At 41.2% G+C, this 144,179-nt stretch overlaps 5 protein-coding genes across 13 annotated transcripts in view; 3 read left to right on the top strand and 2 right to left on the bottom strand.

Annotated features, from left to right (window-relative positions):
- The window catches only part of LOC113010406 (phosphatidylinositol 4-phosphate 5-kinase type-1 gamma-like), a 15,679-nt gene extending 4,220 nt beyond the window's left edge, over positions 1-11,459 (bottom strand). For 7 of the 8 annotated variants that reach the window (XR_013903469.1, XR_013903468.1, XR_013903467.1 and 4 more), the window contains exons 1-15: positions 10,252-11,459; positions 6,507-6,535; positions 6,275-6,364; positions 6,001-6,131; positions 5,796-5,913; positions 4,007-4,159; positions 3,273-3,572; positions 2,829-3,037; positions 2,669-2,752; positions 2,246-2,294; positions 1,997-2,081; positions 1,736-1,906; positions 736-892; positions 568-636; positions 1-476 (exon numbers count right to left, since the gene is read on the bottom strand). The exon at positions 1-476 is cut by the window's left edge and continues 80 nt beyond it. Coding sequence is in view for 5 of the 8 variants with exons in the window: in XM_026149413.2 (XP_026005198.2) it covers positions 1-476; positions 568-636; positions 736-892; positions 1,736-1,906; positions 1,997-2,081; positions 2,246-2,294; positions 2,669-2,752; positions 2,829-3,037; positions 3,273-3,572; positions 4,007-4,159; positions 5,796-5,913; positions 6,001-6,131; positions 6,275-6,364; positions 6,507-6,535; positions 10,252-10,345 (2,215 nt within the window). In the remaining 3 variants the exon portion in view is untranslated. Of the gene's footprint in view, positions 477-567; positions 637-735; positions 893-1,735; positions 1,907-1,996; positions 2,082-2,245; positions 2,295-2,668; positions 2,753-2,828; positions 3,038-3,272; positions 3,573-4,006; positions 4,160-5,795; positions 5,914-6,000; positions 6,132-6,274; positions 6,365-6,506; positions 6,536-7,017; positions 10,194-10,251 lie in introns of those variants that run through there. The other variant, XM_026149418.2, reaches the window with a different exon arrangement.
- A 1,692-nt stretch (positions 11,460-13,151) lies between these two features.
- LOC113010408 (phospholipid hydroperoxide glutathione peroxidase-like) lies at positions 13,152-16,929 on the bottom strand. The gene is made up of 7 exons (XM_026149424.2): positions 16,777-16,929; positions 15,926-16,020; positions 15,688-15,832; positions 15,258-15,409; positions 14,322-14,346; positions 14,094-14,153; positions 13,152-13,723 (listed from the first exon to the last, which is right to left on the bottom strand). The coding sequence occupies exons 1-7, from the start codon at positions 16,840-16,842 to the stop codon at positions 13,691-13,693; spliced, it is 576 nt and encodes a 191-aa protein (XP_026005209.1). The 5' UTR covers positions 16,843-16,929; the 3' UTR covers positions 13,152-13,690.
- Positions 16,930-44,902: 27,973 nt separating this feature from the next.
- On the top strand, positions 44,903-47,807 carry LOC113010685 (C2 calcium-dependent domain-containing protein 4C-like). Of its 2 annotated transcripts, XM_080292746.1 has the most exons (4): positions 44,903-45,220; positions 45,739-46,129; positions 46,202-46,486; positions 46,636-47,807. In XM_080292746.1, exons 2-4 carry the CDS (start codon positions 45,770-45,772, stop codon positions 47,188-47,190), a joined length of 1,200 nt encoding a protein of 399 aa, XP_080148872.1. In that variant the 5' UTR covers positions 44,903-45,220; positions 45,739-45,769; the 3' UTR covers positions 47,191-47,807. The 2 variants fall into 2 exon arrangements, with proteins under 2 accessions (XP_080148872.1, XP_026005653.1); XM_026149868.2 differs by having other exon boundaries at positions 44,905-45,220; positions 45,739-46,486.
- A 3,470-nt stretch (positions 47,808-51,277) lies between these two features.
- fem1a (fem-1 homolog a) lies at positions 51,278-53,625 on the top strand. Its single transcript, XM_026150284.2, has one exon. It carries the CDS (start codon positions 51,428-51,430, stop codon positions 53,279-53,281), a length of 1,854 nt encoding a protein of 617 aa, XP_026006069.2. The 5' UTR covers positions 51,278-51,427; the 3' UTR covers positions 53,282-53,625.
- Positions 53,626-57,855: 4,230 nt separating this feature from the next.
- On the top strand, positions 57,856-127,232 carry LOC113011369 (receptor-type tyrosine-protein phosphatase S). Its single transcript, XM_080293383.1, has 36 exons — positions 57,856-58,217; positions 71,303-71,516; positions 74,814-74,959; positions 76,290-76,431; positions 85,213-85,401; positions 94,912-95,022; positions 99,037-99,051; positions 100,456-100,725; positions 101,126-101,505; positions 102,452-102,653; positions 103,517-103,653; positions 103,911-104,055; positions 106,100-106,417; positions 106,523-106,716; positions 106,859-106,885; positions 107,142-107,259; positions 107,453-108,103; positions 108,841-108,935; positions 109,888-110,141; positions 110,382-110,469; positions 110,679-110,897; positions 112,039-112,196; positions 114,697-114,711; positions 114,943-115,055; positions 116,784-116,881; positions 117,153-117,276; positions 117,754-117,929; positions 118,079-118,198; positions 120,093-120,247; positions 120,819-121,104; positions 121,795-121,973; positions 122,345-122,471; positions 122,575-122,700; positions 123,482-123,636; positions 123,800-123,935; positions 126,523-127,232. The coding sequence occupies exons 2-36, from the start codon at positions 71,372-71,374 to the stop codon at positions 126,589-126,591; spliced, it is 5,883 nt and encodes a 1,960-aa protein (XP_080149509.1). The 5' UTR covers positions 57,856-58,217; positions 71,303-71,371; the 3' UTR covers positions 126,592-127,232.
- The last annotated feature ends 16,947 nt before the right edge of the window (positions 127,233-144,179 follow it).

Genomic DNA, 144,179 nt, shown 5'->3' with positions numbered 1-144,179 from the left:
GTGGTGACTGCTGACACACCTGGGGGCTTTGAGGGACAGAGGAGGGGGGCGTCGATGGCAGGTGGTGAGAGGAGTTGTGGGAGTAGGAGTGAGAGGATGCCGGACAGATGGGGGTGAATGCTGATGCAGGAGGAAGGGTGGAGCTGTTTGGACCTGTGGATCGTGCAGCAGAATGACAGACTGGAGAAGAAAGGCTTAAAGACTGAGCAGAAGCAGGAGATGTGAGTGGCTTGGTGGACGGACGGATTGATGAAGTAAGTGTGGAGGATGAATACCCGCTGCACTGAGAGGTGGTGGAGGAGGAGGACACAAAGGAAGGAGGAAGGCTGGGTGATGAATACTGAGAGCAGGGGTTAACAGAAGGAGGAGTGGATGACATAGATGATGCAGTGACAGGAAGCAGAGGATCAGCTGCTGGATGGCTGGATGTGGGGATTTCTGTCATCTGTGTGAGCTCCGTGCTCTTTGGGATTTTACTGCATTAACCAAGACATAGAACAATGTTAGAATACCACATATGAATAAATGGAAACCATCCTGGGATTTTCGCACTGCATACGCATCTACCTGAGCTCCACCTCCACTGTTATGGTGTCCTGGCGTTCACCGTGAACCTCAACTATCTCTTTTTGTGACCTGAAAGCAGACAGAAGCACAGAGCAAGCATGACCGTGGAAGAACAATATCATAAGAGCAGATTAGATATAACATTTTATATTCATCAGATATTCTCACCTGGAAATGTTTGGTGAAAGCATTTGCCTCCTGTAGCGAGGGTGCTCAGGTGTATCGAATGGGGTGGTGGGTAGGGAGTTGTTTGATGACAGAGTGGTAGCGATAGATGCTGTGGTGGCATCTTCAAATGAAGGAGGGGTGCAGGGCGGTTCCTTCCCTGAGGGGCATAGTTAAGTAAGAGATCATGAGCTGTGTGCGCAAGAGAGATGAAAAAATGAACAGGACATAAATTCTTTAAGAAACAGAGCACACTAACATTAAAGGTGCATCTCAGGAGGCTGTACCACAGAACAAAGATCTATCTGAGTGTACGACACTGCACTGCACTCTTCTCTGAACCTCTGATATCTGAACTCTGCCATATGCTTGCAGTGGTCCTTAAACTCAGTTACCTGTGCAAAATTCAAATTTAATTGTCTTCTTACATTCTTGCTCTTACAGGTCTTAGAAAGTTTACAAATGCTCCCTTTTTTACTGAAGTAATATCCATCTGGTATTGTTGTGCACACCTCATATTATTCCCTTCCTGTGTCATCTAGTATTGATTTGTTACTTTTACTTATACTTTGTTTCTGATGCTGCTATGCTGCTGCTTCATCACTGCACGTTAATAATAAACAATGTTTGATTTATTTTACTTAAAGGGAAAAGGAGCACTCAGCTGCAGAAAATAGAGGACGTCAGTGTCAAGGTTAGAAATCGTGTTGCTGTATTAGCTTTTAACTTGGTGTAAAAACAACAACAACAAAGGAGACGTAAGCTTTCTTAAGGAACTTCCTAACACACAAATCACAACAGTAGTTCCGTCAAGGTGCTTTAGACTGTAAGGTAAAGGTAAAGCCCCTAATGAGCAAGCGGTTTAGCGACAATGGGAAGGAAAAACTCCCTTCTACCAGAAAGAAAGAAAACCCTTAAAGGAAACCTTTGTGCACCCTGTGGGAAATATTTCTCTGTTCTTATCAAGTCATTTTTTTCCATTAAAGCTTAGAAAAGGTCATACCATTGTCCTCCAGCATGGGGAAACTGCGAGCTCCTCTTAGGTTCTCCAAGTTGTCCAAGTTTTCTGGCCTGTCATCAGTCAGTGAAGGACGCTGCCCCGTCGAGCTGGCTCCTGCACTGGACTTGGACATTAGAACCCCTCGTCCTCTCTTGGATGGAGACGATCGCAGTGCTGTAAATTCAGCAGACGGATTACTTGGACTCGTTCCCTTTATTAGGACCAGAGGAAACACTACAAACTGCGACCTGTGCACGAACTCACAGCAACTCTTCTTGAACACAACTGTGCTACAGAACTTGTAGAACCTCTCAGCATAGAAGCTCGGTCTGTGAACCGACACAGTGTCCTGTGGGAGAATACAGGTCCCAATAAAGAAAGAGTGAAGATAAAATATATAAACATTTTCTATCCTTAATATATGCCGTAAAACAAAAAACAAGATATGGTTTAGACTGGTCTGTTGGGCTTGGATTCAAACTATTACATAACAGTTACATAAAAGATACTCACTCCATCATGGATGAGGGACTTCCAGGAATGCTCCAGTTTCTTGATCAGCCTGCCAGATGGAAAAATTCAATTATTTATTAGGTGCCGCACATATCTAGCAGTTTACTGCTAAATCAGTGGCTAATATTGCCGACATAAAGCAATCTTCCCAAATAAAAAGAAAAATAGAAATCAACCTTTATGTAGATCCTCATTCCTTCCACCTGCATATTATTATTAAATGATTTTGCAGCTATTTAAAATATGACATGCTTGATGACATAAGTAGTTCCCAGTAAAAAACTAAGGGTTTGAGTATTAACAGTGCATTTTTTCTTAATAATCTTCCCAGAACGGTGCTACTTCTGCACCCAACTAAGCCTTAGTTGTTGCGTTTTCTTCAGTGGCACACTGTCTCACAAGTAGCACACACTGATCACCTACCTGTAGGACTGCAGAATGTCAATGATTCCAATGAACAGCAGGAGGCGCTCCCCTTTAGCACCCATAGCTGGAATGCCACCCATACTAAAGAGAGCAGAAAAGTTACCGTGTGCATATTTGAGGTGAGGATGAGGAGAGGCTTTTTGAAGTGCTGTCTTACGTGTCATCCTGCTCCAGAGTGTCCCTGCATGTGGAGCCTCCCTGTATTGACTCCATGGCACTGGAATACAAGGATCTCTGCCCTGCGGGCCTCTTTTCATCCCCTCCTTTGATGGGTGAGCCCTGAGACTGACGCTCTCTCTCTGCTTGGGTCTTGTTGTGGACCCCAAGCAGCAAACTGTAGTCCATAATCTTAAAACTCTCCAGAACCTGATGTAAAACACATAAAATGCAATAAATATTTGTGAAATCTTTGAGGAAAACTATGAATATTTGAGTATGGAATTAATGTTAGAGCCTTTTAAGCTTTTTTTTTTTCTGCTTTCCTCAAATTCTTTCATGAACTACCAGGAAGATGTGTGGTTGGCTTGGCTGCTAGATGCACAGTGTTAATCTACTTTTACAAAGACCAGTTTATCCAGCTCCTTTCTATTTGCCCTCTTACCAGGCAGTCTCTTTGCAGCGTTTTGACCAGAGCGCCGTATGTGTCCTGGTCCAGTGTGAGGCCTTCAGGAATATCACTCAGAAAGTCCAGGTCTTTAAAAGTGGGTTTGGACTTCTCTCTTTCCTTCTTGGATGCTCGCCGCTTGTATGTTGAGCCCTTTAAGTCGAACTTGAGGTGCATGCGCACGGAGCGTGGTAGAATATTGTTCATCACAACCACTCTGATGTTCTTTCCTCCACACTGGACACAGTAGAGGCCAAAAAACTTTGGCAGTAAAGTCCGGGGGTTCTGGTTCAAGTTCTGGAGAGGGATTTATAGAGGGGGGGAGAGAGGCGCAGGGAAGAAAATGTGGCACATTAGTGGTTCATTTTGGTTGCAATCTGTGGCTTCCACCCCATTTCAGTACCATGCACATGCGAAACAGCGTGACTCAACACCAGGCCTCAGCTCATGCTTGTGTTTCTCCACCGTGTCCGTGCTTCACCAATTAAGGAGTACCCAGCCTAACTCCGTGCTCTCACCTATCACAACACCACCACCTGCTGACATCACCGCTAACCTGGGCCAACCGCGGAGGTTTGGATTAAGAGGATAAAGGTGACTCGAAGTTTCTGTGGCATGTGCAGTTCAAACCCAAAGCAAGATTTCATTCTCCAACTCCTAACATATTATCACACTTATGGAAATCATTCATTTTACTTTCCCAAAATGATTCTAATGGATGAGATACTTACCATGTAGTATCCAGGGAGCAATTTCTGCAGAAACTCAGCCTCTTTGTGCAGCACAGTTTTGATGATAAACTCATCATCACGGGTCACGTAGAAAATTGAGCCACTAGCTCCTGGATTTGACAGCTCAATCAGTGGCTCATTACACAGAGAATACTAGACAGAAGCACAGATAAAACACAGAGTACAATTTAACCTCAATTCAAACAGTCTGACTTTACGATCTCTGGAAACATGTTTTTAACATGCAAATGCTACAAAAGCAAACTAATTCATTAATTTCATATTATGCTTGTGTCACCTGTTTTGACAGAATAATTAGATAGTCAGAAGTTCGTACAATATTCATTATGTCTTTTTTGGGTGGCTGCATAGCTTTGCTCATGTTTGAGCCACTAGAGCTTTCCACCATCCAACCAAAGGACTAATGCATCTACCCACTCACTCGACATTACTCATCAGCACAAAAAAGAAACTATGTGTGTATAGACTGTTGAGATTACTACAAATTAATGCTGTATTAGTCACTCAAATGAACTTACTATCTTTACTGTTGCATTCATTTATCTTATGAAAGTGTACAGAAAGCAGGGATGATGTTTTACCAAAGCTCGTTAAGCTTTAGCCTAATGGAGGCATTCCAGTAGCATCAGCAAACTTCTCACTATATCTGACATCTGAGGTATTTGAGGTAATTCTCTGGTTGGAGGCTGGAGAAATGAGCTGAGAGGTAAGCGCGTACCCTTTGATTGTAGCTAATTTGCCTCACATAGGAAGGCAATTTTCTATGGCTTAGCTGACAAAATGCAATTATCTCATTACTCCACCCCTCCACCGGCAGCACAAACACATGCAGACACAAAAACAAACCGCTCTAACTGTCTGCTGCCACTACTTGGAATTTTAAAAGGAAGGCTTTAGTCAGCTAATCTCCCTCTGGCACAGGTAGAGTGTGAGCTTAAATGTGCTGCTGAGAACACGCTATGTCACCTCATGTGCACATGCACAGTGTGTGAATGGTCGTGCAACTGAGAACTGGGACCTTGATCTTGACCTTGACCTTGGGCATGATTTGAGTGGAAACTCATTAGGTTATCATTGTGTGCAAGTTTCACTGAAATCTGACCAATGCTTTAGGGAGAAGGGTAATTCTTGTAAAAATGTAAAGGTGCTCACAGCACAGCAACTATTACTTTAACCTTGAGCACAACACAGGTGAAGATCATTATGTGTAAGTTTTAATATACTCTGACTAATACTCCAGGATGAGGACTGATATTTAAATTGTGGATGGACACATGATGGGCGCCTTGCCGTGTCACATGATCATCTGAGTTAAAAATATTGCGTCATGTCTAATAACTGGTGGAAATGATATTGACATACTGCTTTTCCCACAATGTTCCTACTATGCAAATACAATTCAAGCTAAATATTGACAAATAGGACAGTTAAATTACAGCAAAATACTCGGAATCAAGTCACACATTTCAGTCAGGATGACTTTGGAGGTGGGTTACAAAGTGGCTTGCAGAGACAGTGACAATTGTAGGAAGGCTAATGCAACTTAAATAATGTGCTTTATATGAGATTTTCCACTAGGATGTGTAGAAGGATATTAGCTGATGAATTGAGACTGATGGCTAAGCTATGCTATGCTATCTTTAGTTTATGAAAATCTTCACTGCTCATCCCATGTGTAAAGGAATAACAGTTTAGTTACACTGTAATTTAGATGATACTTAAATACACTGAGTGCATTGTGAGTCATCAGAGAAAATAAGTATCTCACCAGGTAATCATCCGGTCGGATCCCAAAAAGCTCTCTGAAGTAGCGGAAGGCCACAGGGGCGTAGGTTTTAAACCTGAAGTCTGGGAAGTGGTGGGCTGGTGTGAGGTTACTGCCTTCGCTGTATGGAGTAAAGTGCGACAACAGAAAGAGGATAAGAAGCAATATCTCATGGAAATTGTATGCACATTTACTGATATGAATGTACCTGGGGAAGAAGATGCTTTCAACCACGTAGAAGTCCTGCATGAGCACATCTCTCTCGGGCTTGGAGCTGAGGTTGCCAACAGTATATCCGATACCCAACTGGATGGCACCTTTCAAAGCAGAGGAGGTTGTCTGGAGGCGGACAACAAAGAAAAGAGCAACAGACCAAGGTGTGGGTGGCAAACAGTTGAAATCGTGATGCCACGAAAACCTACAAACAGTATTAAGAGGCAAACAGGCAAAAAAAAAGAAAAAAAGAACAATAAAAGAAAAACCTTCTTGTAAGTCGTCTCTCCAGAGGCATCGACCCTCCTGTGGCCAATCTTCTTCTCATGCCCTTGGCTTGATCCGAATGGGGACGGCATCTGTCACAGATAATGTGTATTATTCCCATGAAAGTTACAATGAAATGAACTATTCAAGCAACAAATAGATGAGAGAACAGATCGAGCAGATGCAAGACACAGAGACAGGTGAGGGGTGTAGAATGTGAAGCAACAATGGCACCTCTGTTATTTGAGCCTTCCTGCTTGAATCTGTGGACAGAAAGAAGGAGAAAAATGTTTAGCTGTAAACTCTTCACACTTCACTCACTCAGTGCCCACATCTGTACATTACTCAGCATGAGTGAGTGTGCAGATGTAGCTTTAATATCAAGCTAAATAATTAGCCCCAAATTAGACTGAAAGCACACGTCAAATATCCCAAAGTGAAAGAAACAACCAGACTCATTCTGTGGATGCTCAGGATCCTAGTTCAGAGTAGCAACATAGATTATGAGCACTACATGATAGTATGCAACATCAGCTCAAACTTTCTTAATTTTGTAGGTTTTAACTCGAAAAACTTTATCTGCAGAGCTTGAAAAAGCCAGTATAGCAGCATTGTCATTAGCATTCTGTTCCACATTCCTTGGCTCAGGGTCATTTCATTTTAGTTCATTTAAAAATGGAAATGTTCAAACGCTACTTCTGCGGCATTTATTAATCTTGCCAAGTAAATTGGTGTTTAAACTCACCGCAGAAGAGTTTAGTCTCTACAAGTTAAAAATTGTTTGATAATCCAGAAAGAAAAACAAGATACTGGATGCAGTGAAACTGACATCCAACAGTCAGGCTGCTGCAGCGTACCGTCTGTGTTTTCTATTCCTGGATCAGTGAGATTTGTAGAGAGAAGGTAAAAACTCTATTGGATTGACTTCCTTCTTAATCTGAGTGCTGCCATTGGCCGAGGTGTCCAGATCACATCACCGACCAATCACATGCAAGGATTAGGAAAAAATCTTTCCAAGCGGCAGGAAGGACGCAACTAGGCTGTGTTTGTATGTATTTAATAGGATGAGAGAGCAGGAAGCAACTTCATGGTAACTTTCATGTTGTATGAGAGTCAAGGTTAACAAAACATTGCTGAGATAATGTATGAGAAAGCCATGTTAAAGTACACAGCAGACACTGTAGCAGATGTTGCTGTCAGTTAATCATAACAGAGCAGTTTGCTGATCACATAATTTGCAAGTATGATCTCAACTGTCATAAACTTAAACTAACATGCAGAATATTTGATTTAACAAAAGTATGGGTAGCACACAGTCCTCCAAGGCCATTAATACAAGTGTATTCTCCTCTTACCGACTCTTTGCTTCAAAATAGCAGCTGTTCACTATCTCAGTGGGGCGTTTGCTGAGTAGCTCTAAAGACAATGCACAGCTGAGGCTCCCAGGAGTGTCATTAGTTTTGCATGTGTTTGCTCATGAGTACAATGTTCCTAGGTTACAGTTACAGGATGCTAACAGTTAATGGAGTTCATCTTTTAATGGCAATTGTTAGGACCAGAGCTAGAGAAAGATTTTTAAAACTGACACCAATATTTGACAGTTTAGAAATCCAATATATCAGCAATTATTTTCTTCTTTCCAACACATGAAACATAAATAGATCTCTCCAACATTTATTATGTGCAGTTACTTATGAGTTCTTGTTAAGATGATATGACAACACAGTGTAAAAATAATCTTGTTAGTGTATTACTTGTTTATGCTCAGCTCAGGTACCAACAGGAAAGTGCAAAGTGCCCTCTGGTGGACAAACTATGCAACATAACCACTCATAACACAGATGAGCGGTGTTTCTTCCCTCTCTTCTTTGCCTTTGTAACCATAGTTACTCCGCTAGCATTTATTTTTGGTCACATGCCATTTGTGTAACTTTTGCTGTTGATTTATAATGCACATCAGGTTTTATAATACAATTTTATGGTTTTTCATTATTAAGTTTATTAATTACTATTTATCTCAACATACCTATTGCAAAGTAATTTTGGTTCCTACCTTGCAGTGTTTGTGGTGGGATTGTTTTTAAAGTGCAAGATTTTGTGTGTCAGGGAGACAACAGAGAAAAAATTGGAGTACACACTGTTCTGTTGGTATTTACTATAGAAGATATTTTTAAGAGAAACTAAAGCCTGCCATAAACCCACAGCAACAGCCAAAGAGATTGGAGGACACTACCACGACCGTGACACTTTTAAAATGTGTATTTTTCTGATATAATAAATACCAGGATCAATATATTGAAGAATAGCTCATATCGGCTGGTCCATCGCCCCACAAATATATTGGTCAGGCACTAAGTTCAAAGCCTAAAAGGTGAACTGTGTAGTGTCAGTGAAAATGTGAGGGGATCACCAAAGGTGTTCATCCTCCGGAAACAATTATTGGTCATTACAATCAATCCAATATGTGTTAGACAAACTGACTGATTACAACTTGACATCACCATAGGTAAAATCGAAAATGCTCAATCACTATTTTGCACACACACACACAAAAACCAGTATTTGAACACATGATGCGCACGATTGCACAAACAAAAATAAGTGGATGATGAAGAATTAAATGATTTCTTTGAGGGGTTAAGTGGACTGTTTTGAGTGGCAATGGGGCAAAAAGTTCTGCCTTTTGTCAGGATGTATCCACCTGTAGACTGCAGATTAGTACTGCAACAAAGCCTCTCAGGCAAAACAATGAGAAGGAGTATCCTGGGGTGGACGTGCACACAAAGAGTCTCTGTGGGATTAGGGTCAGGCTAGAATAACGTGTCACTGAGCTGCAAGCAATAAACAGGACAAACCCCACTGGGTCATCTGAGATTAGTATGTGGGTGACAGGCCACCTGTAAGATGAATTTACTTTGAATGTGTAATAAAAGAGTTTAAAGGACATGTACAGTAACTGAGAGCTCACTGAGGTATTCTTGTTATGACATATTTTGTGTCAGTGTTGAGAGAAATATGCCTTAAGGGCTGTGCGTTTGATGGCAAAGAGGATTATAGCTTTTCCTTATCAGCTGGGGGGAAGAAATGGTGGCCTGTTGCTGTGACATTAATGTGAAACTAGACATGGGGGTAGATTTTGAAGCTCTTTGCATTCAGATATATTTTGTGAACCGCTTACGCCTGAGCATGCACAGAAAGGAAATTTGCTGCAAAATTAAATAACAAAATTAAAATGCCATGGCATGCTCTGTGGTATGTGAAGCAGTGGTGTCCACAGCAATGCCTGAAAATGATATGCATTTAAGAGATTACTGTGTGATTTATGTTTTAATTCCACAAGAGATTACATGAGCCACTCTCCAGATATAGCTCGGAAGAGGACCAGACAGATGGCAAGAATTATGAGGACGGAGAGAAGCGGAGGAGAATAAAATGACACCTGACAGAGACCGAGAGAGCACACAACGTTTACCAATGGATGCTCAACAGCTCACGGTGTGTTTGTCAGCCTGTTAATGATGATGCACATACAAATGACTGCTGTCGTGTGTTTGCCATGCAAGTAAACACTTCCACGTACTCATTTGGGAAAATTAACTTTCATCTCAGCTCAGCTTTATTTGGTCTTGTGGGAATGTGTGGACACATCCCTAATGTGCACCTTGTGCTGGTGCCAGCCTGCGGTGAGTCAGTGGCATTTAAAAAAACACAGTGACTTCAATCTTGAGTTATTCAACCCACCAATCTATTGTTTAGTCCCACACTTTAGTGGGATTACCCTGGGCTACTACTCTGTGGATCTGTTTTGGTGTGATTTTCTCGTCTGTGCCTAGCTGTGTCCACGCACTGTTTGCAGGGTAGGATGCAGCCCAGCTATGCCCAACTTCCCGGGTTAGATCAGCTTTCATAGGCGGCGGCTATTAATAAAACCGCCACCAAAAATGATGGCCGTTTGACAATTTCACTAAAACATACGAACCAGGGTCCCCGAATTCAAGCTGCATAGATGGGCCAGCGGCCGCTGCCTCGCTCGGGCTGCCGTCATCCCCGGTTCCCGCAGTCCCCGCTTCCATCTCCCGGACGGTTCCTGATCACGATGCGCAGCCGCGTCCTTCCTCAGCGGGAACCAGATGTTGCTGGATGCAGAACCCCGGTCCGATGTTTATTGCTATAAATGCCCACCACATAACTCCACGGATGCAGGTTTTATCGCTGTGGAAGTGTAGCGGCGCGGACATGCTCAGTGCCAGCGGTGCCGATCATCTCTGCCGCTGTTCTGCGTCATCGTCATTATCACGCACCGGGTAGGGCGCGTGCCACTACAGCGTGAGCCCGCAGCTCTCAGCAAAGTAACAGCAGGCCGGGATACACTGGAGGGCAACGATAGGCCTGTACGTGTGAGTAAGAAGGTGCTGCTTCAAACTTAGAAAAGTAAGAAGCTTCTGTAAATATAAGGACGTTGAAACAATGGCGCAGAAAGCTGCATTTGGTCACAAGGGAAAAAACAACACACGAACTATAAAGAGTTGGATGTATTGGTGCATATTAAAGGGCTGGTATGATGCAAGGATGCCAGTGGTTACACTGTTATGCAATAAAGAGGATGTATGTTGTGTTAAGACACCAGTGGCCAACAAAATATCCACAATAACACAACCTATTTATTCATTCATTATCGCTTCTAAGAATTTTTTTTTTTTTTTAGGTATAAATGAGACAAAGTTCCCCAAAATAAACAATTCGTTTTCACAAGTATTTTAGAGACATGCAAGTTGGGGGGTGGATTGACTTTATTCTCAAAATGAATACTAGTTTTTTTTTCTTAATGTGGCCCTAACACTCTGTTATACTGTTTATCTGCTGTAGAGCACTTTTAAGGTCTGCCACTTCTTTTGGCTTCCACTTGACCAGTTTCCACAAATTTCTTACACTGAACACCATGCCGGTAAACCTGTTTTTTTAATTTTTAGGAATGACCTCACTGGTGAAAAACAAAAAACTATTTCATGTATTTCAAGCTCTGGGATTTTGCATAGATTCAACCAAAAAAATAAAAAAAACAAAACTGGATCTTTGTTTAGTTTTCTGTTATGTGTAGACAACACAGGTTGATGAATCATACTTAAATAATTCATAGATCAGTGTGAAGTTGCTTAACAAACAAGCATTCCTCTAAAAATGGTCAAGGACTGGGGCCCGTTCTTCGTACCTCGCTAAGTAAGTTAGCTGGATTAGATTGTTGACGATTTCGCGTGATCCTGGATCGTTCGGTTCCCCGAAGCTCATCCGGGACTTGCTGTCATAGCAACAGAGCCGTAAGCGTAAACCTGCTCGTGAGCAGGTTTACTTTATGTAAACAGGATTAGATCGCGGCCACGCAGGTATGTCCGCTTCATTTATACGAAAGCAACAGCGATATTCCACCACTGTTTCACCATAAATAAATAACATCAATGTAACTAAAGATAATGCAGCACTTGATCCTTGTATTGATGTCACACAGATACATACAGGTCATTTCCTAAAAAAGGGAAATGTACCATTAACATTCTATTACATGTATGTGATTATTACAGATGTAATTCATATTTCAGAGTAGTGATTGTAAATTACTTCGTGTAATCAAGATGAGAGACCACGGCTATAAAAGCGAAGGTGGATTTGGGAAGCCTGTCGCAGCCATGTCCTGTCCGTATACGCGACCAACCCATTGCGGAAGGTGCAAGATTGATAAGGAGAGTCCTCAGAATTCAGCGTATATTGCGGGATAGACAGGATCCTTTAGCTCAGCGCGACAGTGTGCTCATTGAGAGATATCGATATTCCCGTGAGGGTATTATTTACTTAACCAACTTGTTGACGAGGGGGTGCAGGACCACCACCTGTCTTTTTTTCCTCTGCCCTTTTCTTGGTTGCTGTTATGAACAAACTAACAGAGTATTACAGGCCAGTATTACCTTGCCAAGAGACGAAAAGCAATCTAAGAGATAAATATTACCATTCTGTAGAATACTCCTGTATTCCACTTTTACTTGTTCCCATGTTCTTGTGGGTCCTGTTGTGGCTCTAATGTGAAAGGGGATATAATATAACATATTATAATATAATATAATGCCATATGATATTGGACAATATAGTGTCATATGATAGATCTACCCTACCGCCTACTGGTGTTGGCCAGAGGGGCCGATGGCGCGATATGGCAGCCTGGCTACAACCGTAAATGCCTCCACCAGTGTGAATGTGGGAGTGAATGAATAGTGGTATCGTACAGCGCTTTGGGTGCCTTGGAAAGCGCTATATAAACCCAATCCATTATTATTATTATTAAATTACCTACGAGTTTGATTTGTCAGCAACTTTCTGCCAGCCCTCTCTCCTTGCTTTTGCAGCCTTTGCAGTGTTCTCTTGCGTTTTAATTAAACTCTGAAACTCCTGGAATCCCTCACTCATGAGTTCTTGCTCTGCTACCGGAAAATACCGAGCACGCCCCTTCGACATTTTCGCCGACCAATCAGCGGGTTGCCGATCAATGTTTCTACTATCGATGCGTAGCCCCTTTTACGACACCCAGTGATGTCACATTACTGCGTCCAGCTGTACTAATCGTCAACAGCAGGTGTGTTCGGGGAACCGGATTAGCGAGCTCACGGTTAGCGCGATGGTTTGGTCTTGGATGTGTCATTTGATCTTGGATGTAGTAAGCGACGTACGAAGAACAGGCCCCTGGACTGAAAATGACAGAACAAAACAAAAACCCAAAACAAACAAACAAAAACAAGGCCTTGAGAACTATATGGAAAAATATGTGTTATAAGAATGCTGTGTGGTTCAAAGCTTTTACATACTCTATCAGAAATAAACAGACACTTCTAGCAATTTAGAATTACCATCATTTACTTCTGTTGTGCAGGTGCATAAGCAACACATCAACACAATATTCACAACTACATTTATTTTCTAATTTCATTATATAAGCCATGATTTTCAGGTTCAACATTTGGCCCTTTGTCGTTTTAAGTGCAAACAATAATATCAGTAGCTATGCAGAAATCTATTAAATTTATTGCCTTCAGTGTTTTCACATAAAACTGACAAAGACACATAAACAAACTTGTCAAAGTAACATTCAGAACAGAGGGTATTTGTATTGGACTAAAAAAAGTAATGGCTGTTTGAAGTATGCTGTGAAGTGGCTCGACTTTGGTTAACCAGTGGATGTTCTCTCTTATGGTCATACGAGGTTTAGTGTGAGTGGGCTCTGGAGATAAGTTGCACGCAAGGGATTATCAGGCCGTGCCCCACCCAGTGCTGGGTTTACAGGCAGGCCGTCACTGGTTCAGGCACACAGACACAACCCTGAAGTCCATAAGAGAGGTCAAAGGTGAAATAAACACATGGGAGATGAGACTGTATTATTACAGGTACGTGGGCAGGTCTTTCTCCACCACCTGCACAGAGAAACAAATGCAAATGTTACTACGGCAGAGTTGAAGAATAACAGCAAATACTACATATAACACACAGATAAGTGTACTGGGCAGACCAGATGGTTACAGAGCTGGGATGCTGAGTGATGAGACGCACTGTGCAAAAGTCACAAACAACCTACTGTCTCAAAATCTGAAGAGTTTCAGTCGTCCTCTGACATTAACATCAGCATAGAAACTGCACAGGGCCTCTTTGCCCATATATTAACAGAAATTACTAGAATATGCACACAGAGGTTGAAAGCGTCTTATACCCCACATCATTCAAAAGGTGCTGTATTCTAGAGAATGCACAAGTATATACTGGAGAAAAAGTGTGGTTGCGGCTTACACTGGGATCATCGGTTGGGCCATATCTCTTCACTACTTGTCCTTCTCTATTTATAAGAAACTGGTGAGAAATAAGAGAGCAATGAAAAGCATTAATTTTCAAATGCAGTTGTAGTTAAAAACAACAACCCCCCCCCAAAAAAACCACAAAAAAACCCAAAAAAAGAAAACAGCATTAAGTACTGAAGAGCATTGCAGTTCTGAGTTCTGATTGTATTAGCTTAGTTACCTTTGTGAAGTTCCATTTGATGTTGCTGTTGGAAAAAAAATAAAGTACAAATGAAAACCATACTGCAAACATTAAAAGTCTGTTGTTTATTTAAACTGGAATTCTGTGGGTTTACACTGATGTGCAGATTTTGCTGTTTTTTTGGCTACACCACCTTTTATCCTACTCCCAGTTAAAACATACAAAAATAAATAAATCAATAATTATGCAAATCCCTGTATATGACAATTAGATTCCTACCCGCAGATGTGAGTAATGAGGATATTCTGCATATAACAAACAATACTTGACATTTCGCATAGCAACACGATCCACGATCCTTATTTTGCCCCTGATACTTTATGCATTTTACTGTATGATTTCTTTGCCTGCTGTTATGTGAATTGTGTTCTTTATTGGAAGGAAAACATACAAAACTCAGTCAAAAGAAAACAAACCAAAAAAAAAAAAAACCAAAAAAAAAAAAACAGGGTTTTGACGTCCCTTGTTGAGTTCATCTACAACGCAGCAAAGTGTAGACAGTGCAAGAAATGAAATCATGTAAACGTCTTTCTACAAACTCAGCAGAAAACGACAAGAAGCAGGGAGGATGAAGGCAGTGGGATTAAGAGCAACTCCCATTTCAGGGTAAAATGACGTCATGCCTGCCTGCTGTTTCAACACCGCGTGGAACATTATAATAGTTACAAAATACTTTAAACTCAGTCTGTTCCATGGCTACAATTTTAAGCTACCACACTTGAAACTGTGTAGAAACACAGAATTTGTATTTATCCATGACCAGAATTTCAGTCACAGACTTCACTTATGAGATTACAGGTGACACAGGAAGGTTTTGTTGCAGGAGGACATGACTGATACGACATTAACATTGTCACTGTACACTATTAAAAGACAGACATATTGCCAAGAAAACAGAAACATAGAATAACTTACTTTCCCAGGGTTCCCTTGCCTTTGGGCTGAGCCTTCATCCACTTCCACAGAGGGTGAGCGTTGTCTCCATTCACCTCAATCTTACTGAAGAGATCAAACTCAGCATTGTAACCTTTGGCAAACTCTTTAATTTCTGCTTCTGTCCCTGGTTCCTGAATGCCACAAAAACAACAAACAACTACTAAATTAAGCTAGAAAATGTTAGCATGCACAGATATAAATATAACCAATTGGAAAATAGATCCGAAGTATGCAACAGTCTAGCACGCATGTTTGGTACAGAGTGCAAATCAATTAGTACGGTCTCCTCTCTGCCAGCCCACTTTATTCACACAGAACAGTGAAATTAACTCATGTTGCATTTATGGCCACATAAATAATTTGTTTGAGAAAGCACAAAATAAAGGCAGCTGGAGTTTATCCACCTTACCTGTCCTCCAAACTGGTTGCATGGGAATCCCAGGATGCGTAAACCTTTCTCAGCATAGGAGGCGTGCATTCCCGCTAGCTGAGTGTAGTTTACCCTGGTCTTCCCTCATTTAGAGGCTACGTTTACGATTATGCACACATACCCTCTGGCGAAATAGAGCACAAAGTGAGGTTAAAATGCTAATTTCAAGCATTAACTACTGGTGCCAAGTGGTTGATTGTGTTAATATTACTTTTACCTGTATTTCTCCAGAGACACCTCATCCCCGTCTATGTCCTTGGCAGAAAACTCATAGATGGACTTGGCACTGTGCCAGTCTCCCACCTGAGCACACTGCACAGAGGTGAAGAAAGGAAAGCGTGCATGAGTGAGGCTGTGTGGTTAAGTAACAGCGGAGGATGGGTTTATTATAGGGCCTAAGAGAAACCAAGTTAGTCAGTGTTCTCAATGATAGGTGCCCTTTGGCCCATCTGTGTCACCATTCACGTCTCCGCCCATCAGTTTCTACACATAACAAGTTTAATCTGTAAAGGCAACATTTCGTACCTTTACACAAGCCTGCCACTAATAAGCAGAGGAGGGGGTGAGGGGTGGGAAGCTGATTAAAACAAATGTCTCCAGTCAGCCTTCGTTTTAATTCCCAATAGCAGCTTTAATCGGTCTAAATGAGGAAATAAAGCGATTACACAAAAACACGGGCTCTCTCTGACGTTAGCTTACATCACCTAGCTCTCTTATCACCGGGAATGACTAGCAATTTTAGAGGTGTTTTTAATCTTCATACAGACAACCCAAGCATTGTAGCATCACAAAATACATCTATTATAAGCTCGAACAGAGTCCGCTGTGTGCAGCGACTGAGGCTGAACTGTTAAATAGCGCCCCTGGCCTGGTCCGCTATAAACGGGTTTAAGCTAGCGTTAGCAGCTGAAGCAACACAAACATCGGATCCATTTATCTGTTGCACTGCGGTCTAAAAATAGCCACACTTAATGTTTTACAGCGGGTATAAGAAGACATATTCGCGTTTTTTAGACTCCTGGCAATATAAAGCAGGGGACAGGTTTTATCTGTGCTATGTCCACTTACCATACTTCTCACTACTCCTCTGCTCCCTACCACACTCAAGACTGCGGACGATCTCCACAGCCACATGATGGGCACACTGATCACATTACCTTTTCGACCCTCCGGCTCCGCCCACAAAGAGCCTAGCAAAGGGGTTGGTGTTCCATGGGATCAACTGTGATTTTGTAAGCACAGAATATTCTGCGTAAAATCATCCAAAAACAGAGCCCTAACAAGCGACTGCAGCAGCTTCCTTCTCGATGCGTCTTTGAGTGCATTGCACCCCATTGCATCCCATTACAGCGTTATGGCTTGTAAAGTAGACTTTTTTTTTTTAAATTAATCAAAGTTAATTAAGTCTTACAGGGCAACATTACTCAAATGGACCTGATATTTAGAACAACATCCATAATATTCCTCACCCTTTTTCTTCCTCTTCTTTTTTTCGTCCTTTTGTAAATTAAATCAAAAGTTTCAGTTTTACATTTCTGTATTAATGTAGGGTCTTTACCTTACTATATAAAGTGTGTAGAGCAGGGGCGGAGCGTGGGGGTGGCTTACTGGGCTTAACCCTCTGATGCATAGTGGTCACTGGAGTGGACAGCTACTAAAACGTACATATCTCTTTAATGCATTGGTTTCTATGGTGGAACTGCATATTAGCCTCTAGAGTGCTCTCTGCTGCCATGCTCCATTGAGGTCAATTCAGTGTTCAGTTAGTGCAACTGCAAGTAAATTTCCTCTGAATCAAAGATGGCAGACAAACTGTCACCCCTGCCGACCACTGCTGGCATATCCTGTCAATCCTTCTATGCTAAAAGAGCCCAACAGGTAAAAAAAATATGATGATATGCAGTAACATCTAGGGAAGGATATTATCTGTTTGGAATAAGAAATTGTTATGTCTAATATGTAGAAAACTACAATTAACCATGTGTCCACTGTAGTGGACATCATGCATTACCCACTATATTTTTTTAACATAAGTCATAAATTGTCTCACTGTTTTTTGGGACTGTTTTGGTTATAAGTAAGCATATAATTGTTACATTTATAAGCTACTCATTTAAAATGTATATTTCTGTGCAGATCAGCTGTAGTTTGAGTTACTATAATAATTATTTTATCATATTTTGTAGACTTCAAATGCAGCAAAGAATAAGGCAGCGTACAGAATAGTCCAGGAAATTCCATCCAGCTCCAGTGATGATGATTTCATTGATGAGTGCAGTGATGATGAGTTCAGTGATAAGTCCAGTGATGATGAGAGTGGCTGCCAGAGCAGAACAGAGACATAGGAACTACGGACAGCCTAGGTGTGATGAACACAGAACTGTTTGGATGCAGAGACTAAGATGTCAGTTTGTGTTTTCTTCCAGCATGCTACTAAGGGCTTGGTAATACTGTCCTGCATCGTTATAGAACTGTGTAGACTCAAAAATGTTTCTCTTGTTGGAGATAGTTTGCCATATTCAGGTGTAGGATTCACAGCTAGGACTGTTGATTGGTTTTGTTATTTACGTCTAAACATTGGGGCCTTATGAGTTGAAAGTTCCAAAAAAATTGCTGAGATGTTTTTCAAAGGATACAAGCAAACAAGTGTTTGTATATTTACAATAGAACACAAGGTAATTAATTTTTATAGTAAATTCACAGTATTTCATGCTAAGTGCTCAGGCGCATGTAGTCCACTGGAGTGGACAAGTTTATAACTTTATAAAAAAACATATTTTTGGGGAAAAAAGAGTTGAACATTTTTTTTCATGTCCTGAGAAGAATAAAAGCACTTAAGAAAAAAATCTTGACCAAGGCTTTCATAATTCATGCATCAGAGGGTTAAGCCCCGGTTGTTTTGTCAGAAGCTCGGGGTCTTTTGGAGTGTAATTTTTTCATAGTTAGATGCCTGGCTGACAACTGTATAAAACAAAAAGTACACACAATATTCGAAGCACATAGTGCACACTATGGGAATTTACGACTGTGTGTGAATCCCCCCTGATATTGGTATGATCTGAGCTCAGGCACTAAGCAACTGAGCGAGGGGGCGGGGCAGCTGCTGCCTGTGAGTGCGCTGTTGGAGAAACAGAGCCAGCCATACTAAGGAGAGCTAAAGTTTGACCAGGTACCAAAGCAAATCATTCGTAGCGTACAAATAATGTAAATATGACGGTGCATCACGAAAGATTGATATCAAACTGATCACTTGACCAATATTACGTTACTTGCTCTTCAAGTGAATCAACAAATGGCGAAATGAAAAGCCAAACAAATGCTATTTTTTTTAGAGAGTCTTAGCTTACGTGTGTTTATTTCATATTTTCAGTTCTTACCCTCCCCGACTAAATCGGTTTCAGTTATGTAGCCTACTGAAATATAAGAATGGACATTAGAGGCTTCTTTCAAAGAAAAAACTCAGGTAAATGTTATTTTATATATTATGCTTTGTATGTTGTTCAGTATATTTCTATGCAAAACAAGAGGAATTTCAGTACACAGCAGGATATTCACATTTGTAACCAGATATTTACATACACTTTAGGGAGAAAACATAAAACATTTTTACTGTACAACATCAATTTAGAGTAAACTTTTGTTTTAGATAAATATTGAAATATCTTTTGAATTAGTTAAATGTCAGAATAAAGAGAGAGGGATCTGTCTATTCTTATCACTTTCATCAAATTTAGGAGTACATGTACACTAAGTTTATTGTTAATTAATAAGAAAACTCCAGACGATTCCATTCTGAGCTGAAGAAGCTTCTGATAGGTTAGTAGAGTCCATGTGAGTAAATTGGTAGCACAGCTGTGGATGCATATAAGGCAAAACACAGAGCCTGTTTCTGTGACATGGGAACATCAAGAGATGTCAACCAAAAGACCAGGAAAAGAACTATGGAGCTCCATAAGTGTGGCTCAGTTTGAATACAATTTGGTGCCATTTGCAATTAAGAAATACAGATAGTTTCTCTCTTTACTCTTAAAGTTAACAAATGTGTTTTTTATATTTATTAATCTAAAAAAAAAATTTAGTCTGATTTGATGTTACAATTAAAAAAGTGTTTGTGTTTTGATCTGAAGAGTAAATATCTGGTTTCAACTGTATATTTGATGATTGTCAGCACAAAGAGGGAGAGAGAGGGAGAGAGAGGAACAGAGAGGGAGATGGAGAATGAGGACAGAACAGAGGTGGAACAAGAGCAGGTGAGACACACATGTTAGTCAAATGGTTGTTTACCAAAAGTATCATGGTATCATAGGTACTTATGTATCTCGTACCTAGTGTTTCTTTTTAGGTTTGCTATTTTTCAAATACTACATTTATTAAGTTTTGCAGGCTTGTTTGCACAACAAGGCTAAATAATTATATAAACTTTTCTCAATCTAAATATTGTACTTTGGTAGAATTAAAAAAAATAAGTGTAGTGCAGGTCTATGATGATTTTTAGTGCTACTATCATCTAGTTCTGATTCTGGTTCTGTCTTGGTTAAGCCCTCAGTAGTCCTGATTTTGAACTGTTGTAGTCCTGTTTTAATTCAGGATCAGTTCTGGGTCTGGTTGAATTGGGGTTTAGTCCTCGTGTCTTGATACAGCCCCGACTTTGTTCTGCCTTGCTGCTTAATTAAAAAACTAGTTTAAGGTGTCCTGCACATGTGATATATATTTTTCCCTATATGAAGTCATTCTTTTTTGAACAAAACTCAAAACAGAGCCAATTAATCTTTCAGTCATTTCTACCCCCCCCCCCCCCCCCCCCCCCCAAAAGAAAAAATAAAAAAAATCCCACATTCATACTACCCTTTAGGGCTAAGCCCCGGGTGTTTCAAATGTCTGCCTCCGCCTCTGGTGTAGAGTCGACTGCTGTTGTATTTTGGCGCTATATAAATAAAATAAAATTGAACATTTTCATCTTAAGATTGTCATTTTAGTATTCCCTTGAACAAATTAATTGAAATTGCATCATCCCCAGTTTTCCTCGACTGGAGTTTGTTTCTAAAAGAAATACTGGCAACTGCCAATGCTCCCCCTCAGCCTTTTTGTAGACACATCTATGGTATTAATTTGTCAGCATGTGTGAACTCTTTCTTGAGTTACCACATTCATTTTCAGAGTTTCAGAGGAATTGACCTCTGACCTTGACTTTGACATTTTGAATATAGTATCCATTTGATACTATTTCAGAAAATATGATCTCTATCTTGACCATGAGGTCACACTCACTAAGATTCAAACTCTGCACTGATGGCATCAACATTGCCTTATTCTTGAGTTCTCATGTTCACAAAGATAGATGATGATACGCCATCGTCATCAACCAAAAAAGTGAGTGTGTGATTATGTGTATATGTGGCCTATTTACTCTTACAGTAAGAGCCATTAGTGACCACCTGAAGCTCGACATTCTCAATCAGTTTCTGCGAGCGAGAGCCTTAGATTCAAGTTGTAACAAACACCCACAAAGAGAATGCGCTAAAAAACTGATTCAGAGCTCAAAACAAGGACAGACTTTGTTCCTTCCTACAGTAGCGTTAAAGGCTGAGATTTGTGCTTACTCACTCACTGGGTAACAACTTGCAGTAGGACAACTCAGGGAATACCTCATTTAAGTTTGTGTCTAAATATGCTTGTGAAATCAGAAAGAGACAGATGCCTTGGATGCACAGCCTTGTCACAGCAACAGAGACACACTGATTGTCCATTAGAAAAACTATAATAATGCAGGCTCACCTCATCCAGAGATTACATATATATTTTATTAATTGCTGTCATGTTGTCTTTTTTCACTACTGCCATATGACAAGGAGATGGGAGAAGTCAAGTTTAAGTCATGACATTGGCATTTATATATATATATATATATATATATATATATATGTGTGTGTGTATAAACACGGAGATGTAGAGCCTAAAAGATGGGCGAGACTGTGAGTAGTGCTGGCTTAACAGATGCCATTGAGGCCTGAGGTGCTGTCACTCCTGACTGCTTATTTTTGTAAACGAGACTGTGAGAAATGGATAAAACACTGGACTGAATGTGTTTATTCTCTATCATGAGCACACTATATAGGATAATTCATAATACAGCCTATTCTACTGTATGTAAACACATGAAAATATTAAAGAAGTATCATATTTTATATATAATGAAGTGAAGATCTCAAGGACCACTGGATACCTACACTCACTTAGCAGATATACACTAATCTAATGTGATACTTGACTTTTTAAAACCACGTGAGCCTATAATTCATGATGTCCAGAAAAGCAAAAGAAGAAAAAAAAAAAGCACCATAGTTTCATTATTCTTCCAACAGAGGGCACTACGCCATTGTAGAAAAGTTTACTATGTTCAGTTGACAACTTTTAAGTCCTGGAAAGAATGATGAGATTTAAGTTGAGAAAGAAAAACAAGACTGTGGTTTATGAAACTCATTTTTATTTTTAGGCTGGTGGCTTATTCCTTTATACCTTTGATCTGGGACTCTGCAGTGGTCTAATGTCAGACCCCTTAAGACAAAGTTTTGCACCTTTAATTTGGATGCAATCCTTCCTCAAACTAGTTACTGGAGTTGGCTTTAAAACACAAAGGAATAACTTAAAAGTGTAAATCAAGAGGTTATTGTTTACAGAAAAGTTGGCCTGTAATTTCTTTTTCAAATAAAATGTTGTGTGTCATTTTATTGGATTAATAAAATATTTTTTTAATTTACTTGCTTATTACCACTTGTGATTTCTGTTTTTTAATAAAATGCGACATATTAGAGTTATCTGTTACAAACATAAAGACCTGGATTTACTATATTTCCACTGTATTCATGAGATCTTATTTAATGCAAAAAAAAAGTAAAAGCTACAAGTGTGGAAATGTGAACATGGACTGATAAGCTGGATTGTGTCACATCACAGCGATATAACTGAGTCACTTGAGCAGAGAAAATCTGTAACATTTCCAGTTAGTTACTTTTTTCTGCAATATGTTTAATGAGCTGATGATATGGACTAAAAATTCACATTTTATAAGACACTGAATAATTAAGATTTGACACATAGCGTGCATGTGGGCATAATTTCTGGCACAAATGGAGCCTCGTAGCTTAGAATTTTGATTCGTCCAAATTGGTTTGATAATGAGGGCAAAGGACGGCCTTGCATAATTGCAAGGATTCCCATGCAAACCTGCCGTTAATATTCCTGCACGGCGTAACGCTCAGTGAGTTTGGCTGATGTGGATGCCTTCAGAGGAAAAAAGCTTTTAATTAGGATATGACAAAACGCAGAATCCACCACAGGTTTCCACCTGATTCATTTGAAGACCATAATTAAGCACCTCACATATAGCCAATTAAAACTTGAATCAAAGGGGTTCTTCTGTAAAAGGAATCAGTAGCATCAATGTGGTGTGTGCGTGTGTGTGTGTGTGGACGCTGTAATTAGCTGCTCTGCGTGTACTGCCGAAGTGAATGTTTATGAAATGATACAGTTTTCTGGTGTGCAGGTGGTTTGGGGTTTTGTTTCCTCCGTGTAGCACAGCTGAAACAAATTAGTGTGTAACTGTGTCACATGAACTGTGTTCATTTATAATACAGTGTCAAGCTGAGACAATATTATGCACAATGCATCGCGCCAGGCTGGACAAATATCCTGAAATATTGTTAATATGTATCAACACCTGTTGCAGACAAGCGCACACACAAGCAAAGAGAGTCACAAATACAGGTTTAATCACAACAACGGGGGATAATAAGGTCACAAGATGACATTTCAAACTGATGCATGACACAAGTCATCCTAACGACTGTATAACGAGCTCGATGTTGTTTAAAAGCCTGATAAATAAACGGTTTATTTATTTGTATGTCGACTGTGGCAAAGAGGTTGCTCTCATCTGAGGCAGAACTAAGCAGCCAGCCAACAGCTGTTTGTTATAGGTCAGATATTCACAAATAACTAGGCATGCGTATGGAAAATCTGTGTGCAAGTGAACAACATAGCATTGAGGCAAACCAATTACAGCACGTTTTCAGCTGAAGTTTGGATGGAAAAAGTGAAGGTGAAAACTGCATATGTCTCTGTGTCAACTAAAGAGGCTAATAAATACAAGCATGTAAAAAAAAAGAGAAGAAGCTTGGACTGAAAGTGTGAGAATATTTCCACTCCATCAAAGTCTGTACTGCAGATAGTTACCCCTTGAAAATAGCTGTCCAAACATGTATAATGTAATTAAAAGTATTTATAAAAACAACTTTGCGGTTATTTGTTGTCATTTAATCATCACAGAGTTATGTTGGCTCATACGCCACAGAACCAGACAACCCTGCCCTAATGATGAAAAGTCGTATTTGTGAAAAAATGAGAGATAATGAATAGGAAACGACAGAGAACACAGAAGAACAAACAAGTTTCACATAAAAAAAAACAAAAAACAGTTGCCTAGAAACAACCTCTGCTAAACCTGACTCCCCCACCCCCCGCAATACACACACACGCACACAGCCACATGCGCACACGCGCACACACTTACACGCAGAGCTATGTGCACCATGGGAGATAAGATCAGATGCTTCAAGAAAAGTTAGGGTTATTTCTCACTGTTCCTAAGCAACAAGTTTGCAGTTTTCTTGCCTTCACCCTCCGTCGGCTCCGCTGGAGATTAATAGTCAGATATAAATTAAGTTGACCACCAAACTTTATGAATTTCTCAGAAGTTGACTTTATTTTTATTGGCACAGTAAAACCACGCATCACCTCACTTGGACCGCTGAGAGTTAGAGGGACGGCTCGATCACATCATTTTACATCAAATGTTCTGGTATTTACTGGGTTTAAATTTTTTACCCCAAATGTGCAGGTCAGCTAACATTCCCACATTGGCCGTTGCTATTAATTTGGAGTATGGCGGATGTGTTATGAGGGCCCCACGTGTGCCTGCTATCATACCCCAGTTCCTTGTAAGGCATAGGATGGTGTTGTAATTACTATCTGAATATGCACATTACTCTCACAGCAAAAGAAAAAAAAAAAAGGATCATGCTGAGAAGGGACCACTCACCAGAACACCTACACCACCATGCTACATTCTTACATGTTTTTGGAATACAGAACAAAAGGAGTGTAATGGAAACAGATGGCAACCTATATTTGCATTGGCAGAGAATCTTTTTACATTTAACCCTCATGCTCTGAGGGGTTTGGTTGGCAAGGCAACATGTTCTGCAATCTGTTTCCCACGACTGCATCTCAACAGTCCAGATCAGCCTGCTTATCCATCTATCTTCCTGGAGAGAATAGTAGTAAGACCAGGCAGGCATGCCCTGTGTTGAAATGTTCGACGTTATGCTGATAAGCAACTGGCAGCCAGCTCACTGCATTTCACTTCAATAGCTCTTAAATTTTTCCTCAGGATCGACACCTATAGTTTCAGAAGCCACTGCCTGACATTCTATCAGAAACCTCAATCTGACTTCAGCATATTATGACTTCACATGTCGTAAACATAAAACTTCAAGGGATTTTATTTTCCTAAATGCCTTTTTTAAATAACTGGGCAAAGACACTATTACAGAACATCTCAAGCCTCATTAAGAAAATATAAGGTGTAACGTATTTGCTGGCGGCCACTTCAGGTTTCCAGCAGTCTCATTTGTTTCCACAGTTTGGGGACACTCTGTTTACCTGCTAAAGAAGGTAACAGCAACAACAAATAAAATCTTCTTCTCACATTTCATGTGTTGTCATTATTACATAAACATATTTGTTCAGAACTGCAGTAAAAGACACTTAACAAAAGCATGCCTAGAGATGACAAAACATACAGCTAATATAGTTAAAAAACAAACAAATGCTCCGCCATCAGATAAAAAAAGAATTGTGGTCTAATGAAACCAGAAATGAACTGTTTGGCTGTAACTGAAAGTGCTATGTCTGGAATCCAGGCACAGCTCATTAAGCATTTAACATTACCCCACAGTGAGGCAATGAGGCGACCGCAGTGTTGCTGAGTGGCAAGGCCGTTTGAATGCGAGGTACAGTGGACATGAAATGAGAAACATTTCATATATGCACACTGGTGCTGACCATTTTCCAACACAAGCCAAGTAAGTCTTAAAGTCTTAAAACCTGGTAAGGTGAAGACTTTGCAGTAAAATTGGCAAATTTGTGACACCTTTAAAGATTTGACTAAAGCATTTTACTTTTCCTTGTATTGTTCAGCTTCCCCTTTTGTGTTCATGAGGATCGTTTCTAATTTAAAGCAGGTGTCAAACTGCACTTTTGTGGAACAAGTCGGATAAGCCAGTTTCTTTCTTATTAAAACAGAGGGAAAGCAATTCCTTCATTTTCATCATTACCGCTCTCAGAGGTGAAGAAAGGCCGCATGCTAATTTAGAATCTCACCTGACTGGTGGGTTTATGGGCTCCATTTCTCTCAGAGTGACACCGATATGTTTGAAACAAGCTGCAGAAGAGTAGAAGCTCAATCGCAGCCTGTTGTGAGATAAATGACTTGAAGGAACAGATTTTTTTCCCCCCCTAAAAGTCAATGAATCAATGAAAACGGATACTTATTTATTTATTTTTGTAGCTTCACTATGACTCAAAAAGAGAAACTGAACACGATTCATGTGATAGACTACAGAGAAAGCGCCTCGGTTGGAAATGTACTCGTTCGAATTTGTGCCATTTTATACTATTAAGCTGCCTGATGTGCTGCTGGCTATCACAGCACCACAACTCTGCTCTTTTAAAAGGCGGATGAGTGTGTCAGCAATGTCACAAAAGGGAGCGTAATACACCAGTGTTCACCTGCTGCCTCACAGCATGACTTACCTCAGCAGCTGTCTTTAAATGAGGTCTTTCTCTTTCATGTCTGTTTGTTGTATTTCTTTTGCATCCTTTACTACTGCCCCTCTGCTTTAAAAAAAAATCCTCAGCATTAGTCTTTCCTTGTGTCACTATGTGTCACGATGTCCCTGATGTGTGTTTTTACGTGGCAGTGTGTGTTTTTCCTGTGATATCGCAGAGTAAAAATGAGATATAAGGCGATTTCTTCTCAGTTTTTTAGCAATTAATAAAAACATTTTGTAACAATGTACAACATGTTTATCTATGACAGTTATTTTCTTCAAATGAAAAAAAAAACATACAGTCAAACTTATTGCTGCACAGACTCAACATTGTTCAGTTTTAAAGAAAGCAAATTGTTTTAACAAGCCGAACTTTCACTTATTCTTGTGAAATTCGTGTAGTGTGTCTCAACCACCTGCTTAGATGAAACTGAAGAAAATGATGTGATGGAACATCGGAAGAAAGTAATATCTCTACGTTCCACCCCTAACCACCTCTGTAAGACCCCTCCAGATATTCACACAGGAATTAACTTGGTGAATATCAAAAAAGACCCCATGGAGCTATTTGAGCAGATTTATTATTTTGTGTTTTAAAGGTATTCAAACTCTGCTTCACAGAAAGGGTTTCTTTGCTATCATGGGAAGATAAATACAGAAAAAAGCACATCTAAAAACAATGTATGCAAACCAGCTTCATTAAGAAAATAATGTTCTCCCCGTGTTTGCGTGGGTTCCCTTCCTCCCACCGTCCAAACACATGCAGCTTGTGAGGATAGGTTAATTGGATAATCCAAATTGCCACTAGGTGGGAATGTGCGAGTGAATGTGAGTGTGAAAGGTTGTCTGTCCCTGTGTGTTGGCCCTGCGACAGACTGGCGACCTGTTCAGGGTGTACCCCGCCTCTCACCCTATGACAGCTGGGATAGGCTCCAGCACCCCCCGCGACCCTGAAAAGGATAAGCGGAAGCGAATGGATGGATAGATGGATGGATGGATGCAACCATGTATTGTTATATATGTTGCATAGTTATTATATTTACTATATAATAATAAATATTACATATGATATTTTGTGAATTAACAAAATTGTCCAGTGACTTTTATGTCTTGCATTACTGGGACTAGAGGCATTGTGTTTTCATGTTCACTGGTGTTGAAAGCTTGAGAGGATTTCTTTTAATTGGTCTTGAACTTTCACATGGATATAATCGGGAAATTGTTTGGAAGTTTGTGGGCAAAGATCTAAGATCTAGTCAAGGTCACCGTAACCTCACGTCATAAACTAATGTCAATTCTTACAAAGGCATCTTGAGGGAATTTCATTACAGCTGACACGATTGTTGAGATGAATGAGTGGAATAAGCTGATTAAAAATATCGTCACAAAAAAATGGATGTAGCAACTGTTATGTCACCCACTGGTTTGCAAAGCCATAAGTTCAGGATTTTAAACACTGTATCTTGATTGTTTTAAAATCAGTTTTGCTCGTGACATAACGGACACCGTAACCTGCTTTATCACATGTTTTACTCTAAACTGCATCATGATTTACTACATGAACTGAAATACTGTATATGAGAAACTACACAGTTACGACTAGTGGTGCAACGGATCAAAAATTTTAAGTCACGGATCAGATCAATTTTCGGATCAGCAAAAATAGAAAAAAAAAGACAAAAATTCGACTCGCCATTTACTTATTTAAGTATTTTTTGCCTATTAAAAAACATTAAACTGAAGACTCATTCCACACACTTATGTAAAAACAAATTAAGGTGCAATATGGACATTATGGACCATGCTGGGCATCCTCTGCACACGGCCATAAACAACCAGAGGAGTCTGTTCAGTGACAGGTTGCTTCTCCCAAAGTCAAGGACCAGCAGACTTAAAAACTCCTTTGTCCCACACGCCATCAAACTGTTTAACTCCTCGCTGGAAGGGAAACAGGAGGACAAAGGAGGGGTGAACAAGTAAGCTGTAGGGCCTTTTCACTGTGCAATAGTTTTTGTTAATATAATAATTACACAAGCCACTGAGTTTATTTAAAATCTTATATGCTTATATATAACTTAACCGCAGAACAGATGCGTCTTTACGAGGTACTTAAGTACATCGAAGATGTTATTACATATGCAGCACAGAGCATCACTGCCATTACTCAGGCTCTAAGTTTTATTGTCTGTTTTCTGCTTCTACATATGGAATTAAATAGCTGTTTGTGGGAGCTGTCATCAGCATGGGTTGGATTGCAGCGAGGAATTCTGCAGAAGCTGTTAGACCCATACCACCAGAGACATGAGTAATTACACACTCCTGTGGTTATGAAGCATAACCTAGTGAGGAGGCATATATTTGCCATGCTATAAATAAAACTTGATTGAAAGGATAATTATTTGGAAGACAGAACATGGATTAAAACAGACCCTCCCTTGTATTGTCACACTTTCAAATGCTTGAAGGGTACTAGTCAAAATGATTTCTTTTTTTTACCACCCTCTTCTCTGTAATTGTCCACAGCTGACATGGTTTAAAGAGTGGACGATGGAAGGCTTTGACAGGTGGGGATGGTCTGGTGGACTTGACACAGACGCAGTGCATACAATTTCAGGAAATGTTATTTCCCTCTTTCTCAAACACACACATGGACATACTGGAAACAATTCTCTGAGATTTTGACACAATAGCATCATGGAGCTGCTGCAGATTTATCAGCTGCACATGCACGATGCAAATCCCTTGTTCCACTACATCCCAGATTTGCTTTATTTGATGGAGTTCTGGTGACTGTGGAGTCCATTTATACACAGTGAACTCAGCGGGATGTTTAAGAAACCAGTTTGAGCTTTCTGACATGGCGAGTTACCATCAGAGGATGAGTATACTGTGACTGTGACATGATCGGCAACTCAAGAAGGCTGTGGCATTTAAACAATTCTCAGTTAGCTGTATAGAGCCAAAAGTGTGCCAAGAAAATATCCCCCACACCACCACAGTCACTAACTGTTGTCCAATTTCCTGTTGCCCAATCATAGTGAGCCCCTGTAAATTATACAGTTTAGCCTCAGTTAGTTTCCTGTTGCCAGCTGACAGGAGGGTACCTGGTGTGGTTGGGCTGCTGTAGCCCAACTGCTTCAAGGTTCACCATATTGTGTATTCAAAGATGTCCTTCTACATACCTTGGCTGCAACAAGTGGCTATTGTGTTATTACAGCCTTTGACCTCTGACATTAGGCAACAACAAGGCTTAAAAACAGCTTTTTCCCTGTTCTGATCCTTGGTTTGAACTTTAGTAGCTTAAACTCCTGAATTAAAGCTGAAAGTTTGCACTTCAATCACATCTCAATTTCTTTTTAATTAAACTGTGATCAATGAGTCACCTAAACATGTACAGTACAAAATATACACCCCCCCCCCCTCCCCCAGTTTTCTTCACACATCAGTGTTTTTTGCATTACTAACCTTTCAATGTCCATGCAGCTTTGTATCGTAACCTTACCGTTTCACTCATATGGCATGGTATCATCAGCAGCCTGATTATGTCTGAAATGAAATCCTCAGTCACCGAAGATTGGTTTGTCACATTTTCCTAATATATTGGATTAGTCACACAAATGAACCACAATCACTAAATGTTGGGCTACTGACTACAAATTCCTACCCTATTGACTGATGTCATTTTTATCAGTGTTCAGAAATGCACGAGTAAACAGTCTTTCTGACTGTGGCTCCTCAACAATAACCATCTTTTAAAGTCACTTAGCTCTTTTCCCCTTTCATCCTCAATCAGAGTAATCTGAGCTCAGCCACAGAGCACGTGTCATGTGTTCCACAGAGCATGACTGGTTGCTAATTGCTGTGTGGAAACATCTGTACTTGTGCCGAAACATCTGCATTCACTGCATTCCCTCACTCATTTATTCATATTTATCTTTCAGGTTGTCATCTGTCTGTGCACACAACCCACGGAGGGAGATGTGTAGGCATGTCCATCCTGTATCAACAGTCGCTTGCATAACAGCCGCAATAATTTTTCCATGGTTTTCCATGGTTTTTGAAATCCCAGTAATGAACCTGTATAAAGGCAACCGAGTTACAGATGCTGCTTTTGGTCAAATTTTGGCAGGGGAAAATGTAATCCATTAAAATCATAATACTGATGACATCCAAGTTAGCTGGCACCTGATAAGTCTCCAACTGTAGTTTGTGGGAGTGCGAACAATATAAATAAACACAGGGTCTGTTGTGCTAAGTGTGGCCTGTTATTGTCTCACCACCTCCATTTCCAACACTCTTAAAGCCAGGCCGGCAGTGTGAGCACCTTAACAGAGAAAAGGCGACAGCAAGGACACTGAACCTTTACACGAAAGATTGTTAATAAGATAGCAAAAGCCCTGCTGGTCACATTCACCAAACGTGTAGGCTTGTCTTAAGTCACAAATAACAGCTCTGCACATGAATGAGTCAGTGCGTATAACAAGCCAGACAGCTAGAAATAAAATATAAAAACCAAAGAAAGACATTTGGGTTGAATTTATTCAAGTGTGTGTAGGCTTTTTAAAAAAAATCATCCCTCTGTAAAGCTTTTTACCTTTGTTGATTCTTCAAGCTTATCTTATAATATGACAGGTGCCGCATTTCTCACGGTTACATCACGCACACTGTAACAAGACGACTTCTGAGGGTTTTGACAGGGCCTGTCGAGAGAGATGATTTAAAGGATTCTGACAAGCAGGCTTCCCCACATCACCTGAAACTGGAAATTCATGTTGGATGTTCCAAGTGGTGAAATGATGGAGCGATGGTCACGCTTCAACAACTGACCAAGTCCTCCTAGTTTCCGTTCTCAAGCTCTTCAAAACATTTTATACAGTTAATTGTGAAAGATTTACCTCTTGTTTTGTCGTAACTTTGAAAACAAAGAGAGAAAAAAGCAAATATTGGAACAATCTGATTAGTCTGACATTCCTGATAAATTTTTAGTCCCACACGTCGAGTGCCATCTAATTAATATAGTTCATTTTACTACTTCGTAACATATTGTACATTTTGTGATATTTTAATGTTAAGATCAATCGATTTAGGATATTTTCAACTAAATAAAACCTCATTAAACAGTCTTTTACAGAATTTTGTCCATTGGTGTGTTGCATGTGAAGTGTGCAGTGGATCACAGTATGTGCATTCTTCTTTCTTTCTTTTGTCCCTAGCTGGCGGTGGGCAGGGGAGGTCGTCCACAAAGCCAATACACTTGCTTGAGGGTTAGATGTTGTTGCTTAAGATAGTCTTCAGTTTGCTTTATCAAAGTCTTCTTGGGTGCGTGACCCTTGATTGTCCAGTGGGCGGGGTGCTGCTGCAGCAGAAGGTGATGCGGCAGGGGATGTTTGTTCATGCGGCAAATGTGACCAAACCATTGCAGTCGTCACTTCTGGATCAGCTCTTCCATCGAGGGTTGATGGTGACATTGACTACGTATCGCGCTGTTGCTGAGACACGGAGGGATACTTGGAGAATCTGACGCGAACAGCACATTTGGAAGACCTCAAGCTTGTTGAGGTCGTGCTTGAGGATGACCCAGGTTACAGATCCATAGAGAAGAATGGGCAATACCAGTGTGCCGTACAGGAGGATTTTGGTGAAGAGGGTAACGTTTGTCTGCTTTCAGATGCACCACTGGAGAGAGGCGAAAGCTGCCACCGCTTGACCGATTCTTGAGTGTATTTCTGCCATTGATGCCACTTTCTTTTCTTGCACCAGATACTGAGGTATTTGAATTCCCACACTAGTTCAATTAGCACGCCTTTGAGATGCACAGTAGCTGGTCACCTGTCAGTAGTAAGGACTTTGGTCTTCTCGGCACTGATCTTGAGGACATTTGGTTGAGCAAGTTGGGCGAATTTGTCGTATGTACATTAACCACCCACTTTATAAAGTACCTGTGTTCAGCACTTGATAACAAAAACATCTAAACACATGGCAGCAACTCGGTGGATTAAACTATGTAGACATGATCAAAAAGATTTGCCGAAGTAAAACCAGAGAATCAGGATTTAGACAAAAAGTGATTTAAGTGAATGTTAAATGTGACATGTTTGTTGGTGCCTGATGGGACTGTGTATTTCAAAAACTGTTGATCTGCTGGGATTTTCCCACACTGTCATCTCTAGGGTTTACAGAGAATGATCTGAATAGGAGAAAATATCCAGTGGGTGGCAAATCTCTGGGTAACAATTCCTTGTTGATGCCAGCAGTCAGAGGAAGGCAGCAGTAACTCAAATAACCACTCATTACGTCCAAGGTATACAGAAGAGCTCAAGATGTAAAACCTGGAGCAGAAGACCACACTGGAGGGGGAGGTCATGCCTGTCAGTTAAGAAAAGGAAACTGGGCTCACCAAAATTGGACAACAGTGAACTGGAAAAACACTGCCTGGTCTGATGAGTTTTAATTTCTCCTGTTACAGTCAGATGGTTGAGTCAGACTGTTATAAATAACATGAAAGCATGAATCTATCCTGCCTTGTATCACCAGATCAGGTTCTTTGGTAATGGTGTGGGAGATATTTTCTTGGCACACTTTGGGTCCCTTAGTTACAACTGATCATTGTTTAAATGTCACAGCCTACCTGACTATTGTTGCTCACCATCTCCCTCTCTTTTTGACCACAGAGTACCAGTCATCAGATGACTTCTTCCAGGAGCATAACGCACCATGTCACAAAGCTCAGATCACACCAACTTGTTTTTTTTAACATGAGAATGAGTTCACCATAGGCAAATAGCCTCTAATAGAGCAGCTGAAAAATCTGCAGCAACTCTGTGATGCTGGCATTTTGTTGAATCTGTGCCATGAAGAATTAAAGGAACTCTGAAGGCATAAAAGGAGGTCTAATCCAGTACTTATAAGGTGTACTAAAAAGACAGACTGAAACTGTGAAACAGCTATGACTCTTTACTGCGATCCCAATTATGGATTGCGAAGTGCTCCTGAGAGTCACGCTGAACATCTCCAGTCTCACTGCCCTGCTGTTACCTTTCCCCTTTTCCTGCTGCTGCTTCGCCCTATACAATAAATACCAGCAATCATTCACATTTACTCTGTGAAGTAAGGCAATGAGTCATCCACATGTTGCCCTTATAAAAGGTCGGCAAAAGCACTGTTCAGGATGTTATATACTAAAGGAGCCTTAAGGGTCCACGATTCATTTAATTCTTCCTATCAGAAATGTACTTCAGTCCTTGCCATTTCCTTTTGTTCCCCTCAAGCTCTGAGTTGATGCTGAGTAGTTAATTCGAAGACAGCGGGAAGTTTTTTCTGTTTTTTTTTTGCTTCTGCAGACTGTGAATTAATTAAAAATAGGCATTATAAATGGAAACATTTTTTCCCTGTGAAAAGCAACAGGAAATAAAGTGTGCAGAGACACAGCAGACCTGTGATCACCTCGTGTTCAATGGCAATGTGCTGGAAGTGTGAGAATCATGTTAAAGTGCCACTATTTTTATTTTTCACTTTGCCAAAGTCCTAACGATGCTCTGGGTGATTGCGAACATGTCTTACACTTATGCAGTCTTCTAAAAAAAACTGAGCAAGAAAACAAATCCTGCTTATCTCCTTTGACTCGAATTAGATGATTAACTCCTGGAATAAACGAGCGTCGTGGACATCGATCAGTAGTTTCGAGAAGTATTGACAACTGTTGATGGTGGAACAAAATCAAGCTTCTCTTGTCCCTCGGCCAGTCGGCGTCTGCCATGATTCATTCATCGATTTATTTATACTGGTGATGAACCCAGGCTGTTGTGTTTATCTTCTTGTCAAAAATATGCAGTGTACCATTTGGTCGATCTTCTTTTCTCTCTGTCTGTTTGAGAGACACTGTTCGTTGCCAGCATATTGTGTAAGGATTCATCATGCTGTCGTTGTCAACAGATTTAACTGTCACACACTTGTCAAAATGCCAAGCAGTTGCAAGGGATGGAGAGAGCTCACACATAAACACAAAAGTATAAATGCAAAGAGGAGGAGATCCAAAAGTAGCCAAGTAACTGAAGGAGTTCATGCTGTCTTTCAAAGAGGAGTTGGGGGGTGGAGGGGAAGGGGAGAAAGCTCAAATAGACAAAAATACCTTTTGACATTTAAAAGTACATTATAGTACACTTAAATGGTATTGGGCTAGACCTGTAAGATACATTGTACTTTATTTGAAAAGTCAAACCACGTGTAAAATTGTCAACAAGTCTTGACTTAAACGTGGCAGAAATTTGATGCACAAACTGCACAAACAGTTGAAGTCATGTTGCCTTCAGGGGTAATTTGATAGCCTTATATGAATGTATTTTATCTTCTTTTGCCTGTTGATGAATTGTCAATACCTGTACTGATACATGTTGGTAAATGTCAGAGCCGCACAAGAATTCAGATGTGACTTGAAAAGGACAGATATTGTAAGAAAAAGTACCTTCTTTGTTTCTTTTACGAGCTAGAGTGCTCAGGAGACTCGGATATGTATGGCGCTGATAATATCTTTGCTGCACACTCAGAGGTTGACGTGCTGCATGTCCTCATCGCTCTACTGGCCTTTCTTTAGTGCCTATAAAGCAGCTGGAGAATGCAGAAGAAACAATATAAAGACATCTGAAGAATTTTACACACATGCCGCATTAATGATGCGTTTTATTGAGTAATCAGTAAGTAAGTACAAATAAGCATGTAACTGTCTGCGGTATCACATTTAAAGGTGGAACATGCACCGATGCATTAACATGGGAGCGTTACTTGTGTAGGTTATATGTAGGTGTGGGCTTTTTATGTAGCAGAGAAAATGTATGCTGTAAAAATAGAAACAGGAGGTATGTTATAGCTGTTGGTTCCTATTTCCTGTGCAGTGGTAGAGAATTTGATGTGACTAAACAGTGGTCATGGCACTTTTTTATCAAGAGTGCTCTCAGGAGTTACATGTGTGTGTGTGTTTTGAAACTTTTCTTTCAAATTAAAACTTTGGATTGTTCATAATTTGTGGTCATTATAACCACGATGCATCCATATTACAGACTGTGGTTAAGGATGAGGGAAGTGAGGAAAGAGTTCTACAAACAGAAGTGGATGGATGGATGGATGGATGGATGGATGGATGGATGGATGGATGGATGGATGGACTCAAAACATCTACAGAAGAAAAGTTGGAAATGTATCCTTCCATTTAAAACTTTAGTAGATAACCAAGCATCTCACTAAAAAAATGAATGATGATGTAATTCATTAACTACCAAATTGTGTGAAAAGTTGTGTTCATGGATGAGCTGTTTGTGTTTGGGTGTATTAATTAGTGTCAGAATGTGTGTGTGTGTGTGTGTGTGCAGATTGTGGACACGCTCCTTATTTGTGTGAAGCCTCATTAAAAGGGTGGGAATTTGCACTTCAGACATGTTCTGACCATTTTTTTTCTTTCTGTTCTGTTCTATGAGCAGTAAATAAACCTTTGCTGTTCAAATGATTTTAAACTGAGAATAATTTGTGTCTATCGCTGCTTTAAGAACTAAGGACGCCTTATTTCTCGTGTGCTTTTATGCTCGTGTGCTACTTGTGAAACATTGATGCATTCTGGTTTTCTTATTCCTTTCTCGTGCACTCTATTTCTCCCAAATGTTTTACAGATGGTGTTGGTCCACTTTTCACTTTTTACATGCTTCATCTTGTACTGTCTTCACCCCCTCTCCATCTGTCTTCTCTTTTTTTCCCGTCTTCTTCCTTTCCTTTTTTTTCCTTCTTGTTTACTTGTTGTGCACACTCATGGCTTCTGGTCGGTTGGTCTGTATATGTGATAATCCTCTAACAAATTTATCATCATAACTTCGAATACCAACACTAAGCAGCTCCAGATCCACTCTGTCTTCAGCTGCCTGCGCTTGGTGTTTGTTTACCTCCGTGCAGCCCCTAACCAGATGGGCTGTTTGTCTCCAAGCCATGAAGAAGATATCAGTACAGCAACGGAACGAGTCTTGCGCCAGCCAACATGCTGTTATCTAATAATGTGTATTTTCTGCTCAGTGACACAGTAACTTACGATGTGGTAGTAGTAGTTTACACTGGGATCTTTTACATGTGATGACAGAGATATCGCATTAATGACAGCGGATATTTTTGTTAAAGAAATGTTAGATTCTCAACATCTCCTGTCAGTTATCATATTTTGTCTGCACTGCAAATCACTGTGAAAATGATTCTTTTTTTATGTTTGGATAGTTTAGATACAAAGTAATATCAATCACTGTATCCTTGATTTTAATAAATATGTTGAATATCGCTGTGTAACAATAAATGTTTGGATTCTTTCCAAACAAAGTAAAATCCTACTATATGAACATGACTCAGCTCACTACCATCCTCTCATCTCAGCCTCAGTGGGGCCATGACTCACACTGAAAGCTTCTGACTTTATTAAGGGCTATTATCTTATGTGCTCACATTATATATAATTCAATATTCTATATTACAGGCCATAATTACTATAGTCTAGCACTGAGGCATCTGCAGCTTCCATCCAGCGAAGCAAAATCAAGATGGAAGACGTGACAGGTTTTTGTTAACTTTTTTAATACTGAGTCACTAAAAATATACTTGGAACAATGATGAACAAATATAGGAATAAAAAGAGATTAGCACAAAGTACAGTAAAAGTATCTGAAAAAAGTTTTTAACTTGCAAACATAACTTCAGCGAAAATTAAATCTTAAATCTTCCTCTTGTTTCGGCTGTTCCTTTTAGGGGTCATCTGCAGTGACGTTAAAGAAGGGTCACCAAGCCATTCCCAAAAACAATTTCAATCTTAAGTAGAAAACATTCACATCAGCTGTCAATCACCCAGTGGCACCTGCAATTTTCTAATCTTTAAAGGACCAGATCATTTTATTTTGTTCCTTATACTGTACATGTACGTGCATCCACCTGCCAGAAACACAGAAATGTTCATTTAATGAAACTATAATTATTCAAAATAGGCTTAGAAAATAGACTAAACAAGCTAGAGTTTGATTTGGGACAAATTTAGTGTGGAGGAAAATGCTTGGAATCATTGCTCTGAATGAATAAAATGCAATTATAAGTTGTTCTGGGACAAGAAAGAGTGGAAAATGCAAAAGCAAAAGTATTTATTCATCTCGTGAAATTCTGAAATAGAAATGTTTTAAAATGCCTTACAGAAACATAGTAATGCATGCAGCAATAATCCCTGTGACATTTCATTTGACATTTACTTTAAGTTTTCAGTACTGTTTCTCTGAGAAAAATTCAACCCTCAACATTGACTACGCCAGTAATGAGAAATCAATCTTCCATTCCCGTTATACTTCTGGCACATCTTGTGCAAAGATGAATGAAAAGGAAGAGACGGAGATGCTATTTTCCCTCTGATGGGGGACCAATTTTTGCCTATCAGGCCAATAATAATGACAGCCAAATAACATCCAGTGGTGAATATACCCTAATGAAGGTAATGCTGCCAAAACGTGTGGGTGGACTTTTGCATTTCAGCTATTGTCTACGGTCTCCTGTTTTTAGACCACATTTGTTCTGAGATAGGTGCTCTCTTTTTCTTTTTCTTTTTCTTTTTAAATCATTGGATTTCATTCATCAACCTGTATTGTAAAAGAATCACCTTATGAAAATCCACTGACAGCTTTATAAAGTTATTGGGGCGATATTTTTTTAGATGTATAACACATCAGAGATCATAGTAACTGCGTTCAGCCTGTGTAAAGCATCCAAAATCAATAGTTTGAAAAAAGTTATGCATAAAAATACTATAAAGCATTTTAATATTGGGCAAATAGTGCTTTGAGTTAAATGTTAACATTGACATCTTACTCACAACCATGGTATGTGGTAATAATTAGGAAGCATGTTTACCATGTTCACAAGGTCACTTTAGTGTGTTAGAATCCTGGTAGACTGAACATGAAATATCTGATTGTGATGCAAAATAAAAGAGTCTACTAAAAGGGATTATAATGGATCATACATATACATGATCCCCAAGTCAGAATCACATTTCTGTACAGCATCCAAAGCCAAAGTCTTCTGAAAATAATGTACAATAAAATCACAAAATAATTCAATATCCATTAAAAGTGAATTTGTACACATGGGGACCATTATGCAAATAAAATAGCATAATGACTCTGTTACTGTGTCTTCCATCCTCATCTTTGGACCAGGTGAGACTGGAAAGAGAGGTCATATTTTGCATTTTTAATAATTTCCTCTTAAATGAAGAATTTATTTCAAAATCTTTTAACACACAGTCATGAATGAGCAGGCCTCATCATATGGCAAAGTCCTCACAGTACCATATTAACCTATTGGAGTACTTTGCTCTCAAAGTGCAGCCTTACTTGTGGTTCCAAAAATAGAAAGAGAGGCAGGGCTTTTAGCTGTCAGGCTGCTCTCCGGTGGACGTTTGGATTCAGGAGACAGAATCTGCTCTACCTAAAGGCTCTAAGGGCTTAAAAGTTTCATTTTTTGGTGAAAGGTTTTATATTTAGGGCTGGATCAGATCACCCTAAACCATCTATTAGTTGTGCTGCTTAAGGCTCAAGTCTGTTTTTATTGTAAAACTGGATATGTGCTAACATTCAGCCCTCCAAAAAATGAATAGCAGGTACCTCAGCATAGGTAATGTTATGTGTAAGTCAGATGCTGACTGGTTTGAATTGTGTTGGAACAGTGGAGTTCAGCATGAATGGGAGAAACATGACAAAAGGCATCAAAGAAAATCAAAAACTGCTCAAAATCATCAAAAACTGCTTGAGAAGCACAGACAGGCTGAAGTCGACAGTTTTCTTTGTTTGCTTTTAAGACTTCATTTCAGCTCTGTTTACATTAGCTGGAAGGCCAAGAAATAAACTAGAAAGTGTGGCCCACAGGCTCTTGTTAGTGACATGTAGATATCAGTCTACAAAGCTATCTGTCAGCGCTGCGTAAGACCAATGTAAAAGCATGAAAAAGCCTTCTGGCTGCTGGGGGATTTCCAGTGATGCAGAGCTCTATTTCACTCCCCTACTTTCATTTCCCATGTGTTTATATGCCGCGTGTTGTTCTACTGCGTGTTGCCTTCTCGCTCCCATAGTTTGTGTTTCGTACTCTCTCCGTGCTCCTCTTTTCAGTCTCCTCATTCCTTTTACTCCCCACTTGGTTACACACTCCATGATGGACGGATGGTTCTGATGGATTTCTCTTCCAGTTAAAAATCACCTTTTCCTTCACACCATGGCCAAAGGTTTGCTCAAAGAGAGTCTGATGTAACACAGTTTTACATCAGGGCCAATAGAGTTTGACAAACCCTGCTCTAGAGGGTTTTTGCAGCAAATTTTAAACAATTTTATTCAATAGTTGTTAAAATAGCCTCTATAACAGGATAAATGAAGAGTCTGACCCAAAAGAAAGCTGCTATTAGTGAAAGGTCACTAAAATCAGCTGGATTCCTCCTGCAGGTACGCATACTAAATGTCTTGATCATACAATGGTTGTAGAGATAGTCCAGTCTGGACCTAATTGGTGGATTGTTATACAAGCACTGACATCCATAAGTGCTAATGTGAAAGAAAAATAATAACAGAACAAAAAAATAATAAAAGAAAAAAGCCGAAATGATGGAGGACACATCAAACAAATGTTGCAATAGGTAGAACTAAAAGCCAAAACAGATAAACAAAATCCCACTGCTCATAAGAACGGCTCACAATAACAATACATTGACAGTAAAGAAAAAGCCCACATTGATTCCACTCTGAAACATGATTGGTGATTATCTGGATGAGCTCATGCTTAGCTGAAGTGACATGAGTAGCTGAAGACAGTCAACAGCTGACGCTTAATTGGAGCAAAAAAAAAAAAAACAATGCTGAGTTCGATCCTGTAGGTTGGTTGCAGAGGCAAGGAAGAATCGGTTAAGTGAGGAAGGGTTCGTTATAAACAGAAGCACAAAAGCATCGGTCCAATTAAAACTGACAGAGGTACACGATCCTGCTCGCTTGTTTGTGTCTGCGTACACAAATGTCTGTTTACTGTGTTGGTATGATTTGTGAGAGAAGAGTTTTAGAGAATAATATGTATATATGGAGAGAGAGAGACAGAGAGAGAGACAGAGAGAGAGAGGATTATAAAGTAGGTCGAGTTTCGTATATTTTAACTGCCAATATTAGAAATCAAAAGAGCCCAGCATTTATCTTTTCTCACTTTATTCTAAATTCGTGTGTGTGTGTGTGTGTGTGTGTGTGTGTGTGTGTGTGTGTGTGTGTGTGTGTGTGTGTGTGCAACAGTGCCAGTATTTATCAACCTATATCAAATACTGTATTTTGACAGTTGTGAATAATTTAAAACTGCAGCTAATCTAATGTTTTTATTCAATATGTATTTATATAAATAATGTGAGGTAACGCACATGTTTTCCTTTTAAACAACATAACAGTGCAGATTGAATCTTTATTCTTCTGCATTACACATAGTTCAGAGCTGGATTGAATGTGTTTGTCTGACTGCTTCTGAGGTATCTTTATTTTCTAACGTTTGTGCTAGTTTTAATGGTTTCTATTGTTTTATTATTTATAAACTTTTTAGAAATAAAATCATATAATATCACACAACCCAGTTAAATCATGTTCACTTTGACATACTTTGAGAATATCATGACTGCAGTGATACTGTACAAGTTTAAAATTTTCAAAATAATAGTAGTAGTTCATTTAGAGGTGTTCGCTCTGCTATTCTCTGAGATACACTCTTCCACAGTGCTTCTTTGTCCCTTCATCCCTAACCAGTCACGGCAGACGGCTGCTCCTCTGTGAAGCTGGCTGTGCTGGAGGTTTCTTCCTGTTAAAAGGGAGGTTTTCCTTCCCACTGCTGCCAAGTTATTGCTCATAGGGGATCATCTGTTTGCTGGGGTTTACCTGTATTATTGTACTGTCTTTACCATACAATATGAAGATTCTTGTGATTTGGTGATATATAAATAAAGTTGAATTGAATTGAATTGAATTGAATTGAATTGAATTGAATTGAATTGAATTGAATTGAATGTATGGTTAAACAGTTGCAATGCTTTTTATCCACTATCATCATATTTTTTTTGTTCTTATTATTATTTTGTGTTTTTTATGCAATAAATTGAAAACCTCACTGGACTGCTCGATTGCAGTACATGTGTGTACTCCGTGCAGGGATAAAACATGCATTTCCAAATGGGATCAGTAAATAGTTGCCTGGCTTAATGTCTGCGTTCACAGCTAGACCAGTGGATAATTCATACAAATCTAATGGCTCATCATTTATCTATAATTGACAACGGTCTACTTTCAGAAAAAAAAATAGCATGAATGGCTCTCATTTACATAATTATTTCAGACCTATATTTAGTTCTTTGTCCCATTGGCACAAATTACAGCTGAGACTCTTGAGTATTGTTGAGTAAGTTCACACATCTGCATTGGTGGGTCATGTGAGACTATATTTTTCCTTTTTTTTAAGCATTAAAGTAAAAATGTTCTTGCTGTACATCCAGAAAAATGGTGAATGCAGATTGTTCTCACACGCCTTCTTCCTCTGCTTTCCGTGTGAACCCCCTCTGTCTGCTGTCAGGCAGTAAAAATATCAAATATCATCTATTAATATATGTCTGAAAATACTTATTGAGTTTCATCATAATTAGATCAGGTCAAAACTTATACCAAGGCTCAAATGTCTTCTCCTACTCTCTACTCTGCTAATTCACGTTTTCTGAATGCAGTTTTTTATGAGAAAAATGGTTAATAACTATAAAAATCAAATGACTTGAAAGTATATACATTGAAATAAATGTTAAAAACTAGTTGGCTTTTATCTCCCAGGAACAGCGCTCATGTGTCCAACTGGTTAGACCTGTTGTTCACAATTGTGCAGATTGAGGTTTTGACTAAACTGTGATGAAAAGAAATAGTCTTTTAAAGGCAAATGACATGGAAATAAATTCAGTGGTTTAATGACGTAAAGACAAAGGTTTGCTGTTGGAGACAGGATTGCCCACTTTCACTGCGAATCAAGCCAAGCAGATCCGATTCTGACCACAAGAAGATTTAAGGATGCATGTATCAGACCCTACGGCGCCTTTAACTGCAACAGTAGTTTAATGATCCAGTCACGTAAGGCCACAAACACACATATAGTCTTATATCTGCTTTTGCTGATAGACTTAATGTATAATGATGGGCAGACTTTCCAAATAGTGAAAACAACAAGTCATACACACATTAGAAATGTTTGGCAAGGTCTGGCTAGATTGTGGATTTTTGCTTTAATATTTATATCTCCAAGGTATTCAGCTGATTCTCTAAAATGGCTTTGTATTTATTGGCCGTTTTTAAAACCCTGCAGAACACCGACTGGTCCAAATGACTCCTACGAGATGGCTGCTCATACCATGACAGATCCACCTCCATGTTTAACACCTGGCAAAAGACACTGTGGGTTGAGTTATTATTTTTTTATTTTTTTTATTTGGCTGTCTCCAAACAAAAACAGGCCCAGATAGAAGACAAAGGCAAATTGTCAATTAATGTTACTTTTGCATTGTTCAGGGTTTTTTTTTTTTATTTATTTGTTTTACCATTAAATATTGTAGATCTATTGAGCAGTACATGGTTACAATTGAACAAATGCAATGTTTTCAGGAAAAGTGTCTTGACCACTTTCAGGCTTTCAGAGTTGTCTTTCTTTTTTGTTTTGTTTTCTTAGACTTCCCCTATTTCAAATTATGTAATTTTGTAGTTTTGTGATCAGATCTACTATCCAGGCTTGGCATATTTCAGATGCCTTATGTTGTTTGGAAAACTCAGCAAGTGACTGGCTCTGTTTCACACAGGAGATGCCTTTATTTTTAGCTTTCAAGAGCACGAAATAAATGTATAATTCGGTTGTTGTTTTACTATAGTCCATTCATTTGCATTCATACCCCAGCTCACACATAGCAGAGGAGATATTTTTGCCATTCAATAATGAAAATTTAAATCAACTACATTAAGAAAAGAAGAGACTGTGAGTTATTTGAAAGCTTTATAAACTGTGGCAATTTGAAAATATAAATAAAATCCAAAACAGTGAGAAAAAATAGAGAAAATCGTGAACTGACACAGTCAAAAAAACTGGGGGGATGAATGTTGAAAAGTACTACTAGCAATACTGTTTTTACAGTGTTTTTTTTAAAGGTCTGGTATTTTGTTATGAAGCACTTTGTGATATTTGTCTTTAAAAGTGCTACAGAAATAAGAAATAAAATCGAAATAAAATTTTACTTAACTCAAACATACTAAAGTAATTTGATGATCGTCCTTGATTCCTGATTCGTTCCTGATTTGGTGATTGGTTAATTGGTTTGAAAATTTCTACAACTTAAGTCCAACAAAGTGAAGATGCTGCTATTAGAGGAGATGAAGAGAGGCCAAACATCTTGGCAGGTTAGAAAGTAAAGCAGTGAATATTTGTACCTGTACGTTTATTATTATTATTATTATTATTATTATTAATAAAGCTTGTTTGTTTTGTTATTTTCTTTTTGGGGGTTTTGTCAGCCAATATTTTCAACATGTTGTTTCAGCTCTAAGTATCCTGTACTTCATTCATCTGATGTTCTCCTTTGATTTGCCTTCCTCAGATCAACAGGAGTTCCATCTCGAGAGAAACAGAAGACAGCTTTGTCACAGGTCTATGTCAGAGTTTTTGGTACAGAGAGCAGAGAGTCATTGGATCCGAGCTCTTGTTCTCTGGCAGTATATCAGACTCAGTCCATGGTTAAACAGTGGGATTTTAGAGAAATATTCAATGCCTAAGCTTCAAAATGTAATACTGTGAGGTCTTTTTCATTAGTTGAATGTGATGCATAGAAAGGAGGAGCTAAGTGGTCATTTGCCTCAGTTTAACTTGCTTTCTGATGGTCATTAAAATTGTTTTTCATTATGTTTTCTTTCTCTCTTTTTAAAATATATATTACTTCAGTTTCTCTGCGCGAGCTTTCCCCTGCATCATCACTGGGAAATGAGTTTCAGATGGTTGGTATAAATGCAGCATATTGTCAGACCATATAACGCTCAGTTTGCCATCAGGAAGTCCAATTAAGGTCCCCTGTTTGCATGCATTAGACCCATGTAATACACGGTGCACTATCTCACAGTCCATTAGAGACTAGCTATCACGTGAGTGCCAAATGCAATCACAGTGTTCTCTCTAAAATCCAACGAAGCAGTGAGATATAAAACCCACATAATTTGCAACACTTTGTGGGTGATGAAGCAACAGCTTTCAAAATGAGTACCCCCACCGCCACCCTCCCCTTCCATGCCTGCGCTGGGAACAGTTTCATGGTAAATATCATGGGAAGGCTTCACGATCATCTCATTGGCTCAGAAGTCAGAGACCCCATCATATAAAACGAGAGCGACTGGTCTAACAGCCCTTTCCCACTGGCGAGGGTAGTGGATCACACTTGGGCTCCAACTGTCGGGAAAATACCTTTTACGCACAGAGTGTCTGGAAAGGTTGAGCGAGTCCGCGCGCCAGCGATCAGAATTTTTGAAGCGAAAGAGTCATACAGCCAACAGGTGGGTTTACTCGGCTGCAGCTGTGCAGCGCAGCGGGACTTAACTTGGCTTTATCTGGTGGAGAAAAGTTATTTAGACTCGTCTTTGCGCATGCATTTTTAATATTACTTTGAATATTTGCGTTTTCGGTGATTTAAATGACTGCGGAGTGATGAAAAAATAGTTAAACTTAATGAAAACGTTTTTTTTCGCATTGTTCGTTTAAATTATCTAGATGAAATTTAATTTTAGCTCGTGTTCTCACTAATTCCACATTCATTAAAGTCTTCTTTGTAGCTGGTTAGATAAGCGTTTTTTTTTTAATTGTTTTGTTTTAATGCTACTTCTGGTTTAAAGGTTTAGTCATCATTTCACTCACCCGCTGAATCTGAAGCGTATTTTTCTACTGAGGTGTAAAGGGCAAAACAAATTTGATCTAGGGTTAATGTCTTCTGGGAACCCACGTTTGAACTCCGATCAATGGATGCGTTTCTTTTGATTCTATCTGCCTTTTCTGTGCATCACTCTTCTCTTAATAGAAAAACTGTTAGCTGGGGCGTCTGAGTAGGCATGTGGCTACTGGAGAAGCTCCGCAGTGGGACTCAATCCCAGCCTCCGCAGACAATAGAGGCCATTCCTGTTTCTGTGTATGCCAATGTACTCACTCCAGAGAAGATTCCCGATTTCTTCATCCCACCCAAACTTATCTGCTGCCCCCCAGAAGAATCTGTCACCCCAGAAACTCAGCACTGCTCCAAAATCAGACCCTCAGCCTCTGACCATGCCATCTGCAGCCAGAGCCCCAGAGCTAGGAGCGGCAAGAACCCCTGCAGCCCTCGCCTCTTTTCCCGCAATCTCCAGAAATCAGCCAACCGGCACATCATCCAGATAGAGAGCGCTGATGAGCCTGGTGCTGGATCTATGGACAGGGTCGGTATTGATGTAAACACTAATGCTGACCCACAGTCACAGACTGCAATGTCTCTGCCATATGTCCCAAAGGCTCAGACCTCCTATGGCTTTTCCACCCTGATGGAGTCTCCTCATACCCGACGCAAGGAGAGCCTTTTCCACAGCGACCCCAGCAGCCCTCTCACCTCCCCAAACTCCCAGAGGCGCTCCCAAGGGGGAACCCTACTGGCCCCGGCTGACCCCAACCCCTACCGCTATTTCAGCGGTGGTGAGAGTGACACCTGCTCCTCAGCCGAGTCATCTCCCTTTAACTCACCTCTCCTTTCCCGATCTGCCTCTCTCCTGCGCTCTATTACACAGGAGACACAAGCCAAGGTGAGGACTTGTGCTCTATATGCTCATGTATGGCCACGATGTATAATTCAAAATCATCAGTGAGTGTGTAACAGTTTTTTCCTCCTAGTTTGATTCAGCTAGTGGCTTATTTCTGTATGTTTACAGTTGCTTTTCCTCTATCCCCCAAGGTGTCTCGTGCCAAACGCTCCCTGGCACGCCACAGTTCCCTCTCCACTGATGAATGCAGCTCAGCAGACAACAGCCCCAACATGCAGCGCCGCCGAATGCGCTGCCCTCCCTCTCCCGCCTTCCGTGGATGTAAAAGCGGTGGCTTGAGGGGAGCAGCGGCATCGGACCTCTGTCAGCGCGAGCACACTATAAACCTCAACAAGGGGGGGAAACTGAGGCTGAGCACTCACTATGACAGGGAGGCAGCCCGGCTGAGGGTGCGCGTGCTCGCAGCTGAGGCCCTTTACGACAGGCAGACAGACCTTAAAAGCATCAACTGCTGCGTAGCACTCTACCTGAATCCTGGTAAGAAGCAGAAACAAAGGAGCACCATCATTAAGAACAGCAGGAATCCGGTGTTCAATGAAGACTTTTTTTTCGATGCTCTGCCTCAGGCACAGGTAAAGACTCTGGCCTTGAAAGTAAAGGTAGTGAACAAAGGAACCAGCCTGAAGAGAGATGTGCTTCTTGGAGAAAGAGAAGTGCTGCTCAGTGAGCTGCTCGCAGGCCTCTAGGGAGCCCCTGTCAAGACTGGCGGACACGAGCTGGTCCACACCTTGAGGGCCCCCAGTCTTTTTATCCCACCTCGCCCTTCTGACAAATACTGGACAGGAGCAAGCACACAGATGACAAGGAAGATGTTTCTTCCACACTGGGTTATATATGCGCACAGAAAAAAATGAAGGTCTCTGTTAAAGTCTCGCTTTGCCAATTCTTCAAATTCAAAATTAGGGGCAGCCCACAATAACCTATAGGCTTATCAGTGAAGTGACTATGTGAACAGTGGGGCTGTGATCCTCGTTTGTGCGTATTTCTCTTTGAGTATTGAGTTACAAACAGTTTTACTCTCACCGATGAGCGTTGTATTGTGGCTCAGTGTCATATCAGTTGGTATGCAATCTTGTTTAAGTTGGAGCTGCTTATTGTTTCGTAATGAATGCGGTGATATTATCTGTAAGCATTTGCACGTCACTGTGGAAATTAATAATGGCTCTGTGTGCTTGAATTTATATATAGGGAAGATATTTGATTTTAATTGCTAGTAAATGTAATGTTGATATGAGTGTTGTTTTGTGATATGCTTTTGAACTCACGAATAAAAACCATGCTAGGGCTTTTGTCTCGCCTTGCACTTTTTGTCTGTGGTTTTTGTCTTTGAATTAATCCCCAGGATCACATGAAATCCCCAGAAATGATAATAAACCTCTCATTTTCTCACTCGAGTTTTAAATTATTGCAAACAACCCTCAGGTGGGGTCTTCTGAGCCAGGCACAAGCTGGGTGTCATTTGTGAGCCTTTTGATTCCAAATACCCCCCCAACCCCAATATTGTTTCTGTGTGCATTCAAAATCCCTGTTTAATTTTAAAAGCATGTTTCCTATTCAGTCCTCCAGTGAGTTTCAAATAGTTATTAAGAAGGCTGGTGTTAATCACAGTTACTGGCACACACTGTCTTTCTCTGGAAATAATCCGTCTGCACAGGGAGGTTAGGTCTCGATTTATGAGTTCAACATTTGGGTTGACAAGTGGAAATGTATTTGTGCTACTATAGGATAATAAAAAAAAATGTAGAAGACACACTGCAATCCACACTTGTACATTTGGCAGACATACATGGCAGAAGTCCCACTACTAAAAAAGAAAAAGAAAAAATATTAAACGTGGACTTTTGCCTCCTCTGCTGGTGCAACAGCAGAATGACATGCAAGTGAGCTAAATCATCAAAACGTCACTTCATTTTTATAAAATAAGTGCTGAGACAGCCTTTGTTTCAATCACCACCTGCCCCCCGATATATCAGGCAGACAGTTTGGTGACCCAGAGCAGAAAATAATCCAGGATTTCATTAAAAATGTAAAAACTTGGGAGACGACGCTCAAGTTTGTGCACAAGAGTGATGACCCCTATTTCTTCACTGATGTAAGCCTGTGGGAAACATTCATCTGTAAGCTAAAAGGAGATGCATTTCCTACAAACTCAAGAGCAGAGCGATAAAACTGAAAGAAAATTAAGTGTGTTAGCTACCGTAGTGGTAATACTCAAGAAGGGAAATTATGAAACTTGAACCATCTAATAACCTCCTAACTGGAAAAAAAAATCCAGAGCTCAACAACAGCCTACACAATCAAATGAAGATGAAGAGTTTTTTTGTTTTTAACTTGAGGTAATCAAAAGCAGAAATTAAAAGTCCTGATTGTTTCTGTGAGTGCAGTTGTTGGTTTGAGGTTTGCGGGTCTCGCTGGAAAATCTTCTCACACATGCATAAAGACATTTCCACACGGCAACCAGGGTCCATCAAAAATCTCCTTATTCATTAACAGACTGTTTGCAGCACAGTCAGATGGTTTTTAAAAAAAATATTCAGCTCTGACGACTTAAAAAACAAACAAACACTTATGTAAGCATAAAAGCTTTAATTAATTTGACCAAATAATGTCTCCCCCCCCCCCCCCCCCCCCAAATTTTACTTTTATGATTTCATGAGACAGACTGGAAATGATATTTTTAAGAGGCTTTAAAAGAGAAGCACAGTGGAAGCTTTTATTTGCATTCAGACTGTGTTTCCTCTTCATGTTTTACTGTATGCAAGGACTGAAAATGACTGCCGTGTAGCAGCATTTATCCTCTGAATTCATTTAATGTTTTAACCATCAGCTATAGCAACTCTCCATGCCACAGTGTATTTATACATATGTTATATGTTTCCAGTTTCCACTTTACAAATAAGATAAAGTCATATGAAGCACGTAGGCTACAGATTTTGGCACTGAACATTTAAGTCAATATTCTGGCCCCTGGCGTTGAGTAGGAGGACAGAGTGATGTGACCTAACAACTGTTGGGATCAGTGGTGTAGGTTTCCAGCTCCTTACTGTTTTCATTTGGATTTTTTTTTTTTAACTAAAAATGAATCTCATCCCTGCTGTCAAATTTAAAACTGTGTTATCCCCATAACATTAACCTAAGTAATAATCTTCCAAAGTAATATGTAGTCATATGGCAAGTAGGGGATGATGGTGACTGTTTGCTCACAGTGCAGGAGGCCTCGCTGCCTGTGAGATAGGATTCTGTCATTTGATTATTCGGTGATAATCATTAGATTTAGAATATTATGCTATTTAATTCAGACTGACTGAAACTCCTGATTTGAATTAAGAGCTGGTAGGATTCATGCACATTCAAAATGTGCATGCAGACAGTCACAGTTTGGCACGACGCAGCTGTCTAAAGGAGGAGAATCCAACATTTCAGCTGCCTGCAACAGGAGTTTTTTGTTTATCTGTTTTGTTTATTTTTATTGTTATTTATTTATTTTTCATCGTTTTTTCTCAAAACTGACCTAAGATACATATCTTAAGGGATGAACTAGAGAACAAATTTTAAATGGTCTCTTTTGGTGCTTTGTTGCTCTCAGACTGTCACAAAAACAACAACTACTTTGACTGACTCTATGAAAAATGCATAAGAAGATCTCACAGAGGTAACAAGGTGAGCCCCAGGGAACTTTCAGGCACAAATGTGACATCTGGGCAGGATGTGCAGGGTGTCCTTAAAATGTTTGAGGAAACCAGACCAAGTGGAGGACGAAAGAACTATTTACAGCAAATGAACAGTATCTGAAAGTCATATTCTTAAGAAGCAGAAAGAAAATCCAGCAATGACCTGACACAGAACCTGAGAGATGCGTCTGATCCTTTGGTTCCACCTGCTGTTCAATGACACATCATCACGAGGACTCAGTGGTTGGCTGTCAAGAAGCCATTCTTAAGGAAGGGAAACAGGGGGAAGGCTGACGTACGCCAGATCGCACCTGGACTGAAAATCAGTGGCAACAGGTCTGATGGAGTGATGAATGCATATTTGCATCCAAATTTCCCTTCTTTATTTTTTTTTGTTCAAATCATCATTAATATGTATGAAGAAGACATCAATAAAACATGGAGAACGATTTTCATCCACCATGTAATACCACATGGAAAGAAACTGATTGGTGCCAATTTTATTTTTTAGCGTGACAACGAACCAAAACATCCGGATAAGAGCTTTGATTGTCCTATTCCTGAATACTACTTAAAGAAATTGAAAGAAAGCTCAATTAAGGCTGAGTTGAAAAGCAAAACAAATATTGATTCTGTTCGAAGTTTTGTTTGTTTTTGTATATATACTTTTTCCTCGCAAAATATAAAGAAATGAAGGGCGGCTCGAGGCTTCTGCACAGTACTGTATAATAACGGTGTACAGTTTTGTGAGACTAAACTATATATCAAACACAGCATATGTTCTACCAGCGGGTGGATTACACCGACTTTTATTATAAGTAGCCGCTACCGTTTTCATTACAACTCTTTTCGGGTATACTTGCTTTGTAAGCGCGGAATCAGCTGGAAACACTGCGCTTTGTTGGTGCGATCGCCACAACAAACGAACCCATCAGCTGGCAGCTCTTTAACTGACACACATCACGGGAAATGTAGTTTATCTTCCAGGAAACGCCTCCTGCTCTTGAGAACTGGAAATTCCCCCAACACTACATCACCCACAATGCCTCACCGTCATCGTAAACATAGACCTGTCAAACAACATAGACGCCATCTTGACAGCACCCTCAAAATGGCAGAAAGATGTGAGCTAGAAACCGAGTCCAAACTAAGATCTCAGCGCTCTGCTATTTAAAACCAGTCGGCGCCGTTTTTCCCCAACCGCGGGTGGTTATGGAGTTGGAGCCCAGCGAGGCAGCACAGAGCCTGTAACATGGATATATCGACGGCGGTTTTCAACGCGGCCAGAGATGGTAAGCTGAAACTTATCCAGAAGTTGCTGAGCAACAAAAGTCCAGAGGAGCTGGAGGCTTTGGCTGAGGAGAAAACACAGGGGGGAACCCCTTTGCTGATAGCCTCTCGATACGGACATTTAGAGGTGGTGGGCTACCTCCTTGAACATTGTAAAGCGAATGTTGAACTCGGGGGTTCGGTGAACTTTGACGGCGAGACCATCGAGGGGGCTCCGCCGCTCTGGGCGGCTTCGGCAGCCGGTCACCTCCTTGTGGTGAAGACGCTACTGAAACACGGTGCCTCAGTAAACAATGCAACACTAACTAACTCAACGCCGCTCCGAGCTGCCTGCTTCGACGGTCACCTGGAGATCGTCCGCTACCTGGTGGAGCACAGAGCCGACATGGAGGTCGCCAACCGCCACGGCCACACCTGCCTCATGATCTCCTGCTATAAGGGCCACAAGGAGATAGCCAAGTTCCTCCTGGATCGCGGTGCGGATGTTAACCGCAAGAGTGTGAAAGGAAACACTGCCCTACACGACTGTGCCGAGTCAGGTAGTCTGGACATCATGAAGATGCTGCTGAAGTGCAGTGCCCGCATGGAGAGAGACGGATACGGGATGACCCCGCTCCTGGCCGCAAGCGTGACGGGTCACACCAACATAGTGGAGTACCTCGCCCACCAGCCTCGTACCTCCAGAGAGGAGCGCATTGATGCACTTGAACTCCTAGGGGCTACTTTTGTGGACAAAAAGCGTGATCTGTTGGGCGCCATGAGGTACTGGAGGAGGGCGATGGAGCTGAGGCAGCCAGGGGAAAAGACCGGTTCTCTTGCCAAGCCCCCACCCGGTCCCCCGATCCCCGCCTATGGCTGCGCACAGGAGGTGTGCACTGCAGAGGAACTCGAGGCTTTGATCACCGACCCGGACGAAATGAGGATGCAGGCCCTGTTGATTCGCGAGCGCATCCTGGGCCCGTCCCATCCAGACACGTCTTATTACATCCGCTATAGGGGAGCTGTGTACGCTGACTCGGGCAACTTTGAGCGCTGCATAAGTCTGTGGAAGTACGCTTTAGACATGCAGCAAAGCAACCTGGACCCTCTCAGTCCCATGACAGCCTCAAGTTTCCTGTCTTTTGCAGAGCTCTTCTCGTTTGTTCTTCAAGACCGGGCAAAAGGCTCGCTGTCAACACGCATCACCTTCCATGATCTCATGACTGTGTTGGGCAAAAGCGTGAGGGAGGTAGAGAGAGCTGTGGCACAGAGGGATAATCCCCCAGAAGCTCCTCAGTTCACCAAAGCCCTCTCCATCATCCTCCACCTCATCTTTCTACTGGAGAAGCTCGAGTGCAGCCCGGAGCAGGAGCACCAGAAGAAGCACACGGTGTACCGACTTCTAAAGCTGAACCCCCGAGGGCGGAGCGGCTTCACCCCCCTGCACATGGCCGTAGACAAGGAAACGACATCTGTCGGCCGCTACCCGGTAGGCCGCTTCCCCTCCCAGGCGGTGGCTGCACTGCTCTTAGAGTGCGGCGCGGACGTTGATTCGCGGGACTGTGAGAACAACACACCGCTGCACATTGCTGCTAACAACGGTTGTCCGGAGATTATAGCGCTCCTCATGAAGGCTGGAGCTCACTTCGATGCCACAAATGCACAGAGGAAGACGGCCTACGAGCTGTTGGATGAGCACAGCAGCGGGCACCCGGCCCTCTACCCGCTAAACTACGTCACCCTTCAGTGCCTGGCAGCACGTGCAATCGAAAAGCACAGACTGCCCTACAGGGGACTCATCTCTGAAGAGATGGAGGCTTTCATTGAGCTGCACTGACTTCCACTTCTGCATCAACCGCCCCCTTCTAATGAAGAGGCATCCCAGCAACTACTCTTCCCGTTCTCGCCTATTCTTTACTGTGACCTGACACAAACTATTCTTTTGGGGGTTTTTTTGCTCGACACAAGTCTCCCCTTGACTTCTGCTCCACTGCTGACTGTAACCAACGTTTTTATCAGACCAAACCAATAGCAATAAACATCCAACCTCTGGGCTTAAGTGTCTGCCAGAGGTCTGGTCAGTTGTTGCTTTATTCTAACACAGACTTTTAAGGTGATTGTTGGTTTCCACTGCTACTTAATGCCGGGTGAAACGTTAACATCATATAGACTCTATTGCGTCTCCTCTCAGTGTCTCCTTCTAAAACAAACAAGCAAAAAGGGAGCGGTACAAGCTGATGGGGGTTTGTGTGGGTTTGCTAGTGGCTGAAGTGTATGAGAAATGGGCTCGTTTTTACTGACACAAAGCATCTGATCAAAGTAGCCAGATAACATGCATGAAAATGAAGTGTGACTGTGGTAGCTCACTTGTTGTTTAGCAGATTCATTCAGAAAGGAAATATTTGAACAAACTCAACAAGTCACTGGCATTTTTTTTTCTTTTCTTTGTGCCTGGTTCTACTTGTTCGCATTCGGTGTACCATCTGTTATGTTTCTCTGACACTGGGAAGGTGTTGAAAGTACTGTGCCAAATGTTCCGTTACAAACTGTAAACCGGTGGCAAAATGGCAAAAGCAATGAATGTTTTCTTCCTGATTACAAGCAAAAGTAATAATATGAAGTTACAGACATGAACCTCTGAGCTTGAGGAGAACATTGACTGGACTGTGACAGTATTTTGTCAGCCTGCTGCACCGTCTGACTTAGTAAAAAAAAAAAAAAAAAGAGACAGGTGCCATTATTTAACACTCCCCAGTCTCCAAACAAGATAACCTATGCAGTTGTTAATATTATTCCAAAAATTGTGAAGCTAAAAGTCGCTGCATGAACACGATTTACATGTTGTTTTTGTTTTTTGGGGGTTTTTTCCCCTCTGTTGTACATGTTCATCCTAATATGATGACTTAAATGATTGGGGCTGCTTCTTTAACAATAATTTGGTATCTTCTGAATATTTAAATCTAAGAATGTTTTGTTAATTTCTACTTATTTCTGAATGAACAGTTTCTAACAGAGCCTGACGCGTACCTGCGTGCCTCCTCCCAGGATTATGAAATCCACAAGAAAGACATCCAAGTTAATGCAAAAGAAGCAGCCTCATGACGTTTGCGGGGACAACGACGGACCTTTGAGCGCGCTCTCGTCGCTATAAAAAAAGGCACAAATCAACTGTCGAGGATCATGTGTTGGTTTTTGCCTTGCAGTGAATTTTCCCTTTAACATCAGATGCAGTTCACAGAAAACAAAAAGGAACAGATGGCTCTTTGGCCATTCCTGCATCTCAGTCTTATATTTAGTTGTTTTTCTTGTGTTTTCAGCAATATTTTATTTGTCAGTCTGTGTTAAGCACCACTAAAAAGTTGAAATACACACTGAAGAGGCTCTGGAAGATCCTAAACACCTTATATTCAGGCTCTAAACTGTCGCTGCCTTTGTCTTTCCCAGCAGATTTGCGATAACTCAAGATTAAAAGTGTGTTGGAGATGCCTGAATAAAATTCAGTATCACAACAGAATCCCTGTATGTCGGCTCAGCGTTCCTGTGGCTCTTGTCTGTGTGCAAAAATGTGAATGAGAGTTGTTCTTGACTTAGGCTGGAAAGCTGGAAATGAATCCCAGTTTTCGATGTCTTGATTTTAATTATTCAGTCTGAGCGCTGTTGCTCACATGGCAGCAGCGTTTGCATTGTGATAGCAGCAGGACATAACAGCCTTACCATGCCATTGTGACAGCCAGGTCCATGAAATGATCTAATTTGGACACTGGAAGTGACATTATCTTGGAGTGCACACGTATCAAAAACAAAATCTGCGAGCTCTCATTACGCAGGCTTTCCACAGCTCACATAAACTCCAGCACCCTGAAATAAAGCATAACAGAAACTTGATCTTTCAGAGTCCTGCACTCTTAAAATATAAATAGAGTGCAATTAACGTCACTGCTGCAGGGTAGTGCTAGAGACAGGCCACTTACTCTGCTAATTTTAGGGATCTTTTGCCCTAGCTTCCACTCTGAAAATGGGAATACTGTAATGCTATACAGTCAGACAGGCAGGTCACAGGGTGACTGGCAGAGACGGCGCACGGACAACAGAGACGGCATTATTCTTATAGTAACAGACACAATATTAGCTATCCATCGATAAAAGCTTAACCTAACTACATTAAGTCGGGCAGTGTGGTGGCAGCTAGTCGAGAAACACCAGGTGGTAAATGTAGCGTCTACCCTGCATAACAGTCATGAAATAAGAAACTGTGAACACTGACGTAATCCACATGGTCTCCCATGGCTGACCTGACCCCTCTGTTAAAGGGAAAAATGGTCATTAACTTATTGTGTTAGATAATAACTGTGGAAGTAGCCCTTCTTCATATAAGATATTTACAAGTGGTAATATTGGGATAAATAGAAGAGGAAAGTGTATTTTTGGTACTTGAAGGCAAAAAAAAAAGGAAATCCCAAAGCTCGGCTTCCTTTTAGGAACTTATCTTCTGCAAACTGAAGAGACTTGGCATAGAAATACTGACATACCTAAACCTGGAGTCATGAATTTTCTTTGTTCATATTTCCATCAAGTAAATGTAACATCATATAATAGTAACTTCCCACTAGATGTCACTAGCAACAAAGAAAATCAATCAGACAAGAAGTCTTTTGTTCCTTTAAGATCATGTGAAATGCTCAGAAATGTAGCTCTCAGGCAGAAATGGTGGTGGTGGGTTGATTTTCTTTTTCTTTGTGTCTCTTTCAGCAGAGAGTCTGACTCTGACAAAGAAGTCTTTGTACCGATAGAGAAACAGAATGAGCTGTTGAGGATGGCATTTATTTGAAAAAAAAGAAAGAAAATGTAAGCACTAAATGTGCATTTTTAGGTAAAGAGGAAAAGAAATCTTGGTAGATGGGAGGCGCTGAGTCTTTTTGCAGGGTTTTCTATGGGGGTCAGCAGAAAGGTTAATATAAAACCTCCTTCGTGACATCCTCAGGTGCCATGCCAACGTCCAGCACCACACTCCAACACCTCACGATCTGCCCTTGTGGCTGTTGCTTTTGTCATGCTGCGTGACCCAAATAGCACCAGATCATTAAACTAGATATAACAAAGTCCTATGTTGAACTATTTCAATTTGCTTCAGGTTAAAGAATAGTGCTTTGTTGCCCTGTTTTTCTTTTTTTTTTTTTTTTATTGATATTTTAAATCAAATTTGTGGGCAACGCCAGAAACGAAGATAAGCTAATACACCAAATTGGTTACATTACACACACACATTGTTTAACTGCAGGCATTTATCCTGATAATTATATTTCATTTGATTCATTTCTTACATTAACCTGTTCGGCAGTCACTTCCATATATTTTTACCGACCCTTTGCTACTGTGATATTGATTAAATCCCCTGAAAACCATTTTTGATATATATGTACTGTAGATTAAGAAAACCAATGATAAAAGTGCACACATTTGACCCCACTGATATAAATGATCAATGAATCCACCTTTGTTAATATAACAGGACTGAATAAATTATAAGGAACAGCTCATTTATAATAGACTACTGCTAACTCCAGCCTAAAATAGCCAAGAATATCAGTACTGGTATATATGATGTATACGTTATGCATCAAGAGATAAACATCAGCCGCTGCTACCAGAACACTCCTTCTCATTAATATTGGTTGATACTGATGCTCAGCCAGTGATGTAACCCTAAAGTAAAGGTAAAACTAAATCAGCAGCTTAAATGAAAGCTGACCATAACCTTGATGAACGTGGATTTGTTGCACTGTTGTTGGCTTTAATAGTTGTTCATTTTAGGCAAGTGAACCTATAAACTTGCTACTGAGTCTGTCTCCAGAACAATAAATAATACTTTTAAACTCCTTCCATCTGTTGTCCTCAGAAGCTACTGCGTTATTTACCTCCTGTGGAATTATTAATGCATTTCCATAACATCTCACCAGGACTTGTATTTCCCTACAATATTTTAGAGTCCAGCTGTAATTTAGTGTGGGAGTTCTGCTCAGTGGGAGCCGTTATGAGCCTCTCACTCTTTATTCCTGCCAGCAGCTATAATTAGATGCTATGTTATGGGAATCTAAGAGGTCTAGGGTGCTTCTCTTCATTTTAGCTCCTTGGGGAGCAAAGTGGGGGCAAATAAATAAATAAATAAATCAGTCACTAATACACAAGACCAACCTGCCACAGCTGCTGCCTCTTTTGCACCAGTCAGCGATACCAGAGAGAGCTGGAGGAGGTGGGGGTTGAAGTGGGGAAGTAATGGGGGTAATAGAGGTGATGGGGGATACGGTTGCTATTGGAGATCTTGCCTGCATCACGTCATGTGTAAGAGGGAGGGGTGGGGGGAGTGCTCCGGTGTGTGCATGAAAGAGAGAGAGAGAGAGAGAGAGAGAGAGAGAGCTGGGAGGGGTAGGCGAGGAGAGGGAAGGAGGAGGGCATTAAGGAAGAAGGCAGGGAGTATCAATGACATCAACCAGCAGTATCTGAGGCCGCCCGATCAGCAATGCTCTCCCGACAAAAGGGCTGAGGAGCAGCCGTGACCCGCTGCGCTCCGAGAGGTCGGTGGACAGCCAGGACGGTGTGTGGGGGGGGAAACGCCGGCGATGTGTGCATGCACCCTCCACAAAGGAAGACCTTCATCTGAGTGGAGCTGCCACTGGATTACATTTATCCTTGCTGTTTCTAAGGAAGCTTCCAGCTGCAAATCCACCCACATGAATCTACCAGACAGTAAGGAAGACGGAGCACTTCCTACCGAGGTAACCCGCACCATCCATTTATACATATGTATATTTATTTTAACAGTTAATGTTTGCAGTCGTGCACCCCACCCAGGCTGGTTACATTTTTACTTGTCGATTAGCCTTTTGGAAACTAAAGCGGCAAGAGTAGATCCCAGCCCGGATGGAATTTCACCGCTCAGTCTTTCCCGGGGTGTTTCTTTGTGGTGTTTCTCTTTTACTCAGCAGCTGCAGCATCACTTCAGATTTTGTTTCAAGCGTTTGGGTAAAAAAAAAAAAAAACCACACAAAAAAACGAGGTTGTGCAGATCAGGCTGGTTGGCAACAACGCTGTGAGTGCGCGTCCCTCTTCATCACCCCCTCCTCCTTATTGTTGGCTGGGCAGCATGAGGGACCCGGGCAGACTGGCAAAGCCTTTGTTCCTCATCAACTGTCATTAAAAGTGGCTTTTATTTTGATGGCCCTTTAAAGCGCTCTCCAGGCGCGACGAGTCTATGTTGAGTCCGTTTTTTTAAAAGACTATTAAAAAAAAGAAGAAGAAAAGAAAAAGAAAGAAAAATATAAACAGTAGACTCAGACAAGAAAGAGCTCATCTTTATGATCAAATCTATGTAACACAGGCATCTTGTATATCTGCCAAGGATATTTTTTAAAAGAAAGAAAAAAGGAAGAAAACTCTTAGTTCTGTTTCTATTGTGTCTAAATTTCACTGATGCCACGCCAAAGTAAATATAACACTATGATAATGTCATTATGTCAGCATGCTCAAAGGGGCCCTCGCAGACACATTATGAATCCATACAGGCTATTATACCAGTATTTGTGAATCATTTATGGTATGGAAGGCACCAGGTGGCAAAGCGGATGGACTTATTTAGCAGGACTGGTTCCTAGACAATAGAGTGGTTCTGCTGCTGCTGCATCTGCTACTCTCCAACATTACTTAAAACAAGCCCATCTGCACATATAGGCAGTGTTTCTAGTCCATAGACCTCTCAGATGTCTATAATTATAAACACAAGGTTTTGACTGTTAACACAGCCAGTCACGCGTGCAGGCAGAATGTAATTTAATGATACGTCGATTCATCCTGACACATTTTCCGATGGCTATTGCCCGTTTGGGATTTAATCATGTAAACTTCAAGGGCCTGTTTAGTTTTTCTGGGTTTCCGTTGTGTGGCCTCTGTAAACTAGAAAATCACGCTGTCGTGGTGAATTTGAGGGAGGTCTTCCTCCTCACACACAGATGGGAAATGTTCCCTGGGGCACCTTGTGTTTGCTGGTTATTGTTCCAGACCATTTCCACATCCCTAATTATTTTAATCAGTCGTTTTTATGCATGGATTCCTCTCTTTAGCAGATCCCCTCCCGATTTTTTCCCTCTCGTCTTTTCAGCTCCACTCTGTGTTTAACAGAAGGCTACACTATGCACCTTCATAAGATGGCAAGCAATGTGTATATTTGCATCATTATGACAAGGAAGTCATTATGGTGGAAGCAGAATAACTGGACTGGTTGATTACCTCTGTGTGCTGGAAATAGATCAGATTTTCTCTTCCAAGAGTCAAGAGATTCTTGGCCCCATAGGTATTCATCTACGCGCTGTTAGGAGCGGTAGCTTATGAAATCAGTGATGGCATGTACTCTTTAAATAGCATTTCTAAGGGTTCAACCATGGGCCTCAATGGTTTTCTGCTCCCTCTGAACAGATACCACTGTAAGATCCATCCAGACTTTAATATGCCGGGTGACGTGTGCTCCCACTGGAGCAGCTTTGGTTTCCAAGTCAAAGGCTTCATTGAAGTCTCAATCCCACATTCTCGCTGCAGCGTCACCCTAACTGCTCTGCTCTCTTACGTTCTTCCCCTGTGTTACATGCTATGCCCATCTTTGGATTTTGCCAGGCTCTGTGCCTACCCTCCATTACCAGGAAGGAAGGAAGGAAGGAGAACATAAAGGCGTGCGACTTTGATGCTGGGAGCGTAGCCACCTGTATTACAAGAAGGAGGGAAAAAACAACTTGTTGTTGTCTAGGAATAGATATTAATTGACCTTTTCAAAGCCTTCCAAACAGTGAGCTTTTGTCTGCTTTGCCTCTGTTTATTTATATGCTCCTGAAAGCAATTCATATACAGCATGCAGAATGAAGCCGATACGCCTGTGTAATGTGGTTGGAGGCACCGCATTACTCAAAACAATACCCTTTAAAAATCAAAACATCTATTTTTTGACCTAATAACTGGAATGAAACTTGAATGAGGGACTATCAGGATGCACACTAAAACTATATTGTTTTATATCCAAATCTAACCCTTATCTTTAGTATGGCTGGGCATTAAACCAGCTTTCCTTATTATCATATCATCGTAGCATAGCATTAATGCTTTTCAAAATTCTGGTGGTCGAATTAGTATTTCTGAGCTAATCAAATTCATAAATGGTTAAATGAGGTGGCTGAGCCTTTCTATAGCATGTAGGAAGTATATTCTGTGGTATTTTATATGTTCATTTTGGTAATCGTCCAGCCATCAGATTATTCATATGACGACATTAGTTGCAAAGAAACACACACACAATTATCAACAATCATATACTAAATGACCACTTTATGGCTTCATCACCACATCTAATGATAAAAGTTCAAAACTGGCTCCAAGAGTGCGTCGAGACATGCTTATTGTGTAATGGACTGGTTCTTATATAGTGCTTTTCTACTCGAGTCAAACATTCAGAGCTCTTTATACATCAGGACCTTTTTTTATGTAGCATTCACACTTCAAACAGCATCTTGCAGACTGGAGCACCCAGGGATTAAAGCACCAACCTTCCAGTCAGTACATGACCTGCTGTACCTCCTGAGCCACAGCTGCCCTACTTTAAAATTGATGATGTGTACAAATAATTAAAGTACACAAAAAAGTATTAGGTAGCTGCTTTAACAGTTGAAACCTGCACTATAATCTAGTTATGTAAAGATGCGTCTCTTAAACCAGACCCATTATGATCCTTTCTTCGACCACAAGGGTCACTTGCGGTTATGTGAGTGTGTCTTTTCTTCATGGGTCTGTGTTCCCGTGCGTACACATGAGTGAAGGCTCAGAGATAGGTTTTGACTTGACTGATGCCCTTCTCCAGATGAATCAGAGATTCTGATGTGTCAGCAGGGATGAATAATGCACGCTGCTCCACTACCTCTCTTCTCCACCTCTTGTCTTCAGTCATTTGCTTCTCTTTTCATCACAACTGCCACATCTGAAGAGATCTTCACCTTCATTTTCAGCCCTCCCCCCCCGGCCTCCTCCCTTATGCAAACGAGGTTTTGCTGCCGCCGCCGCCGCCACCTCGCTCTCCCCTGGGTCAGCCCTGTTCTCCTTCCGAACAGCTAACTCGTTCTTATCATCGGGCGTTGCAGAAGTTTCTCCTGTTGAAATTTCGGCGCATTTCAAGATGAGGCGCGTGCAAACATTTGCGCTGAAAATGGCCAAGTGCTTTGACGTGCACAGCTCGTTATCAAGTCACGGGAGGACGACGTGCAGCCATTGACACGGGTTGACAGTTACATCCCTGACTGACAGGAGTCATTAGGAGGATAAGGTTGACTGACAAGAGGGCTGATAAAGCAGGAGACAAACTGACTAATCAGGACTTGGTGAAAGAGGGGATACCATTTGTTTTGAAGCGTCCAGTTAGATGTCATTAAATGTTTGACAGAATAATCCATGCTCCTCCACAGCAGCACTTGGCTGCTCTCTGAGGTATTTTCAACTCGTGGAGTAAAACAAGCAAACAAAAAACCCTTCTCTTTGAAGAAAGTGTAGGTTTCCATCAGTTAATTTTGGATGAAGTGATGCCAAAATCATTCTGATTGGAGGTCTTGTAAAGCATAAAATCATATGGCTTTGGTTTAATTGGTGTAATAAAGCCAATGCGAATGCTCATGGAGGCAGAAAAATTGCATCTGTATAGCTGTCATATACTGCAATCCCTTTTTTAGTACCATTATGTCATTATGGTACACGCTGTGTGGCAGAAGACTGGATTTGATAAAGTTAGCTCAGGTTTCTTAGCCGATTGTGGCTTTAAGGATAGCACTGTCAGTCTATAGCTATTAGATGTAAACTCATACACTTTAGTTCATGTTGCATAGAGGATGAATCCTACTGTTCAGCAGCATGATTGCTGATCAAATACCCACAACGCTAATAGCAGTCCCAACCCCCCAAGGCTTTATTTGGATACACTGTGTTTAAAACTAAACAACAAACTAGGTTCACAATGCAAACATTACCCCTGTGTTCTTGTGTGTTCAACTCCAAGCACTGCTGTTAATTACAACCTCACCGGCAGCTAGTAAACTTAAAATAGTCTTTATGTGAGTAATTCCGCATTACAGCAGACTTAATGATTTTAAATTTCCCTGCAAATAAGCCCGGTGCTTGTGCCACCTATTTAAACCCTGCTGTCAGCGCTAGTCGTCCAATAAAAGAAAAGGTTTTGGCGTGCCTCCATATGCCAGTTGCCTTTGAAAGAACATCTTTATTGCTTTAGTGAAACAGCTTTGCTATGAAGACCTTTACCATGCAGGATGGTAAAGGGACGATGTCCAGGAAACTTGTGGCTCTATTCCATCGTCACAAATCACAGAGGGGAAATTTAAAAGCCGGAGGATTAGGCCTGATTCAGCAGGAGCATTCTGCAGTCTTTAATGTGTGTGTGTGTGCAGGTGCCGGGCCTGCCTGGTTGACATGGCTCTTGAATGCACCTCCACATTTGTCTGTGGCATTTCATGATTACTCTGTCTCCGCAGCACTGAAGGATGCCAGTTTGGATGAAGTGTTTGCTTGACAGGGGTGAGAGTAATGGCTAGTCATTGGTGAAAGGCGTCCGTGCACAAGTCTGTTACCCTTGACAAGCATTTCATCTCTTTACTTACTGAGACAGACTCCCCGACTGATTTCAGTTCTGAGGCAGAGGACAAATGCAGTTTTTCTACCCCATTACTTCGCTTTTCAATTCTATTCACAACTTTATTGTCCCTCAAGGAGAAATTCATTTGGCGTCACAAATCTCATCTCCATCAGGAAGTCATGCAATGGCTGGTTAGTGACAGACCTTTTAAGAGTAGCGCCTGTGTAGCACGTAAATAGGATTCGTTCACCGGCGTATGCGGCAAAAACATTGCAAGTTTTCAGTGTTTTGCCTTATTTTATATGTTTTACATTGACCTTAACTGCATACCAAACAGTGTGGCGTGTGAAATGAATGCTGATGCTCTACAGATGATCTCAGTGTTGCTGGAGAAAAGTGCTGCAGTTGTGAGTTAATGAGCTCTCAGTGGACGGCGTGTCATGTGACCACAGGAGACAGGTGATACCATGGCAGCGAAAATACTCTGGAGAGAGTGGCTTCTTGGGCAAACAAACAATGTGTCGACAGGAAATGAATAAGGACCTGCCGAAGCGGTTGCACATCGTTTACCTGAGCAAATATTAAAAGGAGGGTCGCTTCAAAATCGCAGCACAAAAGCTGCCTTTAAACACTTGTAAGGTTATGCCCGGGGCGTGTTGGACTTTAAACCATCTGCTGTGTGTTTGCAGACAGTGATTTTCATTTTTATAAATCAATAAGAAGATGAATCGGTTTGAAGACTCTCCGTGAAGCTTACATTAATGACATCCTCGTTGTTGGGTTATGTATGAATGGTAAATCAGAAAGGCGCTGTCTTTCTCAAGGCTGCTGTTATTACTCTCGAGGCTTTTAACGGGCTCTGAAATCCGCTTCACACAGCGTGGCTTTGTCTCCTAGCTGATGTGTAGGTTTCGAGAAAGAGCTGAAACGTGGAGGTAAAAATGTGTGGCATGTCCCATTAATGAAGCGCAAGTGAAATATGATGATGGTCAGGACGATGACAATGACGTCCAGGAAGATGAAGGTGCTCTGTGTTGTCAGGGAGCCTCAGTCCTGCTGCAGGAGAAGCTCACTAATTGGTTGTCAGTGTGTGTTTTGTGTGTGCGTGTGTGTGTGTGTGTGTTTTGCTTGATAATTCATCTAAAACACATTTATTACCAGTGTTTTGGATTTATGTAAAGAAGCAATCGCCCTGCTTACATCTGAATCAGGAGCGGACAATTTACACTCTGCATCTTTTCTCATATGTCAGAGCTGTTTAACAATTAGGGACGTACATGCAAGTGCATAACTATGTGGACATCAGTATGTATATACAGTTCTTTCTCCCGCTGGGATAAGAGTCTGTGCCAGCCTTGGATATGCTAATTGGACAGTGAGTTGACAAGGGCTCAACCATCAGCCTGCGTAATGAGCCGCTGCACAGAAGATCGGCTGCCTCTGAAGAAGCGGCAACAGAGGAGGCAAAAAAACAAGGGGGTGCGGGGGGGGATTGGGTCGCTGAAAGAAAATTACGAATTATGTTTGGGTGTTTGCGAGCTCAGTGTTGCCGTTTCAGCTGAGTGAGCATTGCGTAGGTGTCTGCATGTGGACACGCGCGCATCCTCTTCCTCTGCTTTTGTCAGATAAAAACCTTCATCTGTCAGGTGAAAACGCATCTGCTAAAATGTCAATTGTTTTTTTTTTTCTTTTCTTTTTGTTTTTTTTTAGGGAGGAAAGAGCCATGTTTTAGCTGGATGACAATGCATTTTGGCATTACCCTAAGGGATTTGAAAGAGGTTTATGAGCCTAAGGGGTTGAAAAATTGACTGAGCTCACGGAGGAGCAAATAATCCTTGAACTTATTTGAAAGCGTGAAAAATTGTCAAATTGAAGCTGCAAGGTTTTCACACAGTTCCGTGATGCATAGATCATGAATATGGGACCTGTTGTCAGGGCCTATGGATTCTGGGCTGACTCTTAAATATCCTGGCTTTCCTACCAATCTTAACAAGTATAAAGATTACACACAACGTTCAGCTGAGAATCAGATCCATCTGGCCCTTGTGTGTACTGGCTTCATAATTATATTACTATCATATTTTTTCAAAATCACTCATTCGACTTGGAGCCTTGTCAGACAGTAACATACTTAAACTCGGTGTAAGCAGCTAATGGGTAAAACTACCACCTCAGAAAACAGGTGGCAGGGTATTAAAGAACCCTTAGCTGTTAAAATAAAGGTCAGAGAGTAATTTAATTTTTTTAATTAAATGTAATCTAATACCAGTGCAATGAATGTGTTTAACAGATGTGTGACATTAGGAAAGGATCTTTTTCTCATTGAAATGTTAAGGACACCAGAAGGATCAAATCTAACTTCTTGCGAGGAGGCGACAAGGACTTCCTTAGCCAGTAAATGCGTGTCAACCCTCTGACCTCCCGTAAGATAATCAGGCCTGTGTACACTTTTATAGCATTTTACAGGCATTTCCTGCTTAGCAGGATCTAGTCCATCTGTTGCTAGGCTTATCTGAGGCTGTTTTATCCATCAGAAAGAGATGCCTCTTTCTAGTTGTGTTGGTCAGTCTGACCTTGGAGCCCCTTTTAAGACGCGTGGGTGTACATTTGCCTCACCATTGTTGGGATACGGCAGCTTTAGTCCGTCCCGGGTATGCAGCGATTGAGGTCAAAGTGAAAGTTAGTTTGGTTAGTCACGCTTCTGTCTCTCCTCTCCACCCCTCCCTTTGTTCATCATCACGAATCAGTGTGTCGTCTTGGCTCGGAAACGTAGTTTTGATGGGGAAAAACTGAAGCGCGTCCAGATTTTTCTTTATAATGGGGAACAGCGATTTTAATGCTTAAATAGTCACATGATGCTCGTGCTGCTCTATAATTTTATTGATGTGCTGATGTGCAGAGAGAAAGGCTGTACTGGCATCTTCTCTTAATGCTGGGATTAGAAAGAGGGGTCAGACACCCAGGACGTTGCTGCAAATCTGGCTAAAATGAGGAAAGTCAAAGCGTAGAGTCCAGGAAAGCTCTTCTCTTTTTAGCTGTGGGTGATCAGTTAATTAAACTGTGACCTAAAGCTAAATTCACGCTCCCCACCAGAGAAAGCCTGAGAGAGTATGTGGGTAGATTCAGTTTTGAATTTTGTTTTGTTATCATCCCGAGAAAGTGTATTTAATCTGTAAAAGCTTATTTCATCATAATGAGAAAGCCATGCTGCTTTTTCTTTCTGAAGAGCTTATAATAAGGTATAAAAGGAAACTTCCTGCTGGAGACAGAAAGATTTGAAAGCACCCACAGTAGCACCCACACCAAACCCACCCCTGAATACCTGTGTATGTTCACATCAAAACTGTGCAAACAGAAATCTCTCTAAAACATTCAAGTAAAGCAAACCGTCAGCTACATCAAGGTGTCGAAACAAATGAGGAATTAAAGTCAGCAGTCACCTGTCACACAGTATGACCCAGAAACAAATTAAACAAACAGAAGAACTGATGAACAAAGACACATGTATTAATAATGTATGCTGTTCTCCGTCTACTAATCCAAATAGGAAAATGAAAATGCATAATTTTCAAATAAAAAAAGACGACAGATAATTTCTAGTGATTTGTTTTTAAATGTACTTTTTAAAATTGTTGAGATGTTGTAAGTCAGATCTGGCAGAGTTAAGGATAGTTATTTATAATTTTACAACAAGATACTTTGAGCTGCTCCCTTTTTCACACGGGCTCGCCACAGCAGGTAGCGCTCCGTGCTTAATTTGGCAGATGTTTTTTTTTAAATACCAGATGCCCTTCCTGACGTAACCCAAACAGGTTTGTGTTTTCTCCTAGGATTGAACCTGGGAGCTTTCACTTGCTAAGCAAATGTGTAAACCGTACTGCGGTACTACCACTACTAAGTACTACCACTCTAATCCTCCAATCTTATTTTCTTTATGAGCAAAGCTGTTATTCTCTCTTGGACAAGTAATCATTTTGTGTGCAATTAGTGCTTTCATTCATAGTTCACTTTAGTAATTATTAACTAAGTCGAAGAAAAATGCAAGTCACAGAGTGGTGCCTTTAAATTGCCTTTTTTCCCCTGACCAACCATCAAGCCCCCTAATTACTCAGCTCAGTGTGACATGATTTAAAGCAAAATAGTCACTTAGTGAAGATAGAGAATAACAGTAATTGGGATAAGGCTTAAATGAATGGATGACAGAAAAGTCACAATCTCATCAATGAATTGATGATCCGCATTTCCCCTCGGTTATGTGCTACGTGACGATTAGAAAAGAAGGCAGCGCACGCGACATATATGGGTTTTCCTTCCATGCCTACATGTTTCTTAGGCTATTTCTGTGAGTCATGTTTGCTCTCAGAGGTGTGATTTGAAACTCCAGCAGCAGCCTTGTTTATAGGCTCAGACCCGTGATGAAAATGGTAGCTGCGGGTTGGGAATTTTATTGGTGTTTGTCAAAATGTCCCCTGATAACGCTGTTTGGATGCGCGTTGTATGAGGCAGCCCCTGCTTCAGCATCCTGCAGCATTAAGCAAGACCGATGGAGGTTTAGTTGGAGTACGCAGGTCTACATATGCATTTAAATTCCAGGGAGGGGTAGGGGGTGGGGGGCATCTCCGTGTTTGAGTGACAGCTGTTTTTTTTCTTGTTAGAGAGGAGCCTCAGATATTTTATTTCCACTGCTAAAAATGTAACCAGGGCGGTGTAGCTCATGCCTGCAGTAAGCCGTACTTCATCCTGTGCTTCTGATCCTCAGCGTGTGAGCATGTGTGTGTGTTCATAAACGTGTGTGTGTCTGTGGGCTGTGTGTTTAAGAGAGAAAGTGAAGGGAAGTGTGAGCGAGCGAGTGCCAATCTCCCCCATGATGCTTTGCCATCTGCCATGTTTATGTGTGTGCGTTCGTGTTGTGTGCGCACGGCCCTGTGGGTGTGCAAGCATTTGCGAGTGTCGTTTGCCTACAGGGTCCAGGGTCGTAGAAACATGAAGTAATATCGCTTCTAGTCTGGCCATGTATGTTAGTGATACATGATTTCTACTCCAAATGCCTCCACTCCAAGCTGGCACTAAAACGTGCATAATTCAAGACATGGTTATATTTGTGCCGAAAAAGTTTAAGTGCCCATATTTGTGTACATGATTTCAGAATCACTGATAAAAATGTGAGAGAAGGCTAACTGCAGTGCATGCATTCTCATTAAAATCCAAAAATAACTCAGTGGTGCACAGCCATGTGTTTATTTCTGTTTATTTCAGTTGTGTTCCCTGTAATTATAAATGCCAGACTACGTATATACATATGTATAGTTGGACTGATTCCTCCTCTACAAGACTCCTTTGATGCTTACTCCCAGAACTGGATCCAAATTAAAGGTAAAAGGAATCAACACGAGCCTCCTTATCAGGTGTGCTCACTCACAGCTAACGTGGTGCAGCAGGAAACAGATCTGGTCCTTCCATGAGTGCTCGTGGCTCGTTGTCATGGAGACGGGCCTTGGGAGACCATCTCAACCCACTTGTGGTGCAAGGCATCGCGGGTACGGTGGGAAGGGAGGGAGTGAGGAGGGTGGAGGGAAGGAAGGTGAGGAAAACAAAACATGTCATCTTTCCGAGGGGCCCCAGCGGAGCAGGGCCAGGTTGGATGCCACCTAAACAATGTTATTTCATCAGCCTGATGGGGCACAATAACCGGTGTACGTTTCACCACCTGAGCTTTGGTGTCATTATCGGCTTCCCCGCAATAAATAGCACACGCATCCCCATCAATCTATCTGTCTGGCTGACCATCTGTGTTGTCACACTGAAAAGGTAATAAGCACAACCCCTGCTGTCCTCTCTCTTTCCGGATGCTGAGCTCGGATGATCGGGGTGGGGGGAGTTGCAGTATCTCTGAGGGGTTATTGGCCTGAGTCATGAGAATTTTTGTGCTCGCACCTTTTAATTCTTCTTCGGCAATGAGCAACGTGCCTGGTTGTTGACTGTTTGTATGCTGAGAGGTGAAGACGATTGTTAGTTACCATAAGCACGAGCTCAGATATGCTTAGATGGGCCTGGTCTGCTGGGTCTGCTCCTGCTGGGGCTTCTGTGTATCTGTTTTGGCTTCTTCCCTCAACTTTCACAGCTGTAGGATGCTCTAAGCTCTTTTGTTTGAACTGTGTCAATGGACCAACAACAGCTGGAGCAGCCGGTGCAGGGCAGCTGGGGCGGAGGAAGAGGATTTGTATACAAGCAGGGGTTAGAGTGCGTATAAAAAAAAAAAAAACGAGTAAAGGAGATGAATGATCGGGTATCACAGAGAAGATGGCATCGAGGAAGGAAAAGAGAAAAACGGGGAGGAGAGGGGCGGAAGCGGATGAAAGGAAATGGGAGAAGAGGAGATTTCTGGAATACTGAGACTAATGCAGGAGTGTGACGAGAGTAAGATTAAGGATTAGAGGCTGTGCGTCTATAGTGAAGGTAGAGGTAGAGAGGGGTTTTTGTCAGTAGGTGAAAAGACAACAGGGAGGAGGGGATAAACGAAATGATAGAAAGGGTTGGACTGAGGTCACAGAGAGATATTAGTGCCACAGCAAATCCAGCACACAGGACAATGGTAGCAGACGCTGCATCATGCAAGGAGTGCCTAATGTTTCAGTGGCCATGTGGCTCTACGCAGAACGGTAACCCTGGTTAGATTAACGCTGGCAAATTGAGTTTCCGTAAGAGGGGAATTTACTTAACATGCTACCAATGGTGCTCGAATGAGCTCTGATCTGATTTTTCTTATCACATTGTTCAATTGAAAAGGGGACGCTGAAAGCTTTTCTATTCAGCGGCTATTACACGGCGTTAGATAAGGCGAGGGCAGAGCGGCGAGAAGAGTCTCTATCAGATAGACGGCCATGTTTTCAGTCGAGCTATTTTTAGTGTAGGAACTGGCAGACAGTAATGTTTATGAGCAGGTCATTAGCTCAATAAGTGGTTGGAGGAGACTTTGAATATGTAACTCACCAGAAATGCCGCTTTCGCTTAGGAAAGGCGACTAAGTGTCGGCCTGATCGCTGCTCCTCCATTTCTGGCAGCGTATCGGCGGATGTCAGGGTGAAAGTGTGCTTATGGGTGTTTGCGCATATTTATGTGCCAATCACAGCCTGCCCTGTCACCTGTTAATGCTTATTATGTCTCCCTGGGAGCGTATATGTTATCCCGTACTGCTGCTTGAAAGGAGAACATGTATGTGCGTGATTTATGACAGGTTAACAAAGGCTCCTTTCTCATTTGGCCTCCCCACCTGCGTTCTGACACATCGGGTGAGAGGGGTGGGGGTCGGAAGAGCTCGATAGGACTGAGGAGTTATTGACTCCCAGACGGGGAGCTTCTGCACAGCTTGTCTAAATCTCTGTAAGCAGACAGAGCTGAATTATGTTCAGTCTTACAGATTTGTGTGCCCATGTGCGCTTGTGTTTGTGTGAAGAAAGAGAGTGAAAAAAAGAAAAAAAAGAAATGCTGATGGAGATCCCCCCCAAGGCTAGGGATTAACAAGAAGGGGGTACATCTATTAAAGCAGCAGCTTCTGATACGTTTGCCGTTATTGAATTTTGCCGCATTCCTACTGACCCCCCCCCCCCCCCCCCCCCCCCCACTCTTCTTTGTTTGAGTGTTTTCCATTACGGTGGTACACTCTGGATGTATTATTCCATTAACACTTTTATGTGGCACCAGAAAACTAAAATACTGAACGCTAAGAAGGAATTAGGCCAGAGCAAAATGAAATTATTAGGACGTCTTAGAAAAAAAAAGAACTTAAAACTGTATCATTGCAGCTCATTTCACGGCTCACTAGAAAAGAAGACTTATTAATACAGAAGCAGTATGCTGGAAACTATTTCGGTCTGTTTCTTGTCATAGTTATTGAGCAGTGGCTCTATTGTTCTGGTATTAGTTCAGCCAGAGCTGGCCTGCTTGAGCTGTTAATCCCAAGTCAGAAGTGCTCTGACTAAATCAAAAGACCTAATCCTGCATTAGCATGAATATGTCTTTAATTTTCTTCGTGTTTTTATTATTTTTTCTACATTAGTATAAAGTATTGTATGTTTTCCCTCTTCCTTCATGGTGCGTTGACATTTCAGATGCTGCTCTAAAAGCAGAATGATGAATCAGAGGTGACGGAAATATGCCTGACCTTCCTTCTTTTTTTTTCTCTTGTGTCTGCAGAGTGCCTATCCCTGTTGAGTGAAGCCCTACTCAAATCTCCGTCATCTCTAACCAATCCACGGTGGTGCCATGCCTCGGCCCAAGACTGGTGGAGTCCTGGCCCAGGCCAGAAGGCCAATCCTGGGGCTGTGGATTAGCCTATCTCCCCTGTGTCTGCTGTTGCCTTTGATTATCCTGCTAACCAGACCTTTGAGCAGCGTGGGTGAAGCACTAGGTACATCTATCTATCTATCTATCTGTCTGTCTGTCTGTCTGTCTGTCTGTGTCTATTTATGTGTTGGTAGTCTTTTTTTGTCTTTTTGTCTTTTTCTCAGTTGAATGGCAGCTGGTATATTGTCAGCAATGAATGCGAGGCACAGACGTGTATATATATGTGGCTGTGTGTGTGTGTGCGTCTTTGATTCTGTGTGTGTGTGTATGTGAGTCTATGTGTGCGGTGTGTTGTATATGTGTGTGTGTGTGTGTGTGTGTGTATGAGAGGAGTGGATCCAGGCCCGTCAGCACATCATCTTAGGGCTGTAGCGTTGTTAATGTGTTGTGATAAGCCAGGAGGTTCCATCAGCATGTTCCTCATCATCTCCTTGATTACAACATTTCCACAAATTTCCTGCCTCAGTTGGCCACACACATAAGATACACAAATGCACACACACACACAGCTGTCAGAGCTCTGAAAATGTTACTAAACTGATATATTTAGATTTTCTTGGATAAGAAGGTAAGATAGGTTAAAGACAGAGATGGCACCTCTCACCATTAGATACGGCAGTTGCCTCGTGCATTTTTTTTTTCATCTCCCATTTGCGTAACCAATTTGCGTCCACGGTTCTTTTATAAGACTGACATCATATCTGAAATCTTTTTATATTCAGTGAAGAGAAAAAAAAATTACACAACAGCCAACTTTCAGCTGAAATGTTGTGGGACTGAATATTGCTGCTTTTTGACCACCTACAGTGTTGCTCAGCAGAGCAGATAGTATTGTGGAGGGGAAAATAATCTTTCTTTCCCTGTAGATCCAAATCTCTCTAGCTTTCTGAGTAACGAAGGAGATAAAATCATAACTGGAATTCTTCCATTAACAATATGTATAGCAGAACAATGACCAAATTAGCCTAGGTAAACAGATTACACCATATAATGGACAATAAGTACTTCTAAAAACGAGAGATTTGCTAGTAGGCCCTCAGTGCCTCTGAGTATTTACTGGTTCAACTCAGCTCTTTTCCAAATTATTGAAAATTAATTTCAGATATTATGCTTCACCATCACTTTGTCGAATTTTATGCAAAACATGGTTAGCGTTTCCCTGACAGCGATCCTCTTCCGAGACAGTGTTCCTTTTATTTCCGTCTCTTATGTGCCCAGCAACACATCGTACTCTGCAGTCATCATCTTTGTATCACAGGAGGTTTTATTTTTAAATTTCCTTTCATTTTTGTCACGCATTTAGCCAGGAAATGCAAACAAAGTTGACAACAAAAAACACACAATCAGGAAGAGATGCATTATTAAAGTGGCTTAAGGGCTTGTCAGACCACAGCTGGTTGCACTAATACCTTTGCCATAAGTAGCGTCTTTTAGAGCTGTACATTTCACAAGAGGTTACTCTAATTCCCCCAAAAGAAAATTTCCAACCCAAACTTATTCCTCTTTAGCCCACAGCGTTACTTGAAACAAGCTCCGAACTCATGGCACTACGCCTGCAGATGCCAGCTGTATCTCAGCTCAGCAGCAGTCAGTCTTTCAGTCAAATGATTACCGGTTACAAAGGTGCTCCCTTAAAAACAGACAATAGGTATTTCAGTGGTAGACCATCCTGTTCCGTGGAAACAGAGTGGGACTTGGTATTAAAGAGCCACGGTTTCTCATTAGTGCCTCTTTTTTCGGGGCAGCTTTCTGGAATCTTCCTCTCATAACTAGTTGCTGTTCAGTCCACATCCATCCAGAGCCAGTAGCTTGTAGGGCTTTTCTCTGGCTTTCAGAAGAGGCTTAAGTGGTAACACTGCCAGTGGGGTAGGTTTTGCACGCGGATTGGTGTTGAAGTACATTAAAAAGAACATAGAAAACGTTTTGGACTCAAAGTAAAGCCACCGAAAACCATGTTCAATCCCTAAGAAGAACATGAAATTCATTCATAACCTTATAGGATGGAGAAAGCAGTTTCAGCCATGGCATTTAGTCTTTTTTGATTTTTTTTTTTTTTTGATAGTTCTTATATTGTTGTCAGAAAAAACCAGCAGCCTGCTCAATAGTCTGTGCTTTTCTAAGAGTCCTCAGAAAAAACTACCCTGCTCTTGAATCCCAAAATGGTGGGCATAAATTTGTTCTGATTGACTCTACTGTACCAGCTTTTTGCTTCTTCCTGTGCGGATTATGGCAAACCACTTTATTTCTGACATTCAGAGTGGGTCTTTAAGAGACAACACGGGGCAGTCGGGACAGGAGCAGTCTTTTGACATAATGTTATTCCAGTTACTGTCAAGGCACTGGGAAGTGTTCTGCATGGCCGTTAACCAACGAAGTGAGTAGGAGTGGGAAGACGTGCAAAAAGGCTTTAGAATCTGCTGGTGATTTCTTGATAGGCATGGCTTCTTTTTTTTTTGCTCCTGTGTGGTCTTCAGAGCAGAAGTGAATCAACACAGGCAGACCTCACCCACCCAGATGTAGGGGAGGAGGCATCCAGGTTGCCATGGTAAGGGTCATCCTGATTTCACCCTGGTGGATAGCGGTGTTTCTGTAGCTGAGGAGGAGTTAAGCTGGGCACCATGGAAACAGGCCACAGACAGATAGCAAAGGGTGGATGCATGAGGTTGTTTGACTGATCTGACTCAGCCGCTGTGAGAAGTGTAGGTTCGCTACGCCTGGCTCAATATCACACTTGGAAATTGCTGTTTTCGTCTTAGAGGGCGACCGCAGCGCTCATACGTCCCACCTAAGATGCTTTCGGCCTCCAAGATGAAATTGTCTCCTTGAGTCGACTCTGAAAATTAACAAAAGCCTGTGCTGCTGTGTTCATTGTGTTTGCTAACATCATCAGGATCTCTGTGCAGTTCTTTGGCATGCACAGGCATAAAATGACACCTCTGATATTAATACATTTAAACCAATTATATGCTGTGAATTTGCAGCCAACACTTCACCTACCTGTGAAACACTCATGTGTCATGACAGCCTGTGCTGCATGAAATACAATGGCAGCCTGCCCTCGAGAAAGCAGAGAGACGGAGAGAGAGAAAGAGATGTTCCTGTGAAGCCCAGCCCCATCTTTTATTTATGGCCCACAGGAAGTCCTTCAGTTTGTCCTCTAGATGATACCCAGGAAGTAAGCACAACACATAGCCATCAGAACACAAGTCGGCCTGACCAGTCACTGACAGTGAAATGGGGCGTGGTCAGCGGGGACGGTTGTTGCTGGTTGTGGAGTTCATTTGTAGCCCTCTGGTGTCTTGTTTTAATTTTCCCCCATCCCTCACTCACTTTTCTCCCTGCTTTTCTCTCTCTCTCTTAGCTCCCCCAAAATTCACCAAGACTCCCACAGACCAGATCGGAGTATCAGGAGGTGTAGCATCATTTGTGTGCCAAGCCACAGGCAATCCCAAGCCCTCTGTCTACTGGAACAAGAAGGGCAAGAAGGTCAACTCCCAGCGTATCGAGGTGGTTGTCACAGTGCTCAATGTTCAACTCCTACTGTAACTGCATGACAGATATGAATATGCAAATCCATTTAAAAAACATGCATATTATTTGAATGTATACATTAATTACAACCTTGACGTTACACTGTAAATAAATTTATACAGAGAGTGGATAGGCGAAAAACTGTTAAGATAAAACTTTGTTATGTATGTGAGAAATAGTTTTTTTTCCAGTTATTTTTTTTTAATTTTAATATAAAATACTAAAAATATGTTTTGGAATCAAGGTATGTTCACAAATTTTTGAAATACACAGACTGGTATCTTTGATGTGTCTGATTAAATAAGAGGCTACACCAGTGCGCTGATTAGCTTAGCTTAGCATACAGAATGGTAGCTGGGTGAAGCAGCTATTCGTTCTTTTTAAGTCTCTGAAAATAAAAATATAAAGGTAATTCATTGTTTGTTTAATCTGTACAATAAGTATAATATGCCAAACGTATTAAAGGGTTTATTATTATTGTTTTTACATGCTAAATCAGTACTCTACGCATGCAATTAGCCAGCTAGCTTGTCTATGCTGAAGCTAAGTGTAGCGCACACCTTCTTTAATGCTGATCTAAGTTAACTGACCTCTTGGCTGCAGCTCCAAAGTTAAACAGGCGGTATCAGTATTATCAAGAAGATAAAGAGACCCAACATTTAAACTATTAGTGAAAAATAATTGTTTAAAAATACATGTTTCCAATATACAGTAGATCACAAGGTTCCATTAAACGTCCGATCATTTTACAAACCTAAAATAAAACTAATCAATGGACCCTTAAGTATTACTGACTTCCTATTGAATTCACATATTGCTGTCATGGAGCTATACAGCAGCCTAGTCCAGAGAGTAAATTCTTGTGGCTCAGTAGAGGCCTGACTGTGTATTGATCCTGTGACCTAATGGTTAGAAATACTCAGTTTCTACCAGAGGACCTCATTCAACCCCCCCATCTCAGTAAGTATCAACCCAGATGAAGTGTATTTGTGCAAGAAACTGCCTCCTTCTTTACCCGCTCCAGGTAAATGTGTGAGCACAGGTAAATGTTTTGTATCTGTGCCTGACCTCTAGCATTTCCGTAGAGAAGAGCAAACAAAATCATTATTTGTATGTATTATTATTATTTGTATTTCTTTTTTTCTGGTGGGGCATGATGAAGTGCTTAGCTGTAATTGTTGTGATATTAACACAACACACACTGGGCCGAGGTGCTGACATGCAACATTATAGTCAGCTGCTCTAATAGTAGGGTTTATGTGCCTCCTCTGCTGTGACTAATATGTCTTGTTCTGTGGCTGTCCAGACCATAGAGTTTGATGATGGTGCAGGTGCTGTGCTGAGGATCCAACCACTTAGAGGTCCCCGAGATGAGAACACCTACGAGTGTGTGGCACGTAACAGCGTAGACGAGAAGTCTGTCACTGCAAAGCTGTCCATTATCAGAGGTAAGACAAACAAAAAACCCTCACATATACTGTACACACACACGCACACACACTGTGTCTACTCAAGAGGTGCTTTCTTTTGCACGCTCGCCTTCAACCGGCATCCCTGCTTCACTGAGCTGTCAGTCGTAGATGTAACAGCGAAGCAGGGCCGCACCCTGCCAGCACAGGAGGCTGCAGGGAGCTGCTCTTTTTATAGTCCCTCTGAGTGCAGCGAGCGTGATCTGGCCACAGAGAGGGCCAGCTAGCATGCTAGCTAAGGGGCATTTTAGCAAATTGTACCGGCTTGCTCTAAACGTTGCACTTCCCGTCCAGAGCGAGGGTGTTAATCGAATGTACACTGGCCCCTTGAAGGAAAACTTATCTAATGTGGAGCTCCAACATGTTATGGACTAAAATTGCAGCATGTGGCTGATAGCTTGGCATGAGAGCACCTACCATCTACCCAGCACAGCAGGAATGAAAGAAGAAACAGAGGCATGACTGCTCAGGCTGTTAATACATGAAGGAAAATCAAGGGATTACGCCCTGGTTTGGCAAAGAACCTTTGCTCGCTAGGAGTAAATAAGGAGGAAAAAGGGAAAGGGGGGATGGAAGAGGTCAAATGGAGATGATGGAAGATGAAAAGATGGCAGTAAGTTGCGTAACACAGCAGGATGCTGTGAAACAAAAGAGATTGAATGGGATGTCATAGGAGATGGGGTTTGGTGGGAGGTGGGGGTGTAGGAGTGAAGGAGATGGATGAGGATTGTGGAGCTGGCAGGGCGGTGTGGTAAGCAGAAGGCTGGTAGCCCAGGGAATAGACTCCTGTCCATCTGTTACCCAGCCCATCCTCTCTGCACACACAGCCCCAATCTAAAGCACATTACCACATAAACTACACCTCGAGGGCGAGCTTCCCAGTGTGTGTGTGTATGTGTGTGGTCGTGTTCGTGTGTGGGTGGTAGTGTGTTCCTGGTGCCATAACCTATTCTCTCAACCCGTTCTGTGTGCGGTGATGTCCCCATCCCTTCAGTGACATTATAATCTTCAGTCTTTGAGAGCAGAGTGAAGGGTAGCAATGAATAAGATAATATTTCACCGAGAGTACCAATCAGAATCAGAGCTGACTGTAGCTGTAATAGTTAGATTTGGCCTGAATGATCATGCACAGGCACGTCTCTGGCATTCAGTTGGCAATAAAGGCAATAATTTTGTGTATATATAATTTTTTTTGAGAGTTTTATGCTGCTTAGAAATTTGTTGCACATCAGCCATTTTTTGTAAGCTGTCCCTTTAACGTATCAGGGCGCATGAAGTCATTCTGGAAAGTGCTGCACATCAAACAACGGTGTAGGCTGGTTGTCAAGGTTGTCCACTAATCCCGGGGTTGGTGTTTTAATCCCTGGCCATTACCCTCGGACAATACACTAAACCCACAGTTGCTAGTGATTCCTGTTGAAAACCTTGATTTGCGTGAGCTGAGGTTAAAATTTTAACATGATGAACAATTTATTTTTAGATGATTAATGCCTGTGTATTTTAAATCAAACTTTTCAGAAAATTTTAAAGTAAAGATATAAAATAAAATAAAAGTTTGTTGCCAAGATGTTTCTAAGTGTTTTTAAATTTATATTCAAAAGTAAATCTAAAGCTTCTTTGCTCTATATATACATAAACACGAGGAGAGGGATTTAAATTACCTGCAAGTTACTGCGCAGTTTTACTTCAACTTTACACAGTGACGGCACCTCCTCCTACTTCAAACATGACAGGATACTCCCAGTGTCTTGCACCCATGCAGCCTACTGTAGGCTCAGTGATATTCTGCAGAATAGATCATGTCATCCAAGAATGCTGTTAAGTGCACAAATGTCTGCAGAAATTGTGCTTGGGTCAGTCTTTAAAAAAGAACCAGTCCATCGTAGAAAAGGTCCACCACTGAAGTAGAAAAAAGGCTTTCCATTATTGGCCAAAACCCTTCCACTTCCACTGAAAAGTCTTTTTCATCCACTGATGTGCTTTATCTCATCGTTCTGTATAATGGTGGACTAAGACTAATAGCAGTTTCGTACAGAGTGAGGGGCTTGCAGTTAGCCACAGGATATTTACTGCTGCACTGTTGGCTGCCTAATGGGTGGAGATGTGGTAGGTTATGGGCTTTCACCAACATCATCATCATCTTTATCATCCTCACACATTACCTGTAAAATGACCTTTTTTCCTCCTTATATCTTTCTTTCTTTAACTCCAGGAGCCGTACTTTGGCCCTACAGCAATATCCGTTTCTAATTTCTTCTCTTCTGTTTTATTCATGCTTTCATTTTCTTAGCCATCTATTCTGTCTGTCTGACTCTGTTTTTAACTCCTCCCGTTGCATTGCTACATGCCCTCCGCTGCTCCACCCCTTCCCCTTTCCATCCCAGCTGCTCTTTTCTATGGACACTGCAGTTGTGTTGCTCTCCCTTCAGGAGACATGAATATCTGCAGCTCTGCATGTTTGAAAGCCTCCTGTGGGCGAGAGATTCTCATCACCGCAGCGCTGTATGTGTGTGCGCTGGTAAGCGTGCGCACGGGTATGTGCGTGAGTGCATACATTTGTGTGCGTGTGTATGTCTGGTTTTGTGCAAAGTAATCCTGATTATACTCACCTCCCAGTGTCCCATTTTAGGAGAAAGGCAGGCGGGGGATGGGGGAGAAACAGGGTGAGAGAGAGAGAGAGAGAAGAGGGAAGAGAGATGTTCTGCCACCACGGCAAACACCCTTCATATGAACAACAGAGTCAGATCAGTGATTCCCCCTAGGCGTCTGCTGCATTGGCAGGCCGGCGGCTCAAGCAGCATTTCGGTCTGGAAACAACTAAGAGTATCTACTCAGCCTGCAGGAGGATTACACTCCTCGAGTGGAGAACTGGCTGTTTCATCATTTTTAACCCCTCGTCTTTGCTGTTTATATTTGGTCCTTCTTTCATTTTTTAAATTCTTCTTGAATGTTTATATGTGGTTCGGGAATCAGCCTTACATGTGGGATCCTGTTTAGTCCTGGCCCCCTAAAGTAGGGCACACAATGGTGAAGACACATGGGTTTTTCATGTGATTGGTCTACAAAGTCTGCATTTGCATTGCATTGTGATCTATTATCATAAAGGTCTATTAGCATTTAAAGTGCTCCCCTTCAGCCCTCCTGCAGTCAATAGGAGTCAAAGCATTAGAGCCTCTGAAGACTGCTGAGTGCGAGCAGATTAATCCTGAATCAGGCTCCCCGAGATCGGCTTTTATTCAGACTTCATTCATGCACATGGCCATTTCCCACTGAAATGAACTGAGAGATGAATAGGCAACCTGTTTCTTAACTGGGAGAAATAATGATTTTTTTCCGCGGGGAAGCGGGCGTGTTTGTGTGTGAATGTGGGAGAGAGAGAGAGTATCTGTTTGGGTTTCTGTGCGCGTGAGACGGAAATACAAAGAGGCACGGGGAAAGAAAACCTGGATTCATGTTTGTTTGTTTGCATCATATGCATTATGTGTTTGACCCTTTGGGTGTTTGTGTCTTTCCGTTCTACTGCCGCATGCGTGTGTGCATGCACGGACACACAAATTGCATATTTGCCCAGAACTGGTTGGCTCTACTGACTGGTTTTGGGCACTAGGCCTGATTGCCCTTCTGCAAACATAACCAGGCCAAAATGTACGCGCTCAACCTCTTGATACACACAAATACACGCAAACACAAAGCTCCGGGGAACAATGCTGCTCGACCCTTGCCAATGTTCCCCCAAACGCTGTTGACACACAGAGTGTTTGTATACACATGCCACATTTTTCCATAGGCTATCTTATCAATTTAACCAGGAGATGAAAAATAAGCGGCACTTTTGTGCAGCAGTGTTTGCTCTTGATAAATGATTCATTTTAGAGGAAAGTGTGATCAAGGCCATGCCCGCAGTATCTATTTCAAGCGGTCGCTGACTCATCCAGGAGCCTGGCTGAATACCTGTAGCTCCATATTCTCCTCTCTGGTGAACTGTACTTTAGTGTCCTGTACTGTGGAATGGGTTATCTGCATCTGCGGGGCAGTGCTGTTGCTGCTGTGTTTGTGTCCTTTTAATTGAGCCAGTCTATTAAAACAGCTGGCTTTGGTTTTAACAAAGCTGTTTCCTACATTTTGCCCTTTAAAGAAGGGTTTTGTTATCTTATGTTGCTCTACAGTTCAGTGGAAAAGGCATTAGAGACCTTGCAAACTGATGCCTTCTAATTACTATTATATTATATTATATTATATTATATTATATTATACATTGATGATGATCAGGTCCATAGATGGATAATTTTCTTATTTATGAGTGATGATATAAAAAAGTTAAATTAATTACAATTACAAATGAAAATGTCAGTGTTAACAAACTGAATGAATTAAAGAAATTAGGACATTTTTTTAACTTACCTCATTAATGCAGCTACCATCTTGGCATTAGTGTTAGGGTATTAAACACGAGGATTTAATATAAGATAATTCATAGACGTTTAAAACAACCATGAAACATTAACTATCATGAAATGTTAATCAAATAAAGCAACAGATGAGGGTTAAAAAGGCCATTCTTTAACAGGCACTCACTTTCCGTCTGTATCTAAGAAATATGAGAGCCCAGGTAAGGGCAAGCAGGATATTTTAGATAATTAAAGCTGTTTTTCTAACACAGCTTTGTATATATCATAACATCATAAGGATTGTGCCATCCTTTTGAGGTTTTAGATCATCAAACATCTTTGTCAAATTGTAATATTACACAAAGATAACCTGAGAAAATGTAAAGAGAAAATCTTTTCATTTCATTTCCAAACCCCCTAACCCCTAACACAAATCCTGTGTAAAAAAAAAAAAAAAAAGGAAAAAATTAATTGTCTCTGAACCTAATACCTGATAGTGCTACCCTTAGCCCAAGGAACTGCAATCAAGCATTTGTGCAACGAGTCTTTCATTTCGCTGTGGAGGAGATTTGGCCCACTCCTCAGAATTATTTTAATGCAGCCACAGTGGAGGGTTTCTGAGCGTGAAAAAGGTTACGCCAAAACATCTCAATCTGATTGAAGGCCAGGTTTTGATTAGGTGTCTCCAAAGCTTCTTTTTCTTTTTTTGAGCTATTCAGAGGTGGACTTGCTGGTGTGTTTCGGATCATTGTCCTGCTACTTGAGCTTCCGGACACAAACTGTTGCCCACACATACTCCTCCAGGATTTTCTGGTGGAGAGCAGAATTCATGGTTCCATCAATCACAGTGTCGCCCTGAAGCATCAAAGCAGCCCCAGACCATCACACTACCACCACTATGTTTGACTGTTGGTATGATGTTCTTTTTACAAAGGACAACAAATCAGTATGGATTTAAAGGAGCTTGCAAAGAAAAGCGTCTGGACTTCTTTAAGTTACTTGAAGACGTTTCACCTCTCATCCGAGAAGCTTCTTCAGTTCTAAGGTCAAATGGCTTCTCGGATGAGAGGTGAAACGTCTTCAAGTAACTTAAAGAAGTCCAGACGCTTTTCTTTGCAAGCTCCTTTGACTACGATGACCTGGATGACTGAGAACCTTCACAGACAGTATGGATTTAACTTAAATGGGGAGCTAGCTTTAAAGGGAATGGAGTTAAAAATGTTCATTTTATACAGAGGATGAATTGGATGAACTGGGTGCTGCAGTAGAAGATAAACTCGGATTATTTTAAACAGTTAATGATGCAAAACAATTCTACTCAAGCTTGAAATGAGCAGAATTTTAAAGTTAAAATGACTAATTTAACCCTTGTTTGTTTTCTACACTGCTGAATATCCTTAGCTATCTGAAAAGCATCGTTGGGTTCTGGATGCTTGCAAAGATTCACTACTATTTTTCCTCTTTTTGTGGTATTTTACAGCACGGCAGTAAGTGTCTTTAATCCCTCTCTCTATCACTCTCTCTGTTTATCTGTCCGACTCTCTCCATTTCTTCTAATTCTCTCCAAGTGTTCAGTCCAAGGTCCACCCACACCATGTATTTGCAGCATTAATAAAGACCTGAGTGGAATATAGAGCCACACGCCCTACAGACACACACACGCATGCATTGTATATGCACATGCCTTGAGCCCAGTGCTGTGGTGTGCTCTAATTAACAGCCAGGGAGTCCATGTTGTGGTAGCTGGCAGAGTGATAAAAAGACCATCTGAACCCTCTCAAGAGAGGGGTAGGATTCGGGGAGGGTAGAGGGGAGCAAATGTAGGCCTAGCATATTCCTCGCCTTTGGGAGTTCACCTTCTGACCTGCCCATCGATCTCCCTCTTCTCTTTCCTTTCTCTTCCTGTCTATTTCATCAGTGGCCATACCACTAGCCTCCATTCAGGTAGATCATTAGTATTGATCTGTCAGGGATGCTGAAGGGTTGGGGTGGGGGGGGGTCTCAGAAGTGTTAGCGTGGTCCACTCTGCCCACTCCAGTCTCTCCTGTCTTCACGAGGCCTAATTGTTGCACTAAACATCTTGATCATCAAGTTTTGATTCCTCTCTTGCTTTTTTGTGGCATTTCTCCACTTTCTCTTCTCAGGCGCAGCATCAGCAACAGCTTGACATTCCTATCTGACGAGGTCTCTCTAGCGCTGATGACTGTAGAAAGAGAGAAAGAGAGCGATAGATCCTATCTCAACTCAGCCTCTCATCCCCATCACAGAGTGTGTGGGAACAGATGGTATATGTCTGTCATGTGGTTAGGTAGCAGGGGGCCCGGAGGAGGAGTGGAGGAGAGGAAAAACACACAGACAGTTGACGTGGCCACGGTCTGCATCTTGGACTGCGTTCAGCTCCAGATATGTCTGTGATTCTGGGCTCAAGCAAAGCAAACTTTAGCAGGTTTTGTTTTGTCTGACAATCAAGATGTTCCGATGGGTTTGATTTATTAGCCAAGGAAATTGCCATCTCGTTGCTTCGCTGCTGCGGGAATGTGGATTTATAATTATAGTTCCAGGTATGGAGGAGGTGTCTGTGTGCATGTGTGAGAAAGAGAGAGTGGTTTAAAGGGTAAGGAGGAAAGGAAGCAGGAGGGCTGATGGATGCTTGATTACGTGTCTGGCCATCTGGACTGTTGTCACTGAGACTCTTAATCCCATTCACCAGAGAAAGTGTATGTGAACGTGTTTGTGTATGTGTGTGTGTGAAATAGAAAGCAACTGCTTTTTTGCGTGCACACACTTATTTTCCTGGATATGTGCGATCGTGCCGCTCAACATTATTCGACACTTTGCAGAAATCTGTGAAGATGCTAATGAGAACATAGCCATAGAAGCAAATATGTACACACAGCCAACACACAAACACACACACACACTTGTCCTCAGCTCCTACAACGTAATAAGACATATCCAGACGCATTCAGACACATCCCAGATCGGCCTCTCTAATCGTTGGTACATTTTAACAATTACTGCTAACAAGTCCTTATTACCCCCAGTGCCCTGCCCCTCCTCTGGTCCCAGCTTCTAATTGCCGCTGCTGTTTCTGAGCAGCTTTCTGAATAGTTATTAGACAGGAATCGTTAGCACCACATAACACAGAACCACACCTTTGAAAACTCGTAGTTCATCGCCACTGCCACCAAACACCTGTAATTCTAGGTTAGTAATGTACTGCAAAGCCTGTGTGTGTGTATTTGTGTGTGTGTGTGTGTGTGTGCGTGTGTGTAGGCACTTAAGTAACTCCTGCTGACTGGGCGGTATGTTTATACTCTTCCAGAAATGGCCTGTCAAACACACAGAAAAATCCTAGCTGTGTTTCTGCCCGCCTGCTATATCACCTAATGACTAGCTAGCTGTAGGAATGAACACACAACTTTGATCACCAAGGCTATAGTGGCTCTGCTGTCTTTGCTGATATCTTTGCTTTCATAAGCCTACTAATGTTTAAGCAGCTATGAGGGGGGAGCTTTCACATCACTGCATGTGTGGGAAAGGAAGGACTGAATGCATGGCAGTAGAAGCTGATACATCCGTTATTTGTTTTAGAAAAACTGAGCCTTCACTGTCCTCATGAAATAAGTACACATACTGCACTTCGCCCCACTCTAACCCTGTACTTTGATTTACACAGATTCAGAATCAGAATACTTTATTAATCCCGAAGGAAATTAGGGTTACAGCAGGCAGCACGCTAATGGCGCATGCGCACTTACAAAGTCATGGACCTCAGAGGATGTCCTATGGTGTCTGGCACAGGGACTTTGGGACTTTGGCAGCAAATCCTTTGGGTGCTGTGGTGGTTGCCGGTGGGGCTTCAGTAGAATCGTGTTTTTCAGGCATACTAAAGGATTTCTGAGGAATTTGGAGACGTGGTTAGCACCATAGGCTCTTTGTCTTGTACCTTGGGTTGTTTAGGAAAAGATTTTTGCAACATGGTGAGGCGTCTTGCTAGGGGAGGCTGGTGCTCCTGTTGCTATGGGTTGATGTGATTGGTTAGCAACAGTGTTGAAGGGTGGTATGTGTGAAAACAGCATGCACATGTGTTGTCGTGTTTCCTAGCACTGCACTGTACTATATGGGGATGATCACTGTTCAGTGTATGACGTCTTCCTGTTTGCCTCTAGCACTAATTAGCAGATCGTAGCATGCTTACATGCTAAACTAATGGTCAAAACACAAGTCATTATATGTGCTAAATATACATGTTAGCTCCTGTTATCATATGTTACCAGCAGACATGCGCAAGTAGTGCAATTAGACATTTATATTTCATGTTTTAAATGCTGCACATTTCATACTCTTTTCTTTCTCTTGATGCTTTCAGAGGACCTGTTGCCATTTGGCTTCCCTAGTATAGACATGGGCCCTCAGTTGAAAGTGGTGGAGCGGACAAGGACGGCCACCATGCTGTGCGCTGCCAGTGGCATCCCGGACCCCGAGATCTCCTGGTTCAAAGACTTCCTGCCTGTCGACCCCAGCACCAGCCAGGGTCGCATCAAACAGCTCAGATCAGGTGAGACAGGTGACTTTTAGTCAGACTGTTTGTATTTTCCACCAACGGAACCAACAGTGCATTTACAGCTTTGCACTTTTTTGCGATCAGGTAAATCCCTGTTGCTCTAAATTTGGTGATTATTTTAATTATGATTGAGGGATTACATGCTGTTCTCTAAGTTTATCTCTCTCCTTTGGGGGTATAAAACCTTTTTAAAGCCAATTTCATAAAAAAGGATAATTGTGCCATCCTTAAGCCATGAAAAAAATGTGCTGTTTATTAGCATTTGGGAGAACGGATTATAAAAAATATATATCACTTAAAAGGCAAAATTTGCTTTCCATTAAGTATCATAATTATAAGAAAAAAATAGCAGCATATAATTGTATAGTCATTTCAAATGGGTTCAGAAATTTCACATAGAATGAAACTGTCTTCCTCAATTTATCCCAAAGCAACCACAATATCCTCTTTTCTGATGTCAAATGTGTTTGGCGCTTCTTAAAATTAAGCATTTAACTGGTGATGCTTTTATTTTGACCCACTGCCTAAATGTGCGCGACATAGCTCAGTGTCCCAAAATGTGAAGGTAAGCTCACTTTACCAGAGACACAAAAAGAGAGCAAAGACGATGTGTCTGCATACCAAAGAATCACATTGTGCGCTTAAGACAGTTTATTCAGCTTTGTTTATGCTCTTCTGTATAGATGAGTACAGTGTCTCCAGGAGAAGGCAGAAACATTTTTTTTCTCAGCCTTTCCCACTCAGCTGTCCTCAGGGGGAATGAAAGTGATGGTGAAGCGAAACCATTTTGTTGTTGTTTCATCCATATTCTCTGTGCTGCTCCGGCCTGCCAGCTCTGATATATCCCTCCTGTCAGCCAATATCCTTTACTGATCACCAGTGCCCTCCGTTAGCTGTGTCTTTGCATTTCCATTTGCCGAATTTATAATGTTTAAATACATTTACCATGTTGTCCCAAGCAACAAGTTACCTTTCTTAATGGCTTGTGATCCATGTCAAAGAAATCCTAATGAGAGCTCCTATACAGTGTTTTATATCACTGTTTAGGACTGGTTAACAGCAATAAAACAAACCATGCTTTAGGGCATGGGAAACATTCTGGAGTTACAGTCTCTTTGTTCCCTTGTGTGCTCTTACTATATTTGGACATTTGAAGAGCACACAAGGAAATAAATATGTTTTACTCACAGCTTCAGGAAACCCAGCATCAGTAGATGCGGCCGGAGAAACAGGCTCTGGCAGGGACCGGGCATTGGCAGGTGTGGCGGAAATGCAGGCTCAAACTGCGGCTCTGCAGGGCACACAGCATCAGAGGGCTGGGGCTGCCAATTCCGGCATCAGGAACCACGCTTTCTCTTCTAGGGTGGAAGCGTGGTTCCTGATTCAGCTCGTCAAGAGCTGAATATGTGCAGCAGTAAAGAATATAAGCAATGCTGACAACCCCATTTACCTATGAAACACGGAACAAAATTTAAAACAGACATGATTCTCAGAAAAAACCCAGGAGCTTGACAGTGTGGATACTTTACACAGACAACTGTAGTTAAACTACAGAATTATACAGTTTCTTTGTATTTCAAATTTTAAGACAAGGCTTTTTAGTTGAAGACTAATTAGTAAGATAAGATAAGATAAGATAAGATAAGATAAGATAAGATAGAACTTTATTAATCCCTCGGGTGGGTTCCTCTGGGAAATTCGACTTCCAAAAAGCACAGCAACGACCGAAGTTACAGTTACAGAATTGTTATATATATATATATATATACACACACACACACACATATATAAATACAGAGACAAATATAAATAAAATATACAAAGGGGATAAATAGAATAAATAGGAATAAAAAATAAAAGTAGGTCTGGCAGTTGTACTTCTCATTTGGCTACCATGTTTGGCTAAGACTGGACTGGAGTGGAACTGCAATAAACCACTGGACAAAGCCATAATGTCTGCCTAATCTTAGATGGCATGCACAACCAGCTAAGATGTGTTAGTACAACACTTTGATACACCTTGAATCCTGGAAATAGATGAATATTAACTAAAGATGAGTTTAGTTTCCTATAGGTAGTGAACCAGCTAGCAGGAAAGCTAATGATTGCGGCTTATTGAAAGATAAATAAACGCATGTGTAATCCAGCCAGTTTCGTTTCTTTTTTCCTCGCTCATTCGTATTCTTCAAACACAGCTTATCGTCCAGTGCACGCTGCTCCAGCACCTGCAGAAATACACCGGCTGTTTCAAGTAGCCATAATTATGAAGAGAAACCCTAAATTGAGTTCTCTAAAGAAAAATAGGACTTTTAAACCTGCATATTCAGCAGAACAGTATTTTATTATTCACAATAAATTCTATTCATTTCTTTTTATTCATTTTGGTCCCCTTGGTGCAACACCAAGTACAGAGCCTCCCCTGGTCACGCACGCAGAGCAAAGGGATGGCAAAGGACGGCCACGACCACTACTGACTAGTCTGGCACATACAACCAGTGGGGAAGCCCATTAGGGGAGCTGCACATATACTAGAACTGCAATTGCAATTATCTTATGACCTTCATGAACAATAAAAAAACAACAAATGTTGTTATTTACTGTTTCCTTTTCACATTGTGTACTTCTACATGGCAGTGGGGATATAGATAGAAAGATAGAAGAAGACTTAGAAGACATTTACTTCAAAGTAAAACAGGAAGCAACCAAAGTACCAATGCGAAACATGGAGGCAAGAAGACTCCCAATAAACATGAAAACAGAGACGGGGAGTACTGAGGGGCAAATGCATAAACACAAAAAGACAAAGTCGAGGAAGGAATAGATAATGAAACGCTGAAGCAACCGAACACAGTCAAAAAATAACAAACTCAAAATAGGACCTGAGGCTTAACACAAACAAATAATTCAAATTTAAGAACAGTAAGGCAGTCTAAACTGGTACCCAAACCTCCCCAGAAATGAAACACCGAAAATCAAATAAAACAAAAAGAACTAATGCTGAAAATTACTAGAATGATAATGAAGTCAAGGTAGGAATCTAAAACTCCACCTAACAAAAATCAAAGTACCAAACGTACATGTATAGACTAAGTATTTGAACCTCAAAATCCACACAAAGCACACAATAAGAGTGAGTGACCAGAAAACAAAGACTATCACTGTTATTACATCAGAATGTGCAGAAATAAAAAAATTACAAAACATCAGTATCTGTGCCACCTCGGTAATGGTTGCAGCTTATACCACACCTGATCATCACTGGCCATGCTTTTATTTTTATTTTTTTTATTTTAGTTGTCCTTTTTTTAACTAAACTATAACAACTGCTAAATTGTAGCCACCTAAAATTGTACATTTACTTGATCTGCTCTGAGACGTTTGCTCCCTGCTTGTGTGTCATGCAGACATGACAATGATTCAGTGGTACAGTATGTTAGGACACATATCACATCAATGAAACAGTAGCAAGACGAATGGCCTACTGAGATTCACCCCAGGCTTTAATAGGATTTGAAATCACCAAAACCATCACAAAGCCAAACAACAAAATGTGCTGTATAATGAACCGAACAGTGCAGCGAAATGACTTGGAGGAAATCAATTACACCTGAGCTGGGCAAGAAATGCGTTATGGATAAAACACTCCTTTAAGATTTGTTTAATGGAGGCACTTTCCGAGCAATGCTTCTGATTTAGTGGATAGCTGCCAGCTCTTATTGGACTGCAGCCAGGAATGTGTTTTGGCCACAGTCATTCTGTTCTCTCTGTCTCTTTTCTTCTTCTGTTGGCTCTTGGAAATACTTTTATGAGCCATATGGGTCAGGAAGAAAAATGAGATAGAGAATGACTGCAGTAGAATCCCACAAAGGATGTCTCATCTTAGCCATTTCATAGCTCATAAGTATCCATCATGTGTGGGGGCTTATCACTGCAGATAACTGTCCACGGTGGCCTTTGACAGCCGTGAACTCTGTGTTTACCCACCTCAAATGCACACATACTCACCCCATCAGTCCTCGGTGACAGAAACATATGGGGTGGTATAGAGATGAACTTTTGCTGGCATCTGTATGCCTCGATCAGGTATCTATCTTTTTTCCATGCCATCTGCTGCACCAGTTTGTATGTGCATGAGGAGAACCATGACAAGCTATCTGTCTGCCCCTGACATTTGGGACTTAGAGCTGGAAAGTTAACCTAAGCACTTAACAGCTTATGTAGACCCACACTCTTAACAGATGGCATTCAGTACGGACCCTGAGGTTGACTCCAGGATTACATATGCAGACTCTTTGGTAAGGACTAAGACGTGATGAAGGTTAATGGTGTATGTCAGTTTATCTGTTGACGTCAATACAGAACACTTTTTTAAAGTAAATTTTTGCATGCACCAAACAAAATTGGTTATTCATTTTTAACACCTATATAGAGTTGCGTCAAAGAGACTGACCCAAAATCGCGCATCATCGTGAAATGCTATTTTCACAGAGTTTATATTTGGTTGGCTGTTACTCAGCAGAATATTTCACAACCAGATTTTAAGAGAATTTGAAATTGGGACTTTAGCCAAAGTAAATCATTCATTTTTGGTAACAGTCTGTTTCTAAGAAAAGAAAAATCTAAAAATGGTGAGCAGTACAAATCCTTTGACAGAACGTGCTTTCAGGCTGACAGAAAAAGTGGAACTTGTGACACGGATAAATCTGCAGACTGACAATTAGGAATCGTTTCTGTCTCTGTGTGCGAGAATAAAAACCAGAACTAAGTCAGAACCTGGAAATTTTGAGCGTTTTTGCGTCTATATTCATTATCGATTTATTAAGTAACTGCTGCGTTAAACCATACCTAAATTGCTGCATAACACTTTGCTTTGAGGCTTTTCTGTTCATGTTTTAGTGAAATGTGAAATTAAAGAGCAGGTTGATAATGGTTTGGAAACAACAGTTTCGGTTTTAAAAATTACCAGCAGTTTATTCGTAACTGTGTTGCGTTCGTAGTAACTGTCCTTTGTGTCGACGCTTGTTAACATGTGCCTCCGGTTAATTTAATGTCTCAACTTGTGGGAGACTGGAGCCCAAGTGATCTGTTTTACCTCAGTGTCCCATCAGAGCTATCAGATTAACAGTATCCGCTGTCATCTGATCAGCTGAGTCTCAGCCCACAGAAATAATACACCATCCACGATTTCACAGTAGCTCAATTTACTTAAGTCACATCTTATTCTGGGCCTGTCAGCATCCCAAAACTGCTCTCTCTCCTCGTCTCTCTTCTTTTACTTTTTCGACCTTTTGCTTTGCCGTCCCACAAACCATCATCACGTCGTTTTGACGCCCGTTTTCTGTCTGCGCTATGTGCTTGTGTACATAAGTTTTGACCTGCTGACCTTTCTATGTATATATTCAGAACACCTGTCCACCCCAGTGTAATGTAATGTCATGTTTTACAGCAGTAGATTACAACTGGCAATTTCAAATTTTCGCTGCTTGTTAGCCACACGAGCTGCTTCCAGCTGTCGCACAAGTTCTCGTTTGCAGATCTAAACCGGTCCATTTCTACCTCTCCACCTCCTCGCCATCTTTCCTCCCACTGCTCCTTTCTTCCTCTGCTTTCTGGTTGAGAAGAAGGCTCTTCTTGTAGAGCGGATAATTTATTCCTGTTTGTTTCCCAACTCTGCCCTGAACCACAGGGAAATGAGAGATGGAAAATAGGGAGAAAGAGGAGGGCACGAGCTGTTCTGCTGTCATGTAACTGCAGAAGACAGAAACAAATGGATGACAGCTTCAGCGAGCAGCGTCTCAGCTCACCTAACACGTTCCCTCCTTTAACCCTCTGAAATCACAGCATTCAAACTTCTTCATAAGCTGACCTGCAAGTGTGTCTGTGTATGTGTGCGTGTGCAAAATCTACGTATACTAAGACACACAAAATCTGTCTGTATGTGTGTACATAACCTTAAATATGAGGTTTTATTTTGGTGTAACAACCACCTTATTAAGTGTTTGGTGTTGATCCACTGGGATTTTCCCACACCGCTGTCTCCAGGAAGAATGGTAGAAAAAAGAAAAAATATCCAGTGAGCAGCGGTTCAAATGCCTTGTCGATGTCAGAGGTGAACGGAGAATGGCAAGGCTGCTTTGAGCTGAGAGGAAAGCAACAGTAACTCAAATAACCACTCATTCTTACCAAGCCATGCAGAAGATCTGAGCTCAGCCTTTGACACCATTTCTCACTCTGTCCTTCTAAGCAGACTTTCCTCTCTCGGCATCTCTGACTCACCCCTCGCCTGGTTTCAATCATATCTCCTCGACCGTTCCCAGTTTATTCAACTAAGATCATTCCGCTCTCGTCTATTCCCCGTCACCTCTGGTGTACCCCAAGGCTCAGTTTTAGGCCCTCTTCTCTTTATAATATACATCCTCCCTCTAGGTACCATCTTCCGCAAATTTGATCTTCAGTTTCACTGTTTTGCTGATGACACCCAGTTATATCTCTCTTGCAAACCTGATTCCTCCCTCCCACCTTCTTCCCTTACAGAATGTCTATCCGAGTTAAAATCCTGGTTTGCCTCTAATTTTCTAAAGCTCAATGAGGATAAAACTGAGATCCTCCTTATTGGCACCAAATCCAACCTTTTGAAGGCGAACCATTTCTCACTCACCATCGATAACTCCACAGTTTTCCCCTCTCCTCAGGTTAAGAGCCTTGGTGTCATCCTAGACAGTTCACTTTCCTATAAATCTCACATCAATAATCTCACCCGTTCTGCCTACTTCCATCTACGTAACATTAACAGATTGCTTCCTTCTCTTTCCACCCAGTCTACGTCCATTCTTGTACATAGTCAATACGGGAGGTAACAAGACTAATGCAATTCTCTTTTGCATGGTCTCCCCCAAAAATCCCTCCATAAGCTTCAACTGGTTCAGAACTCTGCTTTTATTGTTCTTATTCTGCCATTGTTTTACTAAGTGTTTTATCTTATTGTAAAGTGTCCTTGGGTGACTTGAAAGGTGCTCATAAATAAAATTTATTATTATTATTATTATTATTAAGAGCATCTCTGAAAGCTCTTCTGCAGTTTTTTCCTATCTTCATGGACAACAGAAGATTCTGCCTGCTGTGACAACGTTATGGTTGGGATTTAGTGTAAGGATCATGAAAACATGGATCCATCCTGCCTAGTATCAGTAATAATGGTGTAATGGGAAATGACTTTAGTATGAGTTCAGTATATCCATCTTCTGATGGCTCTTTCCAGCAGGAAAACGTACCATGTCACAAAAATCAGATCACCTCATACTGGTTTCTTTAATATGACAATGAATTCACTGTACTCAAGTGACCTCCACAGCCAATATGTCTAAACCCAGTAGAGCACCTTTGGGATGTGCAGCCAACAAAGCTGCAGCAATTGTGTGATGCTATCATGTCAATATGAACCAAAATCTCTCTTTTTTTTATTAAAGCAGTTTATGCCAAATAAGGGTCCAATTAACCAATGCACCTAATGAAGCATCTATTTAGTGTATTCTTTCTAAATATTATTACTGTGCATTTTATTTTCTTTACCATTTTTAAGATATACAACAGATAATATTCAAAAGAACATTTGTACATAATGATGAATACAGTAAAAGGCATCAGTCAACCATCCAGCACTGGAGCAGATGGTTGAGGTATTTAACATGTGCCATCTTTTGGCTCATATTGTCTGTCACTGCCGTGCACCTCTGCCTATTATATCAATGACAATGTCTATCTCTCGTGGAAGAGGTATTCCACATCTGCTGCTCTTCCCAAGGTGACCTCAGTTTTCCCCATTAAAGATCTTTTACAGAGTCTTTCCTTAAGGTCAGCTTACTTAAAGTGAAAAGAAAATGTCTATAAATAATTTGTTTCTGGTCCACATGAATTAATAAACCCACTAAATTTAGCAGCTCAAGAGTTACAACATACAACAATGACATGTGCAGTTATCTTCAGAGATGGCAAAAGTACACACATTTGTTCCTTAAAAAGAAGTCGTTGTGTTTAACTGATTCGGCTCACTTTAACCTCTGACTATAGAGCTGATGCATTAGTTATATGCTTCTCTTTGCCTCTTTCTTATCTTTGTGTGATAAGCACTGGTGATAGATAGACCAACAGGATTAGCGTTTATGTTATATGGTTTCCTCCTTTAGGTTTACATCACTTTTACAGGGTTACGGTAATAAAGTACTTGTAAGTAGTACTCTGTTACTTATCTTTTAAAATTAAATAATATTTAGATTGAATGGTTGTGCATATTGGTGTAATGCACAGGGGTTATTTCGCTATTACTTCCTTTTAATATCAATATAAACGGAGGGATTGTTTTTAAGTATTTTGGCTTTTATTTTTGTATTTTATCTTGTGTATTGTGTATGGAAAATAAAAAATCTGTGCAGAGCGATGCACAGTATATCTTGCTTTTCTCTAAATATCCCTGTGCTTCTCTTAAAAGCCAGATGCCTTTTATCAGTCTCACAGAAGATCTGATATAAAACACAGTGCTTTGTATGAGACTAAAACTTGCTCTTTTTGTGTGGCTGTTTATCTACACACTCCCGTATGTGTTTCCATCCTTTCCTTAAAAAGTGTGTGTGTGTGCCATGTGCATTTAGATTTGTGTCACTTTCTACTCTGTGCAGTGCAGCAGAGAGTGATGCATGGTTTTGTGCCTCCTCCTCGGGCTCCGTGTCAAAGTCAGTTTCAAATGAGACGGATGTGACAGAGCAGACTGAAAGAGGGGGGGGGAAAAACAAAACCAGAGAAAGAACATCTCTGCTGGTAATTCAAAAGGCCGTTAGCTAAGAAACACAGCAATAAGAATAGTACCACGTGAAGCAAAAGAACACCTGACGAGTGCCGTGTGTAATTATAGCACGTTTAGGGAGACTAGGATAAAAACTGAGGAAGCGAAAGAGCCGAAGAGCATCGCTGGGTCGTTGCCCTGGGGTAAAGCTGTGTAGCTGCTGCCAGTTAACTGCAAAGATAGAAACAGGCTTTCTTCATTCAGCAGTGTGCCTGCTGCTGGAGAGGAATCACCAGCTAGTACAGAAGTATAAACTAAAGGCGCTTTAAGTGTCATCTAAGTTTGTAAAAAGTGAGTTTGAGACTTGTTTTTGACTTCCAAACTTTTCGAAAGGGAATTCTGAATTTGTGAATATGTTGCCGCTTCCTTTCCCCCTTTCGGTAGCAGGATGGGAGACGGGGATGGTTAGAGGAGACGCAGTTCTTTGTGGAAAATCCAACTCCTGATACAGAGAGAGTGTTGTGCGGACCATTCATTTCTGCCTTGCAGAAATAACAACTGAGCTGACTTTATTGGATGTTGAAGCAACAGACAAAGAGATACCCCAGGGTCAAACTATAGCAGATATTGCAGGATGAAAAGGAGAGGATGCAAAAGGATGGCGGACAGTGGCAGAAGCATTTTCTGCAAACATATTTATCTGGGGTTTTCTTTTTTTTCTCTTGCAGGAGCGTTACAGATTGAGAACAGCGAGGAAACAGACCAAGGGAAGTACGAGTGTGTGGCCACCAACTCCCAAGGCGTGCGCTACTCTTCTCCCGCCAACTTATACGTGCGAGGTAGGACCTGAAACGCAGAACACACATGCACGTACACGCACGAACAAGACACAGACACCGAAAAATCACTGTGACGAAGGTGCCTTAGGTATTACTAGTAAAACTACCTCTTCTGTATTACTGTGCTCTTTAACAAGTATTACTAACCCATCCATTGTCTACAATATATGTTGACTCTGTTGTTTGGTATTTCTCACAACCACCTTTAACAAGTCCACCTTAAACCTTGGTGCGAGCTCCGACGGTTGAATCAAAGCAAGGATAAAGTGGGGACCACACCTTGGTTTAACTGCATGGAAACATCACTGATCTGTCTGCTAAAGTGGTTTCTGTACTAGAGGCAGATTAATTGGTTGAGAGATTTGAACAAAATTGGGAGTGAGAGTCAAGATGTAATTTTGGCTTTACAGTGTTTCACATTAATGGGATCACTGTGGACCCCACATGCTTAAATAAATCTGTGGGTGCTGTTGTAACACTGGCTTATGGCTCAAAGGCCACAACCAATGTCCAGTATTGCAAGTTCTAGTTTCTATTTTACGTGGGATAACAGAGAAGCGTGAATGCAGTTTGACTGGTGCGTGCGTGTGTGTGTGTGCGCGCGCGTGTGTGTGTGCGTGCGTGTGTGTGTGGTGCAGTGAAGCGAGTGGCTTTGCGCTGGCCGTTTTTATTCTCTCTGTGTTTCCCCGTTCTCTCTCTCCCCTCTCACGTCATTGTGTTCTGCATCAACCCCCTTCCATCCCTCAGAGCTTCGAGAAGGTTGGTGCGCTCTTTCTTTTCTTTTGTTACTCCTTTGTTTCAGAAAGCTTCACTTATTGAAACAGAGGGAAACAAAAAAAGACGACAAAAAAAAAGCAAACCACAGTATGAGTTAAAGGACAGCGGAGTAGATTTGAAGTGAAATGATTCAAACCTGTATCCAAAATGATGAGAGTAAAGCTGCTGCGATGATGAAGCGGTCTGCCTACGCAGCAGAGTGCATTGACTGCATTGTGAGGCCTTGTGTGCAGAACCCTTGGTATTGCCTTCACTCCCCGATCAATGTTTTCTGCATGGTATGATCTTGTTGTCATGGAGACCCAAGAATTGGAAGATTAAAAAGAGGCAATGTTTGCATGGAAGGAGTGAGAGAGAAAGAGAAAGGAGCACCGCTTGCATGTGTGTTGACTGACGGACTGACACCAGAGCATGGCACAGTGTGTTATCACGCTTATTGATATGCTCAGATTGTGATCTGATTGAACTTGCTGTCTTGTCATGTCTTGCTACTGTTTTTTTGTGTGTGTATGTTTTTTTTAAATTCTTTTCCCCTTTGTACCATCTTGTTTGGCGGTTTGTCTTTGTTCCCATGTCATCACATCTGCTCCAGTGCTGCACTTGTTGAGTGGAAGTCTTGCACTTGCTTGTGTATGCCCCCTTGTTCTGCAGTTTTACGTTCGGTTTGTCAGACGAGAATCACTCACTGGTATAAATTCATGACGCAAACTCAAAATGGCAAGAGGACGGGTCACGTGACTGATGATGGACACTAGTGTTGAAACTAACATTAACGTTGGCTAAATTATCCGGAACCACTGCACTACAGTTCAGAATACACGTGTTACGATGGAGCATCATAGACTGTACATAAAAGATGGATTGTGAGCAATAATTTTTTGTTTGCTTTCTTTTTTTTCCTTTGGAGCCAGAAGTTACCATGTTTAGATGAAAAGGTGGATGCGCATTAGCAAGACCGATTAGCAAGATGCATCCACCGAGATGCATCTCTTTAGGATACTGTGTTAACCATTCAGAAAGCCATTTTATTTGTCAGACAATTGCATTAATATCATGTCCATAAGCCATAACATTAGAGACACTTCAAGACAGCTAGCCGCAGAGCCTCCTCTGCTGGCACACACGTCTGTCTGCCCCACTCCTAATAATAACACCCAGCATTGCTGCTTGTGTTACATACTCAAGCATAATATGAAAAATAGGATGCCTTGCTTTAGACATTATAGAATACTTAAATTAGCTACACCTCAACCAAGTTCATTTGATTTGTATTTTCCACAGCTATGAGACAAAAGACATAAGGTTTACAAGGTTACAGGTTTTGTTTATTTGTTTATTTTTTCCCCTTTTCCACCTGTGTGCTTTAAATATTCATACTAATGCTGCACATTTTCTACAGGTAGCCTCTGAAGGTTTATTATACAGTAATAAGTAAAATAAGCTCTCTTTAATGGACTGTTATACAGTCTAGGCCATGTCTTACCTTGCTTGACTCCCCACCAAACACTGTGATACGTCTTTGTTGACTGACATTTGAAATTAATTATATCCATTCTCAATCTTAGATATTGAGAGGGGTATTAATGATTCTCTCTTATTACAGTGGTTAATGAAAGCTGTGTCCTTGAGACAGACAAGATGGTGCTGAGTAAATGTCAGCTATATAGCGATGCTGAGATTCAGCGGTAATCCTTATGGCTGTGCCAAGGTCTCCCCAGCCCGTAGCCTCCAGACTCCCTGCAGAGAACAGGACTAATGATAGCTCCACTAATAAAGAGCGAAGCTCCTGGCTCGTACAAACTGTATAGAAAATGGTGGGGAATCATGCGTCCTGGCTCGATTAACTTTAAGCTAGAGGCTCTGTGAGCACAAAAAGGATTATCCCTTGTTATGAGCTCACTTTATTGTAAAGTACTCACCTTTGGCTCCCCAGTGGATTCTTCAGTCGTCGTCTGTGTTCACGACCGGTATTTTTAGAACTACTCCACCGCTTGATGTAGGAGATTACCGAACAGTCATCTTGAGTCTTTACTTTCATCCTTAAACTTAAAGCATTATCAAATTAGCCCACATGCTTACATTGACATCTTTTATTTATTCTTGCTGTGTTGACAGATACATGCCCGTGTGGCTTAAACTGACGTTTTGGTCCTGCTGCATTGCACCTGCTTTGTCTTGTGCATGGAGCTGTCATGGATGCAGTCTGTGTGCGTGTCTCTCCAGCATGCTCAGATGAGGAGATGCCTGCCCAATCATGTCTGTTTTCTAACAGATCTACCTGTTTTTGTCTCTTTGTCTCTTTCTTGTCTTTAACTTCTGTATCCAATTCTGGGTATATTTTTAAGTTTGATTTTTTTTTATTGCTTTGGTTTGTTTTTCCAAGTTGCTTTGAACTTTGTTATTCGTGAAATGACCACAACTATTTACTTTTTTTTTTAATTTCTTGAAATCATGCAAAAATGTTAACTTCTATCCAATTGTCTCTAGATGCTTTGAGTAGGGGGGATGTGGCCCACGAAGATTCCCAGTAATGATGTCACTCATTAAGGAGTGGAGGTTATGCAGCAAATTTATCAATATTTATGTATTCATTCAAGTATTTAATTTGACATTTTCTTTCATATAGCGTTAGATTTATTGCTGGATTTGCAAGTAATTGAGAAAAAAAAGACTAGACTCTTATTGTTTTGCTACTGTAGGGATATCTTCTTTTATTCGTAATCTTTTTTAAACTGTCTATTTTTAGGGCTTGTGTTGTTTATCGCACATATAAGCTTTCTAGTTTTGAGTTTAGTTTCAACAATGTTTCTGCTCTTTGTCTGCCTTCCCTTTCATTCTCTCCTTTCATCCAGAGATGTTTGTCCGTTACTCTTTTTGTCTCTTTCTGTTTCCTGTGTTTTTGACCCACGGGTATCCTCTTCTTCTCTGTTCTTTCAACATCCGTTCTCTTCAAGCCCTTTTCTCTCTGTCTCTCTCTCTTTCTCTCTCTCTCCCTCTTCTCTTACTTTTGAAGCACCTTCTTTCTGAATGGGCCTGACTCTGGTATACAGCCGTGTTTTAAAATAGATCCATGTGTTTTCTTCTTCCTCGCTCCTCTTTTCTTCCCCCTTTTCCCTCCTTCCCCACGAACCCTCTTCTAATCCTCTCTCCCCTGTCTTTTCCCCTCCTTTCCCATCCCCTCCTTTTTTCTCTTCTCCTTCTTCTCCTTCTGCATTCTGTCTGCACCCTGATGTGTAGGAGCGACAGACACATGTACATAAGTTTATTAACTTATAAACATGCACATACTACCTCACATATCTCTCTTTTTGCTCGCACTCGTTCTTTCCCGTTCTGCCTCGTTCTCTCATGCTGTCTTGGTGTTCTTTACTTAAATGTGTCCGATGATCACTTTGTAAATGCCACAACACCTTTTTAGAACCCTTGATCCACTCCTGTCCACATTTCCTATTCATTTGACTACACACTGTATCAGTTTTGAATCCTATGTATTGTACAGTATGTTGTTGTACAATGTGGCTGTCCTTTGCTACATTGCGTTTCATTGTCTGGAAGAGAAGCAGAGCTGCCTCTCTCTCTCTCTCTCTCTCTCTCTCTCCCTCCCTCTCGCTCTTTTTCTTTGTCTCTCTGTCTTTTTCTTTTCTGTCCTTCGATCTGTCCCTCCCGTGTCTCTGCTCTTATCTTGCTTCTCTCTGTCCCCCCTCTCAGTCCACAGTTCTTCGTTCTCTTCTTTGTGTTTCTCCACCATTTTATCCCTCTTGAGTCGCCCAGGCATGCAAGTGACCTATGAGTTCAGTCTCTCGATGCATCTCTCCCCTAATGTGTAGTCAACCGAGCTCTGACAGATGCAGTATTGGATATAACTTGCCACTTTGCTTGTTCTTCTCATGGGGACACAAATAGCAGGCAGGGCCTATTGATTGGCCCCCATGATGCATATACTCTCTAAAAGGAGCCCATCTACCGCACAGGCACCTCAAGGCACAGCAATCTGAATGAAGAAAAGTTTTTTCCCTCATAAGTTACTGCTAAAGTTTAGCCTGCTTAGTCACTGCTTCGAGGTGGTGTTTTATTAATAATTCTGCATAAATCTGCTTCCTGCATAAATTGATAACCCGTAAAAAAAAAACAAAACCCGCTTTTTTGGGTTTTGGTTTTTTACGAAAGAGAAACTGACTATAGGTGTCATGTCCTGGATGAAATGATACTCAAGAGTTTGTCACTTTATTATTTTGAGAAGGCAGCTCACTCTGAGTGGTTGAGCTCAGCACAAGATTTGTGTCTTTTTGTTGGATTCATCAGTGCCATAAAGTAATTGGGACTAAACTTGAAATATCCCTATGTAATTTTCTGTAAAAACCCTGAAGTTCATTCTCCCCCTTCCTGTTACCTCTCCTCTCCTTCTCTCTCTCTTTCTTTTTTATCTTTCTCACCCTCTCTCTCTCTTTCTCTCTCTCAATCTCTATCTCGCTCTCTGCCTCGCTCTTTTTCTTCTCATTCTCTCCCCCCTTTACTCCCTTGCCCCCTCCTCCTTCTTTCTCTCCACCTTTCTCCTTCTCACTCCCTTCCCCACTTTTCTCCTTCCCCTTCCTTAACCCCTCTCCCCCACCCCCGTCCCACTTCCTTTCTCCCCTCCCGACTCTCCTCCTTTCCCAGTGCGCCGCGTGCCCCCTCGTTTCTCCATCCTCCCTTCCAACCACGAGATCATGCCAGGAGGGAGCATCAACATCACCTGCGTGGCTGTGGGTTCACCCATGCCTTATGTCAAGTGGATGCTGGGTAACGAGGACCTGACTCCCGAGGATGAAATGCCGATTGGACGGAACGTGCTGGAGCTCAATAGTGTCCGCGAGTCTGCAAACTACACCTGTGTGGCAATGAGTAGCCTGGGTATCATTGAGGCCAGCGCTCAGGTCTTAGTGAAGAGTAAGGGCCCCGGCAACCTTTAGATGCCTAAGAATGTTTTTAATTTTAGCCTGAGAAAGTAGAAAAGTTCAGCTGTCTTCTCATATGTACTCAGCAGGGTTCTGGCATCCCTTGTAGGTGAAAGTGTAGCAATTTAAATAGTATAACGTAGCATCCTTAATTTATTAATCAGTGTATTTCAGGTTAAATGTTACTGTCACTGGACACTGCAAGTACCACTAAAGAAATGCAGTTTAGCAGGTTGAATCTAAATGTAATATATGTTAAACAAAGCAACATTTATACTGTAAAAGAATCAAGTATTTCCACTAAATATAAAATGTAATTTCAACACTGAGACCAAGAGAGTATTTTTCTTTTTTCAAACGTTTAAATCACCTGCTGCCACTCTAATCCCCAGCTTTACCAAAGCCTCCCGGCACGCCCATTGTCACCGAGACCACAGCCACCAGTGTGACCATCACATGGGACTCTGGCAACCCCGACCCCGTCTCCTACTACATCATTCAGTACCGAGCCAAAGGGCCCGACAGCAAGTATGAGACAGTGGACAGCATCACCACCACCCGCTACAGCATCGGGGGGCTCTACCCCAACACAGAGTACGAAATCAGAGTTTCAGCCTATAATACCATCGGCCAGGGGCCCCCGTCCGCTCGCGTGGAGGCTCGTACGGGAGAGCAAGCCCCCGCCAGCCCGCCGCGAAACGTCCAAGCTCACATTATCTCTGAGAACACTGTGATGGTCCGCTGGGAAGAACCGGAAGAGCCCAATGGACAGGTGAGATGAGGATTGGAACAGCCCTGTTTGATCTGTTATCAGTAGAGGAAAACACACATTTTTACATTTCCTTTTATCTGCTGGCATGCTTCTCCAGCTGTCAACCTGAAAAATGTTCTCAAAAGGGTGGTGAATGCCTGCACCGAGACCTCAGATACCCAGCAGAAAAAGTCCTTCATTTTTGTGCTTTGTGTTCTGTAACAGAGAGGACGGACCGATGGATGGATGGATGGATGGATGGATGGATGGATGGATAGATGGATAGATAGATAGATAGATAGATAGATAGATAGATAGATAGATAGATAGATAGATAGATAGATAGATAGATAGATAGATAGATAGATGTCTCCCTGTGCTCTTCTCTCTAAAGAAGGAAAGGGTAATTGGACAGTCCTCTCTAAGTACAGAGCGCTCCCTCCAGAGGCCTGTTTCCTTTTTCAAGCCTACCAACCTGCACCGTAGGTCCATAAAAGTACAAGACTGAAACTGAGTGCATATGAGGATTATGGATATTAAAGAGTAATAACAGGAGAGCTATACTTTGTACTACCCATAAACTAATCCCACAGACGAGGAATATCGTGATCACATTTTAAATGCTACAATCTGATGGCATCCACAGTATTATTTATTTATTTTATTGAAGCTTTATCAGGACGAAATGTAAAACTGCACCTTATGACAGTGACCTCTAGGAAACAGTAATCTGTTGGACCATCTGGCCTGAAGTCAAACAATAATTCAGACACGATGACCTTGGCTGCCGTAAATTCTTGTTGTGTTAAAAGATGGCATTATGGATTACCCCGGTTGTAGGACAGTGGGATTAGGTGAAAGTCACGTAATGCATCCCAGTCCCCGATGACCTTAAAATCCAGTCCCAATCAAAACAAACTTGTCCGCACGATTCACTGGGTGGCTTTCCTTTTGCTATGTTTTGTAGGTGAAAGGCTATCGTGTGTACTACACCATGGATCCGTCCCGGCCTATAAACGAGTGGCAGATTCATAACGTCCAGGATAGTGTGCTCACTACCATTCAGAACCTGGTAACCTCAGAGACCTACACCATCCAGGTCCTCGCCTTCACCTCCGTTGGGGACGGACCCTTCTCAGACCCCGTCCACGTTAAAGTCTTGCGTGGAGGTTAGTGCGCGACCGTGCATCGACATAATCATCGGTAGACGTTCGTGAAAGAGAATAAATTTAGCCCGCATGCTAGTGCATTGATAACGGCTAAGTAGCCATTTGCATTTACTTATGTGTGGATGAGTAATGGTTATTTTTTCAGACGAGCATGTGCAGCAGAGCACAAATGAGTAAGTACTCGTGATTATGTGCAAGTATACAAACCGCTCAGGAGCTTATTCGAGGAGCTTATGTAAAGTTTGAGTAGCAAGCCACTGTGAAAGTTTGACCTGTCAGAACATATGACTTCTTCAAAGTGAATAAATTCTACCAGCCGGGACCGAAGTGTGGAGATTTATGTGAAGGAAACAGGGATTAACAGCGAGAAATATCCCTCATGCCCCGGTGCTGATTGTGTCACCGTGACAGCTCCTGAGAAGCTGCTAGGTTTATATGATGGGAGGTGAAAAGAGATGACAAAATAAAAAAAACTGCGACGGTATTGCTGGTTAAATTTCTGTGGCACTTTTACTTCTGCTCCACTTTTAGTCTCTAACAGTTTCTGACACATAAAGAAATGAAAGTATATGTAAGAATCTGATTTATGATTAGATGTTTAAGGGTTAGTACTTAAATGATTAGTAATTAGGTTGGGTTTAAGTACATTTTTTAAAACCTTTGTCTAAATTGAAGTCTTTCTAGCACAATTACCAATAATAATGATGAATACATTATCAAAAAAATATTCATTGCATTTGAATGACTCAATGAAACAGAGTTATACATATAATAAATAATCTTTATGAATAGTGCAAAGCCAAGTATTAGTACTGCTGTAAGCCAAGGTCTTATTTGAGTGTGTTTTGTCCTGTTCCCTGCAGTCCCTGGCCAGCCAAGCAAGTTTAAAGTGGGTAAAGTGACAGACACGAGCATAGAGCTGACCTGGGAGCCTGTCCACAACAAAGAGAAAATCGTCAACTATGAGCTCCTCTACAAACCTGTCAAGTTTGGCAGCTTGGTAAGACCTCTTAGTCTGTTTTTTTAATAAATCCACCTGCTGAGTGGATTTCTTATCAAGACAAAGGCTTGAAAGGGAGATAAAAGAAGATTTTTTAAAAGATTAACCCCAAAGTCCTGCACCCTTGTGTCTAGTGGTCGCACTCTCGGTCAACTTCTCTTCTCCAGCTCTTCTCTAATGTCTCTCTTTTTACTCTTCTCATCTCCCCCCCTCCCTCATCGTCGCACCTCTCTGCTCCCCTCTCTTCTCTCTCACAGGAGAAGCTGACCTTCGGGCCCAGGAATTCTTACACTGTGGAGGGTCTCAAAGCGAACACCGAGTACTCCTTCTCCCTGGCTGCCATCTCAAGCAAAGGCATCGGCGCTTTCACTAACGAACTGGTGCAGAGGACATCACAAGCCAGTACGTCTCGACTGAGCCGGATTCACACAGTGTTCCTGCACACACCAACGCATATCCCACAAATTCAAATTCTATTGTGTTTATTTATTTATTTATTTAATGTATTGTGCCGCGAATATCTTGGAAACATTTTGTCCTCCAAACGCTCTCACACACAGCTCGTAGCGGTACATTTCCCTCAGCTCCCGGCCTGGTAAAACCTGGAAGCCGTCTCTGCATCTCTCCATGTGTCTCGTTTATCAACCCATACGTCCAGCCCCACCCCCTCCTCCAACCCATCCATCTCTGTTTGACCGTGCCTTTCTTCCACCCCTCAGCCTCTCTCTTTCTCGCACAGCCAAAACATCATGACAGATGGAGATGGAGCACCGATTAATGTTTCACTCTTCCTTTCCTTTGCCCTCTTTTCACTCTTTCCACTCTATCAGTGTCTAATGTCTTTGAAAGGGTGCAACTGTCTGCCACTTATTGGCTAGCAGCCAGTGGTCAGGAGCATTAAAGGATGGCGGGTAGCCTGCTATGTTGACAGGTAAGTGCTGGCCAGTCTGTATTTTACCCACGCTGAGCTTAGATTCTCTCCCTTGTCTCCTTTTCTCTGATTTCTTTGGGTTTTTTTCTATTTTTGTGCAATCACTCTTAGCCAATAAGAGTTAAATGAGTTCCACCATTTTGTTCTGACACCAAGTTATTTCATATCTGCTCTCAAGAAAGGATAACAGAAAAATGGTACAAGGAAAAGAATTTATAAAGTCGATATGAAAAGCCCCGCAGTTCACCGCGCCGTTTTCCTTTAAGTGGTAAGTACTTGCAGTCACCCATCAGACTGCGTTTAGTGGGGTTCTCTTCTCTCTTTACTCCCAAACGGAAAGAGTAACCAAGGTTGTGTACCAGAGGATGTTGGGGGGGGGGGGTGATATTTGGAAAAAGGGAAGGTGCTAGATAAGCAGACTATTTCATGCAGCAGAATTCATTTCCCAGGGAGGTTATGTGCGCTTTCTTATCGCCAAGCTTTGGTGCACATCTAGATTGTCCCCCGAGGCCAACAGAACAGTGGCTGTATGGCTGAGTGGATAGATACTTGAACCTGTCAGCCATGACTATTACACTCCCACACACACACGCACAAGCCTGGACCTCGGACATGCCCGCCTTTGTTTGTGTGTGTGTGTGTGTCTTACTTAAATGACATTATATTGGTTGAGCTATATCTGTGATTCGTAAATCTGTGGTGTCTTTTCGTGATTTCTGTTTCTGCACTCATGTCTGTGACAGTAAATATCCAAGCCTCTGTCTGATTCAGTGTCTGCAATTCATCATTCTAGCTTGACTTTCAATTTCCTGTCTTAGCTCCTTTTTTCCCCTCCGGGATCTCAGATTTTGTTTTGTGTTTTTTTTTTCTTTTGTTTTTTTCTCCTTTACCTGCCTCCTAAATCCTTTCAGCACCGTATGAGATCTGGTTTAGTGGTTTGTTTGTTTTTTTTTTTTTATCTCCTGCTGCGATGTGTAAGACCTTTCTCTAGTCAGCCACAGTGAAAAATCTCACACCACCCTACCGTCTTGAGGACTCGAGGATTAGCCGGCTGGTCATGTGAAATGTATACATGTGTCTGTGCTGTCGTGCAGCTAGCTGTGCATCCCCATTTTTTTGAAAGAGCACAGACATTTATCTGTTTTTCATTCATAAATCTCGAGCCTTTTTTGGCACTACCTATAGTCAGGGGATAAGATATAATCATTGACTGCTGGATGCACATTCTCCTTGGGTATAATTAAGTTGTCCACTTAGGGTCGATACTCTTGTCTTTGGTTTATTTCATTAGGCTCTCAGGCTAACATTATGCTTTTACATTATGTGGTTGCTCCCCCTTTTTTTGCCCAATTCAGGTTTGTCCCAGTGTTATCTCTTTCAGTTCAGTTTACCTTAGTTTCTCATTGTTTCCTTTTTTATCCTTATCTCCTGTCCTTTTGCTTGTATTTTCCCTTCTCCCGGGTCATCTCTCCTAAACTCTTTGCCAATTGCCCTGCTTGCCCTTTGTCCAATCAGAGCCCTCAGCCGCACCAGAGGGTGTGTCCTGCGAGAGTGCCAGCGCCACCTCGCTGAGAGTAAGTTGGGGGCCTCCTCCAATGGAGGGCCAGAATGGCGAGTTGGCAGGTTATGAGCTGAGATACCAGAAAGTTTCTGGGGCAGGAGGTGGAGGTCTGGGTCCGGAGGTGAAAGACCTTCCTATCCCGGCCCAGCAGGGGCAGACAGTGGTAGAGGGGCTGGAGAAATGGAGTTGGTACAACATCACTATTGCAGCCTCCACCGCAGAGGGGACTGGACCCAGCAGCCCTGCTGTGCTCTGCAGAACAGACGAGGACGGTGAGCGTGAGAGCCGCAGATCAGACCTAAACGTTATTGACTGCTAAGTTGATTATTTACTGGCTAGAACTTTGGTCACTTAATTAATTCCACACGTGTGCTCAGTTCCCGGCGCAGCCCCTCGTCAGGTGGATGTCCAGCCGCTGAACTCCTCGGCTCTCCGAGTCACGTGGCGCCCAGTGTTGCCACGGTTACGGCAAGGCCAGATCCGTGGCTACCAGGTGCATTTCAGCCAGGCAGAGAGCGGTGAATCACGCAACCTTCCCCGGATCAAAGACCTCTTATTGGACGAGTCTCAGGTGACAGCATAGCTAAATATATAAATGATTAAATGGTGTTCATTTGTTATATTCATCCTCCCTTTCTCCTCCGCTCCTTTGACTCACTCCTTCTCTCATCCGTCTCGGCTGCCTGTGGGGTGTGTCTCGTCTGTGGGATAAGATGGAGGAGGATGACGCGACTCAATATGTGAGTGCAGACTACCCGTCCTCTTCTCATTATAAATGAACCAATTATTAATGCATACAGCGCTATGCTGCTAATAGACCACAGATTTAATTATCAACTCTTATGTAAGTTTTCTTCTTTTCTTTTTTTTTTTGCTGATGCACAGTTCTTCCCCAAAAAAGGGGAATAAATCAATAAATAGTGTCTTTTTTTTTCTAAGATTGAAAGGAGTGAGTTTGCAGTATTTGATGGTGGTATTTTGTGTTTTCTCCCGCAGGAGCTGATTTTAGGAGATCTGAAAGCAGAGACTTTGTACTCTGTCTCTGTGGCAGCATACACCACCAAAGGGGATGGAGCACACAGCAAAGCCAAGCTGGTGCAGACCCCGGGGATTGGTAAGCATATGTCAAGTATACATTTCAGTGCCCCAGATTTAGTAGCATACTCAAGAATTGATCGTACAGTAAGCTGCGCCAGGAGATGGCAATAAATAAGCCGACAATCAATTCTAATTCTTCTGTATTTGCGTGATATATGTTTATCTCTATTCATTTTCTTTTTTTCTGCTGCCTACGCTGTTGTCTGCAGTGCCTGGTCCCCCCTCCCTTTGGGTGCGTCTGGGATCGAGCCCGTCAGTTGTGGTGCGGTGGGCTCCTCCGCTGGAATGCTCTGATAGCCGGGGGGCCCCGGTGGAAATCCAGGGCTACCGCCTACAGTTTGGCCTGAAGAATAGCTCTTTAGACACCACGGTGGATTTCACAAATCGTGAGAGAAACTTCACTGCGAGAGACCTCTCCCCAGGCTCCTCCTACATCTTTGTGCTCGCCGCAAAGAGCCGAGCAGGCTATGGAGATGTAGTCCAGCAGGAAATAACAGTCCCTATTTTTCCTCCCGTGGGATACCCCAAAATATCTGACTTTGTTAATGTCACTTGCTGCTCCCTGCAGTTGTCCTGGCTGCCCCCAACCCCAGAGGAGAGCAACGGTGTGATTACAGAGTACACTCTAGCCTACAAAGAGGCTGCACACACCCAACCCTCTGCTGACCCTGGCCCCTCCGCTTTTCCAACCCCCTTTGCTCGTCCACGGCTGATAGCGCTACCAGCAAGTGAGTCGAGCTACACCATCCTGGGCCTCAATCACAGCAAAGCTTACGAGGTGCAGCTCAGAGCCCACAACAAGGCAGGGCCGGGCCCCTTCAGCCCACTACTGGTGCACCTCACCCTGTCCTTGGAAACAGGTAGGGCTGGCCTCCGGCCTCAGGAACACCTTTCTAAGCGCTGGTTCAACTTCACATCTCCCCTTACTGTGGATTTCACTCCAAAAACACTAAACTTAATGAAGTCTGGGCCAGTTCTTACAGGTCTGCCTCTCACCAGTGCACCTCAGAGAGGATGAGAACTGCAAAGTGCGGGACACAACTACTCTCCCCAATCTCCTCCACTCACTCACTTATACCTTCATCACCTACCCTTCACCACCAATGGAAGCAGGCTGAATGTTAATGGATGTTTGCTTCAAGAGCACTGCTTATCACAAACCCTCAGGTAAAAGTCAATACAGGGCTCGGATATACAGTATCTAATAGCGAAGGTAAGTGTTCGGTCTGATTTGAAGCGAAAACCGGCGTCTGGCGCTGTATCTGCAGGTAAGCTTTTTTTATCTGATAGACCTTCACTACCACCTTTTCCAAAGGCTTTGCTGAAGTCTGAGTCTAACAAACACAACCTTACACTCTAACAACGTGGCATGTCACATTTCTGCAGCCAGTCTGTCTCTTACTTGTACTTATTACTCTTGCCATCCACTTTCCTCATCACCTGCCTATCCTCCTAACCATCATGTCTTTCCCCCTCCTCATCAACTGACCGGGCTGTTCTCCATTTTTACAGGTCGAGAAAAGCAGAGGACGCCGCGATTTTAATAAAACGCTTCATCACGAGTGACTTTCTGCCTGTTTGTTTCTTCACTTCCCAGATGTGCCGAGGAATTTTTCGGTCAATCTGGCCACTGAGACCAGCGTTCTTCTTACCTGGGAGTTTCCAGAGACTAGCAACCCCTATCGCTTTACTGTATGTTGAATGGCACGTGCAGTGCCTCATTGTGTTACGTAAAACTCTAATGTTTTAACATCTGTGGGATCCTTAAGATTATAATACTCAGCTTTATTTGGGTCAAGTTTTTGGAAATTATAGAGTGCATTTTAAATAGCAAGAGTTAATTACAGATCAGCACATTGTAGGACAAACAACATCTCAGACATGCAGAAAAAATGTATGACAGGAAAGAGGATAGAAACTATTTAAATAAAGCGTGAAATACTGAGTAACACAGATCTAATAAAAATGTATAAAATTAATATATAAAAAGAACACAAATAAAAAGCAAAACAGGCAATATTTTTTTAAATCCAAGATTGATCAAATAAAAAATGTGAAATTTAAAAACACTTATGAGCTGCTGACTCATTTTTAAAATATTTTTAGCATGCATGACCCCGACACAATAATACACCCACAGATCTACCCACAGGCATTCATGTGGAATTTCTCTGGACTATGAGAAGTTCAATTAAACTGAGCATTTACTGAATATAGCAAAATCCATCTACCAGCACTTTAAAGTGCACTTATTATCTCATTTATTGAATCCAGAAAAGAGGTTTACTGGGATTATATCCCTTGCTAATAACTGACTAGGTTTACTAACTCCTAGTTTACACTGGTCCTGGCTAAGAATAGTTTAGCACACATTCCTCCAATAAAACGTCAGAAAGGGCATCTGGTATAAAAAAAATAAAAAAAAACTAAATCTGCCGAAGTGAATGTGCAGAGCCCCCCGCTGTGATGACCCCTTGGGAGCAGCTGAACGGAATTTTAGTTCAAACTCTCAAACAAACCCATCAAAAAACTTTATTCAGGGCATTTTACAAATGTTCCTTAATTTAGTTCTATAGCATTAAATGACTATTTAAACAGCACACAACATAAAGATTAGCTTCACCAACTCTTTCCCACCCTTCAGGTTGAATATAACCGTCAGAAAATGGAGGTGGACGCTCGCTTGAGAAAGGCAGTCATCCCAAACCTTCAGCCTAACACGAGCTACGACTTTAAAATCACTGCTCCTGAGGGGAACCCTGGAGGCCTTCGCCATCGCATCTCTGCTAAGACATCCCCAACGATCACCATCCGCCGCCCTGAGATCGACCGCACTCGTGACTCCGAGACCACCGTGACGCTTATCTTGCCATCACTGGAGAATCGCAGTCCCATCAAGTAAGGCTGAAAGACTGAGCCTTAGATGCTCTTACAGGCCTTGAAAACGTTGTCATGTCATATAGGGGTGACAGTCATCTGACTTGCTGTGTTCAAGTCTGGTGATTACAGTCACGGTAACAGTATGGGGCACTGATGATAACAGTACATGACTGCTCTAAAGTGAAAATAGTTACAGACAGTTTGCTATTGTGCAACTGCAGCTGTTGTTATGTTGTTTGTCCTCTTGCACTCCTACAGGAATATTTATGTTGTTGTGGTTCCGCTGCGAAGGCCCCGCGGCGTCATCAGACACCTCAAGAGTCCAGACGAAATGGACCTAGAGGAGGTGAGAACCACAACAATAACAGCACCCACTGATGTCTGAGCCTGCGAGGAGGAAAAGACCTATAAACACACACAATCCTATCTCTGAGAACTCCTGGCAACGCTTACCCTTTTTAATTCAATATCAGTCTTTAAACATTAGTCACAGTTATTGGAGCGGCTTATTTTGCTTGTCTGTGTCTTTTCTCTCTTTCTCTTTCTTTCTTTTAGCTGTTAAAAGACATCAGTCAAAGGCAGAAGGATACTCGACAGCAGAAGCAGGTGGACTTGCGCCGGGCTTACATCACAGCCCGTTTCACACCTGCCATCCTGCCGGCTTTCTTCACCCTGGGGGACCAGCTGGACTATGGCGGCTTTGAGAACCGAGCTCTAGAGCCAGGGCAGGAGTACGTCTTCTTCATTCTGGCTGAGCTGAACTCCACATCCGGGGTATGAAAGACACTACTTTACATGTCTTTTCCCTGTTTGTTTTTTTTAAACTGCTCCCACATTCCAGGCTGTCCGCGTTTCTCTCCTGCAGGCTGTCACTATACATTGTAATCAATACGGCCGAGCTGCTAAAACAATAAAATGCCCATCAGTCAAAGTGTTGTAAGCAAAAGGCAATAACCCTCACATACTTCCATCACCACTGCTAATAAAGAGTGAGTGTACCCGCTGTGGCAGTGGAAGAAATATTGCCTCATGCACCCCTGCTATGTATGTGCATTCAAACTGGAATAGACATAAATATACAACTTAAAATTAGACTAGGGTCTTTATATTAGATTTTTTTCATTATTGGATCCCTTCTAGCTCAGGGGATGCTCTTCCAAACTTCTGCAGAACTAATAAAAAGCAACAGTTCGAGCAACAGTAAGGTTAGGTACATTTTTTTGAGCTACTGTCTAAAATGCTGAGGAAAAATAAAGGCACAAATGCCTGCACATTATATGACTGATCACAATTATACGGACATGTTTTCAGTCTAATGCAATCCACTGCAACAGCTCAGCAATAATGCAAACACTGACCCTGTTTTACTTTTGCAAAAAAAAATGAAAAACCTGAGGGAGAAAACAAACGATTCGACTCTACACTTACTTCTCTGTGTCATAGTCTTTAGAATGACATGACAAAAAGAGCAAGAGAATGAAGGCCGATAAATAAATATTTGCCAAAATACATCAAAAGAGTGTTAAATAAATTTTAAAAATAACCAGTCTTATCATCGGTATTTTCACTACGGGAGCAGGATGGATGAGAAGCAGTATTTTGAATGGCACAAATCAAACAGAGATGCATTGGAGTGAAGATCTCACTCAGCCTGAAGAATGTGGGGATTTGTTGTGAGGAAACACCAGGCTCAGGTTTTCAGGTTCTCTCCAGTTTTCCTGGTGATCCTAATCCACACCTGCTGCAGTAATCCACAGAGATAGAGAGTGCATCAAATTGGAATTTAGTCTCAGGTGTTCACGGTAGACCAAAGTAAAACACAAAAAAATAAAATGCCCTTTTTTGTCACTGTCTGTCCACAATTTTGTGATCATCTTCTTCTGTGGTGTTTTTTCGTTTACGTTTTTTTTTACAGAAGATGTACGTGGCCAGCCCGTACACAGACCGCGTGATTGCCCCGGACTCAGACCCGCAGCCATTCGATGCAGGTGACGGTCTGATCTGGGTGGTTGGACCAGTCCTGGCTGTAGTCTTCATCATCTGCATCGTTATCGCCATCCTCCTGTACAAAAAGTGAGTGGGATGGACTTCATAAAAATAAAATGTCAAATTTTCCAACCATGACGCTAACTCACACTCTTGGTCACACTGGGTAAATGCCACAGCAGCTTTGATTATGACTCTTCAAGGATAAGACTGACTTTAGTCAAAACTTTTCACAATGACATCAAACTCCATGAAATGCGCAGAAATCTTTTCATGTGTTTCAGCCTCGCTGTTTGTGAATATTCATTCTAACTGAATATGTCAATCTTTGAAGATGTCCCACACATATAATACATTATATATTCAGTAGGGGTGCAACGATACACAAAATTCACGGTTCGGTTCGGTTCGATACTTTGGTGTCACGGTTCGATATTTTCTCGATACAAAATAAAATGTTCATGCATTTTTAATTTGTCATTTATTAAAATTATAAATATATATTTTAACTCAAAAGTAAGTTTTTAAATTTAACCCTAACCCTTGTGCGTGTTTTTTATTTTGACAGTGAATGCGCACCTGCGGACCACTTATGTGCAGCCCTGGTTATTTAGCTCGTCATATTGCAGCCACAGAAATTATTTTGTCCATGAAACCATAAAGCTGCACTTTCTTTTTGCCTTATAGTCTGATTTGTCATAACTTCTCCGTTTTGTGGTAAGCTTTTCTTTGGCTGTCACTTCTTCACCCTGACCTGTCTTATTTGGCTCAGCAGAACTAAAATATATATCCTGCTGCTTTTACACACGCACTCACATAAGCTCAGCGATTCTCTGCACGATCAACCTCTCACATGTTTAAGCTTGCTGCGGGAGATTTCACTTGTCATGTTTGCGTGGTAAGCTAACGATTAATAAGACAATGTCAGAGGAATTGGTGCGCAAATTATCATCACTCACCAATCAGTACTGTCGCTCTCTATACACAGTTCACGCGATTGCAAAGTGAAAGCAAAAAACAAGCGCAAATTCAAATGCGATTTCAATATGTCACATATTGACAGTGGCTCACCGATGCCAATGACATAATTACCCAGCTACATTTCTGAAAGAATGCAAAAGCATTGACATATATTTTTCCTTCCTATGATAGGCCGACGGGCAGGGCAGAGATAGATTTTGGTAGCCCGACTGGAAAAATCTCTAGCCCCAGGACGTCAGGCTAGCGATTTTGCGAGCCCTGTATCTGATTGAGGAATCACTCATCTTTGGAAAAGAGAGTTTATTACAGAGAAATGGCTCTTTCCAAAATAACAGCTATACTATCCGCTTCTTCTGGGCTATATTCTCAGCAGCATATTAAACATATCAGGTCCCCATAAGGAGAATCATGTGCTAACGCTGTCTAAATGACTCGGGTAAAGTTTGTAGCATGCATGCTTGTTGTTTTTGTCTTTGCACTAGGATGATGTTGGCATAAATGTGCAGTCATATTCGTTGTGTTCCCACTAGTGCTTTCAGGTTAATCTCGTTAAAATGACCTTAACGCCACAACACGGCAAATCTCCGTTAACGAGCTACCCCTGATAGCCCGTGCATGGGGCTAGACAGCCAACACTTAACGAGCTAACTGCGCTAACACGCTAGCTCCCACCCATGTAATTGAGCATTGCGTGGCACATCCAACATACTGTTTTACTTTAGTCCATGACTCGCTTACCTTCAGGGTCATACGTCACATGAAAACCAAAATAATTCCAAACGCCAGATCTGAATGAGGGGGGGAGGTTCAATTTGCCATGTTGCAAGGAGAGCTTAACTTCTGTCTTGCTAGCTTGCCCTGCGCTCTTCCTTCTGACTATGCTGTCTGTGTGGAGCGCTCAGTGGATCTGCGCTCGACAGTGCAGCCTAGGCGGAGTAGTCGAACGCAGATTCACTGAGCGCTCCACACAGACAGCATAGTCAGAAGGAAAGTTGATAAAATAAATTACAAATGTTGTATTGTTCGATACATATGCGTACCGAACCGAAAGCACTGTATCGAACGGTTCAATATCGATACGAATATCATTGCACCCCTAATATTTAGGGACTGTATTTTTTGGCAAACAAATATGTGTCAGCGACTATTTACAGCAACTAGAGTAAAATACATTTGTGGTTGCTAGTGAGTATTTACAGCAGCGCGATTATGCGTCAAAACTCGAGTCAAGATAAACGACGGTGCCATTACTTATCATCCATGTTCCAGCTGCGCCCGTGTGGCTCACTGATGGGTTTTAGACAGTGCAGCAACATTAAGCATACACACTCAGGTACTATGCTTATATCCTTGTTGCACCTCCTGCTGTTATACTCTTCCACGACAGCTCAACATTCACCAAATTCTCTATGAATTTGGAAATTTTGTTCATTCCTCAGACAGCCATCAAGCAGTCTGACCCTGCTGTAAGCCTGTGATATCTGCTGCAAGCCTTCAAGCATTTGAATGCTAATGCAAAATATTGATTTTCCTCTCTAACAATCTGTCCATTTCCTTCCCTTTCTTCCTCTAATTATTCCTGCCCATGCTCCCGTTTCACTGGAAGCAGCAAACCTGACAGGTAAGATTAAACCAATGTCAAGCTCTTTGTACATTTTAACCCACAGTAATTACAAGATACCAGATGCTGTACAAAGAACTTGTACAAGGACTTAAACACTGTATCTGTTAATGCTGTGTTTACGCGAATCAAGCGGCCATGCTAATGACGTGTCAGTACCGAGCCTGCTTTCCTGTCCCCGGTTTGTTTGCATGTGCTAATTGCTCTTTTGACTCACTGGTGTTTCAGCAGTAAGCGCAAAGACTCTGAACCTGGAACCAAGAGCCTTTTGAGCAACGCCGAGATGATGGCCCATCACCCGACCGATCCCGTGGAGATGAGACGCATCAACTTCCAGACTCCCGGTAGGCAGCGTGCGCCTCCACGGGCACCTGAAGAAACACTTTTTGTTCTGAACGATAAAATCTACTTTTGATTGCTCATCGTTTGAAAATGAAATATTCATGCCGGCAGTTTTATTCCTGGTAGAAACCCACAGACGAGATTGAGAAAGTTTTCCTCCTCATCACAGCCAACACATACCTGGCAGCTTCTAGTCGTTTCTGAGATCAAAATGGCTTCTACCCAGGTAGTACAGTCACTGCTTAGTCACGGCTGAGTCATCACGGTGTGACAAAATCTGATTATCTCCGCTCGCCCACAATCCACATGCCAAGCTGCAGAAAGTAGCATCAGAACAAACAGAAATGACAGAAATCTGCCTTATCAATCTTGAATGTTTAGAGCTCAGAGCGGATTCTCAGAAGTTATGCTGTGGGTTAACAGTGATCATTTGTAAAGCAATTGGCTCTCTTCTCGCCAGCATAACCAACCAAAGCCTCACTTTGAAGTAAATACACAGATTTTGCTGCTTCCCACCCCCTACCGAGCGAGATCTAACAACACAGCTGCTTCGGTCGAGGCAACGGGCCAATGAGGCTTCGCTTTCACTTCTTCCCGTTCAGTTAGCACCATCCTAATAACACATGACCTGAAGGAATTTAATCACCGCTCTCTGTGTATTTTTTGTGGTTGCAATTTATAGAAGCGTTTCGGGGTCCTTGTTGAAAAAGGTGGCGAGATGTGTCACCACAGAGAAAGGTCACCTGCCAGGATATTAAAGGGCAAATGAGAAAGATTTTTATTTAATCAATAGATAAAGGTCTAAAGTTTCTTTTTTTCCCCACATGTTCCTGGGAAGCAAAGAATCCCCCTCCCCACACACACACACTCTCACACATACAGAAGAAAGCACTTCAGAGCTTCTTTCATCATGAGAATTTTTCATGCTCGCGTGGCAGCAACCTTGACGCTCCCTCCTCGCCCACTTCTTCTCCCCTGAGATTTGTGCTTTTGAGACGCTGAAATTTGTTTCCAACAAAACCGGCCGATCCTATCTGAGGTCATTCCGGTCCCGACTTGAACGTTTTGTCGTGTTTACCTGCGGGTGCTGCAGTGCCTGCCTTTAGAGAAAAATCAGCGTTGATGTGAGCACGTGTTTGACGGCTGTAGCAGCACAGCGCGTCAAATGCTTTTCATAGTGCATCTGCGTGCATTATAAATCACCCAAACATCGAAAATGCGTTCTGGAATCTGGCATTGTGAAATCTGTTTATTGCACACAGAGTTTGTGTTAGCTTGATTTATTGTTGAAAGTGTTTGCCTTTTGAATGGGGAATAGATTGCTATAGCTTCTCTAAAGAAACGACTGTACGAGGCAGAGGTTGCTTCCTTTGTGTGCATCCGTGCGCGTGTGTGTGTGTGTGTGTGTGTGCGTGCGTGCGTGCGTGCGTGCACCGCCCTCCTAATTAGTGTTCTGTCTGTGTTTGTTTTCTCTGAGTCGCTGCTCCTCTGATCACAGAGAAAGCAATTTATCAAAGAAAAACAATTTACAAACAAACAAACCTCGCCTCACTTTGTCCGCGCACATGGATCAAAATTGATTTTCTGCCTCAGCGTGTTCCTTAATGATATGTGATGTTGTCTGATTGTATAATTATCGTCGCATCTTTGCATATGAGTGATGTCGAGCGGCGGCAATTTAGGTCGCTGAGCTGAAGTCTGCGTGACCTCTGACCCTCATTGTAACGCAGGAATGATGAGCCATCCTCCCATCCCCATCAGCGAGCTGGCTGAGCACATAGAGCTGCTGAAAGCCAACGACAACCTGAGACTCTCCCAGGAGTACGAGGTGAGAAATACTGTATATTATCATTCCATATAATAAATAGATACCATTCTGTTATTTGGCGATGTTAAGCCTGTTAAGCCTTCATAAAACAAGTGTTACTTAACATTTGTTTACCTGCGTGCAGGCTGCTTGTTCATGATTTATTCAGCAGCGCAATTTATTGCTGTAACTCGTCTACATTACAGAGTGCTCTCTTTCCATTATCCTCAAATGCACCACTAAATATGCCAGCACACGCTATTAATGCACGTATTTTGTTGCTCTCTCGCAGTCAATCGACCCGAGTCAGCAGTTCACCTGGGAACACTCCAATCTGGAAGTTAACAAGCCCAAAAACCGCTACGCCAACGTCATAGCGTACGACCACACCAGAGTCATCCTGTCTCCCATAGATGGTGAGGATTTGCTGGAAATGAATGTCAATTAAAGAAGATTGTGAGAGTTCCTAATGGAGGGGGCGGGGCATGTTTGAGCTGACGGGTGGGTGCATAGCACACAAAGAGTTGGTATGGGGAGAGTGATGCGAGAGCTACATGATAGATGAAATCTGAATTTGCGAACAGTGCTGAGACCAACTGTGTGCAGTGGCATGAGACTGACAAACAGCGTGAGTGCATCCAAGTGCAGCCCGCTCTCCTCCAGAACAAGGAGGAGGGGAATGGTTTTGATCTGGAGCTCATGAATTTACGCCGACAGATTCTTGTTTGTTTGCTGTCGTCCACTAGTCATCCAGCAGCCTGTCTGCTGGAAGCCACGGCTGTCAGAAACAAACAGTTCGTTAGGCTGTTGGATGTCATACACGGGGGTTAATTTATTGTGCCACTTGCGCAGATTGCAGTTTAGCAAGAGACTCAGAAGTGTCTCGCTTGCAGGTATCCTGGGGAGCGACTACATCAACGCCAACTACATTGATGGCTACAGGAAGCAGAATGCCTACATCGCGACGCAGGGGCCGCTGCCAGAGACGTTCGGGGACTTTTGGAGGATGGTGTGGGAGCAACGGGCTGCTTCTGTCGTCATGATGACACGCCTGGAGGAGAAGTCACGGGTAAGAAAGCAAGACCTTACCCACTGACCCACATCTGCAATTTCAATTATCCAGAGTCATACTGCATACATGAAACTGAAGAAGAACGTCGCTTTTCTTCTGAGAACTGCAGTACCGATGAGGCTAATGCTTTTCTTCGATCCTCGCAGATCAAGTGCGATCAGTACTGGCCGAGTCGTGGCACGGAGACATACGGGATGATCCAGGCCACGCTGCTGGACACAATGGAGCTGGCCACTTTCTGTGTTCGCACCTTCTCCCTGCATAAGGTACATTATTTCACGCCTCCTGTTCCACCTGTGTGCCCCTCGATTCACTTCTCTGCCCTCACCTCCCTTAAGTTTACGGACATATCCACAGAGAACAGCTTTGATCTCTTGAACTTACAATTTGGAAGCAGGAGCAACTGAAGTAATCATGAGCGAGCAGCGCGTGTGGACACAGAGGATAATAGATTAGTCTGGGCTTCGTGGAGTGTTCAAACCAGGCCAGCCTCCCTGTGTCAGGGACTGTGATTTGATCTCTGTTGGAGGCAGAGCAATTTCTTGTGGCACAGGGCTAATCTAGGACCGTCAGACTGGCGCGTCTCTCTCTGGCCTACTTACAAACAGAAACTAGGCCAGCTGTAGTTTCCAAGTAATACTCCACCTCTCGAAATATTTGTTTATGTGTTGTAAAATGTTGCGTTAGATTAACAAATGACGAAGAGAATAATAATAGTAGGCTGAAGTACTTTTATGTACGAATAGCTTCTTTCAGCTGCTCACCTTTTTTACAGCGGATGTCCTTACCCAGCCAGCCCCCTTATGTTAGGCTGGGGACCAACAGTGGGAGCAATAGATGTGTATCCTGCATCATCATAATAATGTTGGTCCAGCATCAGCATTGCAGCTGACAAATCGCATTGTTGTGATGTCATAGCTTTGCAATGTGGAGTCGAAAAAACCCCACTCTCTTAATATAAAACTCTTTTGGATCAAATAGTCGGTATTTCAATAGCTTTCTATACAACATGGTAAACGTATGATTAAACTGAGGTTTGTTGTTAGCCACATTTAGCTTACTAATCTTGGTTTGGTAGTGATAGTTTTTAATAGCATTAGCTAATGTCTTGGCTAATGCTAACTGAATACTCATACAATATTGTTGTGATGATGTAGGAATAACACCAATACTGGGTTATCAGATTGTGTGTACACTAGCAGTCCTCTTTTTGATATTGGGGTTGTGCTTTTCTCTTTCCCCTGTGAGCTAAAGACATTTTGTGATGTTTTGTAGCTATCCATACATAAAAAAGTTAGCAAACATGCTAACTCCTACATATCAAAATAACCCTTTGTTTCTTGTTTTCAGTTCAATTATTTTGAGTAAATTCTTTTCGTCTTAAGACCAGTGGTCAGTTTTGTGTTTTTAAATGCAGATCCCTGTGAACTTTGATTACGCATTAAATAATTTGCATGAATGAAAACATGTATAAATTTACATTAATTTTAGAGGAAATTTCTGGGATCAAGATTTAATCCGTGTTTGTTTTTAAATTACATTCCTACCAAAATAAGAAACTGGTAGGTTTATGAATTTTATTAAGCATCTGATTTCTTTGCTTCATTTGCATTCGGCTTTGTATCTATTGCATCTTATTATAGTCATAGTTTAATGTGTGTACACACCTTACTCAGTTTCCACTTTTTCTAACACATCAAATATTCTATCTGTCTTAAAACTGATTATTTGGTATATTTGCTAAAAGTCTGACTAGTCCCGTTATAGCCACTAAGTTAAAAACATTATCTTTCCTATTTGGTTTAAATTCTGTATCCTGTGAGATTTCTCTCAAATAAAATCATTCCACTTTTCTTTCTGCATTGCTCTACAAATCCTCCTCCAGGTTTTAACTGTACTATTGACACACTCATTTTATTCCCAAAGGAAATTATTGAACCATTTCATTCCTAAGCTCAAGATGGTTTTTGGAACACACACTTGCAATAATAGATAATTAATCTTGTCAAAGATGGTTAAATTTAACAACTTCCACCTCTTTTGTTTAATCAACTTTTTTTATAAGAGTCTGTGCTAATGAAGCTTACAAATGTCGCCATACAAGTTGTTTTGGCTTAAGTGACACTAACCTCAGTTTTTCTCACATGTTTCTCACATCAGAGTGGAAGCAGCGAAAGGCGAGAGGTGCGTCAGTTCCAGTTCACAGCTTGGCCCGATCACGGCGTGCCAGAGTATCCCACCCCCTTCCTCAACTTCCTACGCAGAGTCAAAGCCTGCAACCCCCCTGATGCTGGACCTATCATTGCTCACTGCAGGTATGCTCACACCCACATTTAATCTATCTTGGAGATAAATAGGATCAATGCGGCTTTCATCATGACTGTGAAGCTTTATTGAGGGAGCGTTTAACTTGGAAAAATGACTGGGAAAGTGGCTGATTTGCTACGCTAATTTCATCTGAAGGTAACAATATCCGACCCTTGCGGAGCTCACTAAATTTCACAGCTGTTTGATCTGCAAAAAACTGAAGAGATTGAAAATTGCATTTTCACTGGTTGGTTATGCTGGGAACTGTTTCTTGGCTGAGTACAGAAAATTCCTTAACTCTCCAGTGGTCAACAGAAATAGTGTGAGAGGACTTGCTATCATTGCGTAGGATGCAATGTAGCCACTGGAAAAATACAGTTTGTCCTGTTCATTCTTTATATTTTTAGTAGATTATATCATTTCGGCTAATTTTTTATTCCCAGTCTTTGGGCCAAGCATCAGCTATTTTTACATTTGACCTGAACTTCTGAAAAGACCCATAAAAACATTGTAATCTTTAAAGAAATCTTACTGAAGAAAATATCAGTATATAAGACGTCTTTCCTCCTCCTATGTCAGTGCCGGTGTTGGTCGCACTGGCTGTTTCATTGTCATCGACGCCATGCTAGAGCGCATCCGACACGAGCGCACTGTGGACATCTACGGTCACGTGACCCTGATGCGCTCACAGAGGAACTACATGGTGCAAACGGAGGACCAGTACAGCTTCATCCACGAGGCCCTTCTGGAGGCTGTGGCATGCGGAAACACTGAAGTGGCTGCCAGGAGTCTCTACTCCTACATGCAGAAGCTGTCCAAGGTGGAGAGCGGAGAGCATGTGATTGGCATGGAGCTGGAGTTTAAGGTGAGAGTGGAGGCAGTGGAGCTGGAAACCATTTAAATGAAATGGAAGGCAAGCAGATTTGACGTCTGATATTTGTTTGAGATGTAGAAAATATTGGCAACATTGTCTCCAAATTTCAAAAAAGAAGTGCCCATTTGAAATAATTGGTTTGATAGTGTGTCTGTGAGTTGTAAACCTTTAAGCTAGACGTGATCTTTGCCTCACAGGTTGGTTTAGTATAGAAAATATTGTTAGAGGCCCAATGATGATATAACACCCATATCTTTGTGATAAAAATAAAAAAGATAATTAGAGCCTGTACTATTTTCAATTTATTAAGTAGTTAAGATAACTCTTGGCTTGTTCCAGTTTCTCAGCTATGACTACATGAATTTATGCTGTTGTTTTACTTTTTGGCAGCAAACTGATTGTTTTGTGTGTTTGGGCTGTTGTTAAACAGTTATTGGATTAAATAATCAATTAAATAATCAGAAAGATGATTTAAGAGTGATTTGAAAAACATTTACTTGATTCATATACTTAAAGATACAGTGTGGAAAATGTCACCAGCAGATGTCAGTAGAGGGTAGATTTCTTACCCCTCTCAATTCAAGTGCATGATTCTATCCATGATGCCCACAGTAGGAAAAAAATTACTGACTGCGCATTTAAAAGAATATAAACACTTTCCTTCATTTTCTCTCCACCCAGCGCCTGGCTAACACCAAAGCCCACACGTCCAGGTTCGTCACAGCCAACCTGCCTTGCAACAAATTCAAGAACCGACTAGTTAACATCATGCCCTATGAAACCACTCGCGTGTGCCTCCAGCCCATCAGAGGACTGGAGGGGTCCGACTACATCAACGCCAGCTACATAGACGGTTACAGGTATGTTTTCGTCCTGCAAACGCTAATATGACCTGACCTCCTCCCTCCGCTGCGGTCCTCTTATGATGGTTTGATGAGTGAATGGACTGGATAGCTTTTCACCACATTGCTCTCACCTGTCACTTCCTGTCAGATCTGTCATTACTGTGTACATGTTGCCACTATTTGTCTTGCTGCATGGCACTCATTTTGGTCCAGTGAAGACTTTCTGATGATTCAGGCATTCAGAGTCATTGTACACACATGTTGTGACTGTTGCTTTTCTTGCCTGCAGCCTGACCCCCTTTTAAGTCTGATTCTTGACAGATGAAGAAACAAGGAGGGAAAAGGAGGTGACAACATAATGTGTGTTTGTGTGCGTTTGTGTGTAGGCAGCAGAGAGGCTACATTGCCACCCAGGGTCCACTGGCTGAGACTACAGAGGACTTCTGGAGAATGCTGTGGGAACACAACTCCACTATAGTAGTTATGCTCACTAAGCTGAGAGAAATGGGACGGGTATGGACAAAATACACAAAGCTAAATAAACAACAGGTCTTGTAACATTGCAGCCCTCTTGCATATGATTACTGAAGACTTCTTATGTGTTCTGCTCTGACAGGAGAAGTGTCACCAGTACTGGCCCGCTGAGCGCTCAGCAAGGTATCAGTACTTTGTGGTGGACCCCATGGCGGAGTACAACATGCCTCAGTACATCCTCCGAGAGTTCAAAGTTACAGATGCCAGGGTTGGTTCATGCTTTGCTTAAAGTGTCCTCTTGCATGTTGCATTCAGAAAACGGTGTAACATCACACTCTGAGGTTATTCAGGAGTATTTTGTCAGTGCTGTTAGCAGGCAGTGGCGCACAGCATGTACTATCGACCTGTAGTGTGTGCTGGTTAGTGTGTGTTTTCTATGTGAATGTGTGTAACACAGCAGGTTCAAGATATTGACAGACTCCTATGGATCACTCATTCAACCATGCTGTCTCCAGATTACCTTGACATTGTGTGTGTGTGTGTGTGTGTGTGTGTGTGTGTGTGTGTGTGTGTGTGTGTGTGTGTGTGTGTGTGTGTATTCACACACACACACACACACACGTGTCAGTCATACATAAATCCAGTTAAGCCTGTCCTGCCCCGACGCCACATTGACAGATGCTCTATTGATCTCCATTAAAGGGGAGTCAGAAAGGCTGAGCAGAAGAGAAAAGATGTAATTGCCTTCTGAGAGGCTGACAATAGCAGACGCACTGACGTTAAAGCTTTAAGTTAACCACAACCACTGATCCAGGATCAGATAACAGTAATCATTAGAAGGAAGAGAGGATATTGCCTGGCAGTCTCACTCCTCAGTCAATACAGCGAGAGGAAGCTTTGTAAATAATCATTTCGAAATAATCACCTTGCATGAAGACCAACTGCACATTCAAGGACAAGCGTCTGAATATGTGAGAAAGACATCAGATAGATGTTCACATCCATATAGTGTGCAGGTTATTGTTTTAACTGATTCTTCGCTCCCCCAGGACGGCCAGTCACGAACAGTGCGTCAGTTCCAGTTCACTGATTGGCCAGAGCAAGGTGTGCCCAAATCTGGGGAGGGCTTCATCGATTTCATTGGCCAAGTGCACAAAACCAAGGAGCAGTTTGGCCAGGATGGACCAATCTGCGTTCACTGCAGGTAAGCACCGGACTTTATATTAGACAACTCGTCATTAGTAATTAAATCACAGTTTAATGTGACTCTCGCCTTTGTAATAACAGTAGTGTGTGTGAGAATCCAGCACACTGTTGATCTGACACACTACATACTCTAGTAAAATTGTTTTCCTTTGTGGCTGCAGTGCCGGCGTGGGGCGGACAGGTGTCTTTATCACTCTGAGCATTGTCTTGGAGCGGATGCGTTACGAAGGGGCGGTAGACATCTTCCAAACTGTCAAAATGCTGCGGACACAGAGACCAGCCATGGTGCAGACTGAGGTAAACACACACTCATTAACCAGGGCAGAGACAGTGAAGTAGAGCGCTGCATTAATGAGAATGGTGGTATTTGACATTTAGCTTATTGTTTATTTTAACTATTTGGTGATTAAAGGAAAATCTCTCTATTAAAGTCTTTTTGTAAAGAATAATGTGGATTAAGAAACCATTAGATTCATATTATCACCAAGCGTTTAAAATTCACCCAAAGTATCAGAGATGGAAATGTTAACCACATAAACGAGATCATAATTCCACTGGTTGTGTATGTATTTGCAGTCAGATCTGGGAAAAGAACAGAAATGTCACTAGCATAAGAGTTTAGAATTATATTCATTATCTGCCCAAGAAGCTAAAGTGCTTCGCAGCTTGGCATGCTGAACTGTACTGCATATTTTTAATCCATGCTACAATAACACAGGCAAAGCCTTAATGTCATTTAGGCAGCGCTAGCTATTGATGAGCAGTCCCACCCACATCAATATACATTTGCATTAGCATAAGTAGGACACTGAAAGGAGGAAATAGCCCCCAGAGTGTGAATTTTTCATTGTAAACTGTAACAGCAACACACACAAGCTGGTGGAGCACTTTGTAACAGTGTCATGTTATATTCTGTATACAGAAGCAAGGTATGCACATGGTTTAATTCATAGTTTTATTTGCATAAACATGTGAACGCATATTTGATAAAGTGCTGTGCTTTACACTATGCACTAGTGCACTGTTTTACTATATGTAAAAATTAGAGATGGCACGATACCACTTTTTTATGTCCGATACCGATATCATAAATTTGGATATCTGCCGATATGATATGAATCCGATATAGTGTTTTTAATCAATAAAACTGTTTTTTTTTATATCTTGCTGCATTTTGTATAAGTTCATACTCAAGTTTTAAAAAACAAGAGACTGAAGCTATTCTGTTATACCTGTATGCAAAAAATACACTGCAACCAAAATATTTCATAGTTCAGCAAAACTGATCAATCTAATGAACTTAAACCTGCTCCATCCTTCCTATTCTGGTATTTTAAAGAGTAAGCAACCTAACTAACAGGGTTGAAAACTCCCAGCAAAAAAAAAAAAGAAAAAGAGAAAGGGAACCCTCCACCCTCCACCTCATGATGCTTAATGATGCATAATCAACTTTAATTTGATGCAGTGTGAAGAAAAATGCACAGAAATCAATTATTTTTCTACAGTATTTAAATAGATTCAACATCTTTCTTCAACAGAATTGCAGACTGCACAGATGGTATCTTCCCAAAGGAAAAAGTACTATAGCTTACTAGGGTATATTAGACTTAATAGTTACTATATACAGTAATGGACTTCTATATATTTCACATCAGATTAAAACTTTGGGTGTAAGATTCAGATAATTATTTATTAAAAGCTAGACATTTTAAATGAGAATAAGAAAGAAAAGTATGTCTTTGTGCCCCCTTTTCCCTGTTCATGCCCCTGGCTAAACTTTGCCAGGGGGGCCCCTGCACAGTTACCAGCCGTCAGCTGCGTAGAAAAGGATCCTGGTGTAGAAAGTAATATTAAATACATTCTAACAACAGATTATCAAGCTTAAACGTGCTGCTGTTGTTCAGCCGCTGGTTTCCTCTTTCTGGCGCAAAGTGGGCAATAAACAAACAAGTGAGAAAAGCCGATCAGCTGATCATTGATCAGTTTCAGGATTGAAGTAGCAACAGGAGAGGGAGGGAGAGAGAGGCAGTCGCTCCATATATCGGTGGTTAAGCTTAACGCTGGAATGCTTTACAAACATTCAGAGATGAACTTACACACTTGCTTTACTTCTCTCGGAGATGAGATGAGGCTCCAAATGCTCAACCAGACCGTCGACAGGTCTCGCGCCACAGCCACTCTATCACCTGACGCATACTGCTCCAACGTGCTACGGTTATGAGCCGAGTTATGTTTTGTGAGGTGCTTTTTTGATATTTAATGGATCGGATTACATTTTTTTATTTCTCTCCGATATCCGATCTAGTAATTTAGGTCAGTATCGGACCGATGCCGATACGTAATATCAGATCGGTTTATCTCTAGTAAAAATCTGACTTTTTCATGTTAATTGTAAGGAATTAATGAAAATATATTTCTAAGTGTGCTCGAGTGCTAAATGCATATTCATAAGTATACAGCATTGTGCAAAGGTCTTGAACCACCTGATTTCTCTATGAGCAACAGTTCTCCTGGCTTTCTGCTGATCTTTTAAAGATTTTCTTTGGACATTTGCTGCTTTTTCACTCATTTTCAGGCCAGTCTTTTTACCTGAACTGAGCAGTGTTTTTCATTTGTTCCTAAGCCACTCAACACTGACCTATGAATCATTTGAGAAACATGAATGAAAAAAAGCATATACCTCAAGGGAGAAGCCACTGTTGTGTCTATACATAACAGAAACCTTAGCTAAGAGCCAGTTTTAAAGTATCTGTAAGCACTTTGTTACTAGCAGCTTGTTGTAAAGCCACAGGCTTGGTTTGGAACTGCATTTCTTCCAAATATATGACACTCTGTTTATGGGAAATATATTTTTCCCTTATTTGTACTTGTGTTTTTCACACAGGACGAGTACCAGTTCTGCTACCAGGCTGCTCTCGAGTACCTGGGTAGCTTTGACCACTATGCAACGTAAGAGAACAGACAACCATCCATCCATCTTTCTGCTTTGAGGTCCACAAACAAAACCAACCGAGTGAGCCAACAGAAAGACGGCGTGAGATAAACGTGAACATTGAACCTTTTCCGGGAGCGAGATTCAAATTCTGCACCAACGAGGACAAAAAGCAACAAAAACAGCAACAAGAAAATCTCTGTCTAACAGCGTCTCAGCTGGAGTTTCCCTGAGGAGCTGCTGGGTGTGGAGACTATCCATGTGTAATCCATATACTTACCTCAGTGTTCCAGTGTGAAGGACGTATAATACATGTGTGTTGTGGTCAGCTATCTCCAATATGAACCAGTGAAATACAAATGGCTTCTGAACAGGAATTATGATACTCTATGTGTATAAAACAAACAAACAAACAAAAAAAGATTTTAAAAAAACTAAACAAAAAAAACACAAGAGCCTGGATATTTGCTGCACCCTAAATGGGCTTTTTATCCTCAACTTTGTATCTATTGGTTTGATGTACTAAAGGGGTTACAAAGTGCAAAGGTGAACGTTTCTATGTGTCTGTGAGTCTATTTCTAAGGTGTCTACTGCTACCATCAGTAGTCCTGCCTGTAGTTTGACTAGGTCGTGGCTCAGCAGAAGCCTTCAGTATGGACTCACCACCCCGAGGACTGTTGGAGAAGCATGTGGATGATCATTTACCTGATGCACAGTGCCAAGAGAAACCATGCAGCGTGAACATAAACTGTGGCCTAAAAGGAGAGGTGACTCCTTCTTTCATCCAGCATAACATAATCAGACTAGAGACCGCTCCTTAAAAAAAAACACAACACAATAACAAGGATGAGTTGGCAGCCCCAAACAGCTGACCTCGAAACAGCGATTAAAACCTACTGCTTTCTTCACTCAACAAAGCTTGCTCGCTATTTGCTGTAGTCCTTGTTCATCTTCCAGCTCGGCTCCTCTTGATGTCAGTCCTATCGGTTCAGTTCAGCAGTGGCTTACTGAAGAGAGGCTTAATGAAAGAAAGAACTGAGCTCCAGTCAGTGTCTTTCTCTCTCTTGAGTTCAGAGAGCCATCTTTCTGTAGATTTTTCTGTTTTCACTGTATGTCTTTGCCTTACGTTGACTTTATTTTTTTTTCTTGCGTCCTTCACATGCTGCTTCATGCTCGCGCAAACCGTGTTAAAGCTTTTATTGCCGTGCATTGTCTTCACTCGAGGATGAAAATTTTTTGTTTGGTTGGTTTTGTCCCGATCATCTTCCTCCACTGAAGTTCTCCTACTTGAATTTTGCCGCTTCTGCAGTTGAACCCTTGTGTTAATTGCTTTTCCTTGCTAAGGCTACCGTCAGTGAACGATTACAGGAAAAAATTCAAATTACATTCAAAGCTAGTAGTGAACCGCTCACTTTCAACAGTCCTCTGCCTCTATCCCATCCTCCTGTTAACCCTATTAAAAGTTTCTCTTTTCCTTAAACCCTTGTTGTACAGAACATGCTCAGCTTTACCGACTGATAGATCCCCGCCCTCCCCTTCCAATTAAGTATGACTGCACAACTCCTCGATATGGTTGTTTATCTTTTTCTGAATTTGAAATGTAGTCATGATTGGTCCCACGTGGTGATTAAACAGCACAGCGATGTTCCAATATAGCAGACATCTCGACCGAAATCACCGATTGTGTACATACAGTCTATCATTGGAGTCCTATACAGTACAGTTGCATAACGTCTGAGCACAAAATATAACGTGGGATTGGATGTGATGTAGTACTTATTGTCGCGAAAAAAGAAAAAAAAAAGAAAAAAGCCTTATTGTTATTGTTCACTTCGTCATATTTATTTCGTATGATTTTTTTTAAAGGATATTTATTATGACTGTTTTGTTATTTTTTAAGTTTGTTTTTATTTATTTGGGATTTCTAGCAGTTCTATCCAATAAGACGATGTTTATTTGCTTCTTTGGCGAGCCATTGTTAAAGTATGATATTGTCACTTTTTTAATTTTGTCTTTAACCGTCCATTTTGGTGCTTTTTTTTTCTCCTTTTTTTTAAAAGAAAATTGCTTTATTGTTATAACGTATGCCCTCAGTGTAGGGTGCTATTTGATACTGATTACTGATGTCCAACTAGTCAGCTAGAGATGTACGTACAATAGAGGCAGGACTAGCTTCAGTTTACAGAGATGCCCTTTCGATGCTCTCCCTCGTTCAACCTCCATAGCTGGAGGTACGTTTCACCCCACCGTGATAGGTGTAAGGGCATCAGAGAAATTAGATATATAGAGCAGACTACAGGGCAGATCGGTGAAGACCTCCTGGCAAGCTGTTGGTGTTTAGTTTGCTTGAAAGCACATGGTAGCAAGTGTATTTTTGACAGAGAATGGATAAGAATTGCCTAGCTACACACTTTACACACCCTGAAAAGTTATTGTTTGAACCTGAAATTATTCTCATATGAACTCTATGTGTGGTCCATAAGTCTTGACAATGTTTGACATATATGAAATATGTTATTCCTTCGATTTCTAATGATTATTGTGTCAAGAGAAATATAAAAGGCACACGCGAAACATTATATGAAATGTGTTGAGGGAAAAGCTCTGGTGATGCCATACCCCTCACTTATGTACCTGTTCTTTCCTTTCGAACCATAGATGTAGATATTGTATCTCGACTTTGTATTAAAAGCAGGATGATTGGATATACAGCACAATGAGCTGCTTGATTCTTGTGGGGGGGGGGGGGGGGGGGTAGCTCTTTGGTGTGATTCACTCTTCGATCACTAGATGGGGCCAAAGTAGCTGCACCTACTCTTCAGTAGTGCGCACACAAACAGAATCTGTTTGGATTCGGTTTAGCCTCCTTTTTCCACTCAAAATGTACAAAATTCTTTAGCTTCAGCTTTTACTAAAATCTTGAAAAATTGCAGGTGAGTTCTTGGTCTTGCAGGTACTTCTTGTGCTAATCAAGCAAAAAGCCCTGCCTGAATGTAAAAAGTGCAGATGGTTGACTGAAAATGTTGCCCTATCCAAACTGAGAGAAAGAGACGACCATTTACACTGATTGGTCACTTCATTAGTTCCACCTTCCTTGTGGTTGTTTAAACGATGATCAGTTGGTACAAAGGGCTCAAGTACTGTTGCCTTCCTATCAGCTCCAAACAATGTACTGATTCTTCTCTGACTTCTGACATCAACAAGGGATTTTGGCTCAGAGAACTGGAGCTCCCTTACTCGGTACTCTTGGTGTTTTTGTGGGAAAATCCCAGCAGATCAACAGTTGTTCTGCACTGGTGCCAGACAGACTGGTCCGCCACTTAAAATCAGCTCACTTCCCCATTCTGTTGCTCAGTCTGAGCTTCATGATCCCGTATGCACACCGAAATGCATCAAATTGCTGCCATGTGATTGGCTGATTAGATGTTTGTGTTAAAGAGCAGGTAAACCCAATAAAGTGGCCGGTGAACGTGTATGCACTTTCTAGTCTTACTAACCACTCAGAGGGTTTTCAGCAAAACAAAGAATATTCATGCATTCAGATACATATTCATGTAGCTCTTTATCTTACCTATAATAATGAATGCATGAGGCACAATTTGACGTTGACCAATATTCTTAATTTTAGTCTACCTACCTCGTTCCTGAGCCTCGGCCACCTCTACATCTTCAGTATCGAGGTTTATTAATGAGTTTTTTCAAAGGATTAACTCTAAATATTAACAATAATTTTTTTTTAAACTTTGACTTTTGACTATTTAAGCTCAGCGACAAGTTTAAAATGTTATAATCCCAAGTTCACGTATCCATAAGGCTTTGACTCTATACAGTTCTAATACATTATATCTAATATATCATCTCTATAGCACAGTAGTGACGATGTTCATTATAAAAATCTATAACTGTTGTCACATCACAGGTTCCTTACTTGATAAAATTAAGTAGGCAAGTAAATTTTATTCCTATAGCACATGTAAAACCAAAGTGCCTTATACTAACATAACAAAGAATATTCAGGTTCGTGAAAAATGTATGCCACACACATTCACAATGTTTACATGGAATAACTTAACAACAACCAATCGTCCAATCACCATTCCAGAAATCAGCAGTTTCTAAAAGTTTGACAGAAATGTTTGTTTTTCCAGAGTTTCAGTGTAACGACTGCAAAGGCACAAGCCCCGACCTCAGGATGATCAGGAGTGTTTGAGAATCAGATCTTAATGATTTTAAACAATACATGGATGCCACAAATCTGTCACGTGCAGTAACAAGACCATTTAAACACAAACAATTAAATTGTTAAAAATAGAGATTTTGATGTGTCTGTTGGGAATTTAAACCAGCCTAATAATGAACAGAACTCCATTTCAGGTATTTTAAATGGAATTTTATTCAGTTAAAATTAAACTTTTAACATAAAAATTATATTTAAGATACCTCCACTTCTTCTAAATAGTCAAAAGTAAAAAAATTTCACATTACAAAAATGTCTTTCATCCCTCACCCCATCCATTTAAAGCCACCCGTCAAAAATATGGATTGAACAAACCAGAATTTATGGCAGATAGTGACGGAAACCAGGACTGGACAGACTACTTTCCTTTCATCAGGAATGTTGCTCCTCGGATTAGTGATAGGGTCTGTTTTCAAAGCACATGCCATGCACAAAGAGATTATCAACTGCTGTTCACTAATGCTCACGAACTTGCCTGTCCTAGGCAGAGCTCTACACGTGTCTGACGTCTGGACTAAATCTGAAAAATCTGCCTGCCATCCTCATTGTTCCTGACTGTTATCGGTCTGATATGAACATCTGCTGCATCTTACACTGTTTCTTATCAGACGGGGCCAAATGTTAACTTACTATTTCTTTGAAATCTCTCTAAAAGCCAACCCCTCACTGCTGTTAAATGTTGCACAGAGGAACAGAAAGGGAAAGTCAAGAAATGCATTGTTCTGTCCATGAAAGGCACGTTTACATGCGCTTTCATGACTCCATGCTGGTGCACGTCCTTAATGAGATGTGTTAAAACACGTCAGGTATGTTACAAAATCAACATTATTTGCCTGTACACGGTTTTGTGCCCCAGTTGGTTCCACACCTACAGACAAGTCACAGCAGTCAGTGTGAAGCACCCGTGATGGTGTCAGCGTTAGGGCTGAAAAATTCCTATTATGTGAATTATTTAAACACATATGCTTGAATTTAATTTCACTCTGATTGACATTAATTGTACATAGCGTTTTTCTGTCGGTACATTTTAAAAACTCATAAACTGTACAGGTTAAAAAAAAACACTCAGTTAAATTAAAACTTTTATGTTTACACAATTTCTTTGATTACCTTTCTTTTTATAGCAGTTATCACTAAGGAAAATCTGATCATCAAAAAAACAAACTGGCTGCTCAGTGGAGGAGGAAGGAAAAGAAAACCAAAGAAAGATCCTTAACCTGAGTTGATTTTATACTTCATAACAGAAACAGTCTTTCTACCGCAAGAACTTCTTCACTGCTTCCATAATACGCAGTATTACTCTGCATGTACATGCAGTACATAAGTGGGCGAAATAAATACTAAAGTGTGTTGCATATTACTAGAAAATGCAACTGTATAAACTTTATTTTCATTCTTGAACTTGTATACAAAAACAAAGAGATTTCCTAAGATCCTCTGTCAGAGCAGACACTTTTGTTTCAGTTCTCAGAGGTTGTGGCTCTGTTTCATTACAACATCTCATTAAGAAAACATTGCTTCATTATTTACACCTGTGCTTTCCCCCTCTCGCATATCAAAATATGCCGCGATGCAGAAGAGCACAGTTGTTTTGACAATCTAATATTTCATTAATTTGCAAGGTGGTCTGCAGATGGCACCGGGGTGCAGAGGTTAGTGCGATTTCCCAACAGCAGCTGAAGCCTCCTGCTTGGCTCCTCTCTGTGTGAGTTCTCTTTGTGTCTGCACCACTTTTGTCCCATATTCCAGAGACATGCTGCTTTAATTTGGTATTTTAAATTGGCTTTAGGTGTGTGTGGTATTAGCCCTGTGAGATGGACTTAAAAATTCTAAAAAATGGTCAAACTGATTCGACTTGTTCACTCGAGTCAAAGTAAAGAAGTACTGAAAGTATACAAGAAAAAGTAGATCTTTATTTATTTGCCAAGCCATCTGAACCTCATGTCACATTAATATTAATGCAACTTAGATCCAATTCTAATGAATGCACCCAGCTTGAACATCTGTTGCGTAGAACACAAGCAGAGAAACTTAAAAAAGGAACTATTTTTGCTGTTGCCTGCATTGTAGATGGGTGACCTTCCCTTCAAAGCTAAAATAGAAAAATGAATAGACCCAGAGGTTAAAGTGGGGTTTGGCAGGTGGAGAAAAACAGTTAGAAACAGCTACAGTAATTTCCAATGTGAACAAAGCCGATTTTTTTTTATGATATTTTATTATGGTGATCTATTGTACGTGTAATCATGCATGGAAATTAGCTATCAGCTAACTCTGGTACAATGCATCAAATGGCAATACTGACAGCCCCTTTTTGAATAACATTCATTTAAAAAAGAAAGAAAGATGTTGCATGAGCTAACACGGCTGATTTTTAGCCTCCAGACAGTATAAAGCTAATATACAGGTGGAATTCAGTGAGTGAATCTAAACGTAACCTAACTCTGACCATGAACACCACAGACACTCTGCACAAGTCTCACACAATGCATAAGTGTAAACTTTGCCACAATACCTCCGCCTGTGTTAAACTGCCTGGAAATTTCATGCAGTCTTTAAAAAATAATACGTTAGTATACTTCAATTTGTTTTGCAGGATGTTTCACTGTATAAACAACATAACTTCAGCAACAAATCTTGTGTAGCTTCGATATCCGTACAAAAAAAACAAAAAAAACCAACTGAAATTACTGGTTTATCAAATCTAAATGAGTAGTGCTTACGTTTAAAAAATAATCTCGTATCTTCCTCTTTTGTCTTTCTGATATCTTTCTGTATCTTGGAGTGATTTTATCTCACATTCTTTTCTCTGTCTGAGAACTACAGGAGCGAAACCTTTACTTTTAACTTCACCTTTGTACACAAACAGGTCGCGTGTTTGCCCACATTTGCTGAGCTATTAGAAAAATTACCTGCAACCTTGCTTCTTTTACATACATATATATAATTTGTTCGCATTTATTTATTTATTGTGGAAAAACGAACCCGACATTTCTGATAAAATGTAGGGAGTAAAAGTACACAGTGGCGTGTCTAGAAAATTTTTGTTGGGGGGGCCAGGTAGGGGCACAGATTTGGAGAAGGGTGGCAGATGTAATTGGCAGATAACGTTAAAAACAATTCTACCAACCGTTAACCATAATTCAATAACCCTGTAAACCTAATAACCGAATGAACTTTTAACTCTTATTAGAATGAGATTTTAACCGCTACGGTGCAAAGTTTTTAGATACTGCGTTGATAAAGTACAAGAGATACAATCAGTCAGTGTTTATTCAGCATTCAAGGACATCAATATTTGCATAGTATTTTTACTGACATATACTGCACATATGTTTTGGGCAAAAACATTTTTGAAAATTAAAATACGAACATTTGTAACAAACAATTGGCAAATTAGCCAATGCCAATGCAAAACCAATGCCTGTTAAAAAAAAGAAGATAATCTTCTCACAAACTGGTGTCTGATTTTGAAACAGGAAAAAAGTGGGGAAACAACTGAAAAGACTAACATTTGAATAAAACCTGAAAGCAAGTAAATACTTTCTATGCTGCCTTATGGTAAACTTTGGTAATATTGATCAAGAACAACACTGGCTGATGATGAAATACAGTCAGCTGGCATGGTGACACTGCCAGTATTAACCTGCAGGGCTGGACTGGGACAGAAAATCGGGCATTTTTACTACAGACCGGCCCACCAGGTATTAAAGCCATAAAGACTTTGAATGAAAACAAACGCTGTTGTGACAGTGATGTACAGTCTTTTTGGTATATGTATGATTTCTATACATTTTACATCAGATAAAAACTTTGTTCGCAAGATTCAGATAATTATTTAATAAAAGCTAGATGTTTTAAATGAGAATAAAAAAAAAAAAAAGTATTTCTTTGTGCCCCCCTCTCCCTGTTAATGCCCTACTTGGCACCCTGGAAACACTTTGCTAGACCCGCCCCTGCACAGTTACCAGCTGTCAGCTACCTAAAAAAGGATCCTGGGGTTATTTGTCTCTCAGAAACAGCTCATAACTTCCCTTCAACTCATTCATGTCACCTAAAAGGTAAACCTGTTTCTCCATCACCTGTTCAGCTCTGATGATTCAGTAAGGACATCTTACTGATATACAAACAGATATACAAACCGACATCATGACCAGCAGCTTTACAGCTGTGGCTCCAGCAAACGTCAGCTGATACTAGAAATTAATATTAAATAAATTCTAACAACAGCTGATCAAGCTTAAACGTGCTGCTGTTGTTTAGCGTGACATCTGCTGGTTTCCTCTTTCTGGCGCAAAGTGGACGATAAATAAACAAGAGAGACGATCAGCTGATCATTGATCAGTTTCATGATTGAAGTAGCAATAGAAGAGGCAGCTGTAAATACAGAATAACTCCAGTTTTGTGTCTTTTTCCATCCTAGCTGAAGTCCGGGACAAACTGCGTCTCTTCTCAGCTCAATACGAAACGTGTAATATTTTCTCTGAATGAGGGACCATTCAGTGGCGTGTCTAGAAAATTTTTGTTGGGGGGGGCAGGTAGGGGCACAGATGTAATTGGCAGATAATGTTTAAAAAAAAATTCTACCAACCATTAACCATAATTCAATAATCCTATAAACCTAATAACCAAATGCACTTTTAACTCTTATTAGAATGAGATTTTAACCACTACGGTGCAAAGTTTTTAGATACTGCGTTGATAAAGTATAAGAGATACAATCAGTGCTTTGTCAGTGTTTACTCAGCATTCAAGGACATCAATATTTGCATAGTATTTTTACTGACATATAGTGCACATATGTTTTGGGCAAAAACATTTTTGAAAATTAAAATACGAACATTTGTAACAAACAATTGACAAATTAGCCAATGCCAATGCAAAACTTTATCTGCCTGTTAAAAAAAGAAGATAATCTTCTCACAAACTGGTGTTTGATTTTGAAACAGGAAAAAAGTGGGGAAACAAATGAAAAGACTAACATTTGAATAAAACCTGAAAGCAAGTAAATACTTTCTATGCTGCCTTATGGTAAACTTTGGTAATATTGATAAAGAACAACACTGGCTGATGATAAAATACAGTCAGCTGGCATGGTGACACTGCCAGTATTAACCTGCAGGGCTGGACTGGGACAAAAAAATTGGGCATTTTTACTACAGACCGACCCACCAGGTATTAAAGCCATAAAGACTTTGAATGAAAACAAATGCTGTTGTGACAGTGATGTACAGTCTTGTTGGTATATGTATGATTTCTATACATTTTACGTCAGATAAAAACTTTGGTTGTAAGATTTAGATAATTATTTAATAAAAACTAGACATTTTAAATGAGAATAAGAAAGAAAAGTATTTCTTTGTGCCCACCTTTCCCTGTTAATGCCCTACCTGGCCCCCTGGCAAAACTTTGCTAGACCCGCCCCTGCACAGTTACCAGCTGTCAGCTACATAAAAAAGGATCCTGGTGTTATTTATCTCTCAGAAACAGTTGATAACTTCAACTCATTCATGTCACCTAAAAGGTAAACCTGTTTCTCCATCACCTGTTCAGCTCTGATGGTTCAGTAAGGACATCTCCTGGTTTCATCTTCATGTTTCCCTCTCACCACATATCTAAACAGACATCATGACCAGCAGCTTTACAGCTGTGGCTCCAGCAAACATCAGCTGATACTAGAAATTAATATTAAATACATCCTAACAACAGCTGATCAAGCTTAAACGTGCTGCTGTTGTTTAGCGCAACATCTGCTGGTTTCCTCTTTCTGGCGCAAAGTGGGCGATAAACAAACAAGAGAGAAAAGCCGATCAGCTGATCATTGATCAGTTTCATGATTGAAGTAGCAACAGGAGAGGGAGGGGAGAGAATGAGAGAAGAAGCAGCTGTGCAGCATAAAGACAGAATAACTCCAGTTTTGTGTCTTTTTTCCATTCTAGCTAAAGTCCGGGACAAACTGCGTCTCTTCTCAGCTCAATACGAAACGCGTAATATTTTCTCTGAATGAGGGACCATTCCATTTTTTAAGGAGCCGTTGGCAACTCTACTAACCTTATGAATAAAATAAAGTTCACTATCAGTAACATCATAGCACCCACCCAGCTGTATAAAAACTCCGTCAAACTGGCTAGAACGCAGTATGAGTTATTGCAACTGACAGTAAAAAGTCAGCAACATGAAAATAAACTGCACCTAAACTTGGTTTATATCTGACCCAGAGAGACTGCAGGTCATAACTTCTTACCTGAAGTTCAGTTCACCTGACACTCGGACTGGCGGCTGCTTCGGGTCTCTCCTCCTGCCTCCCCTTCCCTCATCCACCTGTTGCCTCTGTGGAAGCCCCGTCATAGCCACCACCAAACAACGGAGTTATTTCTACACATCGACCTGCATCTGGCCAGCCCACCACCTCTCATTGTTCATGCCATTAAAAATAAATAAATAAATAAGTCACTGGGGATATGCCCGGTATGCCCGATGGCCAGTCCAGCTATGTTAACCTGCAACCAAATTTGCAGCTCCATACAGCAATGTTACGACTTAGATTATATCTTATAACTCATAACTCTTATGTTAGCTCCCCTCAGTAGCATACTGTCTGATATATTCCACAGCTGCAATAATTCTTTAAGTGTTATTTTTTTCCTTGGTATTCTAATTTCACCGAAGTTTACTAAACTCAACAAACTTAATATTACTTACCGGGACATTTATTCTGTCCTCATTTTCTTTCACCGAAAAATTGTTTCCTGCAGTGCCATCTTTCGCGCTTTTTTTTTTTTTTTTCTTTTTTTTCAAAATCTTTATTTAAACATCAGTACAATACAAAATGGAATTAAGCAGTATTACAATAATGGTGATGTACTTACAGAAGAATTGTATGCATAGATAAACAAATACAAGAACAGCATTCAAAAACAACAATAGAAACATGCTAGGGGGAAAGTAACTAATCAAGCCAAAGAATAAAGTGAATGAAAGATCTTGATTTTTTCACAAACACCAATAGTTTTTATAGCTTTTGGGTTAGTGGAGTTCTTAATAGAGTTAAGATACTGTACAAGTTCAAAGGAGAATACATAGAAAGAGGGATGTCTTCCTAAATATTTGGACTTGTGAATATGAAATTTAGCCATTAAAAGTAACAAGTTAATCATATATCTGTTATCAAAATTGAATTGTTTTTGATTTTTGTGCAGACCAAACAAAACATATTTCCAAAACAGTACAAATCCTTTAAATATATTTTCTGAAATAAAAACACATAAGCTCTGCCAAAAATCTTGTACAAGGTTACAAAACCAAAAAAGATGTGTAGTAGATTCCTTGGAAGTTTTACAAAAGCTACAGCTTGTATCAATGTCTAATTTGAATTTGCTTTGAAGATAATCTTTAGAAGGATAAATTCTGTGTATTAATTTATAAGAAATATCTTTAATTTTGTTGGTAATTAAAAACTGATTAGGGAGTTTCCAAACTTCGTTCCACATAATACCATCTGACAGCCGGTTCCAGAAAAAAATAACATATGGTAGCGTGGTTATGGTACTCTGAAATAAAGCTCTAATCGATTTATTGTTGTTTTTAGATTGCTTAGAAAAGCAAATCTTGCCAACAAAAGTTTGTATGGGAGATGTCAACGGCCTGTGGAATGAAGTGATATTAGGTTGATTCTTAAACAGCATACAAACCCCTGATGGTATTGAGCCAAATACTTTGGTATAATCATGACGATTTATAGCTAAATTGAAGTGTAAACAAAATTCTTCATAGGAGAAAAGCATACCATTTGAGTCAAATAATTGGTTGACTAAAACAATGTCATTCCTAAACCAACTATCTAAGAAGAGAGATTTTCTTTTAAATAAAACATCCTTATTATTCCAGATATAATAACTGTGTGGACTAAAGTTATGCTTGTAAATAAGGGTCCAAGCTAAAAAAGCTTGACGATGAAAAGCAGAGATCTTTAAAGGGATTTTATCAATATCAAAATTACAAGTAAGGAAAAATTCAGTGCCACCTAACTTAGAAAACATGAACACAGGTATAGCATTCCAAATGGAAGTAGGATTAGTAATTAGATTCTTCAACCAATTTATTTTGAATGTGTTATTTAAAGTGTTAAAATCTAACACATTAAGTCCTCCGTTGACATAGGAGTTCATAAGAACTGTTTTTTTAATGTAGTGTGTCCTATTTTTCCAGATAAAGTTGAAAATTAACTTATCAACCTCTTTTATAAGCTTTTTATCAAGGTGCAATGCCAATGCAGCGTATGTAAGACGAGAGATGCCTTCTGCTTTAGTTATTAATACCCTGCCTTTTAACGACAAATCTCTTAAGAGCCACTGATTAAATCTGTGTTTGAGTTTCTCTAGAATAGGATAAAAATTTTGAGTTATTCTACTTTCCTGGTTCTTGGTTATTATGACACCTAAATAACGAACTTCTTGTTTAAGTGGAATGTTACACAAAGCTGTTTTCGAGCAGTCTTTTATCGCCATAAGTTCACATTTAGGAATATTCAAGTATAATCCAGAAGCTTTGGAAAATATGGAGATTGAGTCAATAGCAATAGAGATTTGATGTTCATCTTTTAGGAATAATGTAGTGTCATCCGCTAACTGTGTTATGAGTAAATCTTTGCCAATTAGCGATATACCTTTTACATTGCTTGATTTCATATGGTTAGACAATAGTTGGGCAATTAACAAAAACAGGTATGGAGAAATGGGACAGCCTTGTCTTATCCCTCTTTGTATGTTAAATCTGGGTGAAGTACCGTTTGTTAATTTAATACTGCTGTTACTGTTATGGTATAATGTTTTAATCGCTGTAGAAAAGTAAGAGCCAAAACCATACTTATCCAGAGCTTGAAATATAAATTCATGCTCCACCGTATCGAAGGCCTTGTAGAAGTCTAAAAATAATATAAAACCATTGCAATCTATGAGGTCAGAATAATCCAGAACATCTAAAACCAATCTGATATTGTTAGTTATGTGTCTTTTGGGCATAAAGCCAGATTGTGTTTCATCAATAACAGAGTCAAGAACCATCTTAAGTCTGTTAGCTATAATTAGAGCAAATACTTTATAATCATTATTTAGCAAGCTAATCGGTCTCCAATTATCAATCATTAATAGGTCCTTATTAGGCTTCGGGATCAATGTAGTCAAACCTTGATTCATCGTAGTGGGAAGCTGTTGGTTTCCTATGCTTTCTGCAAATACCTCAAGAAGAAAGGGAGACAACTCTTCAGAGAAAGTTTTATATAATTCAGCAGTAAGACCATCCGTACCTGGAGATTTATTATTTTTCAATAGCCCAATTGCAACTTTGACTTCTTCTAATGAGATGGGTTGATCACATAATATAGATTCTTCTTGGCTGATAGATTTAACATTCAGCGATTCTAAGAGATGATTTGCATCTTCCTGAGAAAATGTAGAACTATAAAGTTCCTTATAGAAATGACTACAATATTTAGAGATTAATCTGTAATCCTCTGTTATAACTCCATTTATCATTAATTTGCTAATATTATTTATACTTGAGTGTTTCTTTTCTAAACTGAAGAAGTAATGGGAGTTACGCTCACCTTCTTCAAGCCATTTAGATCTTGATCTGATAAAAGCGCCTTTTGCTTTGTCTGTGTATAAACGATCTAATTTATCTTGTAATTTAGCAAGGTTCATTTTATCCTCTTCAGTTAAAGTGTCAATTCGTTTATTAGATAACTGTGTGATTTGAGAAATTATATTTTCTTCCTCCAATCTTTTGGATTTTGCATTAAGGCTGCCAATCTTTCTTAAATATTTGCCAATTTCAAATTTTAATAATTCCCAGTTATTACCATATTTTAAATCTTCTTGAGCTATAGACCAAAAGTTTGAGATCAGTTCTTTAAGATCCTTTTTCACATCGTCTTTTTGTAATAATGAGCTGTTGAGTTTCCAGTATGTAAATTTAACAACAGAAGAATTAGGTAGAGAAGTTAGATTTATTTTAATATATATGGCTTTATGATCTGTTGCTGGAGAAGGCCAAGCACCTACATCTATGCTATTGCTGTCAAAGCTCTCTGAGACTAACCAAAAGTCTATCCTTGAATGTCTCGAGTTAGAATTGTTGCACCAAGTAAACATTTTGGACTGAGGAAATTTGAATCTCCAAATGTCTGTAAGTTTCAGGCGTACCATAACAGCCTTCAATGTGGTATTAATTCTTTTCAAATGTCCTGGAGGAAATTTATCTAATTCAGCATCCATAATACAGTTAAAGTCTCCACCTAGTAATAATTTTGCATTTGGAAATTTATTTAACCAGCTAGACATTTTTTTTCAATCGTCAAAAATAAATGATCATTTTCTAGCTTCGTGTTAAACCCATATATGTTAGTAACAATTAAGACTAAATCATTATATCTTATGACTTGACATATGTAATGACCTGCAGAATCACATTCTGTATGTAAAACATCCCCATTATATCTGTTTTTTAGGATTGATACCCCAGCTGATCGTTCAGTTCCATGAGATAACCAAATAGAATTTCCCCATTGAGATCGCCAAAAACTAACATCGTCGATAGTAGAGTGAGATTCTTGCAAAAACACAAAGTCAGATTTAAGTTGCTTTGCATAAAGAAAAGTGGCTTTACGTTTTAAGTTGTTACGAAGACCCCTAGCATTAATAGAAACAAAAAACAAAGAACACAAGTTGACAAAGAAAAGATATGTATTAAAAAGTAAATCGAAGATAAACTTTTTAACCTAACACTGAGATCAGCACTAGAATATGAGAATGTTCACAGTATAGAGTAAATATATATAAAAAAAAAACTTTAGACGCCTAATAAAAGCATAACAAAAAAGGTTTTACCTATTTAACAGTAATTTGGCTTTTTGCTAACACCAAAGAGCAATTTAGACAGCCAACTATTAATATCTACAAATATCAGGCACATCAATATAAAGAACACCTTGTAAACAAACCTGAGAAGAACTAAGGGTCAGGGAATATTGAAGAGTTTATGTGTGAACTTCAGCACCATTTACAAAGCCTCGACCTCCAATAAAGTAAGCAGACTTCCCTTCTTCACGTGCTTTCTTTATAATGGGCCACAGCTTCAGTCTGTTTTCTTTGTCCTCTCTCGTCAGGTCTTCAGTAAACCTCAGATGATTATTTTGAAGGAAAGTATTATTCTTGGCAGCTTTCCACACCGCATCACGAATTCTTCTTGAGATGAACCGGATGATGATCCCTCTGGGTCTCGGGTCATTTTGTTTTGGTTTCCCCACTCGATGAGCGATGTCTAAGACCTCTGAAAACTTTTCCTTCTCCGCAGGTAGAACCGTTTGGCATATCCCAATCGCCTTTGCGCGCACATCTTCCTTCTCCAACTCCGGTACCCCATACAGTCTCAGATTCCAACGGCGGTTGTAGCGTTCAACTTCAGAGATGCGTTCGTCACATTTCTGTGTAAGCGTTTCGTTTTTCTCAACCCTTTTCTCAATGACCATAATCTTATCACTTATGTCCTTTAAATCCGTACGAACTGTTCCTACCATTTCTTCAATTGCGTCACTTCTGGTGTTGATCAGATTAATCAAAGTGTTGACCGCATCAGCTTTCAGGGAATCGTCATCAGAGTGACTGGTAGACAGTGTTGGTTTTTTAGCCACTGGAGGCTTGGAAGGCGTAACTGGTAGGGGTGGAAATTCTTCTTCAACCATCTGCTGACACTCCATTTCTCTTATGTAGCTATGGTCGCTAGCTAGCATGCTAGTTGCATGTGGTTTGCCCGAGTTACTCAGCCTTTTCTGAGCAGATTTCGACATGTTGTTGTTGCAGAATTTGGTTTCAGGTTTAGCAGGTTTAGTGTGTTGATCTTTAAAAAAGTCTTGAAAGTTACAAAGACGTCAAATAAGCGTTGTAAAAATGCTTTATATCTTTCTAGTGCTGAGAGCTCGAAAAGACACTCCTCATCACGCCGCCATCTTGCTCGGCCCCCCGGTAGTGACTATCTTTCGCGCTTGGCTCTCCTACCTTTGCTAACGTGATGCGCATAGCGCAGAAGCGATGCTGCATTCACTTACACTCGGATATCTGAGCGTCACCGTGAAAACATAATCGGACATTTGATATTTGATTGAATTTTATTGTTTTGCCTTTGGGGTGGCACCTGGGGTGGCCAGTCTGGTTTGGGGGGTGGCCTGTGCCCCCCCAGGCCACCCCGCTGGACACGCCATTGGGACCATTCCATTTTTTTAAGGAGCTGTTGGCAACTCTACTAACTAACCTTATGAATAAAATAAAGTTCACTATCAGTAACATCATAGCAACCGAACAGCTGTATAAACTCGTCATGCTAGCTCACGCAGTATGAGGTATTGTAACTGACTGTAAAAAGTCAGCACAACGAAAATAAACTGCACCTAAACTTGGTTTATATTTGACCCAGAGAGACTGCAGGTCATAACTTCTTACCTGAAGTTCAGTTCACCTGACACTCGGACTGGTGGCTGCCTCGGGTCTCTCCTCCTGCCTCACCTTCCCTCATCCACCTGTTGCCTCTGTGGAAGCTCCGCCATAGCCACCACCAAACAACTGAGTTATTTTTACACATCGGCCAGCATCTGGCCAATCCACCACCTCTCATTGTTCATGCCGTTACAAAAAAAAAAAAAAAGTCATCAGCCCACCATGCAAACGTCCGATGGCCAGTCCAGCTATGTTAACTAGTTAATCTTTCGCCGAAAAAATGTTTTCTGCGGTGCCGTCTTTCGTGCTTGGCTCTCCTACCTTTGCTAACATGATGCGCATAGTGCAGAAGCCGATGCTACATTCACTTACACTCGGATATCTGAGCTTCACTGTGAAACCATAATCGTACATTTGATATTTCATTAAATTTTATTGTTTTATCTTCGGGGTGGCACCTGGGGTGGCCAGTCTGGTTGGGGGGGTGGCCTGTGCCCCCCCAGGCCACCCCACTGGACACGCCATTGAAAGTACAAATTTATTATAAAATAAAACTCAAATAAATGCTAATTTCAAGAAAATTCAACTTAAATACAATATGTCTGCCTCTGGCCCCAGGACCCCCTGCACCCTAACTTGGATATGCTATTAAGAAAATTAATGGAGACGTGTAATGTCACCTGTTACGGTGGTAGAAAGGGACTTTATTTACAACTGTATAAAATGACTTTTATCAAAAAATTATTTGTCATCCTATTAGATAATGTGCAGTGAAATCAACTGTGCCATTGGAAGAACAGTGTGCAGTAACTAATGAACTAAACACAACGATATAAATTAAACACACAGCAAATGAATCATGTACATCAGGAAAAAGGCGCTAGCTT

This window comes from Astatotilapia calliptera, chromosome 18 (genome assembly GCF_964374335.1).
Source record: "Astatotilapia calliptera chromosome 18, fAstCal68.1, whole genome shotgun sequence".
In the NCBI taxonomy this organism is placed as follows: Eukaryota; Metazoa; Chordata; class Actinopteri; order Cichliformes; family Cichlidae; genus Astatotilapia; species Astatotilapia calliptera.
This window is presented reverse-complemented; position numbering and strand designations above follow the sequence as displayed.

What these genes read in the sequence shown, in the direction of transcription:
- LOC113010685 (XM_026149868.2), top strand. Translation starts at nt 45,770, where the DNA reads ATGTGGCTACTGGAGAAGCTCCGCAGTGGGACTCAATCCCAGCCTCCG. An exon ending in CACAGGAGACACAAGCCAAG is followed by an intron (nt 46,487 to 46,635) that starts GTGAGGACTTGT and finishes CTATCCCCCAAG; the next exon opens with GTGTCTCGTGCCAAACGCTC.
- fem1a (XM_026150284.2), top strand. Translation starts at nt 51,428, where the DNA reads ATGGATATATCGACGGCGGTTTTCAACGCGGCCAGAGATGGTAAGCTG.
- LOC113011369 (XM_080293383.1), top strand. Translation starts at nt 71,372, where the DNA reads ATGCCTCGGCCCAAGACTGGTGGAGTCCTGGCCCAGGCCAGAAGGCCA. An exon ending in AGCTGAGAGAAATGGGACGG is followed by an intron (nt 122,472 to 122,574) that starts GTATGGACAAAA and finishes CTGCTCTGACAG; the next exon opens with GAGAAGTGTCACCAGTACTG. An exon ending in CCAATCTGCGTTCACTGCAG is followed by an intron (nt 123,637 to 123,799) that starts GTAAGCACCGGA and finishes TTGTGGCTGCAG; the next exon opens with TGCCGGCGTGGGGCGGACAG.